Source organism: Taudactylus pleione, unplaced genomic scaffold (genome assembly GCF_031769625.1).
Source record: "Taudactylus pleione unplaced genomic scaffold, aTauple2 ptg000170l, whole genome shotgun sequence".
NCBI classification, from domain to species: domain Eukaryota; kingdom Metazoa; phylum Chordata; class Amphibia; order Anura; family Myobatrachidae; genus Taudactylus; species Taudactylus pleione.
In genome coordinates this window covers 6,723,945-6,868,123 of record NW_028284572.1, presented here as the reverse complement: position 1 = coordinate 6,868,123, position 144,179 = coordinate 6,723,945, and the positions used below count along the sequence as shown (strand labels likewise).

At 43.0% G+C, this 144,179-nt stretch overlaps 1 protein-coding gene across 1 annotated transcript; it reads left to right on the top strand.

The window, feature by feature from the left end:
- The first annotated feature begins 71,277 nt into the window (after window positions 1-71,277).
- GUCY1A1 (guanylate cyclase 1 soluble subunit alpha 1) lies at window positions 71,278-143,373 on the top strand. Its single transcript, XM_088475360.1, has 8 exons — window positions 71,278-71,681; window positions 101,920-101,987; window positions 105,735-105,838; window positions 109,060-109,766; window positions 128,059-128,550; window positions 137,407-137,550; window positions 137,769-137,923; window positions 143,002-143,373. Exons 1-8 carry the CDS (start codon window positions 71,418-71,420, stop codon window positions 143,183-143,185), a joined length of 2,118 nt encoding a protein of 705 aa, XP_088331486.1. The 5' UTR covers window positions 71,278-71,417; the 3' UTR covers window positions 143,186-143,373.
- The last annotated feature ends 806 nt before the right edge of the window (window positions 143,374-144,179 follow it).

The window sequence follows — 144,179 nt, the reverse complement described above, 5'->3', positions numbered from 1 at the left end:
AGAAGGATTTACAGATGTAAGGGAACTGTTAAATAAACAAAGGAATCAATAATGTCACTATTACAGCGGCAGAGTCCTAAGATGAAATAAACTAGATCAGCTACCAAGGACTCTTAGATAAGTACTTTATGTATATTTTTTAATATAGTATAAGTAAAAAAGAAAATTCCAGGAACCCTAAATATGATATATATTTTTTTATTAAACTGCATGATTATTATGTTTACTTAGTGGAGACAAAGCAAACTCACGGACCTGATTAGGACTATTCAAACAGGTCAAGTGACTATGGAGATCATTAATATGCACCCGTCTGAAGCAGATCTCAATGCACAGTGGCGTAACTACTGCCCCTGCGGTGGCTTGGAGGCACTGGGTAGCTTGGGGGCGACGGGGGCAGTAGTAGTAACTAAGGAGGGTGCAGGGGGTGCGGTCGCACCCCCTGCACCATCCATCTGCCGGGCACCCGCTGAGTGTGTTACCAGCGGGCGCCCGGCTCCTATTCAAACCCCCTCCGTCTTCCGGGTCCCGCAGGGCACTATGGGAGTGACGTAATGATGTCACTCCCATAGTGCCGAGGAGCGGACGCCGGGTATGGACGGCAGCAGCTCTGGAGCGGGGATAAAGGTAAGTGTTTGTGTTTTTTTCTTTTGTGTGTGTGTGTTTGTTTGTGTGCGCGCGGAGGGGAGGAGCAACTACAGGGGGCTAACTACAGGGGGCTAACTACAGGCGGCTAACTACAGGGGGCTAACTACAGGTGGCTAACTACAGGGGGCTAACTACTAGAAGGGGCACTACAGGCGGCTAACTACAGGTGGCTAACTACAGGGGGCTAACTACAGGTGGCTAACTACAGGGGGCTAACTACAGGGGGCTAACTACATGGGGCTAACTACTAGAAGGGGCACTACAGGTGGCTAACTACAGGTGGCTAACTACAGGGGGCTAACTACAGGGGGCTAACTACAGGCGGCTAACTACAGGGGGCTAACTACAGGCAGCTAACTACAGGCGGCTAACTACAGGCGGCTAACTACAGGGGGCTAACTACAGGCGGCTAACTACTAGAAGGGGCACTACAGGGGGCTAACTACTAGAAGGGGCTACAGGGGGCCCTGCATAATGGGCACTGCTACAGGGGGCCCTGCATAATGGGCACTACTACAGGGGGCATTGCATAAGGGGCACTACTACAGGGGGCATTGCATAATGGGCACTACTACAGGGGGCATTGCATAATGGGCACTACTACAGGGGACATTGCATAAGCGGCACTACTACAGGGGACATTGCATAAGGGGCACCACTACAGGGGACATTGCATAATGGGCACTACTACAGGGGACATTGCATAATGGGCACTACTACAGGGGACATTGCAAAAGGGGCACTACTACAGGGGGCATTGCATAAGGAGCACTGCTACAGGGGGCATTGCATAAGGGGCACTAGTATAGGGGGCATTGCATTTTGGGGCACAACTACAGGGGGCACTGTATAAGGGGCACTAATTTGATACACAGTTTACAGGTTATAAACTATGTTCCCAATAACCTGGTTCTACACGGACATAAAAACTGTGCAACCTGTCTTGAGCTGAGGTGACGGACTGGCAGGAGCAGAAAGGAGGGTTGGTGAAGTAGATCTGTCAGGGTGGGATGTAATGGGCATTACTGTTTGGCATAATGTGTATTTGGCATTACTGTGTGCACAATGTGCTATTAGGGGCATTACTGTGTGGCATAATGTGTAAGGGGCATTACTGTGTGGCATAATGTGTTGTATGTGGCATTACAGTGTGGCATAATGTGAAAAAGGGGCATTACAGCATGGCATAAATTTGTTATAAGCGCTTTACTGTATGTCATTATGTGTTATATGTGGCATTATAGTGTGGGATGTGTAAGGGGCATTGCTGTGTGGCACAATGTGTTTTAAGGGGCACTCCGGTGTGGCATAATGTGTTGTAAGGGGCATTCCGGTGTGGGGGGGGCGCCTGAAACTTTTTTGGCATGGTGGAGCAAAATTTATAGTTACGTCACTGTCAATGCAGCTTTGTACTACAGTATAAAGGGAGGAGCAGGTGAACTACAGAGCACACTTTGAAATAGTCCAGTCATGTGGATGAAATGCATCAGTAAGCTCCTCCCCTACAGTTGACCCGGCACTCCAGAACTACTGTCAGTCAAACCCCGGAACCCGGCTTTGTGGTACAGCCCATACACCCGCCATATAGCTTGGTCCCTTGCCACTTGCACCAGCCAGCGTTCCTGCACATTACTGACCAGCCTACTGTCCATATATAGCATGGCACGCCCCATACCGGTGGCTGCTGGAGCCCCAGCAGTGACTATTGCTGTATCTGAGTCATCTGCTCCAGGGAAGGAAAAGAGCATGCTTACCGGAGTAAGAAGAAACAATGGCTTTTCAGGGTGGCCACCCCAGCAACCGGTAATTAATTTGATTCCCCGTGGAGTTGACAAATGATATATGTTTACAGTATGCATAGCAGACGGCACTTAAAAACTTATTATACAAATGGAACATTGGGATCTGTTGAGTGGCACTTTTAAAATATTTATTTTTATTCATAATTTTTTATTCTTCATATTTTTGTTTGTTTTTTGATATTATATTCTTGTACAATTTTTATCACAGCACTTCAATAGAAGGCACAGACCGGTGGTCTATTTGCAGCTACATTTCTCATCCTTGAGTAGGTACTTTTGTATTTTTTATCCATCTAAAAGTAACATTGGCAGTTTTACAAAAGATACAATCTTTCCACTAAAGACACTCACAAGTCTGTTTGCATTCCGATAATTGAAGTAAGAGACTACAGATGTGCCCACATACATCTGTTCTCTGTGTGCTACAAGTCATGCCACACATAATGCGGAAGCTTCGTGTGCCTCAGTAGCACTGAGCATCTTTTTGTGTGACTTTTTACCTTCAAATGCATCTTATTTGCACAGTGATGTGCTCAGGGGCCACAGCAGTCTCCTATGCCTGTGGGGAAAAGCGATCACATTGTCCCCCTGGCTTTGCACGGGGCTGAGGGGCTCACAGCGCGCCCCTCCAGCGTGCAGCAAAAGTGTGGGTTTTTTTGCTCAAGGAGGCATGGCCACGCCTCCTGTGATTAGGCCACACCCCCTCTCTTCCCCTGGGCCCGAGAGCACTCTCTTCACCCCTGGATGTGAATAGATAGCACAAGCAGCTTCTGCTGATTAAAATCATATATGCCTATGTGCGTCTACGGGTGTATCTGCATGCTAAACACTACGTTACAGTGTTACGCTGACACTGTAACATAGCATTTCACATGCAGATACACCCACAGACAAATAGAGGACATAGGCATGCTGCATATCATTTTAATCAGCAGAAGCTGCTTGTGCAATTCAATCGCATCATTGAAGGTAAAAAGGTGCACAATACTATACTATTCTATATTATTTTTACTCCTGGTTCAGTTTCTTTGGGGGTACAAGCAACCTACCCCCTGAATATGGCTGCAGAAGGGCATTTAGGGCCTGCATACTGCTTCGGTCTTAACAGTTTCCTAATTAATTTAACTATTGGAGAGGATTCCAGTTAAAACAGTGACACACCGTTTTTGTTTATAAAAAAAAACTGGCACTAGCAGCATGCCAGGAAGTTCCTTATATAACTAGGAACATTGGGGATTGACTGATGTGGTCAGCTGGTCTGGGAGCAGCACTCTGAGTGGTGGAGGAGAGTCAGGTGACTGAGTCCAACATGGCTGCACCCAAACTGAGTTTTGGGGGGAACTCTGGTGTGCAGTCTGAGTACTAGCAAACTGTGGAAGTGTAGAGAGAATAGCAGGCACAGAGGGCCTGATTCAGAGCCGGACGCAATCAGCCGTTCGCTCGTACGCATTCGATTGTTTTAAACCACGCATGCGTCCGGTTCTCATTGCGCATGTGCGGCCGGATCATTGCGGTCATTTTTTGTTCGCTCGTATACACAGCGAACAGGAAGTGACCTATGTCATTTGATTGACAGAATGTTCCGTTTATGGGTGGTAACGGGGGTGGAGATGAGAAAACGCAGGCGTGGCAAGGCGTTTTGTTGGGCGTACATGTATTATCTTGTGCGAACGTCCAATTTGGACGCTATTTTGGAGACGTTACTGTGTGATCCAGTTTCCATTATGACTGCTCGTTCAGCTTGTGGTGGGGTATTGGATCTCGCAAAGACGATGGTCTCTTCGTAGCTCCCTTAGCGAATCGTTGTTTTGCTATTCTCCTTTACAAGGCACAAGACCAATCACCTAATAATTGGATCACTTGCGAGAAGGTGATTTTCAATGGCCATGATTTATTAGCTAAATTTGGAACGCATGTTGTGTTCCTATTTGTTTGTGTTTTGTAATCACAGCAATCACAAAATAAATTTTAAAATAAAGGTAAAAATGGGTTTTTTTTGGCTCTATTCCGTACGCATGTTGTTGTCAGTTTTTTTTTTTTAAAAAGCCCAACACATTTTTTGGAAAGGTAAAATTTTTGTTTACATTTTGGTGACAATACAGAAAGACAATCAGCTACTAATTGCTTTGCTTGTGTTATTGTTTACCTAACTGTTACCTTATGTTTTTTGGATGGAAACATTTTTTTAAGTATATGACCTTTGTTTTGTATTTAAGTATGTTTGTTCCAGTCCCTTTTAGCCATTTGCTAATGATTTTGACACACATTTTTTTTGAAGGGATTTTCATTTTTCCAAAATTAAATGTTGACATTTTTTTACAAATGTGGCTTTTTTTTCCAGCCAATTTTTTTTTTTAATTTACATCCCAAAAATAAATTAATGTAAAAAAAAAACTATTCACAAGAAAGGAGAGGGAGGTTTGGTTTAGCAAAAATATGGGACAAACACAGAGATGGAATTTGGGGAAATTAGCCAGTGCTGTCAACGCCTTCTTCCCCGCTTGGCTTGATGTTGGAGGGAGCATGATTTTGTCTGTCTGGTTGTACGGCGTGCCTGGGCAGAGGTAGCTGGTGTTTCCTCTGGGCTAGGCATAGGGCTAGGCACATTTGGAGGGATGGCCGATGTTGCGCCAGGGGTGGAGGGCCCTGATGTTCCGGCAGGAAGGGAGGCCGGCTCCAAAATGCGCGGGCGGATGAGCTGCTCCAGGGCATTAGCTATTCTGACATTGGCCGCAGCGTTTGCCTCCAGGGCGTCCGCCACGCGCAGCAGATTGGCGTCCATCCTCATCAGAATCTCTGTGTTTTTATCCGTTTTATCATTGAGATCTGTGAGAAGGGCCACTGCCTGTGAGGGTGAAGGCCCTGGACTGTCCGCCACAGGGTCCCCAGCCGGAAATACTGCTTCCTACCCTGTGGAGCCAGCAGATCTACTGCGGCCAAACCTCAGTTCTGGAGCAGACTCGTCCTCTTCTGTGCCTGTGTGAAAAAGAGAGATCATAAAAATATTAGTACATTTGTCTTTGTATTTAAACAAGTTGTTCAAACATTTTTAACTAAATTACCTGCAGCAACATGTGGAGCCGCAAAGTCTGGCATGTCTGTGTCCATGTTGGACACGCCAAACACCTCCTCTTCCTGCACACACCCCTGTGCCAGTTCCTCCAAATCGGTTAACTCCAATGACACAGGGGTTGGCCCACCACCTGTCCCCCCTGCATGCGTAGCCCTATCAGCCAGTTATTGTTTGAGCCGATATTTGAAGTCGCTCCATCTGTTGTTTAAAAATGTATGTTTAGTTTTTTAACTAAGTTTTTAGAATTGTGGAAATAGGTTACAGCATTTATGTACCGGCGTTTGACTTCTTTGGTTGAACGGACAAAATCACCAACACCATTGAGAGCACTGGCTATTTCCTCCCACAGTTTCCATCTCTGGCTTGCACCCATATTTCGGGGTGCCTGTGTGAGGTTATCCACGCACTTTTGCACCAAAGCCTCCATCTCCTTTCTTGTGAATTGCGGCTGCCTTTTTCGTTTGGCCCTGGCCTGGGTACTAGGCCCCGCAGCCTCCTCATTGTCAGTCTCAACACCTTAGAAAAAATAAAACAATAATTATTTTATTGGGTTTTTTTTTTCGTGTGGTAACTTTAAATTTGGAGCTACTTACTGTTCGGTCCTGGATTTTGGCTTTGCTTCTGTTCAGTGGACATGATTAAACCCTTGAATTCAGCAGACCCATTGTGGCCTCTCGTGACGTTTTTATAGATGCGTGTACATTATACGGGTGCATCTATTGTGCATCATTGATTTAAGCGAGAAAGTTAGGTCTATTGATTGAAGTGGTTGGAGGTTGTCATAGGTGCGGAGTAGTGGTTTGTGAAGTTGTTGTTTGGATTTGGTGCGAGTTGTCGATTGTTCTTTTTTTTCTCGCATTCTTGCGTTTTTTTACTAAGTCTTTTTTTTTTGGTGTTGGGGTAAGTTTGGTGGGTCGCTTTTTGGGTTGTTTTAAAGTTTTTTTTAATTTTTTTATTTTAATTTCTTTATTTATTTATTTATTTTTTCTCTCCTTTCGTCTTGTGGACTGCGTTTATATTTTCGGGATCGTCTTTGTACGGTAAGTGTTTATTGACATACATTAGACCCTGTTTATTGTTAACATTTATAATGTTTTTTTAAGGGGTCTCACTATGCATTTTTTTTTTTTGCCAAAATGATTATTTGGCCATCAAAAATGCAAAATGTCTTGCGTATATTTTGCACATCTCCTGTCTGTGGCGTTAGCGTACCATTTAGCTGTATTTTGTATCCTCTATTGCGTATATTTTGCACATCTCCTGTCTGTGGCATTAGCGTACCATTTAGCAGTATTTTGTATCCTCTATTGCGTATATTTTGCACATCTCATGTCTGTGGCATTAGCGTACCATTTAGCGGCATTTTGTATCCTCTATTGCGTATATTATGCACATCTCCTGTCTGTGGCGTTAGCGTACATTGGATTATTCAAATAAAAACATACACTAACAACATCTGTGTAGTGCATGCATTCTTTATATTTTTGCCTTAGCCTGTCTTTATTTTGTGGTCATTTTATTTTTTTATTTTTTTATGTTAAATCTAATTCGTAGGTTTACTTCAAGATGTCACTGCCTAACCCTGTAAGAATCTTCTTAATGTGTCAAAAAGATAAGTATATTTTCTTATTTTTAAATGTTGTAAAAATAACTACATTGTCTAACATTTCAGATTGATATTGGGCAAATTATAGTGGCGATGGTCCACGACCCTGACCAACCTAAATATCCTCCTAGGCGTAGACATCGTAGGCATGCAAGGCCCCAGATATTTAGAACACGTGTAACCCTTTTTGGAATCCCTGATGATGTGGTTTTACGGCGTTATCGCCTACCACCCCAAATCATCTTAGACACTCTTTCATTAATAGAGAGTGATCAGTGAAAGGCAAATTAACAATCCAACAGCAATACCACCACTTACGCAGTTAATGTCGGTGTTACATTTTTGTGCCTCAGGATCCTTCCAGACCACAGTTGGGATCGTTGCAGGCATTTCCCAATCCTCCTTTTCAAGGATCCTGAGGGCGGTAATGGATGCACTCTTTAAGCACCTCCATCATTTTATTAATATGCCATTGGATATGGGTTCCCTTAATGTGGTGAAGCAGAATTTTTTTGAAATTGTAGGCTTCCCACACATCGTAGGGGTTGTGGACAGCACTCACATACCACTTCAGCCTCCAGCAGCGCTGGACGCCATATTTAGGAACCGCAAACATTTCCATTCAATGAATGTAATGGTGGTATATGATGCCTCCCTCCAGATCATGTCCCTGAATGCCAAATTTCCAGGAAGTGCACATGATTCATTTGTCATCTGGCAATCAGGGCTTTGGCACAAATTAAACAACCTACAAGCTGGTGACGCATGACTTCTGGGTAAGTGGTACCCCTAATTTTAAAACCAAACACTGTTGACTTAGAAATGGTACTGAATGTTTTTTTATTTTCACAGGAGACAGTGGTTACCCTTGCACGCCCTGGCTACTCACTCCTTATTTGGTTCCTACACCAGGGCCACAAACTCAATATAATTCCGCACTTACTGCCACCAGGCAGGTGGTGGAGCATTGTATTGGCCTTTTAAAAGGCCTATTTTGATGCCTCCACCGCTCTGGTGGCGACCTCATGTATTTGCCGGCTATGGTTTCCAAATATGTGGTCCCTGTGTGGGATATTTCACAACATCGCCATAAGGAGTGGTGTCCCAATGCAGCCAGAGGATGCCTTGCCTGAGGATGGCCCCCCGAGGTTGGTCAGAGGAGAGTGTCAGGTATTTGAATTTCCTTGGTTTTACATTTGTTGACATTGTGAAGACTGAAAATTATGTGTGTTTACTATCCTATGTTTCGAATTTTAACCTTTTTATCTTTTTTTTTGTGCAAAATCCAAACAACCTTCTTACTTCCTGAAAATGCTCGCCTGTGACATTAATGACTCACAAATGATCTTTACACCTGGACAAATGTGTTTCTTACCTGATTTTTGGACAACATGTTGACATGCACCATCTTCAACCAGTTCTTGATTTTTTGTTTCCAATCTTTGTGTGTATTTGGTTTTTATTGTGAGATATTGTATAATAAATACATTTTTTAATTATTCGGGTTTTTTTACATGAAAAACCAGCAAATGGACAGTACCTTTTAACTTAATTTACATGTGTTTTTTTTTATTTAAAAAAAAAAATTTCCAAACAATTTTAAAAACAACATGACAATTAACAACATGTTTGCATAGTTTGGCCTACCTTTTTCGTATTTATTTTTTCTATTTTGGGAGTTGCATGGATCATTTTGAATAAATTAAATAATTACATAAGGGTATTTTAGAAAAACATTATGGAGTTAATGTCAATTGGCCCAATTATTGGAATGTCCAAATATGTCTTTAAAGTCTTGGAAACCACTCTTTGTTTTTTAAAGTTAAAATTTTAAAGAATACTTACTCCAAAAATGTAGTATGCCACATTGTTTGCATTTTCATATGCAAATTCCATAAACCCAAATGTTTACCAAAAAAAAAAAATTGATTGACCTTGTGAGCTAATTTTGGAGTCAATAAATGAGATTTGTTTAAAGAAACAGCTTTTATTAACAAAATAAAATAACATAATAAATTAATTTCTCAAAAACACAATTATATGGTCCATTGCGACCAGCAACTGGACCAAATGGCCCCTCATCGCCATTATCTGGCCCAAAATTGCTTGATCCTGCCTCCTTGGGTCTGTTGAAAGACAAATATGAGTTTTAATTAAATGTGAATTTTTTAAGAAAAACATACAAGAAAAACAGTATGATTTACACTTAAATAAAGTTTACATACCATGCTAATTTTGGTGCTAAACTATAGTGGTAACATAAATTTGCCTAAATTACCAATTGGCACCAAAAAAAAAAATAACAAAACATGAACATGAGAATAGTGGTTTGAACAATCACTTTGGGATCTTAAATAATCCTTACACAATTTGTATATTGATTTTAGTGTAGAAATGTAAAAAAGCACAATGAAACTTGTATTTGGCTCTGGCATATGTGGTTATTGTAAAGTTTATTTTGTTTTGAAACATGAATAAATTAGGCCAAAATTTAGGAAAACAAACTCCCAAAAACTTAAAAAAAAAAAAAAACGATTTTAAAAATAAAAATTAATGATTAAATTTGGGGCAAACTTTTTGAACAAATACCACCCAAAAGAAAAAAAAATGGACTGCCCTTAGATTGTAAGCAGGGATACCACAGTGTATGCATATAGGGCACATTTTAACATAATAATTGCACACATAGAATACAAAATACCTGCAGGTTCAGGGCCAGGTTGGCCCAGATCCTCTTCCTCTGAAGTTGGCCAGTGGATGGGCGAAGAAGGTGGCGAAATGTCTGGGGGGATAAAGGAGAGGGGTTGGATTCAGGAGTGGGTGCATCAGGGGAGGGTGTGGGAATGTGGATGGGTAGGACAGGGGAGGGAGGGGTTATTTGGATTTGGGGAGCAGGAGAGGGAGGGGAAATAGGGATGACCAGGTCAGGGGAGGGTGGCGAAATTTGGGAGGAGTGGGCAGGGGAGGAGATGGTGGGAGTTGGGGAGAGGGGTTGGGCAGGCCTCCGTCTCTGTCTCTGGATCTGCTCCTGACCTAAATGATGTATAGTTTGTAATATTAGCAAATATGTATACCAAAGAACATTTTAAATGTAAAACATTAACCCAAAAGAAAATATTAATTGAAAAAAAAAACATTTACAAGGTCTCATTTAGCCCAAAAAAACGCATACTGCACACGTGCACACGCATTAATGCAAATTTACATTAGCAAAGACAAAAAGTAACAACAGATTGTCATAGATATATAAACATTCAAATATCCACTTACGCCGATGGATCCTCATGCGCAAGCAGGTGTGGGGACCGGCGTCATAAATCTGACCACCGGCGTTCTAATTGGCCGATGGTCCTCCGAAATTCCATGGCCCGCAGCCTGCGCCGCACCTCCGCGTATGCCCGGCGCTTGCGTTGATTGGTGACGGGGGGCGGCATGTTGGTAATTCTGCGATCCAGCACTTCAGTGAGCACCAGCAGCTCACGTCGTGTAAAAGCACTGGCTCTCATGATGGCAATGGTTGTTTTTTTACACAAATCAGTTTTATTACAGGGACCCCTAAATTTTGATTGGCTAATGTACTTTCATAAATAACATGAAGAATTCTATTAGTTAATGTGTGAGTCATGTGAACAACCCCTAAAAATATATTGTGACTTATGATTGGCTTGCTGCATTTGGATGCGTTAGCAACAAGCCGGAAAAAAATAAATATCAAAATTATAAACCAAAATAAAAGCTATTAAAAAAGCAAACAAACTGCCTTTGGATTGAAAAAAAAACAATAAAGTTTATTGACATTCAAAAAAGAAACAAGATTGAAAACTTTCGACCAACAATTAAGTCAATTAAGGTAATGATTGCCACCAATCGATTCACGAATGTTTAACGAAGGAGAAACAAGGCAATCGACAAATGACAGGCCTTCTTCCGGTCGTACTTGTGCGAGCGAACACTTCATCCAAAAACGAGTAGTGCGCTCGCTATTTCGGACGTTTGTTAGCTAGAGGAGGGGTTGTGGAAATATGGGGCGGAAGACTCGCTACGAGTGACCACCCGTGCGAGCGCTTGGTTTGACATTTGGACGGTCGTACCTACTGCAGGCGAACGGCTGATTGCGTCCAGCTCTGAATCAGGCCCAGAGAGCAAATGCATCTTAATGATCTCTGCAATTCAAGTCCAGCACTATTACCTGGACTGCAAACATTGTTCTAAGCAGGAATCTGCAGACTTCACAGACAGAAGAACTCTCAGGTGAATAATCAGCCTGGAAGGAATAGCACAGTCTCATGCTCACACTGGAAGTGTTGCAGCCTGCATGCTGAGCAGACTTCCCAGGCAAATCAGAATATCCTGATACACAGGACAGTTGGCAGAGGTAAGTCATAAGACAAACTAATAGCATATGAGAGAAATTAGGGCCTCATTCAGAGCAGCTTGGTCTGCGCATGTGCCACGTCCGGCGTGCGAATGCGCAAGGCATGGCGAGCGACTGAAGTTCAGTCGCTCCGGGGCTCGCTACAAGATGGGGTGGCTGTCGATGGTGAGTGACAGTTAACCCCATTTTGTAGGCGTGTAGGGGAGGTGGTTAGGCAAACGCAGGTGTTCCCGTAGGAACGCCTGGCGTTTGAAGGCGGAACTACTAACATCACTAGTGATGTCAGTAGTAGACTTCCTGCTCTAATAGAGCAGGAAGTCCACTCGTGCTTGCGGGAGCCGAGACCCTACCACAGGGTCTCGTCGCAAGCCCAATGGTGGCGATAATCGCGATGAACTCCAGGCCACTCACACAATCTGTGGGTGGTCACCCAGAAAAGCGGCCTGGAGAAGAAAAAAACACATCCTGATTCAGAGCGAGCGCTCGGTAGCAGCGAGCGGCTCTGAATCAAGCCCTTAATCAGGATTGTAACACCTGGCAATTTGAACCTGTGTTGACCCTTTCACACAGAAAAAAGGACCTTGGTTGGCCCGGCTTACACTGGCAAAATAATGGGTAATTTTCTCTGTCTGAAAGGGGTATAAGTAACTGTTATTATTATTATTATTATTATTAATAATAATAATAATAATAATATGATCAGAGTTGTCGCTCACATGGGGAGACAGGTACACATACAGAGAAACAGGTACACATACAGTTTGGAGACAGACACTAAAGGTGCCTACACACATAGCAATGTGCTCACGATCCGACATCGTGTACGATTTTCCCCTGAACTCTCCCCGGGAGCTCCCCTGCAGTCGTGAGCACGATTAGGTAAAAAAAGCTGCCAATTAACACACGATCTCCCAATCCGTGAATCGTGTCGAAAGTCCAAATCGTGAGATAGTGTACAATAAATCATGAGTTTACCAAACAACACATGAAGATCTTCACGATTGGTGGGAAATTTAAATAATGGGCGGGGCTAACTAGGGGGTATAAAAAGCAGACACCATTTTAACCCTGTGCACATTCAGCTCTGCTACTAATGAGGCTAGTATACCTGCTGAACCCTGTACATTGCTACTGTGCTCTGCTTTGTATTTGGCTTGCCTTTTACAAAATGTGTGCTACCTGCATTCTATCCTGTTCCTGAATTATGTGCTGATGCATCCCTATCAGTATAAAGTGTTGGTTGTCGAATTTGGGGTCAAGGTGATCCAGGAGAGGGCCAAGCGAAGGAGGAGAGCATGCGGGACCAAGGAGTGGCTGCAGCAAAGGGATACTTGCTCTCACATGTTCCTGCTGACGGAGATCAAGGATAACAACCTGCAACTACCTGCACATGCGGAGGCAGGACAAAAAGTGGAGGAGGGCAATCCCTGCTGAAGAGAGACTGGTGGCTACCCTGAGGTACCTGGCTACAGGAAGGTCACTGGAAGACCTGAAGTTTGGGACCCTCCTCTCCCCTTAGTCATTGGGCGTGATCATCCCGGAGACCTGCAAGGCTATCGTTAAAGTGCTGCAGTACCAGCATTGCTAGGTAAGAAAAAAAACACACACTACACATTTGTTTCTTGTGAAAGAGAAAAGTTTTTATATTTTTTTGTGTTTTTTTAAACTCTTTATAATAACTGCCAATAAAGCTTCATTAACAAGACTGTGCCAACAACACTGCATTCCGGCGGCTGGGTCATGCATTTATTGGTGGGTAGGTGGGTGGCACACATTGGTGGGCAGTGGGGTTGCATTAATATAGTACCAATACTCACCAAAGTGCAAAAATCCAGACTTCAGATGTGCAGGCTCCCAATCATGCATCCTTCTCTTTCTATCCACGATGCTGCATAAGATAGCGATTGGGCGTGTACAGGGTACTGTCAGTCAAATTCTGCAACGTGCGATGAATCGTGAGATACATCATGAGTAAAAAGTACTCACGATCGGCACCACATTGTGTCCCAGATTGGCAAATCTGCCCTACAGCACGGCAGATCTGAAGATGCGATGTAGGAAGAGCGGGGACGCGCATTGGCATTGTGATCGTGAGTGGACACTCATGATTTGGCCATACTTTACAAGATTTGTCGCCATGATTCGTCGAAATCGGCCAAGTCGGATAAAATGTTGCTATGTGTGTAGGTACCTTAAGACAAAGATGAAACACACAAAAATGGTGTAGAAACATAGAGAATAAGACATATGTGGGAAGGAATGAAGGACCTGATTCAGAGCCAGACGCTATTTGCGAACGGTCGTTCAGAAAAAGGGGCCGGCTATTTAAATTGAGCGCTCGATTTTTGCGGTCTGTTGACGCCTCTATGTCTGAGCGAGTGAACGAAATATGCGCTCGCTATTTTGTAAAGACGCCCCCTGGCCGCTCGCATCCTACGTCATCTTCGCTATTTATTTGATTAATCGAGTACATCGAAAGGCATCTGAACTGCTCGCAGTGCTTGTGGTTGGATTTTCCTACCGCAATCATGCGAGCAGTTCAGGCTAAGAAACAACCAAGTGACGTGGGCGATGATGCTGCTTTGTTAATTATGCACACCCTTAAAACGCCCATTTTGACCTTTTGGCACGCCTGCATTCGGATCTCCACTCCCCGTTTTCAAGCACCTTCCCCTGTTACCACCCACAAACGCCTCATCCTGTCACTCAAATTATCAGGCATTCGCTATTTTGCGAGCACACAATTTCCGACCGCAATGACTGGTTCGCGCATGCGTATTACAACCCGTACGCATGCGCAGTTGTGCGAACATCGCTCAGAGCGAACGAGCGGCCACTTACGAGCGGCTCTGAATCTGGCCCGAAGTCAGTTGTGGACAGAGAAGGAGAGGAGAATCTACTTACTGTATATTGAGGTCTACCTTCTGCCAGTACCATGGACTCTGGGCCTGATTCAGAGGCGCTCTCAAAAAGCAAGCGCTCGCTCTGAATCAAAGCGGCCGCTTTTTTTTTGGACCGGCCTCCTTTTGCGAGCAGCCAGGTGTTGGTCGTGACCATCGCGACCATCGGGCTTGCGACAAAACCCTTGTGGTAGGATCTCGTCCGTCGCAAGTCCCAGTGAGCTTCCGGCTCTAATAGAGCCGGAAGCTCACCACTGACATCACTCGTGATGTCAGTGGGGCCGCCCCCAAACAGCAGGGAACGCCTCCGTTTGGCCAGCCCTTCCCCCGGACCCGCCTACCAAATGGGGCGAGCTGTCGATCAACATCGACAGCCGCCCCTTTTGGATGCGAGCGCCGGAGCAAGTGATTTCTCGCTCGCTCCGGGGCTCACGCACGCACTTCCGAGCGGGTCTGAATCAGGTCCCCTGTGTGTAGGAAGCAGCCACAGAAGAAGTATTGGAATGGACTGAGATACAGAGATGCACACTAAGCAGTGCAGCCTGTGTAAATTCTCCAAGAACTGCCTCTACATGCGGTACACAGCCCAGCCTACAAAGATCACTGGATTTGGGATAGGCTGTCCACCCAGGACACCACTAAAAGTGCACTGCGGTTCACAGTTTGAAAATCACTGATAATAGATTACTATCTGTACTTTATGCACCTAGAATGCTCTCTGTATTGTATATCTAGCAGCAATACAGGACAAATTTATACATAACTAGCATACAGTACCTGCGTTGTTTTACTTGCCATGATTGTCATACATTTTGACCTGGCTAGCGACGGGCGCTCCGTCGCTCCGGGTCTCGTACCAAAAGGGGGCGGCTGTCGATTTTGATCGGCAGCTCGCACCATTTTGGAGGCGGGCAGGGGGTGGTGGCTGGCCAAATGGAGGCGTTCCCGACGGAACGCCTGCCGTTTGGGGGCGGCCCCACTGACATCACGAGTGATGTCAGTGGTGAGCTTCCGGCTCTATTAAGAGCCAAAAGCTCACTGGGGCTTGCGGGAACAAGGCCCTACCGCAAGGATCTCGTTGCAAGCCCCGATGGTCATGATGGTCGAGACCATCGCGACCATCACCTGGCCGCTCACAATAGCTGTGGGTGGTCATTCACAGCTATGCGAGCAGCCCGGAGGCCGCTCCAAAAAAATCCGCCCTGATTCAGAGCGAGCGCTCTTTCAGAGCGTCCGGCTCTGAATCAGGCCCTGTGTTGGTTATTGAAAAATAGGAAGGACCCTTTGCCTCCCACCTATATTTTTAATACCAGTCTATGCTAATAGGCTATAGGCTGGTTATCAAATTTGGGCGACACCCACGCTGTTTAAATTAACTTTAAATTATAGTATTTATTCACATTTTGTAGCATAAAAACATGAACAGATCCTATTGATCTGTGCAGGGCTTGAAAATTGTGGCAGATTAACGCAGAATTCTCACTGGTTTGTTGGCCGGGTTGTGGTGGAATAGGAGCTCAAAAACTGATGGGCATTGATGGCAGATTTAAAATGACAGTCAAAATCAATGCTTAGTAAATTCTGTATTGTTAGACACTAAACCACTGTTGTCGTCCATCAGTTTTGAATTGGCAGCAAAACTTATGCTTACTAAATTAACCCCATGGTATGTTAGCATCTGCTGAATTGTTGATGCTAGTGCTTACAGGTAGTTTATCACAGTAAGTTTTAGAAGTATATTTTATTTTATTTTATTTTATAAAGCCTCACTGCCACATGAAGAGCTACAGAGGGCACTGTATGGATGGAACAGTTGTTTTGATGCACAGTAGTACTTGCTTACCACCATAACTTCAAATCTATGAAGATTTGGGTAAAGGTAGACAGAGGCAATGCTATTTCTTATTTATTTTATACTGCTATCACAAATTGCAATCAGTAGGAGAATGACAGTGGATGAGCCTTTCTAGACTCAACTAATGTCACTTCAGTACCAACTCTGGGAACTCCCTACTGCTGTATTAAACTGCACCACATACTGTACATAACCAATATTCATTCAGTATGATAATGGACGGCGGTTCAAATCCCGACAGCAGCATCCCGGCATCACTGAAAATCCCGATCGTCCCCAGGTAAGTATTCTCTAACCTATTCTACCCCCTAACCCTAACCCTCCCTAGGGGTGCCTAACCCTAACCTCCACCCTAAGTGCCTAAACCTAACCCCCCTTCCCTGCCGCCTAAACCTAAGTCCCCCGGGGGGTGCCTAACCCTAACCCTCCCTTCCCCTAGCCTAAACCTAACCTCCCAGGGGGTGCCTAACCCTAAGTCCCCCCCCCGGGAATCCTAAACCTAACCCTCCCCCCCACGGCTGTCCGCGCCCGTCGCCCGGCATACCTTCGATAGGTAAGCCGGGTGTCAGGCACCCAGCGTAGGGAAAATTACATGCGTCAGGATTTCGATGTATCCCTTGCCGGGATTATACAGTCGGGAAGCCGGCGGTCGGGATTCCGTCCATCGTCTTCGTGACAGATGGTTCCTCATACATCTAGCCTCCTTGCACATTAAACAGCCCTTCTAGTTGCGCCATTCCATGGTGTTACTTGGAAGCAACGAGCGTCTTTTGTGCAACTTTTTTCCTTCAAATGCGTCTTATTCACACAGTAATGCGAGTAGATAGCACAAGCAGCTTCTGTTGATTAAAATGATGTTCAGCATGCCTAAGTTCTGTGAGTGAGTGCAGGTGTATTTGCATGCGAAATGCCACGTTACAGTGTCAGCGACTGTAACACTATAACGTAGTGTTTATCATGCAGATACACCCGCAGTCGCACACAGAAGAGGAGGGGGGGGGGTATTGTCTCTCCTGGGACTGCCAGACTGTGTCACGATTAGAGAAGAAGCCACTTATCTGCCTTTCTGATAGCCCTACCTGGCATCTAGGTGCTGCAGTCGATACAGTCCCTAGAAACCAGTGTTTGTGAGTATGCACCAGTCCCACCACTGCCTGGTGTCTGCCAGATCCATTGCTCAGATGCCGCGGGACTGTCTCCTCCCCTGACTGCAGCACAGGCAGCCCCCTTTATTGAAGATTGTTAGCTTAAGCATTTCTTTACCACCACTAAATGGACATTTCTGGGAGGCAACTGGACGGCAGCAATGCTAACGCAGACAACAGAACCATTTTGTGGTTGTGTCATGGGACTGTAGCGAGAGTAACCCGCTATTCTGAGTCGTGCATATACATTGTGGACGCCAAATTCTGCACCTAGCATGGTGCAGGTGTAAGTGCAGATGATAATGATGACTGCTCTCGTTGATGGAAGAGGGAGCGGTGTGATTGCATAGATGCATAGGACTCAGAATGTGCATATATAGTCACATTACCATTCTGTTTGCAATCAATTCGCAGCAGGCATCCGGAATTATATTCACATTATTTGGAACTCAAAATCAGGGCCTCACTGTTCATTTGTTGACATGCACTATGCCAGGTAATTTTTTTGCTTTGCATGCTATCTGCTATTCAGTGACATATGGAACCCTACAGTATGTGACATTGTAACTATTGGCCAAATTGAAGTGGGCAGCATTATGTAGTGGTGGGCGTCTGGATCTTGTGCCATTGCGATTGGGTACATTAGCCTATTTTCATAGTGGCCGGGTGCGTGTGTATGCAGACTTGCGTTCCATGGTGAATCAGGCTCTCACATTTTCTAAACTCTCACCCTATTACATTTGGCCCATAGTTACAATGTCACATACTGTAGGGTTTCATATGCCACTGAATAGCAGATAGCATGCAAAGCAAACAAATTACATGGCATAGTGCATTTCAACAAATGAACAGTGAGGCCCTATGTATTGTTTATAATTGTTTATTTGTTCCTGTGTAATTGTATGTGAACCTCTGTATAATCACACATTTTTTTTCTATTCTGTTCTTGTCATTTTTGTGGTGCCTTAATACAAATATTTTGGAAAGTATTAAAATAAAAAATAAATACATCATAAAATACAAAAATACATTTTATTAATTATAAAAGGTTCAGTTCAAAAAATATTTTATTTACTTTAAGTTATATATTATATAACATAACTATTACCCTTCCATCAATATTATACCCCTTCCTCAATCCTTAATTTTTCATCCACCCCTATCAACTCTTCAAAGCACTACATCACCCTCTTTCCACATATTATACACTTCTGGTCTCCTTTACTTTTCAGCTATTTCATTTATCATAAGTAACTCCCAGATCCTCCTAATCATAATTAACACCCTCATCAATCATTAATACTCATCAATCATCATAATATTCATAGTCATTAACTTGATAATTGTTAAATATCTCAGCATCATAATAATAACCTCTTCATCAACCTCCCCATTATCAATTAACCACATTTTTTTACTTCATGTTATAATCATTAACATCTCCAGTCTCAGCAGAACTACCCCTTCAGCACAGATACAATGCAGTTATTAAACAGAATAAAATGTATTGCACTTAGACCAGGTACTGTAAGTAATAAACGGAGGTCACAATCAGAGAAGAGCATGATCTGTGTTAAGGTCTGTGGGCCTGATTCAGAGCCGGACGCTCTGACCAGAGCGCTCGCTCTGAATCAGGGCCCTCCTACATGAAAATGGAGCGGCCTCATGGACGCTCGCATAGCTGTGGGTTACCACCCACAGCTATAGCGAGCGTCCATGATGATGGTCGCGATGGTTAAGACCATCGCGACCATCGGGCTTGCGACGAGACCCTGCGGTAGGGTCTCGGTGACCGCAGGCCCTGGAGTGATTTTGGCTCTGTCAGAGCCAAAATCACTCCCACTGACATCACTAGTGATGTCAGTGGGGCCGGCCCCAGACGGTAGGCGTTCCCATGGGAACGCCTCCGTCTGACAGCCACGCCCCCGGCACGCCCACCAAAGGGGGCGTGCTGTCACTCACCATCGACAGCACGCCCCCTTTGGTGCGAGACCCATAACGATGGCTTGGCCGTCGTTATTCGGGTCTCGCGCATGCGCACGACGGAGCTCCCTCCATCGTGCGCATGCGCAATTCGGCACCATCAACCCGCTTGCGAGCGTCCTGCGCTCGCGAGCGGGTCTGAATGACCCCCTGTGTCTCTGCAATGCGTTTTATATACCTAACCCTGCCAACAAGCAATCCATAAGTCATGTCCAATATGCTAATTTATCTTATTTAAATAGATAAAAATGCCCTCATGCAAATTATTAATTAAATAAATTATGCATGATAAAAGCATCAAATAAAAGGGTACTTTAACAAATGTTAAATTATGACATAACATTTGTTGACAATTTAGTAAATAGAAAAATGTTCTTTCTATAACAATTAATTAAAACATCTTAAACAACATAAGGATTTGTTGTTCTAAGAATATATAAAAATCAAAGTTCTCTCACTATTCGGAATAAATGTAATCAAAGTAAAAATGCAAAAGCTTATCCACTTGCATAAACGATCTATCATCTTCTCTGCCGGTTTATTTGAATGGGATGTAGTTAGCATTCTGGCGGTTGGGATGCCAGTGCTCAGAATACCCAAATCCCAGAATCCCAACAGCAGTCAGAATCCCGATGGAAGAATCCCGACTGCCGGCATCCTGATGGTAAGTATTAGGTTTAGGTATAGGGTTATCGGTAGGCACTAGGGCAAGGGTTAGGGTACTCACCTAGTTGGGGTGGGATTCTGACTGTCAGGATGCCGCTGTCGGTATTGTGACCACCGGCATCCCAACCTCCAGGATCCCGTACCCAACCCATTGGAATGGTTTCTATTCAATAAAATTTAAGGAGAACAAGTTTAGACTAAAAAGAATCATATGCAGATGAATGCATTGTTGCAATGAAGGGATGCAGCTAATCACACTGATATATAGATATTTGTTGCTCTACTCATTTTATCGTCATCATCGGTTTTCTTCTGAGGAAACCGCCCATGGCCTATTAACGTGGAGAAACGCATTAAGAAGTACCCTTTTGTTTTATGCAGCACAATTATCATTTGTTTACCAAATTAACTGGTCTACTGAGGTAATTGACCTTTATTGGGATTCAGCTAACAGCTCTTATTGACCGATTAAGTGGCGGAAAAGTATTTTCCCTATTAGAGCTACATACCCTTTGTACATGGAGTAACAGTTAAGGGATTGAGGGCCTGATTCAGCAAGGAACGCAATTGCTAATATGCACACAATCAGTCTATTGTTGCGTACTGCGCATGTGTATGCATCGCAGTGCGTGTGCTCGTACTAGCCATCGCGATCGGGACTGCGATCGCAGTGACTACGCAGACTCATCGCAGAGTGATTGACAGGAAGTGCCATTTGTGGTTGGTGACTCGGGGGGTGGTTGGCCAAATGCAGTCGTGCCAGTGCGTTTGAACGCCATTGCAGGGGCGTGCATAAATTATCCACTGCGATGCCCTGATAGCGTGCGTGGAAGTTAGCAATTTCTGAATAAGGTCAGGGCTTGTGCAAGTGTACGTGAGGCTGTGATGGTACTCTATTGTACCAATGTTTTCAAAATCCTGCTAAACATTACGGATGTGTGTAAGGTAAAGTGGGCATTCTTATGTAGTGAAACGGCGGCATTGTGATCGCAATGGATTAGCATAATATCGCAGTTGAACTAAATGCGCAAATGCTATTGCACTCGCAGTTGTGTTCCATAGTGAATTAGGCCCTGAATTCAGGAATGGATGGATGAAAGTGCATACATTAATTTATACCTGTTTGACTCTCTCTGCTTCTATCATTTACAACAGTGGAAACTCTCTTCGCTGCATTTGCAACCACTAAACTCAAGTTCTTAAAATTGTTTTAATCCTTGCTGGGATAAGCTTACTACATAACAACAGATGCTTTGATTGCTCTGCATGTCCCCATTTGTAAGTAGATCTAGAGGACATTGGAACTTAACTTAAGCTGGGGTTAGTTAAACTAATTCCAAGTGCTAAAATTGCCTTTGTTGGATTACAAAATAATACTACAAAATAACACTCCCTTTGTTGCAAGTTTTTGCTATTATTTATATAAGCATACTGTATGTATTATTATATTATATATATATATAAGTCAAGCTATTGTGTAATTAACTATATTTTAATAAATTCATATGAAATAATTAACCCCTCTAGTTGTATATATTTGGATTTACCTAGGGCCTGCAAGGCTGTAAAATCCACCATCTCCAGTGAGCCAGGGAGTCCATGCACTGGCTTCACTAGCAGTGGCTTTCCATTGGAAGTGCTACGTGCCAATCACACCCAGGACAGGCAGTCCCAGAAGGAGGTGTTTTCTCCCCATGGGACTGCCAGTCCTTGCTACAATAACAGAGACAGCGCTTTCAATAGGAAGCCACTCCTCTTTCTTACCGAAAGTCCTACTCGGTTTCTGGGAGCTGCAGCCGATGCAGTCCCTAGAAGCCGGTGGTTTTTTTTGCGCATGCACCGGTTCCGAAGCCTACCAGATCCATTGTGCACCTGTTGGGACTGTTGACTGCAACAAGTGCAGCCGCCCTGGTCCTAGAGGGTAGGAGCCACCGCTGCTCTACTTCAATAACTTTGTAATCAATCTTGCAAGAAAACATTACTGCCCAATTTTAAAGGTCAATCTGACAAACATCCATTATGTTCTCTCTCTTTTCACAAGCCTTGCTACTTCTATCCATTTTCAACACTCTTCAGAACCACCAATGCTAACTGTACAATCTTTATTAGCAGCTGGGTTTAAATTCATTGTGCAATTAGATGGTCATTTTTCATTATTTTGTCTTCTCATCTATTTTGTCTGCTTAAATATTGCTAACTCCACTAAAGCAGTAAATCATTTGCACCTATTTGAATAATGTGATAATGGAAACAGCAAATTAACAAATTACCTGGAAAATGTTGGAGACAGACCTTGAAAAGTTTTAAAAGACTCATCTAACAGCAAATGAGAACACTGAGCTACTGTAGACGATAGGTCAGTGCATATGTTCACGGATCATTAACAAGAAAAGGAGGAAATTTCTATTTTAATTAGACAGATATTTCTATTAAAAAAAAGTGTCAACCATTAAATACAGTATGGTTCATTTTTTTTCCCAGTGTGGATTTAACAGTATAATGAAAAGATTTAATCATTTAAAAGATTTTGCATATACTGTAACATTGTTATAATGAATAAATGGAAAGGTTACATTTTATATGCTCAAAGAAAAATATCTTGACCACCAACACTAATTATCTGGTAATTTCTGTACCAGCAAAGTTGGGATCTCCTGACATTTAGGGGTCTATTTACTAAGCTGCGTTAGGAGATAAAGTGAATGGTGATAAGGTACCAGCCAATCAGCGCCTAACTGCCATGTCACAGACTGTTTGAAAAATGGCAGTTAGGAGCTGATTGGCTGGTACCTTATTACCGTTCACTTTATCTCCTAACACAGATTAATAAATAGACCCCATAGACATCAGCAGCAGATACAGACATGTACTTAGTGTCTGCAGAGGTGAGTTCTTTTAAGTGCTGTAAAGAGCATTTAACCATGACACTATGGGAGTGACTCACCTCTTCTAAACAGCATTTTATGGCTTGAAATATTTCATATTTTTTGACCTCAGCTGTTTCTTGCTAGTTGCTAATGCAACATATTTCATTATTAAGACATATTCCAGATGCACACAGGAAGTCAGGTTCGTTTGTTGTACTATTGTTCTAATGACCTTGTTTCCTGTATGTGTAAAGGATCTTGTTAAAGGGATCTTGGACTGGAAATGTACATTCAGAAATGAACTTAGTCAACAGAAAGTAAACTGCATAATGAATATTATTAACATCAATCTAAATGGCAGTGATGTTTCTAGTTATACTGTATACAGTATAAAGTAAAAGTAATACAGAAAAAATGAATACTGAAAGAGAAGAGATTCACATATTCTTTTGTGCTTTAGGAGAAAACAATAACTAGCATTAGAATCTTATTTGTACATTAAAAGATGTATTATTTGAAATAAGCCTTAGTTACAGTTAAATTTATTCTTACTAAACTACACATGTATAGCAAAATAGATTATTCTGCATGTTGCATATAGTTTTAAGGGATGTGTTTTGGGGGATTCCTGTCTATCTAGGATTTTAGCATGCACAACCTATTCTTTATTGTTCCATTCTCATTGTCACCATCAGTTTAGTTACTCTAACACAAAAGACCAGTGTTGCACCATTTGATACACTTTTTTTAAATTACTTTATCTTACAATTTTTATTTGTTTCTTTAATATTTGTTGTCATATCTATACATTTTGTTTTGTTTTATACCATAGGCTTCTACCTTTAGATCTGAAATTTATGTAGATTTGCCTCTACTGTTTATGTCACTTTTTTTTCTACATTCTCACCTCAGACTCTGGAAAACTAAATGGAATTTCCCACTGGATAAAACTGATTGTTCCTGACATATGGAACATACTGTAGATGGAGTTATGATAGATCCAAAACAATATTAACAATTTTGATAACTACACCACCATATAAATTGACACCTCAGAGGATGATAACTAGTGGCAAGAGGGACCCTAAGCATACTGAAGGAATTACAAACATTAACCAATTGCCAATTGCTCTTTAAAAGTGGTGAATTTAGAAAATAGATTATGCAAGAGACAATTAGAGGTACTTACTGTCATTTTCACCAACTAATAACTTTGATAGATATTACTGAGAGAAGACTAACAAGAAGAATGAGGGCTCAATTCCATTGAGGATTTACAAGACTAGCCATTTTAGAGGAACTTAACCTGGTAAATAAGTCAAACTCCATAGACAGGACTGAAAATATGAAACAACCAATCTAAAGGAAATCAAAAATATTATTTCTAGATTATTCAGTAAATCCCCAAGTACAGATATAGGTGTTCATTGTGTCACAGAATTTGGATATCTAGAGATTGAAGCTGAAATATACGATAATTATCTGAGTAAAGATGACCTCTTGGCTTTAAGAGAAATCAAGGCTGACACGATTATCAGCTAAAACCTACAGACAATTGAGGAAATCTTCTTTTATGACCCAAAGGGAAATATGCAGCAGAAGACTTTAGATAATGAGAAGTTGTTTCAAGTTATAAACATCTTAGGTGGACGCAGACACATTTGCCTCTTTCTGCTAATGCTGGAACCAATTTTGACCATACCGAGACGCTCACTTGCAGCGCACTAATCTGTCTCCATGCATCTTAAAATGCACCATCAAAGCTTGCATCAGTAATATGGCAGGTGCAATTTCTCCATCTGAACTTGGAGTCCTGTGTCAGCACTATTGCTTCTATAGATGCAGCCACTGTTAACAACATGCCTGCAACACGCCTGTGTATGGCAGTTAACGTGCACCCCTGAATCAAGCCCATTATATTTGAATCCAAAAAGGTGATTTTATCAAATTGCATCAGGATCTTCTACAGAATGATTTGTAAGCAGCACAATCACTAATCTTGAATACAAATTTGACAGAAATTAACACGAAAACCCAAATTCGACTATTAGTAAATTTCCCCCCAATGGGTTATTATCCAAACAGCCAATGAGGAACTTCTGAGCTCCTGATTAGCTGTGTCTTAACTTGAAGATAAGACATAGCCCCTGAATAAATGACTGTCTAACTAGCCAGACAGTAATTTTCTAAAAAGCAAAGGCTATTGCATTCCCTCCAATATACTGTTCACCTGACCTACAGTAGTTTACCATCATGTTTGTGGAAATTCACACTTTCAGATGTGTACTCAGTCATCTTGGCTGCAGTCTCACCAGACAGCCCCTCTCACCGCATCTGGTCCCGAGAGACTCTGCTAGCGCCAGGCGTCTTTTTTGCAGTTTTTTTCTTTGCTGAATATGCATCCAAAGAGAAAAACTATGTGACTAGGATGTGTCATTTGATATGTGACACTTGTATATCTGTGTGCAACTGAGTCTCTCAATCAGCATGCGAAGTGCTATGATGCAACAGTTGCAGATTTTTTCCACGCCAAACTCAGTTTACAGATTCAGTTGCAAACAAATATATATAAGCAACTGAGTCTGTAAACTGAATTTGCTGTGGAAAAAGCTGCAGTTGTTGCATTATAGCACTTCACATGCTGATTGAGAGACATACAAATGTACAAGTGTCGCCTATCATATTAATCAGCACAGTCTCCTGATGCATATTGCGACTTAGAAGCATTTTTGACAAAAAAAGAGTCCCGTTGCTGGCACAGTTGCACGGTACCTGGCAGCTCAGTCATGCCAGGAATATCGCGCTGCATGGCGTATTCAGGCTAGATGAGCAAGGACACATCCTTATAGATTATTTTCGGGATATAAAATTAAACTGAAGTTTTAGACCTCAACATTTCAGCCCAACATCTCAGCCCAGATAAACAATCTGCTCAAACTGAATTTTAAATCATAATGGAAACAAAATACAATGGGTAGGTATGCTATAAACTGAGCCCCTAATGACAGGATATTAGTGTTTAAATTCCTTAAAGCATTATTTTGGGACTCATGCATCCTAAGAAATGCTTTTCATGCACCCCAAGGCTAGAATCACAACAGAACACATTCATGGCACACAATATATGGTTTCTCCTCTTCATTTGCCTAGAGAGGTGTCCTATTTGGTGGATTTGTGTACCCATCAGCTCAACCTGTCTGTCCTCAAATGCATCTTGTTGGCAGGTTGGTCCTGGACTTGATGCTGTTGGTTGGCCCTAGTCATAGGCAAACTAGGCAAACACCTAGGCCATTTGAAATGTCTAGGGGCATGCCTAGGGCTGGCACCAGTAGACCATTTGTAGTTGAGACCCACCACTGGTCAACCTCGCAGCCTTTTGCTCCTCTTGACTTTACTTTACAATTGATGTAAGAAAAGTGTTTGTTGCAGGGCTGCACAACATGTGGCCTACTGCATTAACTGCCTGCACTAATGTCAGCCAGATTTGTCTCTTCCTCTGCCCTGTCATTCTTGCTGCCAGTCTCCCATATAGCACATCATAATTCTTGACTACAGCATTAACCAGGGCCATATTCTCATCTAATTTGAACCTGATGTCATGCCCTGCTGTGCTGTGCTGCAGGACACATGTGATATGTCTGTGAATTACATTGTTCACTGACATATCATCTGTACACACCTGCCAATGCACTATGCGCTATATACAGTATCCTTTGTCGGCTGATTGAACGACATATCGCATATTGTGTACCCAGCCTATGTGTTGCAGCCTAATTACTGATAAGATAGCAGTAGGTTACTATAGCAATATCATGCTAGATGGCGATAGTGAGCCATGTATTCTATGTGGGACTGGAGTGATCCACCAGTGTCCAGACCTGCAGTCAGACAGGGAGGACCGCAAATCTCTGAGGCTGTTAGTGTGACTTTGTGAAAGTCAGGCCAAGAGGCCAATGTCCAGACCTGCAAGCCAGGCAGGGAGGACCACAAGATAGACTTTGGCCCTGATTCAGAGCCACTTACAAAAAGCGAGTGCTTGCTCTGAATCAGGGCGGCCGCTTTGTTTTAAAAAACCAAGCCTCCTGGCCGCTCGCTAAGCTGTGGGTTACCACCCACAGCTTTAGCGAGTGGCCAGGTGATGGTTACGATGGTCAATACCATCGCAACCATCGGGCTTGCGACGAGACCCTTGTGGTAGGGTCTCATCTGCCGCAAGCCCCAGGGTGCTCGTGATGTCAGTAGAGCCACCCACAAATGGCAGGCGTTCCTTCTGGAATGCCTCAATTTGTCCAGCCACCCCCCAACCCCACCTACAAAACGGGGCGAGCTGTCGATCAACATCGACAGCCACCCAGTTTGTAGCGAGCCCCGGAGCGAGAGAATTTCTCTCTCGCTCCAGGGCTTGGCACACCGCACGTGCGCAATGCCCCACCATTAACCTGCTTGCGAGCGCATAGCGCTTGCGAGCGGGTCTGAATCATGCCCTTTGTGTGAAGGCCAGGAGGCCTTGTTTATACCTGTAAGAGACAGGACTGGGATTTTAAGAGACTGCTGTATTTGCAGACTACATGCCCATTTTAGTCAGGGTTCAAGCAGTGAGGTAGTGCCCTGCATGATGGGCTAGGTTGTTTATTATTTTGTTCCTGAAATGCTGACAGTAAAGCACCATTTATTTTCATTTAACCCTAAAGAACTGCGTGGGGATCTGTATTATGCACCTACTCACTGCACCACTGACCTCTCTACTGAGCAAATTACCCTAGATACATCACAGTTACTTACAACTTCTATATAGTTATCTGCTTTGTTGTTCCCTAAAAAGTTGGATGCTATGAGTTTGAATGCCTCCGAAGCAAAGTCTTTGCCTTAAAAAACACTCTTCAGATTACTTTTAACAGCTATGTTCAATAGACTGAAACTAGACTCAGGGCCTGATTAAGCACAGGACGCAAACAGCTTTGCAATGCCCTCTTTGCATTTATGATAATGCAGCAGGAGGCGTCATTCCTCCTGCATGCATTACTAATCCGAGCTGTGTCCAAAGACACAGCTTCCTGTAATCTGTGATAACATCGGTTGGCTAAGTGACCCATGGGGTCACGTAGGCCGGCCACTGCAGATACAACAAAGAGGCCAGGATATCTCCATCAGCTGACAGAGATCATGGCACCTTCCCTCTGCCCCAAAGGCGTTTTGGGAAACAGAGGCCATCGCCACCCCCTATCCACCCACATATGGCAGCACACTGTCAATCACTGACAGTCTGCTGCCGTTCTGCATGCAACCTGCAACCATGCAGGACCCATACTGCACATCCGCAGTATGGGTCTGGCGCCTGTGCTCGGGAATCTGCTAGTGCACTGTTGAATAAGGCCTTCAGACCCAATAAGTATCCCAATTAAAGTTCAGCATTAATATAAACTTATAATTAGGGAGGTGAGTTAGTTGTGGTGCAGTGAGATCCATAAGGGAGAAGCACAAGAAACTTGCACCCCTTTTCCGCTAGAATTCTGGGTCCAACCTGGGTTTTGGAATGCGGTTCCAACAAGGGTCAGAACCTGCTAACACCACACTGGCCACCCGGGTTGTTCACATGGGTGCAGTGTTTTCTGTTCTGCCGGTGCTTGGAGATTACATCATCTCTTAGCGGAGGTGATCCAGCTCTCCATAGGCTTGTAACCGGGATGTGGGTCGGAAGACCCAGGACACCCATTTACACCGCCCTGTAACCTGGGTTTTTACCATGTCCAACTATGGTCACTACCTGGGTTGGATTGGTGGGGCGCTTGATTTGGGTTATTTTTCATGGACTGTTTCACACTGAGTCGCGACCCATGTCGACCTGGCAATAACCTGGGTTATTTTGGAGTTGTAATAAGGGGTATTATTTTTGGGAGGGTTATCCAGGTTTCCCCATCAGTAGCAATACACAACAATTACAGGCCTTTTCCCAAATACAGACCAAAGAGAAACATAGAAAGTCATTGCATAATGTCACGGAGTACCAAGACAACAACGATCACAAAGCACATGATGCAGCAAGGAGAGTCACCAAAACTACCCCCCAAGCTCTGCTGCTACTGTAACATTCTCCTCTTCATCTGCCCCTTAGCTCTGAAATGACATCCTGACAGGCAGATAACATCTGACAGCAGTGCTATTTAGGAAGCTCTGGTGTCTATGGGCCTGATTCACTACCGTACACAACTGTGTAAGCAATAGTGATTACACACGCAGTTCAACTGCGATAGAATGCTATTTCATTGCGATCACTATTCCCTTGCAGCACCTATCTATATGGGTCCCAAAACAGATGTCATTTATTTTACAAAAATTATATTTCTCTTGTGCAATAAAATTGATTTTATCCCATTAGTTATATTTAAATATTTCTAGGATGGCATTCATAACATACATAAATAGAAATTAACAAATATAATAAAGATAATACACTTTAACAAAGTACATAATAATAATAATAATAATAATAATAATAATAATAATAATTATTATTATTATTATTATTATTATTATTTGTGTTGGTATTGGTCTTGATATGTTTTAAATGGTGGTGCCTCACTACAAAAATAATTGATGATGGTGTTTATCCCTATAATTTAGTAAATAAGTTTGGTGCTGTAGTTCTTTGACTAAGATGCCCATTATTAACCTACCTACCTCTCATTTGACCTTCTTCTCAACGGTAGATTTATTTCTTCCCTGAGCTCGCATTAGGTCGACTGCATTCTGACAGATGTAAGCAATAATTTCCCAGTGTAGTGGTATATATTCCCTGAACTGGTCATCATCGTACACTGCATCCAGAACAAGACAAATTGGGAGCCACCTGTTATAACATTGTGTATGAATGAATCATTGTGAAACATTTGAAAAAAATATAATAATAAGATAATTGAATAAAATAAATATGATTCATCTAACTGTGAAAGCACTTCTGTCATACAAAGGGTCTATTTATAAATAATTTCACTTTCAATTTATACTTCTTGTTTTACATCTTCATTAGCAGACACATTTTAGATTAATCAATAAAGCATTAACGACCTTTATACCCAAAATACATTCTGCAATTTTATTAAGTAAAATGTGGAAAAAAAACAGTTTCAGAGTAATTGTACAGCTAGGCATTTAATGCAATGTTTTGTTAGAGCCTATTAGTATGCTTTAACTACTGCAAAATAATTATTATGAATCATCTTACTGCAACTAAATAAGCAGGTGGCTTATTTGGGCCTGTTGAGAGAGACAGCAATAAAGGGAATGGGTTTCATGAGCTACAGTATCAGCCTAGCGTAATGACAATGACATCAACATGGCATATAATTCAATATCCATTTAACTGATTAATGCGAGAATTTAGCTTTTTGGTATTCTGCTCACTATCTGTCTGGTAAAAGGAAAAGTATTGAGACATCCCAGAAGCATACAAATGATGGTCATGACTCAGCATGGGGTAATTTTTATTCAATTTCAAGGAGTTATAATTTATTTCAGGATCTTAACTATTAAAATAATAATTTAGATAATGCTAAAATGTTCTGATTCTGTGCATTTGTCATAATATTGACTGCTCACTTCTGTAAAACATGGGTTATTCCCTCGATGAGTCAATAGTATGCTTTCTTTGTGTAATTATAGTAATACATGTTTAACAGGTTTTTTGTGGGATGCAATGACGATTGAAATACATTTAAATATAAAGAAAGATCCACATAAATATATCTATTTATATTAGGGGTGAGCGGGTTCGGATTTCTGAAATCCGAACCCCCCCGAGCCCCCCCGATCCGAGGCCGATCCGAGTCAGGCTCGACTTTTCCCGCCTGACTCGGATCTGAAATCGAGGCAAAACGTCATCATCCCGCCTTCCGGGTCTCGCAGGTTTTGGATCCTATATAAGGTACCCGCGTCGGCGCCATTTTCTCACTCGGCTGTGGACAGTGAAGAGGGAGGGTGGGAGTTAGGGCTGGCTGGGCTGTGTAGTGTAGTGCAGAGTAGTGTTGTGCTGTGCTGTGCTGCGCTGTGCTGCTGTTGTCCACTACTTCAAAGTCCATAGGGGCTGGCTGTGTGGTACTGTGCTGCTGTTATTAATAGGGGCTGTGTCCACTACTTCAAAGTCCATAGGGGCTGGCCGGACTGTGTTGTGCAGTCAGTTCTCCATAGGGGCTGTGTCCACTCCAAAGTCCTGTGCAGTGTCCCAGTCCTAAAGGGGTGCTGTAGTGTTGTCCAGGGGGTGCTCTGTCCATCAGGGGTGCTCCCCCCAAGTGCAAAAAAAATACATATTTTTTGTGTGTTTGTGAATTGTGTGCGCAGTAGCCGCACGTGCATCAACAAAGTAGTGCCAAGCGTGCGCCTGTGTCATAAGTAAAGGGCCGGCTGGCTTGACCGTTAAAGGGTGCTGTAACCCCCAAAGTACACTCCAAACCAAAAAAAAAATATATTTTCTGTGTTTGTGACTTGTGTGCACTGTGGCTGCACGTGCATCAACAAAGGAGCAGTGCCAAGCGTGCGCCTGTCTGTTAAAGGGTGGTGACACCCTCAAAGTGTGCTACACAAACAATAAAAATATTGTTCTTTTTTTTCTGTCTTTGTGAATTGTGTGGGCTGTAGCCGCACTTGCATCCTCAAAGCAGCAGCAACAAGCGTGCATCTGTCTGTTAAAGGGTGGTGTAACTCTCAAAGTGCTCCAAAAAATAAAAAACTATTTTTTTAATTTGTTTGTGACTTGTGTGCGATGTAGCCGCACTTGCATCCTCAAAGCAGCAGCGACAAGCGTGCGTCTGTCTGTTAAAGGGTGGTGACACCCTCAAAGTGTGCTACACAAACAATAAAAATAATCTTCTTTTTTCTGTCTTTGTGAATTGTGTGGGCTGTAGCCGCACTTGCATCCTCAAAGCAGCAGCGACAAGCGTGCGTCTGTCTGTTAAAGGGTGGTGTAACCCTCAAAGTGCTCCAAAAAATAAAAAACTATTTTTTTAATGTGTTTGTGACTTGTGTGCGATGTAGCCGCACGTGCATCAACATAGTAGCAGCGCCAAGCGTGCGCCTGTGTCATAAGTCAAGGGCTGGTTTGGACATCTGGTCCGGACTGAAGGACGTGCCAACAATTTCTGACAAGTCTACTGTCACTGCATATGATACTGTCCTCAAAGCAGCAGCGACAAGCGTGCGTCTGTCTGTTAAAGGGTGGTGACACCCTCAAAGTGTGCTACACAAACAATAAAAATATTCTTCTTTTTTCTGTCTTTGTGAATTGTGTGGGCTGTAGCCGCACTTGCATCCTCAAAGCAGCAGCGACAAGCGTGCGTCTGTCTGTTAAAGGGTGGTGACACCCTAAAAGTGTGCTACACAAACAATAAAAATATCCTTCTTCTTTTTTCTGTCTTTGTGAATTGTGTGGGCTGTAGCCGCACTTGCATCCTCAAAGCAGCAGCGACAAGCGTGCGTCTGTCTGTTAAAGGGTGGTGTAACCCTCAAAGTGCGCTCCACAAACAATAAAAATATTCTTCTTTTTTTTTCTGTCTTTGTGAATTGTGTGGGCTGTAGCTGCACTTGCATCCTCAAAGCAGCAGCGACAAGCGTGCGTCTGTCTGTTAAAGGATTACATCGGTGACAGCATCCAAGTAGGCATGTCAGACAGTCCGTACCTGTACTGGCAGGAAAAAGAAGCAATTTGGAGGTCCCTGTACAAACTGGCTCTATTTTACCTGAGTTGCCCCCCCTCCAGTGTGTACTCCGAAAGAGTGTTTAGTGCAGCCGGGAACTTTGTCAGCGAAAGGCGTAGGAGGTTGCTTCCACAAAATGTGGAGAAGATGATGTTCATAAAATGAATTATCAACTCTTCCAGGGAGACCAGCCTCCAGAACGTACAGAGGGACCTGTGGTTGTGGATTCCAGCGGGGACGAATTAATACTCTGTGAGGATGAGGATGTACACAACACTGAAGAGGGTGAGGAATCGGTGGATGAGGAGGATGAGGACGACATCTTGCCTCCGTAGAGCCAGTTTGTGCAGGGACAGATTAATTGCCAGCTTGTTTTGTGGGGGCCCAAACGAACCAATCATTTCAGCCACAGTCGTGTGGCAGACCCTGGCGCTGAAATGTTTGGTTTGTTAAAGTGTGCATGTCCTGTTTATACAACATAAGGGTGGGTGGGAGGGCCCAAGGACAATTCCATCTTGCACCTCTTTTTTTTCTTGAATTATGTATAGTTTGGGGCCTAGTTTTTCAAACTGCCATCCTGTCTGCCACTGCAGTGCCACTCCTAGATGGACCACGTGTTTGTGCCGCCCACTCGTATCTCTTAGCATAGTCATCCAGCTACCTCGGTGCAACCTTTTGGACATAAAAACACTATTGTGAGGTGTGAGGTGTTCAGAATAGACTGGAAATGAGTGGAAATTAAGGTTATTGAGGTTAATAATAGCATAGGAGCAGAAAAACCCACAAATTCTGTGATTTTAGCTGTTTTTATGCTTTTTTTTTAAAAAATACAGATCCAAAACACAAAACCCAGAACCCAAAACACGGAAGGGTGGTTTTGGCAAAACCAATCCAGATCCAAAACACGAAGAAAGATCCAGATCCAAAACCAAAACACAAAACACGAAAAGTGGCCGGTGCACACCCCTAATTTATATCCTTATAAATAGATAGCTGGAACACCGGATTGGATGGAATCGGGGATCAAACTGGAACCAGTGGTATCAAGTTATCGGACTGGAACCGATGGTATCAGATTATCGGACTGGAATCGATGGTATCATGTTATCGGACTGGAACCGATGATATCAAGTTATTGGACTGGAACCGATGGTATCAGGTTATCGGACTGGAACCGATCGTATCAGGTTATCGGACTGGAACCAATGGTAATCAGCTTATCTTACTGGAACAAATGGTAAAAGGTATCAGACTGGAATCGATGGTATCAGGTTATCGGTCTGCAGGATCACCGGGATGGAACCAGACTGGATAGACCGGGATAAAATCGTACTGGATACACCTTGATGGAATTCGACTGGGTACACCGGGATGGAACTGGACAATAGGAGCCAGTGGTGCAGCAAGAAATCAGCACTAAGGATAATCACAGGACAACTTCAGGAGCTCAGATAGTATCACACAGCAAGGCTGAGGACAATGTTGCACTGACATCAGCAGCCTGCCAGGAAATTCCTTATATACCCAAGGACCATTGGGGATTGTCTGCTGTGCTCCACAGGGTGATTCCTGATCTCTCATTGGTGGTTCAGTGACCAGGTGACTGATTCTAAGATGGCAGGTGACTGATTCTAAGTGGCCAGTGCCGGCGGGAGATGCCACACATGGACACTGCGACTCATGTTGCCCCCTTCAGAAGAGAGAGGGAGCATCAAGCTGGACACTGCACTTTCCAGGCCCGCGACGGGGAGCTGTCACTATATCGCCGGCAGTCGGGATAAAAGGCGAGAGAGGAAGAGCTGCGGAGCAGACCTGACCTCTGCTGGAAGGGGACCCGCTGCCGGGACCTGGAGAGGTAAAACAGCGCGTGGCAGGGGAGACCCAGCCGCCGCTGTTTAGTGACAATATGTACACATTATCCTATTCTCAGAGGACTGATATGAGAGTCGTCCCATGTATTGCACCAGGCTGACGTGGGACTCCGGAGAGGTAAGTGATATTATGGGTGCAGGGTGTGCGGTGCCCCCCTGGACCCAGGGACCCGTGTTCCCAGCACACCCTGCACCCATCATAGATACGCCCCTGACGCAGTACACTGTAAGCGACATTGGATGCAGCTACAATACAACACAGATGCCAAGATAAGATATAGGTACAAAAGTTAGAGAACCGTTAACCATAGTGGGGCTTCTAAGTTGTGCCATGCGTCTTGCACCATATTGGTCAAAAACAGATGGGTGACTGGGGATCCTTCTGTATGTTTTAACAGGATTGCATCTTATGTAATTGGCTAGGGTTAATAGTGAAAAATGGTCAGTTTACATATATATACCTGTAAAATAATGTATTTTACTTACACAGCGATGTTTCAATGTATATCTTAAATAACACAGTCTTAAGGTGCGTACACACTATTTTGCACAATTCGCCCGATTTCAACGCATCAGAACAACAAATAGTGTAAAATATGTCCAAATCGTGAGTGTCCATTCACGATCATGATGCCGATGTGCGAACCCGTGGGTCGTACATCACATCTTCAGCGCTAAAAAAAAACAGCGCTAAAAATAAAAAGATGGACTGTTAAATCTTTAAGCAATAAAATTACATTTATTTATAAAAAAAAAAAAAGAAATAAGCATTATATACCACAAACAATGTAGAAATTGCCAATATTCTTAGTATCAAGACAGGGTTGAAACTAGGATATCGGTCACCCGGGGCAAGGCAGTAATTTTGCGCCCCCTCCCTTCCCGTACCTGGATTTTGTCCTTGCGCCTCCATAAGGCAGTGCACTAGTCAGACATCCCTGGTATAGTGACTTACATTATTTCACACACCATAATGCCCATTACACATTATGCCACCCACTATAATGCCTATTACCAAAGTGCCACTTACATATTTGCCCGACACCATTTTATGCCCCACAGTAAGGCTTCTAATTACTTTAAAATTACCTGCTCATTGTCAGTGGTTTTATGCTCATTACCAGGGGTTTCAATCTCCTTGCCAGGGGTCTTATGCTCTGGGTTTCATGCTCGTTGTCAGGTGTTTCATGGTCGTTGCCAGGGGTCTCAAGCTCGTTGCCAGGGGTCTCAAGCTCATTGCCAGGGGTCTCATGCTCGTTGCCAGGGGTCTCATGCTAGTTGCAGGGGTTTATGCTCATTGCCAGGGGTTTATGCTCTTTGCCAGGAGGTTTATGTTTGTTGCCAGGGGGTTTCATTGGAGAAGATGCAGCTTTATGCATCTTCTCCTGGCAGCGCTGGCCTAAAAGACACCAGAGGTCCAGTAGGACCTCTAGCATCTGTCTCCTCCTTGGCGGCAGACATTTTTAGAGGGCCGTCTTCAGCAGATTCCATGCAGACGGCTAGTCCGCATGGTATCTGTAGGCCCCAAGCCACTGTGCTTCACAAGCCTCCACGGGGTGTGCGGGGTCTGAGACAGCCCTTCATCACCCCCTGCAACCCGGCGCCCATTGCACGTGCACCTCTAGCCCCCCCCCCCCCTAGTTGCGGTCCTGATCAAGATTCCAGAAGGATATTGTATACGTTTCAGAGCATGTGTCTGTTCCTGTGTAGTAAAAAAGGTTTATATAGGACCTAGGACTCCTTCCACTGCATCCAAGACTTGAGAATGTTTAAGCAGCAATATAAATTGTGGGTACATTGGTTTCAGCACAGTCTTTAGCATCCAGGGTGCAAGTAATTTAAGCTGTATATAATCCACCTGTAATGTCTCCAGCGGTGCACTCAGTCATAGGGGGGATATAGACACTGGACTATCATTTGGACTTCTATATCCCCCCTAAGTATGTACCCACGATTTATATTGCTGCTTAAACATTCTCAAGTTTTGGATGCAGTGGAAAGAGTCCTAGGTCCTATATAAACCTTTTTTACTACACATGAACAGAGGCTTATGCTCTAAAATGTATACAATATCCTTCTGGAATCTTGAAACTGTTTGTGGTATATAATATTTATTAACTTTATTTCTTGGCTTTTTTATAAAAAAAAATAATTTTATTGCTTAAAGATTTAACAGTCTATCTTTTTATTTTTAGCGCTGGTTTTCTTGTATTTTATAGTGTTTGACTCATTAGGGTTTGACTACCCCTTATACCAGCTGCTCTTGTGACAGCACGTCCCACTGGATTTTTTTTTGATGTATACATTTTCAGATCTTGCCTACAGCAGGCAAGATCTGCCAATCGCATACACAATGCATTGGAAATTGTTAAGGATGCTCGATAGACCGTTGGTCAGATTCAGGGCCGGACTGGCCATCGGGCACTTCTGGCAAATGCCAGAAGGGCCGATGGCCACAAGGGCCGGTTTGATGGAGAGCAGGCTTACCCAGCAGAACAACCTCCCGGGCAGTGCCATGCTCTGAAATGCACAGCCGCATCATTGCATAATGACGTCATAGCGCATTCACGTCATGATGCGGCCGGTGCCAAGCACCATACGGGCAGGTGGATGCTAGTTCTTTCAGCAGTCAACGTGCAGGGCTGCCCGCCAGCTTTGCTTATGTGTCACGTCTGGGCCGTATTATAGGCGTGCCCCCTGAATGGCTCCTGCGTCCCGCCTCCCGGCAGCAGTACCCAATGATGATCGTGGCTGACTGCGAAGTCCCATCCCCTTTGATGAAATAATGCTGCAATTCGCGGGTGAGTAGGGGGCGGGGCCTTATACCGCAAAGTGCCTGCCCCTTAGAAAAGCTGGTACTGTACCTGAGGTAAGTGTGCTACCAAGGGAGCACACTCCTTTCCTCCCACTCAGTCTCTCTCTCTTCCTCACTCCCTCCACTTCTTTGGCTGTCCCCTACTCCTGTCCTCCTCCCTTTATCTCACTCTCTGGGCCGTATTCAATTAGGAGCAAAAAGTCAGTTGCCGGACTTTACGCCGTCCTTGCCGCTTTTTTGCGCAAAGAAATGTATCGCGCTCGTCCCCCCGTATCCAATTCCAAATCGGTGAAAACAGGACTCGGCGAAAAGTAATAGAGCTGTCATTTTTGGGGGAATCAACCTGAGACCCCCAAAAGATGCTCTGACATGGGGGATCACTATGGGTATCCCCAAATTGCCCTGCTGAAGGTATTTGGGGACTTTAAACGTGCTCAATAGGTGCTATATAGCGTTTTTGCATAAGTGGTGAAGAATAGCATTTTGAAGGGTTTTTTGGTCAAAATAACAACTCCCATCAAATTTGGGGTGCATGAAAATGGGTGCAAGCATGTTTTTAATTGGCTAAAGTGAAGTGTTAAAAAGCGCTAAGAACGCACCTTCAGCAATCAGCTAAAACAAAAAAAAAACATGGGCATACCCCTGAGTCTATTTCGCTAGTTTTTGATTTTTGTACCCCCAGTTTGAATTTTTTGCCCACTCTTTCAAAGTGCTTTTTTGGGGTGTCCTTTGTGATTTTTTTCTGCGTTTTTTGACGCTTTTAGCAACAAGGGGGTGTCCAAAAGGGTGCAGGGTGTTTGCCAGAAGTTTGCACCCCAAAACCCCAATTCTGCACTTTTTTTTTACCAGGTATTCAAAGGCGAAACTTTTCCACTGGTTACAAGGCGCAAACTTTTCGCACCGGCAAAATGTCAGACAAATTGAATACGGGGAAAAGTGGAATCGGCGAAAATGATGTCATCTGTGAAAAAGTATCGCCTAAACTGACTTTTTGCTTCTAATTGAATATGGCCTTCTGTTTCTCTCCATCTCTCCCACTTTCTTCCCCCTCTCTAATGGTGCGTACACACGTAGTGATCTGCCAGCGATACAATATTGCTGGCAGATTGTTATGCACCCTCCCAGGAATGCTGGATGATCAATATCAATCATCCAGCACACCACCAAGTTACAGACGACTATAGCGATCCGCGATCATCGATCGCGGGTCTCTATAGTAACGTGTTCTAAATCAAGCAAGTTGACCGGCATACATGCCTGATGGATGATACCGCTTTCGTCCATATGTGGCCGCGCTTCGCTGGTCGACGGTAAGTTGGTAGGGACCATTTAAAAGAACTATTTGAAAGATTATGGTAACGATATCGTTCAAATTGTTCTTTTAAATCGCTACTTGTGTACGTACTATTACCCTGTCCCTTCCTCCCTCTCTCTCTCTCTCTCTCTCTCTCTCTCTCTCTCCCTCCCTGTCTCTCTCTCCCTCCCCCCTTTCCCTCTCTTAGGGGTCTATTTGATGTTAATTATTGGTGTACAAATGGACCCTGATAATTAACATTCTAATGCTACGCAAGCGCTGGAGCAATTCATCATTGCTCCAGCGTGGAGACAGCTGATCTGAAAATCAACTGTCTCCCCAAAGTTGAGACAAGTGCGCATGTGTGACCTACGGGTCACGCATGCGTACAAGAGCGTATATGGGGACAGAGGGCCATTCCGAGAGAGAAGGTAAGCAGGAGATACCTGTGATATCTCCTGCTTTACCTTCTTGATGAATGGCCCAAAAACCTAATTTCTACAACTGCAGGTGAAAATTTTCATTTTCCTCTGCTTTTGTAAACATTAAGTGACGATGAATAGGCTGATATGTATCTCACTCACTGTCCCTCTCTCTATCTCCCTGTCCCTCCTCTCTCTCTCTCTCTCTCTCTCTCCCCCTTACTCTCTCCCCTCCCTTAGTCTCTCCCCTCCCTTACTCTCTCTGTCTCTCTCTCTCTCTCCCTTCCCCCTTTTTTCGCCCTGGCAAATTTATTGATGGGTCAACCCTCAACTTAGTTGCCCTGGGGCCCCCAGAAGTCTTAATCAGGCCCTGGGCCATGTCATTACTTAGAGACGCGGCCAGGTATGAGATGCACTACGGGGGGCCGGGCCCGGGAGTAATCTGAGAGGAATGGCTGGATGACATTTGACAGCTCATATGAGCTGCCAGTAGGATTGCCCGGCGGCACCATGTTGAGGACATGGTGGAGTCACTGGATTGTCACATGCGGTTGCGGTGATGTCATGATGCAGCCGACTGATGGATGAAAAGCGTGGCAAGGGTGGGCAAGAAGCTAACTGGATGGACTAGATGCCATCTTCGGACACCTCATGATCTGCTGACAGACGCCATCTGCAGGTGCCAGGGTATTACTGTGAGTTGCATAATGTGTTATAAGGGGCATTATTGTGTGTGTGTCATAATGTATAAGGGGCATTACTTTGTAGCATAATGTATAAGGGGCACTATTACTGCATGGCACAATTTATAAGGGGCACTACTACTGTGTGGCATAATGTTAATGGGCTCTGGGTGGCATAACGTGAATGGGCTCTACTGTGTGGTGTAATGTGAATAAGGGACACTACTGTGTGATGTAATCTGAAAAAGGGACACTAACATAACGTGATAAAGGGACACTACTGTGTGATATAACATGAAAAAGGGACACTACTGTGTGATGTAACATGAATATGGGGCACTACTGTGCAGTGTAGTGTGACAAAGGGACACTACTGTTCTTTTTAGCTGGAACTACTTTTCGATCTGACACCAAAGTGGAACATCCTGGAGGTGGGTCTGATAAAGATGTCATATGAAATACATGAGCAGCTACCCAAGGTCAGGGCATGACCTAACTCAACTTATAACTAAGGAAAAGGTTAATAAATCAGGGGAAAATAAGTAAACAAAGTGTACAACATGTTTGTAGTATAGGACATATTACGTTTACAAGAAGCACAGGTATAATCTAAGTATTGATGCAGAAGGGAACATGCATTCAGCAGATGGGGGTGTTAGCAACCAATAGCTATATTGTTTATAACTTTGGGATAATCAGTCTTATATTCTTCCTGAGTATATTATGAGTGGTTGTTCTTTTCCCCTAACTTTGAAGGAGTGTGTTTTAAGAGAACTTAATACTGACTGTGGTGAGACATGTCCAATAAACAATTGACAAAGATACATTAATATCGATATGCAAAACCGAAATCAATCCAACAAGATGGTATTAAATTGTCAAAATCTGGTAACCAGGGTATATGGTATATAATTTTAGAAATAAAATCTGATGTAATTTATTGCACCACATGAAATACTTTAAAGAAAAATTAGATTTTAGGTAAACATATAATTCTCTATTGAGCAAGAGAATATTAAGCTGAGTGTTTCTTATGGTTAGACACTGAGAAACGGTCATCAAAATTTGGTAGAATGATATATGCACCAGGAAGACTTCTGCTGATAATACTGTCAACCATATTAGTGATATATATTTTATTAAAATGATACCTCACTTTATAAAGTGTGTAAAGAATATGTTCATAAGGACCAAAAACCAAATAACACCTTGGTATAGAAATGGATGCTAGGGTTCCAATAAAAATATTACAACACAGAACTGAACAATCGGCAATAAGATCCTATATTAGAAATATCAAAGGTGATAATTTAATAGACTATCAAAGAGTGGACTGTTAAAGTTAAATGAATTAAATTGAATGAAGTACAATTATAAACAACTTTCTGTATGTTTAAATCATATTTTATATGTTCTATGTACTTCAATATTGCTTTTCAATATCATTATATATAAGTGTTTATATTCTTTACGAACCTTACACAATTTCCAACATAACAGTTTGTAAATATCGCACTGCAATTTCATATATGAAAATATATTTGATTTTATAAGTGATCACAGCTTTGCGAACATTTGTTTTATTCAAGGTTGCTTGTAGTTACAGCTTGCTTGGTAAATGTATATGCGTCTAATAAGAACCTGTTTTTACCTTTAAACTGTTAACTGCCACTTTGCCACACTGAGTGGCGAGCACCTGAGGACATAAGCACACATGGATACAACAATGATGACAAGCAAGGGGTTATCATGACTAAGGAAGACAGTTGAAAGCTTGACCAGATGCATTGTTTTTACCTGTAACCTATTGTGTAGTAACCAGGTTATCTAAACTGTAATATGTGTTTCTAAGGTTACTCCTATATTGTTTGCAGTGTATAAATTGTACTACTCTGACTCTGCAAGTCAGTGAGTTCAGAATTGAAGCCATGTGTTTGTGCCATTGTATGGCCAGTACTCTTTGTTTTTCTTTATGCAAATTAATATTATGGACTTTGGAACTCCAAGGAAGCTGATCAGACTTCACAATTATTTTACTGTAATACTATAGTATACACTAAAAATCTTCCCATAAATCATTCACAATGGTTTCCTTTTTTAATAATTAAGTCTTCCTGTATTATAATCCTGCTCCCATAATATTACCATCCATGCACACCAGCGCAGAAAATTGTCAGTTTTCTGAACTTGGATTCATGCCCCCTATTACCTTAAATTTAGATCTCACCTAGCAATTCCCATTTTGACAACTCTGTTGACTGCTGCCACTTGAGGATTTTTGTGTACAATCTCAGCTCCATTTATCTGGACTTTGTGGATTTCTGCTCCTTTTGATACTTTGTGTATGGACCTGGCTCCTTTAACTGTATTTATTGTCTAACCTCCACCAGATCAAACCTAACATCAGTGTACTCTGACTTGTCATGTCTCACCATTGTCAGCTCTTACCAGGGCCGGCAACAGAAATCTTGGGGCCCGGTACACTCATGTTTTTGGGGCCCCTATACCCTCTCCTAGTCCTTATCCAAGCATGTCACACAGAGACACACACACACCACTCTTCCCAGCCCGTGTCTGTTACCCCCCCTCTCTTCCCCACACCCCTCTTCCCCAGCCTCTGTCACATCCCCTCTTCCCAAGACCCTGTGTCACACACCCCTCTTCCCCAGTCCATGACTCCCAGCCCCTGTCATATGTCCCCCTCTTCCCCAGCCCCTGGCATATGTCCCTCTCTTCCTCAGCCCATCACATGTCCCCCTCTTCCCCAGCCCCTGGCACATGTCCCCCTCTTTCCCAGCCCCTGACAGATGTCCCCCTCTTCCCCAGCCCATCACATCTTGTCAAGTCCCTGTGTACCACCCTCTTCATCTATAACTCCCCACTACCTGACCCATGACTCTCTCTAGCCCAGCCCGGCCTCTACCAACACTTACTTGCAGCTCTTGCCTGTATTTTTCTATCTTCTATGGCGGCTCTCACACCCAGTGGCTCCTCGGTCTGATTCAGCGGAGCGATGTCATGACGTCATGCCTGCTGCGCCAGTCTGGCCTTCCTTTGCCGGGGGCCCGTCCTAGCCGCAATCGTCGTGACTGCCGAGCCATGCAGGTAGCTGTCTGCAGAGGCAAGAGGGACACCTGATCTGGGCTCCCAAAATTCCTGAGGATTCAGGGCCCCTCAGAATCTCAGGGCCCTGTACAAGTGTCCACCTTGTCTCCCCCTGTTGCTGGGCCTGGCTCTAACCTGATGGTCAGCATACCAGACCTTGGATTTGTAAGTACCTTCCCTCACCCATGCCTGTTTTAATTTGAACTTCAAGCTGCCAGATTGCCTGACCACAAGATTTACCATACTGGTTCCTCCATAGAGGCAAGCAACATACCTTGTTCAAATATCTACTGCAGTTGCTCATTACCCTGTTGAAGGTCCATCTTGTAATATGGAATGTTATACTCATTAAGTATATTTAACACACTTAACATAATCTGTGTAACACAACCATTGTCCCATATTCCAGTTGTTCAATTCCTTAACCTTTATCCTATAAAATCAATATCCAATAAAATCACTATGGGTAAAAAGGGAGAATAGGGATGAAGAGTAGATGAATAATTGCTGTTTTCTAGGTGTTGCACCATCCACATAAAAAGACAATGTAGTGCCAGTTCTGGGCTTTATAAAGCTCAGTCCAGTGCTCCCATCATTTTCACGCCCACTTGTGATGACATGATTAAAAATGTGGACTCATACAGGATATCACGCATCAATGTCTAAATTGTGCATGGCATGCACACACACATCATGTGCATATGCACCAGCATCTGCATCATCATGGGTTACTAGAAAGAAACCAGGTATGTTACTATAGTGGGTGCAGGGAATGCTGTTGCTATAGGGCTCAGAGGCTTAATGGGCCTGTCTCCAAGGCCCACTTCCTCTGCACTCAAAAACAGGCATACTCCCAGATGTGAAACTAGAAATTACGCACATTTCGCAATCTGGCTTGGTGACATGATTAATTCAATTATCTCTAAATCGGACTTGATCTCAAGTACTCTACATTTACCTATTTATACTAGAGATCATTATATTTCTGCCACTTAACTAGGTATAATTTATAATGTTTAAAGACTCCACAGCAGATCCATTATTATTCTAGCACCCACAGTATACTGTTGGGATATCATTTATTTGAGAATACTTTCTTTTTATATGCATATATATTACAATTTTAAACCACATGATTAAAAGTTATGTTTTAATTCTATTTTCACAATATCATAATGAAAGTATGGTCCAAAAAGAGAGTGTTTCTATTTGAATCTTTGCATCCTCTTTGTGTCGTTTAAAGAGTATAAAGATATTTTTGACACTCCAAATCCATCTGGCCGAATATACGGTCTTACAGAACCTGGGCTACAGACCTTAACGAAGTACAGTATATTGATGATAATTTGACAAGGGGCTTTATTTCTCCATCTACATCACCAGCTGGTGCTGCAATCTTTGTAGGTAAGGTCAATAATATTTTTACATTATTTTAGTAACACATAAATGTATTAAAGTGCTTTTGGAGCAGTTTAGTTGAAAAAATACTCCAAGCCTTTCAACTTGCATATTTTTAGTAAGCGATCAAATTTCCCATACTTGTAATGCGAAATGTTATCTGCTTAGATTTACTGAAAATAAAGTGTGAGAAATAATGCGAAAGCCCTGTGATAATAATGCCATCTTCAGATGGTGTTATCCAGGCTTTCCCCTGTTTCCCTGACTTCTGCGCTGCTCTGATAATAATGTTTATAGTTACTGCGCTAATGGATGTTATACAAAATAAAGCTGCTTATTCTCAAAAAGTAGTAAACATATATCTAAAATAACAGGCAGAGCAGAGCCGGGAAATGGCCCCTGTGATCAGCTTTGTGGTCTAAATAGAACATAAGCTGATCACTAAAAAAAAATGTAAGTTTAAAAAAAAAAAAAAACACTTACCTGCATCCAGGGACCAGTGATCAGTGCTCCAGTGAGGTCCTCTGGGATTCTGGTCAGCTGGTCTCCTGGCTCCTGCACTGTGATCCTAGTCAGCTACTGACTTCGGTTACAATGCAGGAGGACGGAGACCAGCTGACCGGAGTCTGAGAGGACCTGTCACAGTTAGCCCAGGAGTGCAGCGGAGGGTCCGGGACTTACCAGTCTGGTGCTCTGGCAGGGTCCCTCAGGCGGGGATGCGTGCTGCTGGTTGCGCACGGGGTGTGTGAGCAGGTCTTCCAGAGGTGGCGCTTGGCTCCTGAGTGTACGCAGGGATGGCTGCTGGGATCTGGTCTGGTGCTTCCGAGTGCTGGTTGCCGCCATCTTGCCTGTGATCACATGGCCAGTAAGATCCAATCCAGGCATGCTCATCTAACTTCGGTGCCAAATTGCAGTCCAGCCTTGGGTATACAAGAGTCCTTGGGAGTTCAGAGGTTGCCAGTGCATTGTCTAACACAGCTAGTCTGTGTGCTAGTTCTCTGTGCTCCTCAGCAACGCTTGGTTATCATCCAGTTTATCCATCCTACTGAAACCAGCTAGTACTCCTCGCTTCTGTGGACCATTCTGATTGCCAGTTACTGTCTCCACTGCTGACAGCCTAATTCTTCTGTCTCAGACCTCCGTGATCTAGCCCGCCACCTGCGCAGTCCACTCCGTGTTCCACTCTGCCGAGATCCTCTGTCAGCTCTGGTTCAGGGTCTCCCGACCTCCTGTCATCTCCATTAACGTATCTGTGTGTCTTCTCCTAGTCTGCTCTCCCTGAGTTTCAAAGATCAACCAATACTTCCATGACTCCTGTTTGCTACTTCTCATTTTAAGGCACAGTCATCCATGACCAGCCCAGTTCCAGTTTCAAGAGTAGTCTCAAAAGGACACCCCTGCACCCAGCTCGGATCTATCCTCCACTTTGGATGTAATAGTTTTCACTGGCCCCATGGATACGGCTAGGGGTCAGGATTCTAAGGCAGATCTGTTGGAGAGCATTACCAGTCGATTGGAGGGCCTTGAAGCTTCTCAGCGGCAGTTAGGTCAATTTATGCAAGAAATGTCTCTCTGTAAAGATTCTTTGCAAGCCTCACTAGTTCGGGCTAGTGTACCTGTGCAAGCTAACCCTAAGCCTGTTCCTATTACTACTCCAATATCCTCCTTTGTGACACATTTACATCTCCTGACTCTAAACAAATTTGATGTAAATCCTAAAATGTGTTGTAGCTTTTTAAATCAATGTGATGTTCACTTTACACTCCAACTAGCCAATTTCCCTACTCCCAAGGCTAAGGTAGCATACATTGTCTCACTCCTCACTGAGCCAGCATTAGAGTGTGTCTCACCACTATGGGAAAGAACTGATCCTTTGTTGGCGGACTACTCCAAGTTCTTGTTAACTTTTCGGAGGATATTTGACGAGCCAAGGAGAGCAATGCCAGCATCTACTGAGATTATGCACCTTCGACAAGGAAATAGGACAGTGGCCAATACGTAATCCAGTTCCAAACTTATGCTTCTGAAACATCAGTGGAACGAAAAGACTCTGATTTTTGCCTTTTGGAGTGGTCTATCCGATTGTTTGAAGGATGATTTTGCAACACAGGACTTAACATCAAAATGAAATGACCTCATTTCACTATGAACTTACGCTACAGTAAACGGCAGGCCAAAAAAAATAATGGAGATCGTTTCAGGTTTCAACCGTCTCTGCCACCTCCTCCTAGCGTCCCAACCACAGTATCAACCGAAGAACCTTTGCAGATTAATCGAGCTTATCTTTCTTTGGAAGAATGACAAAAATGCCGTTGTGAAAACCTGTGCATGTACTGCGGAGAGGACGGTCATTTGGTAGCATCCTGTACTCGGCGTCCGGGAAACTATCGCTTCTAACCAGCCACGAAGTCCCAGCGGTCTTAGCGGCAGGACAGCGTGAGTTCACCCGAGGCAAGGGGTGAAAAGGATTTAAAGATGGTGCCACACACTGTACAGGATGGAATTGCTTTGCCCTCCTATATAACGACTCGGCTGTTACTGGTATTGCCTCTGATAAACAATGGAGAAAGAGCCTTCTCCCCCAAAAGGCTATAAGTGCCCAAAAGAGGTATGTGTCAGGGCACTTTTGTTATTTTCACCAGTGTTAGTTAGGATATTTAGTAAAAGAGTATTTTCTTCTGCAGTGTGTCTCCAGTTTTGAAAGGAGCTAGAAAGAAAATCTGTAAGACGATGCATCTTGCAAATATTTGTCCTGCATGTGATAAGTCTTTTACTAGCATCCAGAATGCTAATATCTGCAATGATTGTCAGAAACATGTTTCTCATATGGATAGCCAGTCTAAACAATTACATGACTTAATTGAATGGATGAAAAAAATCTTTTGTTACTAAGGAAGAATTTTTACAGTCACAGGGAGCTAAGAGATCTAGATCCCAAACTAGTTTGGACTTTGATTATGGAACAGTTTCAGCTGAGTTTGTTTTTGAGCATGATGAAGAAGATATATCTAGTGAAGAGTCGGGTGAAGTTCAAGATGATGTTAGAACATTCAATTTGGATATTGTGGATAGCTTATTGAAGAATATATATAAAGCAATGAATTATACTGTTACGGTGGAAATTGGTGATGAACAGGTTTTTCTATTTGTGGATAGGACCAGAAGAAACAGACATTTTCCTGTACATACAATTATGAAAAAAAGAGTATTGATAAAGAATAGCAAAGTGTTGATAACCGTCTGGGTAATGTGAAAAGAATTGATAGAATGTATCCTATCAGGAATGAACAATTCTTGTCCTACTGTACTATTCCTAAAGTTGATGCAGCTGTCTTTGAGGTTGTCTCTAAAACTTCTATCCCTTTGGAGGATGGACCAATTTTAAAGGACAGCATGGATAAAAGAATTCAAAGTTCTTTAAATAAACCTGGGCGGCAATACAGTGGCAGATACTCTTCAGGGATGACAAGACAATCCTTTCGCCAATCCTACAGAAGAGGAAATCAGAAACAATGACTACTACTGGATCCTGACACATGTGCCAGTAGGGGGCAGACTTCTGGAATTTACCAGTCAATGGAAGGGAAACATCTAAAGGTATTTTCAGACAATATATCAGTAGCGGCATATCTGAATCATCAAGGTGGGACCAGAAGGCGAATCCTAATGGAAGAAGTGTCAACAATTCTAAAATGGGCAGAAAAGCATCTCAATTCCATTCACAGCCATTCGTGGACCAGGGACGAACAACGTCATTGCAGATTTTCTCAGCAGACACAAAGTGTTACCAGGAGAATGGGAACTGTCCAAGTTTTCCAGAGGACAGTGATAAAGTTTGGTTGCCCACAGATAGATTTGATGGCGACTCATCATAACACAAAGGTACTACGGTTTTTCTCGAGATACCACATACCGCAAACAAGCGAAGTAGACATGTTCTCTCTACCATGGAACTTCAAACTGGGATATGTGTTCCCACCATTTTCAATAATCCCTCATGTGTTAAAAAAGATCAGAGAAGAACGAGTAGAGGTGATAATAGTGCTTCCTTTCTTGCCAAAATGAGTGTGGTTTCCGACAGTAGCGAGAATGGCAGTGGAAGATCCATGGGATTTTACCAGTCATGCCAGGGCTGTTACACCAAGGGCTGCTGTTACATCCGAATCTTCAAAGTCTTTATTTGACGGTTTGGAAATTGAATCGGAACTACTAAGGCAGAAGGGAGTGTCTGAACAAGTGGTACAGTTTCTTATGCAAGCAAGAAAGAGAGTATCTTCAGATATCTATTATTGAATGTGGAAAACATTTATATTCTGGGCTGGCTCAAGATTTGATGTGATGAAGGCTAATAGACCGCAAGTACTGAGAAAGGTCTGACGACTTCAACCATTAAGGTACAAATAGCAGCATTAATTATTTTTTTGATTAAAAGATTATCCGAAGAGAATCTTGTAAAAATGTTCTGCCAAGCAATGAAAAGAATACGACCTCAAGTGCGATTGACCTTAGGGCCTGATTGACACCCACTCACGAGCGCATAGAAGGTCGGGCAGTGCAAACGCACAGTGTACGCGAGCCTCGGAGCGAGTGAGAACTTCACTCGCTCTGGGCTCGCAGCAAAACGGGGTGGCTGTCAATGTTGATTGACAGATCATTCCGTTTTGTAGGCGGGTCGGGGGGGTGGCTGCACAAACGGAGGCATTCCCAATAATGCTTCTGGGTGTGCAGATAGACACTCAAAAAAACAATATAGAAGAGGAGACTTATTTAAAATATCCTACCAGATAAGGTTGTCCTCAGGATAAATCCAAGTTTCTTGCCAAAAGTGGTATCAACATTTCATCTAAATCAAGAAATTATTTTGCCTTCAATTTTTCCGCAACCAAGAAATGAGAAAGAAGAGGAATTCCATATGTTAGATCTGGTGCGAGGGATTTCTGTCTATCTAGACAGAGTTATAGCATTTCAGAAGCATTTATTTCTCCTTCACACAGGTGCAAGGAAAGGTGGGGCATCCACGAACGGACAATTGCAAGATGGATCAAACAATTAATTATGTTTGTGTATGAAGAAAATGGGTGTAAAGCTCCAGAAAATCTGAAGGCACATTCGACCAGGGCAATGGCGGCTTCATGAGCAGAGAAGGCTGAAGTATCTGTAAAAGACATCTGTGCAGCAGCTACCTGGTCATCTATTCATACCTTCTCGGGGCAATGACGTGGCGAGCCATGATTGGCTCGCTTCCGGCATCGTATACTTTTTACTCCCAATTAAAAATATGGTGTCATTTTTGAAGCCATACAACATACATACCTTGTATTTTGTAACTATGTAATTATTAGCCAATCGTTGTTTTTCCTTATATGGGTTTATTCATGGAGCAGTGAAAAGCCCTGTATCAGTGCTAACAGGGTTTTTTACAGCTTTCTCCTAGTCCTAGTCCTTTCTCCTAGTCACAAAGGGGTTACCATGAAGAAATCTAAGATTTATCCAGCGGTGCCCCAGCTTTGTGTCAGGATCACTTCTCCATACACTAGTATGAGGAGAGTGATAAATAGAAGCACGGAAAGCTCAGCTTTCTGTTTCGCTTCTACAAATGCATTCGCCATCTCAAGAGCCTCCTGTGTGGAGAAAAGCAGGGAAGACAACTGTCTCCCTTCCTTCTCCCTACTCTTCCCGCTCCTGCTACTACAGCAACCAATCAGAAGCCCAGGGTGGGTCACCTCCTCCTGGCTGCCTACTCCCACAGTGTCTCCTCCCTCTTCCCTACCCCCATTGCTGCTATAGAAGGTGACCCGACATATACATATACAGGGTCACCACCTCTTAACTAGAGATAAGCGGTAAAACTGAACCGCTCAAAAGGGGTGTATCTTCCTATTTGCCAGAATGGCACTCGCTAGGGGTGCCGGCTGGGGGGCACTGTCGCTGTCTGGCAGTGCCACCCAAGGCCAGTCCTGTCTGTGAAAAGTCTGTGCAGCTGCTGATCTCTGTCAGAAGCAACAGCATCGGATGATAAGGGAGGGTTGGGGGGTGATCACTGCCCATACAGGACCAAGGTGTCTGTTTACTAATTGCCAGCAGGGGGGGTCCCAGTCCCTTACTTTGCCAGGGGCTCTCGGACCCCTAGATATACCCCTGCTGCTCATCTCTACAGTGCCCACTGCCCCCACTCCCTCCTCACACTGCCCTCTGCCCCCAATCTTCCTCGACTGACCACTGCCCCCCGCTCCTCCCTCGCATGCCTGCTGCCCCCCGCTCCCCCTCGTGATACCCCACATGCCGCAGCAGCACTGAAGTGAGGTGACCCAGTGGCTGGCGCATGCGCAGAAGGGGACAGCTTTACCAAAATCAGAGGACCTCAGGAGAATACTGCATCACTGGAACCCTGGATACCGGATAACATCGCAAAGTATGTAAGTCGGTAGATCCCCTCCAGTTTTTGTAGACTGACATCATCAGCTGCTGCCTACCATCTATGTGGGCATAGAGGGGGAATATAATCTTGTGGTAAGCATAGCGAGCCACCAAGCCCAAAGCGTGGAGAGTGAAGTGAGCCCGCGAGGGTACAACTTCACTTCCAGGTACAGAAACTGACGGGGAAATATGCCTTTCCGTCACTGTATAGGTAAGTATACATGAATTGCTACTTAAACAAGCTATATATTGCATCAACATGATGCAATATATATTAGAGATGTGCACTGACCCCTGTGTTTTGGTTTTGGATCTGGATCTCCCCTATTTTTGGATGTGGATTGGTTTTGCCAAAACCTCACCTCCATGTTTTGTTTTTCGGCTTTGGTTTTGGATCTGGATTTTTTTCTTAAAAAATCATAAAAACAGCTAAAATCACATAAAATGGGCCTTTTTTTGTTCCTACAGTATTATTAACCTCAATAACATTTATTTCCACTCGTTTCCAGTCAATTTTGACCACCTCACAGCTCACAATATTAATTTTTTCATCTAGTTAAAGGGCCAAAAGGTTGCATCCAGCTAGCTGGCTCAAAACTGAATGATCAATAGAGTTGAGGACTGTGCAAAGAAAATGTTTGGGGTACCCCTTGAGGATTGAAGAATTGATAGTTGATAGATGGCGCAGCCACTGACTGAAGTAAGAAGAGTTGATACTTGATAATTGGTGCAGCTCCAGGCTGAATTGATAATTGGTGCAGCCCCCGACTGGCTGAATAATTGATAATTGGTGCAGCCCCTGGCTGAATTGATAATTGGTGCAGCCCCTGGCTGGCTGAAGAATTGATAATTAATGCAGCCCCTGGCTGAATAATTGATAATTGGTGCAGCCCCTCCCCTGGCTGAAGAATTAATAGTTGATAGTAAATTGTTGATGCAGCCTCTGGGCTGAGTAGCAGTGGAATACAGAGCTATGATTAGTCCTGCAACACCCTTGAGGCCTAGAACTCTTAGCAAGCTGCGGCCATTACTTGAGACTGGCGAGGAGTGACGACAGGTGGCCTTTGGTCGTGAAGCAGGATGTGGCCTTTGGGCAGTGTAGCAGCCTTAAGGGCTGAGAACCCTTGGCTGAATGTCACTGTTATGTGACTTGTGCCGTCGGGTTGACACAACAAGCAGCAATTGGTTCAAAATTTTCTATTAAAAAAATGAAAGGGGCATGCAGGAGATGCTGTCTGTGGCCATTACAATTTCTGGACATTCATAAACCATAACATTAAAAATGTCAGGCAGCAATGCCCCAACCAGCACATAATGGAAAGGAAAAAGGTGCAAGATGGAATTGTCCTTGGTCACTCCAACCCACCCTTACATTGTATATATGAAACAGGACATTCACAGTTTAACAAACCAATCACTTCAGCAACAGGGACTTCCACGTGTGGCTGAAATGATTGATTTGTTTTGACCCCCCACAAAACAAGCTGCCAATGCACAGTGGACATTGGTGGCAATGATCCCATACATAAACTGGCTTTACAATACATTAGTTTAGATGTCGTCATCGTCATCCCCATCAGAGTGTGCATTCTCCTCTTCTTCATACAATATGAATTTGTCCCCGCTGGAATCCACCATTACAGAGTTAAGGTGCCCACACATATAGTGACATTTTACACGATTTGGCCGATTTTGAAGAATCGTGACGATGAATCGGGTTAAAAAAGTACAAATCGTGAGTTTATACTCACGAGCACGATGCCGATGTGCGTCCCCGCTCGTCGTATATCGCATCTTCTGATCTGCCGTGCTGTAGGGCAGATTAGCCAACCATGAACACGATGGAAGCCGATCATGAGGGTTTTTTTCCACACGATGAATCGTATGATTCATCACACAATGCGGAATTTGACTGACAGAAGCCTGGACATGCCCCATCGCCATCTTGTGCAGCATCGTGTATGGAGCAAGACAGTCGCACTTTGGGAGACTGCACACTGAAGTGTTTTTTTGGACAAGTTTTGTTGAGTATTGGTACAGTTTAATACAACCACACTGACCACCAATATGTGCTCCCCACTGCCCACCAATGTGTGCCCCCAGGTAATAAATTCATGACCCAGCCACCGCCCGCCATATTGAGGCGGGTGGTGGCTGGGTCATGCATTAAGCTCCCACTGCCCACCAATGTGTGCCCCCAGGTAATAAATGCATGACCCAGCCACCACCCGCCGTATTGAGGCAGGCGGTGGCTGGGTCATGCATTAAGCTCCCACTGCCCACCAATGTGTGCCCCAAGGTAATAAATGCATGACCCAGCCACCGTCCGCCGTATTGAGGCGGGCGGTGGCTGGGTCATGCATTAAGCTCCCACTGCCCACCAATGTGTGTAATACATCAAAAAATAAATAAACGTATTTTACAAAAAAATCACCATACATTACATTTAAAAACACACATTATCTAAAGCTGGGGGTCTTCTACCTTTCGGTCTCCAGCTGTTGTGGAACTACAGATCCCAGGATGACCTGCCACCCACGTTTGAAACTGTTTTTAGGGCATCCTGGGATCTGTAGTTCTACCACAACGACAGGCCCAAAGGTGGAAAACCCATACTGTCAAACAAAGAAAAACATTATATTACCAAGCAATAAACACATAACATTCCTGTAAAATAAAACCTGATTAGAATACCATAACAAACCTTTAAAAACCTGTAAAAAAGAAAATATTAAAACATTAAAAAGGTGAACTATAACAACATTACATTTAACAAAACTATATACACAAATATTTAAATGTCCTTTTTTTTCTTATTCATAGATAATGTCCTTGGATTCTGAACGTGAATTCGTTACAGGATTCATTGAAATCCTGCACTCGAAAGACTGTCTGTGGAAGATCAGTTCTCGGAAGTACCACAATAAGTCAAACAAGTTGGCCACACTCGAGGAACTGTTGGTGTATACGAAAAAATACATATCTGATGCAGACCTGAAAACATTGAATTAAATGTTTTTTTAGAGTAAAGTATTTATTTATTTATTTATTTTTATTTTTTTACTTAGAGTATCTATTTATATATCATTCCTCTGGAACATTATTAGTTACATTTAACTAACACAGATAGAAACCACGAGCACTGAAATTGTTATTTTAAAAAAAAGACACAAAGTGTCATTTTAACCAATAAAGTTTAATGAAAGAAAAAAGCAAAGGAAACCATGGAGGAGCAATAAAAAGCCCCCCCAGGGAAGTGGACGTCATCCTTGACAAAGTACGTATGGTACGAAATGCGTTGGAGACAACACAGTTTGCAGGCTGCCCGATTGATCCCTCTATTCCATTAGAAGCAAGACGCTGCTGACCGCCGTGCAAGGAGGCACAGCACGCCAAGGCAGAAAGGAACTGAGGAGACATCGCGCACCGCAGAACTAAAGGAGATACCGGAGGGACGGCAATTATAGGGTAAGAGTAGGGACAGTGCACTATTTCTACAATACCTATGCCCCCGCATTCACCGGACTACCTTTTACTACTTACTCCATACCACTCTATCACAAAAAAGCTATAAACAAAGAGTGAGTACAGGAGGTTTTTGTTTATTAAATCGTGGTTTATTTAAATATACTTTTATATTTTCAATACACATTATATGTACAAGCGCTCGTTTTCTACAATAATTGATGACACAAAAATTTAATTGAGCAGCTACACCCGCGCAACACTTCAATTAAACCTATCTGTTTTAGACCTGAAAACTGTACGGCAAAAGATTCAAAATCTCAGGACAGTGTACATCAAAGAAAAAAAAAAAAAGGTGGATGACTCCAAAAAATCAGGAGCGGCTACAGATTAAATATATACTCCTGCGCTGTGGTACTACCAAATGATGTCATTCATCAGTGAACAAGAGCCTCAAAGGGAATCAATCGTCTTGATGTCTGAGCGTGAGGGAGATGAGGAGGTTGCAGAAGTCTTGGTAAGTAGTGACACAGTTTAAACCAAAATCCTTAATGTTTTTGTTGTTAAATCCCAAATGTCCAATTTAGTCAGTAGTTCACAGACAGTCCTCCTGCCATGGTACAGCACCTGGTCCATTGAAATAGGTCATGTACTCCTCCCTCACTTCTTTGGTACGTGCGGTGGATGTTGTTGTAGTTGGTGGTGCAGACACAGATGTCAAATGTTCAATGTCCTCCAGGGGTCCTACATCTTCTGGTCTAGCTGGGACTGGTCCTCGTTGAGTAGATTTTCTTTGCAGAAAGTTGTGCAGCACACAGCACGCCATCACGACCCAGTCTATCTTCTCCACATGTAGATTGATGGTGGTGTGGAAAATGCGGAAGCGGTTGCTCATTATTCCAAACGCATTTTCCACAATGCGCCGTGCCCGGGATAGATGGTAGTTGTATATCCTTTTATCTCTGGTCAGGCCCCTGTGTGCAAATGGCTTCATCACATGTTCATGTAATGCAAAAGCCTCACCTGCAACGAAAACGTAATTTAGGCCGTGCTTTGTCTGGTCCAGTGAGGGCAGGTTGAAGGTTTTGTTGGCGAGTCTCTGGTAGAAAGCCGTCTTTTTGAAGGACCCACCATCCGAAGCACACCCATGCTTACCGACATCCACAAACAGAAATTCGTAGTTGGCATTCACCACTGCCATGAGAACGATGCTGAAGAATCCTTTGTAGTTGTAGTAATATGATCCGGTGTTGGCAGGTGGGTTGATGCGGATGTGTTTCCCATCGATGGCTCCTCCGCAGTTAGGGAAATTCCAACGTTGTTCAAAATCTTCCGCGATGCTGGTCCACTCCTCCATGGTGTTAGGAAACTGTAAAAATAGTAAAAAAGATGTTAAAACATGACTATAATATTTTTTATATCTTTTTTCCCTATATAGACTCCCACCCAAGACCCTGATTTAACATCCACACCGGACCTCAGTCTGCTCGGTGGTGCAGTGATCCAGAGAATAGCACACAAGTGGAAACTCAACTTCCACCTGGACCCTCATCTTCTCAACAACCCCAAAAAAAGAAAGAAAAAAAAAACAAGGCAGAAAGGAGAATTTTACAGAACGTGAGGACCATTTTTTACGAAACGCAGAACGGCTGCTGCAGAAACCCCCAGATGCAATAGATGATTTCACAGCTCATGTGAACTTAACATTGAGAAATCTGGATGCAGATATACAAAGAAATTTTTTAAGGTTAAACTACGACCTCTTGAGTCACTGTATGAGCAAAAATATCTCAAATTCTACATACATTGCAGATCCAATGCTATTTTCCCCTGCCCCAAATAGGTATGTCCGCCCCCCCTGCCCAGTTAGTTATTACTCCCCCACCAAGCACACCAAGCTCCAGCACCACCTTGTATAATGCTCTGCTGGATATAGCAGATGAGTCACCCCAATATACAGAGATGTAAATTTTTTCTTGCTTTTAATATCACCAAAATTTATGAATTCTAATAGGTGCTTGCTGCATGGGATAGGGTGGTGATGACGCCATTTGGACAAGGTCACTACGCACATGGCACAAGTACACATTGCTGGAAGCCGGGGCCACAATGTGTACTTGTGCCATGTGTGTATTGGCCTGTTCAAACTGGCGTCTGACCCACCCTATCACATACAGCCAGCTACCTATTGGGATTCATAAAATTTGGTGATATTTAATTTGGTTGTTTTTTTGTCTTGCTTTTAATGTCACCAAATTTTATGAATTCCAATCGGTGCTTGCTGCATGAGATAGGGTGGTGATGACGCCATTTGGACAAGGTCACTACGCACATGGCACAAGTACACATTGCTGGAAGCCGGGGCCACAATGTGTACTTGTGCCATGTGTGTATTGGCCTATACAAACTGGCGTCTGACCCACCCTATCACATACAGCCAGCTACCTATCGGGATTCATAAAATTTGGTGATATTTAATTTGGTTGTTTTTTTGTCTTGCTTTTAATGTCACCAAATTTTATGAATTCTAATAGGTGCTTGCTGCATGGGATAGGGTGGTGATGACGCCATTTGGACAAGGTCACTACGCACATGGCACAAGTACACATTGCTGGAAGCCGGGGCCACAATGTGTACTTGTGCTATGTGTGTATTGGCCTGTTCAAACTGGCGTCTGACCCACCCTATCACATACAGCCGGCTACCTATTGGGATTCATAAATTTGGTGATAATGTTCTTTTGTAAAGTTGTTATAAACAAAGTATTTTGCACACAGTTTAGTGCACACTTTCAGTTGCCTGCAGGTCAGTGCACATTGTACTAAATGAAGGATATTTTTTTCTTTGTTTTAGAAAAAAATAAAAAAAAATGTTTTCTTTACACAAGAAAACAAAGTGTGGTGTTTTTTTTTTACTTACCTTGCAATAATGGTACTGTAGCACTTTTACGATGGCTTTGCAGGTCTCCGGAATGATGACGCCCAAGGACTGAGGTGAGATGAGTGTCCCAAACTTCAGGTCTTCCAGTGACCTTCCTGTAGCCAGGTACCTTAGGGTAGCCACCAGTCTGTCTTCAGCAGGGATTGCCCTCCACCACCTTGTGTCCTGTCTCTTGATGTGGGGGGTCACCAGATGCAACAATTCTTGGAAGCTGGCGTCATCCATGCGCAGGTAGTTCTGATAGTCGTCCGGGTTGTTCTCCTTGATCTCCATCAGCAAGGACATGTGAGAGCGGGTATCCCTTTGTAGCAGCCACTCCTTAGTCCAGCATGCTCTCGTCCTTCTTCGCTGGGCCCTCTTCCTAATCTCCCGGACCCCAGCTTCAGCGACCAACACTTTATACTGATAGGGACGCATCAGTACAGAATTCAGTAACAGGATAGAATGCAGGTAGGTAGCACACACTTGCAGGTAGAATAAGCCAAATACAAAGAGCACAGTAGCCATGTACAGGATTCAGCAGGAATACACCTAGCCCCATCTAGTAGCAGTGCAGAATGTACACAGAGTTTAAAGGACACCTGCTGTTTATACTCCCTAGCTAGCCCCTCCCATTGTTATGGCTATTTAAATTTCCCACCAATAGTCAAGAGCCTGTTTTTTTTTTTTTTCAACTCACGATTTGTTATGGCCAATCTCACAATACGTATGATCCGATAGATCATGAGATCGTAAGACAGATTGGGTGTCTTTTTTCCAAAATCATGATCACGATGGCAAGGGAGCTCCCGTGAAAGTTCATGAGGAAATTGGCCATAAAATCGTATCGTGAGCACATCGGTATATGTGTGGGCACCTTTAGACGCTTCTGTATTTTTTGGACTTAAGTGGTGGTAAAGGTCTTCCTTGTGGAATCTGTAATTCATTTTGATGAACATCATCTTTTCCAGATTTTGGGGAAGTAACCTCCTACGACGATCACTGACAAGGTTCCCGGCTGCGCTGAAAACTCTTTCACAGTACACACTGGAGGGTGGGCAACTTAAGTACAGCAAAGCCAGTTTGTGTAAGGGACTCCAAATTTCCTCTTTTCCTGCCAGTAGTGAAAGGGACTGTCTGACATGCCTATTTGGCTGCTATCCCTAAAATAGTCATCCACCATTCTCTGAATGGTGACCGTATCAGACAAAGTCACGGCAGACATGTCACTCATTGTAGGTAGTGTAGCCTTGGATGGCCTTTTTCTGCTACTCTATCCACTGAAGCATATAGAGGGTAGAATTCCACGTAGTTACTACCTCTTGCTTCAGCTGGTGGCAGGGCAAATTCAACCGTTTTTTCTGGTGCTGCAATCTTCGACATGCAGTTGCTGAATTTTTGAAATGCCCAGAAATCTTTCAGGCCACCGAGAGCATCTCCTGCACGCCCCTGTCGTTTTAAAAAAAGTTGCACCATCAGATTAATTGTGTGAGCAAAACATGGGATGTGATAGAATTTGCAAACATGTAATGCTCGCACAATATTGCTGGCATTAGCAGAATTCACAAATCCTGAGGAGAATCCAAGTGGGGTAAGCCATTTTGCAATGATTTCCCTGAGTTTCTCTAAGAGGTTCTCAGCGGTATGCCTCTTACTGAAACCGAGGTGGTGTACACAGAGTAGCCTGCCTCTGAATGAGCTAGCATTTCTTAGCTGCTGCTGTTTGCACTGTTGGAGGCAATACACCTACCCAGTGGGCTGTCACAGTCATGTAATATTTAGTTTGCCCTGTCCCAGTTGTCCACATATCTCTGGTTAAGTGGACAGTGGGCACAACGACAATTCGGAGAACATTAATATGTTTTTTTTTAATGCTCTTGCACAGATTGGAAATTGCTATTCTAGATAAGTGGAATCTAGAAGGCACATTGTAGCTCGGACACAGGACCTCCATTAACTGGGTAAAACCCATTGAATTAATGGTGCACACTGGACACACATCTAATACCAGTATAGCTGTTATGGCGTCAGTAATCCGCTGTGCAACGGGGTGTTTGCTGTCATACCTGTTTGCCAATGCAATGGATTGTGTTATAGTCAATTGTTTGATTGTACTTGAACTACTAAGAGTAGTATTCTTCCTGGTCCCCTTCTGGGATGAAGATCCAGTCATAGCAACAGCAGCAGCAGGCATAACACTCAAGGATCCTTCTGAGGAACAAAGGATAGGAGAGGAGTCAGTCCTTATGATATTGGATGCAGGACTACATCTGATCACAAATGAGGATGTTGATGATGATGCAGGTATTGGTGGTGGATATTGCAGGCGCTTGGATCCAGATAGAAGGGAGCAGCTTGGTGACACTGGACTGATTGTTTGTTTTAATTTTTGTTTTACTTTTTTTGTCCCCAAAGTTTCAATACCCTTTCCGATGTGATGAATACGCTGCAAGTGACGCAACAGGGAGGAGGTTCCAAGATGGTTAAGGTCCTTACCTCTACTCACTGTTACTTGGCAACAGTCACAAATGGCATGGCAAAAGTTGTCCGGATTTGGGTGGAAATAATTCCACACATGAGAAGTGGATTTTTTGGTCCTTTGCCCAGGTATGGCAACAGTGGGATTTTTCCCACCTTGGGCAACAACAGTTGCCAGATTTACAGTTTTTACACAAACATCCTAACCATCAACATCTGCATCATCCTTGTTGTTATCGCCAACTACATAAATATCCTAATCCTCCTCGTGCAATTCCACAGAAGCATCCTCGATTTCTACGTCAGAAGAAGGCACACAAATGGTGGAAGGAGGATCCTCTTCAAGTACAATATTACTAGAAAGGTCAGGCTCACACATGGCAACAGTGGACACACTCTGGGATTTGTGATTTTTCAGAGCACACAGTTGGTTCCAGTGTATCACTCATCTTAACAATTTTTATTTTTTTTGTACCTCTCCTACAAGCAGAGGGGCTTAAATTAGCATCACTAGAACCACCAGTGACAATAATAAATGCCAAGGCCTTATCCTTTCCTTGCCACTTTGTGTAGTGAATGGCATATTGCCAATTTTTTGTTTCTCTAAAGCTGACTTAGGGCCTGATTCAGAGCCGGACGCAAGTGGCCGTTCGTACGTTCGGCGTACGTACAGAAATATGTTAATTTAAGCGCTCGCTCGTAATTTCGAACGCAGCTAAACTTCCTCCCCAAAGTCTACCGACCCCTCCTCTAGCTAACGAGCGTGCCAAATAGCGAGCGTACATCCCCATTGCGGCTTGCAGGGAACGTACGCACAAGTACAAACCGGAAGTGGGCCTATCAGATTCCGATTACCTGCTCGTTTATTCTACCTACCTACCTCAATCGTATCATGCCAATCAATATATCAATTAGCTTAATTGCTCCTCAATTTTTTTATTTTTTTTTGACATGCAATAAACTTTACTCTTGTCCGTGTTTGTGTTTACCTGCAGAATACGTACGGCTTAAACATTCGCTTTTATTTGTCAAAATACATGTTTGAGGCAATTATCCATTTGTTTTCGGTGTTTTTACCCACGCATATTTTACTGGGTTCATTTCTTTATTTAAATTAGCTTACGCATGTCACTGCATCAAGCCTATCATAACTCTCAATAGATTTGTGGCCCTGTCGAACACATGACTCATACACTAACCAATAGAATTGGTCCTGTTAATTACCCAAATACATTAGCCAATCAAAATTATTTTCGGGTCTTTATTAAAATTGTTTTATTAAAAATACACCATTGCCATCATGAGAGCCTCGGCATTCACCAGGCGCGAGCTCCTTGTATTAACCGAGGTGATGGACAGGCGGATCACCAGCCAGCCTCCCCCATCACCAATCGGGAAAAGCGTTCCGCATATGCGGAGGTACGTGGCCGCCTGCGTTCCTTCGGCTCACGCCGCCAGATCGGCCAGCTGGAGCGCAGGTGGTCCGACCTTCAACCGCGGACGCCCCGCTTGCTGGCATGCTTTCGCATGCAGATAGCGGAAAGTAAGTTTATTTGACTTTGGTTTTCATGTTTATCTTTGTGGCCCTAACTGCATGTGCATGTTTTCATGTATGGCCTATTTATTATTTGTACTCATATCTGCATGTGCATGTTTTCATGTATGGCCTATTTATTATTTGTACTCATATCTGCATGTGCATGTTTTCATGTATGGCCTATTAATTATTTGTACTCATATCTGCATGTGCATGCTTTCATGTATGGCCTGTTTATTATTTCTAGTCATATCTGCATGTGCATGTTTTCATGTATGGGCTGTTTATTCTTTGTAGTCATATCTGCATGTACATGTTTTCATGTATGGCCTATTTATTATTTCTACTCATATCTGCATGTGCATGTTTTCATGTATGGCCTGTTTATTATTTCTACTCATATCTGCATGTGCATGTTTTCATGTATGGGCTGTTTATTCTTTGTAGTCATATCTGCATGTGCATGTTTTCATGTATGGCCTATTTATTATTTCTACTCATATCTGCATGTGCATGTTTTCATGTATGGCCTATTTATTATTTCTACTCATATCTGCATGTGCATGTTTTCATGTATGGGCTGTTTATTCTTTTTAGTCATATCTGCATGTGCATGTTTTCATTCTTTGGGGTTCAAGAATTAGCGTTTAACAAGGTGATGTTCTAAACTAACCTCAATTTTTTTCCCATCATTTAGGGGCAGAGCGAAGACTACGGCGTCATCGCCGTCAAAGACGGCGGTCTCGGCCCCTCTCCCCAACCCCCAGCCAAACATCCTCACCCCAAAATACCCTAAATTCCCCCTCCTCCCCAGCCTGCCCAGACCCTGTCGCACATCCCTTTGTGCTACTTCCCCTCCATCCCAATTCCCCCTCCCCTCCAACCACCCCTCTCGTGATTACCCCCTCGGCGGAATCCGTCATCACCCCTCCCACCTCGTTGGGGAATGTGGCCACCTCCGAGGAGGACGAGGGAGTTAGTTCTGGGCCAGCCGTCATTTTGAACGATATGTTTCCCTTTTATCCTTTTTTGTTGTTTAAAATGTTTTAATCTAATCCTGTGTCTGTGCCTTTTCCTTTATTTGGTTTTTCAAAAGTTTGGGTATATCTCTGTTTGTCTTTACCTTTTACTGCTGATTTCCCCATACACATATCCCACATGGCAAAACATTTTTTTTTTATTTTTTTTGTTTTTTTGGGTGTCCATTTTTGTGTCCTTTGGTTTTTTTGGTTAAATGTGCTTTTGGTCACACTATTGTCATTTTTGTATCGCTCTGTTTTGCTTGTTTTTTCTGGGTGTATCTTAAATTATGTCTTAAGCCCCACACTTTTCTAACCCACAGAGGACCAGAGGCGTTTGGCGGACCTAGCCGGGTGCGTCCAAGTGATGCGGGCCCACGTGATCGGCTGCTGTTGGTCCTTGACCGTATGGCTGGGATCCTGCGTCCATAATTTTTTTTTTTATACCCTAATTATTTTTCCTAATAAAAAAGTTAAAGTTAGAGTTCAATCTCATTCCTTGTCTCCAAATCTTAGATTGTTTACACTTACATAAGTAGACTCTTGCAGCAAGTATTTGCAACTAATGTCACTAAGATTGTGTGATGTAGATTTTTAGAAAACAGGCACATGAAACAGCTAACAGTAACAAATGGCTTAGGGGTTTTTTTTGTGTAACATTTTTTAAATTAGTACATTTTACATGTTCCAATTTTGGGGGCAACCTTCTTAGCCCGAGATTCCAAAGCATACTGATTCTACATAATACCTTTTGGTGTTGGTTTTGACCCAGAAAGCATATTTAAATTTTGAGCAAATTGCGACATTACAGGATTAACCCTTAAGCAATTTTAACGTGGGTGAACCTGGTTACACTTGCTTGCAATGTTCAAGAAAATTTGCAAAATTACACTCTCAAAAAATTTATTCAACACATAACAAAAAAACCAAAGTGTTGGCTCACAAACAAAACACACAGTGATAACAAAATGTACAACCCATCAAACACCATATGAAAAAAGTACACAAAAAACAAGAACTGGTTGACGAATGAGCATGCCAACATGATTCCACAAATGTTGCGTTGCAATATTGGGTCCAGAATATATTTCCAATGTGTCCCCATGAAGGTTTGTTTTGTGTAGCAGGAAGTAGTCATCGTTTCAGTCCCAAAGATTATGAAATCAAACAGAAGATGGGAAATAATAAACAAATTAATTAGATGGTCTCCCAAAATCCTTACCACATTGTGTCAAAGAACTTCTTTTGTGCCAATAATTACCTAAAATATCTGGCCACCACATCATCGCGTATGGCCCCCCCACATACTGACCTCCGACCAACCTCGGGGGGGCCATCCTCAGGCAAGGCATCCTCTGGCTGCATTGGGACACCACTCCTTATGGCGATATTGTGAAATATCCCACACAGGACCACAATTTTCGAAAACATATCCGGCAAATACATGAGCTCGCCACCAGAGCGGTGGAGGCATCTGAATCGGCCTTTTAAAAGGCCGATACAGTGCTCAACCACTTGCCTGGTGGCTGTAAGTGCGGAATTAAAATTACTTTGTGGCCCTGGTGTGGGAGCCAAATAAGGAGTGAGCAGCCAGGGCGTGCAAGGGTAGCCACTGTCTCCTGTGAAAAAGAAGTGACAACATCAGGATCACTGTGTATCAAGCTTAACATTGTTATGTACTAAAGGTCTCCACTTACCCAGAAGCCACGCATCACCAGCTTCTAGGTTGTTTAATTTTTGCCATATCCCTGATTGCCGGATGACGAATGAGTCATGTGCACTTCCGGGTAATTTTGCATTCAGGGACAGAATCTGGAGGGAGGCATCACATACCACCATTACATTCAGGGAGTGATAGTGTTTGCGGTTGCGAAAAATGGCCTCCAGCCGTGCTGGAGGCTGAAGTGGTATGTGAGTACCATCCACAACCCCTATGATGTGTGGGAAGTCAGCTATTTGGTAAAAATTGGCCTTGGCCACACTAAGGGCACCCATATCCAAAGGCATTTGAATAAAATGATGGAGGTGCTTGAAAAGGGCCTCCATCACTGCCCTCAGGATCCTGGAAAAGGAGGATTGGGAGATTCCCGCAACTATTCCCACCGTTGTTTGAAACGATCCTGAGGCACAGAAATGTAACCGCCATAAATTGCGTAAGTGGTGGTATTGCTGTTGGACTGTCAATTTGCCGCTCAAGATCACTCTCTATTAATGAGAGAGTGTCTATGATGATTTGGGGCGGAAGATGGTAGCGTCTTAACACCTCATCATCGGGCATTCCAAAAAGGGTGACACGTGTTCGATATATCTGGGGCCTTGCACGCCTACGATGCCTACGCCTGGGACGAGATTGAGGTTGGTCGGCTTCCGGGAACATGGCCACAACAATCCGACCAAGATCAACCTGAACTGGCAAGAATTGAATGTCTGGTTTTTTTTCCCAAAAAAATTTGTAAATTGACTTATCTTTACGATACAATCCAATGATGCTTACATGCCGGGGTATTGTCATGATTTTCCAAGCCTAAAATTAAAAACAAACAAACAATGGAAAAATTTAGGGTGGCCATTTATGATTCTAAATTGGGTACAATACAAAACATAAAAGGGGATAAACACACATTTCGGCAAAAAGTAAAACGACAGTGCGCAGACTACCACAATTTGGGCCCCAAATTCTTATTAAATTTCTAAGGGTAAATCACAACCAATTTAACTACAGAAAATAACCAGCCAAAAATGCGCTAATTAGTTCGCAATTACAATACAGAAAATAACCAGATAAAAATGCGCTAATTAGTTCGCAATTACAATACAGAAAATAACCAGATAAAAATGCGCTAATTAGTTCGCAATTACAATACAGAAAATAACCACATAAAAATGCGCTAATTAGTTCGCAATTACAATACAGAAAATAACCAGATAAAAATGCGCTAATTAGTTCATAGATTTAGGAATGACAAAACCAAAGGTTAAAACTGTAAGGTCAAACAAAGTTGCGTTAAACAAAACATGAACATTTAATAAACAAGTGAAAAAAAAAACTTACCAATAGAGGATATATAAGTCACCGGATAAAAAGGTTGTTGGGGCAGAGCCAAAAGAAACCAACCAAAGGAGAATTGTTAAAAAATTAGCGTCCAAAATCTAACAAAAAGAAGGATACACAAAGTGAACAAAAGGAAGACGGCCAAAAACTTACCAAAAAATGACACGACAAATACAACAAACACACCAAAAAAAGCGAACGGAAAGAAAAACTCCAAAAAGACACACCGAAAAAAATGCCAAACACCGCCAAATACAATTCCCGCCAACAATCCACTCCGACCAACGTAACCTCCAACAACCAACACCCGCCACCTCGACTCGAGACGCCCAAAGCCATAAATAGTGTTTATTTTCCCGCACAAATTAAGGAGGGATCATAGGAACGCACAATCAATGATGCGGACGAAAAATAAGGACGCATGTATAAATACGTCACGACCCAAAAAAAAAGTTCTGGTGTATTTCTTGTTTGGAGGTAAGAAATGGCTACAGACCAGGGAAACAATGGCCAAGAGTCGGCCGGTAAGTTTTTCAGGCATTTACAAGCAAGGATTATTTGGAAACATAATATAGTGAAAGTTTGCAAGGTTAAATTTCTCAACGTTTAAACAAATAGGTGAGGAGGATGACATGGAAGAGGCTGCTGGGCCCAGTATTCCTGGCAAAGCAGGGAAAAAGAAAAGGCAGCCACAATTCACAAGAAAGGAGATGGAGGTTTTGGTTCAGAAGTGTGTGGACATCCTGCCACAGGCAGACAGGAATATGGGTGCAAGCCAGAAGTGGAGAATGTGGGAGGAGATAGCCAGTGCTGTCAATAGGGTGGGTGATTATGTCCGTCTACCCCAGGATGTCAAACGACGGTAAGTAAAAACTTGCCCCCCCCTAAAACCAAATAAAAAAAAAAACAGGAATAATGGTTACTTTTTCAACCACAGATGGCAAGACTTCAAATATCACCTGAAACAAAAAGTGGCGGACAGGGCTAGGCATGCAAGGGGGACAGGTGGGGATCCCACCCCTGTGTCATTGGAGTTGAATGATTTGGAAGAGATGGCACAGGGGTGTGCGCAGGCTGTGGAGGTGTTTGGCGTGTCCAACATGGATACGGACATGCCAGACTTTGCGGCTCCTCATGTTGTCCCAGGTAAATATTGTGATGTAACCAACTGTGAAATGTTATTGTGCCAATATGTAGATTCTAATGTGACTCTTTTCTCTTTTTTCTCACAGAGACACAGGCGGATGAGTCTGCTCCAGAGGGGAGCCTTGGCCGCAGAATTTCTGCTGGCTCTGCAGGGGAGGAACCAGTACATCTGGCTGAGGACCCTGCAGAAGCCAGTCCAGGGCAATCCCCCTCGCAGGCAGTGGCACTCCTCACAGAACTCAATTTTAAATCGGATTTCCATACGGAGATTCTGCAAAGGATGGACGCCAGTCTGCTACGGGTGGCTGAGGCCCTGGAGCAAAATGCTGCGGCCAACGTGACCATTGGTCAGGCCCTGGCGGAAAATACCAGGGCCAACATCCGCATCGCCAATGCCCTGGAGCAGCTCGTTCGCCAGCACATGGTGGAGCCGACCTCCCTTCCTGCCGGAACATCAGGATCCTCCACCTCTGGCACAACATCAGCCAATCCTCCAAATGTGCCTAGCCCTGTGCCTAGTCCAGAGGCCACAACATCTGCCTCTGGACAGGCCAGCCCGATGACATCCCGGACCAGGTCTGGCGCCCACCCGCCCCCAGCCAAACGGGGGAAAAAACGTTGACAGCACTGGCTACTTTTCCCACACTCCTTCTGTGCTTGCCCCATATTCCTTTCTGGCCAAAACTTCCCTCTCCTTTCTTGTGAATTGTTTTTAATTTTTTGGTTTAAGTTTCCATACCTTTTATGTTTTGCCAAATTAAAAATTTTTTGGGAATAACACTGCCCAAAAAGTTTGGGCCAAAAATGGGCCGGAATATGTATTTGGTTTCAAATAAATTTTTTATAAATGTTCGACATTGTATTCTGACATTATTTTATAAATGGTTTAGAGTTAAGGCCCCCATACATCAGAGATTGATTGCAGCAATCGTGCAATTTGCAATCGATTGTGTATAAAAATCTTTCCCTTTTTCAATCGATTGCAGATTGCAGAATTGCCACAATCGATTGAAAAAGGGAAAGATTTTTATACACAATCGATTGCAAATTGCACGATTGCTACAATCAATCTCTGATGTATGGGGGCCTTTAATCCTGGCCCACAAGGCAAAAACGACCTCCAAAAAAAAAAAAAAATGTTTTAAAAAAAAGGGCTCTTTAAGGAACACTTTAAAAATTACATAAGGATGCAAATTCTCCTGACCAAAGCAAAATGGTAAAATACACACAAACATGATGACATTATTGTTACAATAGCACAAAAACAAAATTCAAACCAAAAAAAACATACCTACAAATGTACGCTAATTGATTGTGTAATCCAGAAATTAGCAGCTATGATTTCCACCTGCGTACGGTTTTGTGCTAACCAAAAAAACTTGTTTCAAAACACATTACAAGCTGGTTTTCAATTCCAAATTGATTGTTTTTCTGACAAGCCGTGATTAATCGATGAAACATCGTGGAGGCCCGGGACGGAGGACAAGGCCATCGCCAATGTGGTCGAGTAATCCAGACCCCAAGCTGTGTGAGCAGTTTGAACGGAAAGAGGATCATCCAGTGACGTATGACTTGGTACGAACACATTTGACGTTCGCATCAGATAATGTATGTACGCCCCAAAAACGCCTCGCCACGCCTGCGTTTTTCCATCTCCACCCCCGTCACCGCCCAAAAACGGCCTGTTCTGTCAATCACATTTGACATGTCACTTCCTGTTCGCAATTTGACGAACGAGACAAAAAAAGCTCGCAATATGCCGTACGCACATTTGCAGTTACACCGACGCATGTGCGGTTTATCAACATCGGAACGCAACGAACCTACTGCTGTTAACGAGCGGCTCTGAATGAGGGCCTTAGCTTTAAATTTTTTTTGCTTTAACAGGGTAAGAGTTGATTTTTTTAGTCTGACTTTTTGGCCTGACTTAAGCCCTGGTACATCGGCCTTCATAGATGACGTTGACGGCCTTGTATCATCATCATGACTGCTGCCGGCAGCTACAAGACTGATATGTGGATCCTGCTCTCCAGTCATGTGACTGTCCTCCAGCTCCATACTCACTATGCACACAACCACACACAAACATTTTTTTTATTTTTTTTGGGCAGCAGCCCCTGCACAGCACCCCTGCGCACCTACGCCGATGATAGTGACAGGTGTGGCTAACACGCACACAAAAAAATGGTGGTTTTTACTTTTTTAATTTTTTGGGGGCTGCAGCCCTTGACATACAGCAGCACAGCACCCCTGCTCAACTATGCCGATGACAGTGACAGGTATGGCTAACATGCACACAAAAGAATTTGTTGTTTTTTTTCTTTTTGGGCAGCAGCCAGAGGCACAGCACCCCTGCGTATCTATGCCGATGACAGTGACAGGTGTGGCTAACACACACACAAAAAAAAATTCTATTTGGGGGGGCAGCAGCCCCAGCACAGCACCCCTTCACACCTACGCCGATGACAGTGACAGATGTGGCTAACAGACATGCAAAAAAATTTTTTGTTTTTTTCATTTTTGGGGGACAGCAGCCCTTGACAGACGGCAGCACAACACTCCTGCGCAGCTACGCCGATGACAGTGACAAGTGTGGCTAACACGCACACTAAAAAAATGTTTTTTTTTTTTCTTCTGGGCAGCAGCCAGGGGCGTCTTAAAAGAGGAGGGGGCCCATGTGCCCTCCTCTCTCCCCGATGGCCGGCAGCCAACTGATGCAGCTGGCAAGCCACCGGAGCATTAGTAGACTCCAGGCACTAGTGTGCCCGAAGTCTACTGCACATGCGCAGAATGCCGGAAAAATTGCTGTGGCGGCCATTTTCCGGTGTTCTGTGCATGCGCAATAGACTATGGGCACTAGAGTGTGCCCAGAGTCTACTGCACATGCGTAGAACACTGGAAAAATGGCTGTGGCAGCCATTTTCTGGTGTTCTGAGCAGCGCTAACACCCGACACAGGACCACGGACAGGTGAGTTTAAAATAATATGGGTGCAGGGTGTGCTGTGTGGGCCCCCCCTCGACCCGGGGGTCCGTGTGCCCCGCACACACTGCACCCATTATAGATACGCCACTGGCAGCAGCCCCAGCACAGCACCCCTGCGCACCTACGCCGATGACAGTGACAGGTGTGGCTAACACGCACAAGAAAAATATTTTTTTTTTCACACTGGGGATAGGTGAGGACGAGCACCCCTGAAGGACAGAGCACCCCCCTGGACAACACGGCACTACAGCCAGCCCCTGTGGACAGGACAACAGCCAGCCCCTATGGACAGGACAACAGCCAGCCCCTGTGGAAAGGACAACAGCCAGCCCCTATGAACAGGACAACAGCCAGCCAGCCCCTCTATAGACAACAGCCCTTATGGACAGGACAACAGCCAGCCCCTGTGGAAAGGACAACAGCCAGCCCCTATGGACAGGACAACAGCCAGCCAGCCCCTCTATAGACAACAGCCCTTATGGACAGGACAACAGCCAGCCCCTGTGGACAGGACAACAGCCAGCCCCTATATGGACAACTGTAGCCAGCCAGCCCCTATATTGACAACAGTAGCCAGCCAGACCCTATGGTCAGCGTCAGCAACAGATCCCAGGACCCTCCCTGTGCACGCTCCACAGCCGGAATGAAAAATGGTGGCGATCACGGGACCTTTTATAGAATCCAAAACCCGCGAGAATCCGACAGCGGGATGATGACTTTTGCCGCGTTTTCAGATCCGAACCAGGTGGGAAAACCCGAGATTGAATCTGACAGTAACAGTTCCAAAACGAAAATCTTCATGAATAAACCCCATAGAGCTACAATATGGGCTCTATTTACTACAATCCACATTTGTAATGTAGATTGTAGTGTGATATTACCGACTGAATTCGCATTGCGAATTCAGGCAATATCACAGGGATTTACTACAAATCCCTTGCAGGGACAGAGCTTGCGAGAAAGTTCTGTCCCTGCGAATCCCATCCGCACACTAGTCACAGTATTTTCGCCAAAAAATACCGTTAGTGCCCCGCGCATGCGCCGACTGACCGCCGCTGCTACCCCCTCGGTGCTAATCCCCGCCCCGTCATTAAGCCCCTCCCTCCATGATCGCGGACCCCCCCTCTCCCTTAATCACACTTACCTGCATGATCCGGGCTCCGGTGATGTCTTCCATGTCCTCCGGTCAGGTGAAATCCCATACTGCACTGGGACCCGATCACCTGATGACCGGGCCGCAGTGCAGCATGGGAGACCAGCTGACCGGAGGGGAGACATCACCGGTGCCCCGACCACCGGTCCCTGGAGTCAGGTAATTTTTTTTTTTTTTTTACACTATATCAGCGGTGTGGTCTGTTTAGACCACACAGCTGATCACTGGGGCCGGCTCCCGGCTCTGCTCTCCCCGTTAGAGCAGGGCAGGAGTCCGGTAACCGGGGGAGACCCTGGATAACGCCACCTCCAGGTGGCGTTATTATCACAGGGCTTTCCCCGATTTTTTTTACAATTTATTTTTAGTAACTTTGGTCGGATCACATTTCCCATTACAATTATGGGAAATGCGATCTGCTTACTAAAAGTAAGTGATACTTAGGGGTTGGAGTAGAATTTTACGAATTCTACTCCAATTGCCCTTTAGTAACTGTAGGTGACTGTAACTGTAGGTGATACTAAAATAATGTGAAAGGGTGTGAAAACACTCTTTTTCACTTTATTTTAGTGAAAATATTGTTAATAAATAGAGCCCCATGTGAGAAGTGATATGGGCAATACCAGCTTATTATTATTACCTTGTAGAATACCAGTGAAAGTAATCCACTGCAGTGTAACTGCTGCTTCCTTCTATATACTGTACCCAGCCTAGAAGGACTTTCATTTGCTTATCAGACAGCAGAAAGCAGCATTATTATCTGACACCAGTACGGCCATTTGAACAGAAGTGAAAGTGCAAGAGGGTGGTCACCGTCTGTGGCTGATGCAGCAAGTGCGAGAGCCTCCCCCCAGCTCCTCTCCGCCCCCTGCACCCCAGCAGCGCAGCAGGCGTTCAGCCACTCTCCGAGTTCAAGCCAGCAAGCCAGAGCCAGTGAGGAGGAGGATGGGGTCCGGATCCTTGTGCTAGGCTGTGCAGGGAGTGTGTGCCCGGGAGAGGACACCTGAAGACCAGAGTAGCTGACACTCAGTCACATGAGCGGCCAGTGAGGACAAGATGTTCTGCGCCAAGCTCACAGACCTAACACTGTCAGGAGAATGCCCCTTCTCTATGCTCACAGCACAACGGGGATCAGAGGAAGCTGAGGATGAGGTGCCCCCTGACAGTGCTTCCACAGGGCTACCCATCTGCACTGAGGTGTCTGAGAGCAGTGTCCGGCACAGGGGACCAGAGGAGGACGCCCCCCACAGGAAGAGCAGCCGGACCCGGGTTTACCTACACACTTTAGCCGAGAGCATCCGCAAGTTAATCTTCCCCGAGGTAAAATCCCACTATAAACATCGCAAATGATTATTGTATATACAGAATGCACTTTTCCCAGGCACACTCCGATCCCATTACCCCCCTGCATCACTGCCAGACACACCATCCAACAAGCATTTGGGGTATGTATAGCAAATCAAATCCACACATTAAGCCCCATGCTAAGCAGTTATAGCAACATTATAGCGAGTGATCTAGTGATTACGTACATACATTACTTACACACTATTAGTTCTGCCTATTATCTGCGAGAATACATAATGATAGTGTAACAATGTGAGCTGCTTATAATATTAATGGAAGGACAAAATCCATAGTTTATCAAAATCAAAGGATCAAAATACTACTTATAATACTCATATGAGACGCTGTCTGCTGATTGCAGAACTTTATAATTATTATCATTCCTACTACTATAGTTATTCATTAAACAGAATACATATTATCCAATGGTACTAGTGTCATTTTACTTTTTGAAGCAATATGCTCAGGAACTGCCCTCAGTTTGCAAACAAACCACTATATCATTATATTTCCCAGCTGTTGCTAAATACAAAGACACACTACAGTAATGCACTGCTCAATGCTACTGTCTGGATATGATGGGATGTGTTAGTATGTAATGACTAGTGATTACAGGTTTAGGACCACATTGAAGGGTAATGTTTTTTAACATGAAGATTTCTATGTAGGTAATATGTGTATTGTGCCTTGTTCTGCTCTGGTTGTGTTCTGATTATGATTATTTGTATGTGTGTCTTTGTTCTCTGCATACAAGGAATAGATATGCCATGACATTTCATTGTGGCCTGAGTTATGGTACCGATTTATGAGGGTGGTGTCTGTGCCTGAACTGACGCCATAGGTGACGCACTTTTATTGGCCTACTTGTGTTTTACGTCATTCTGCAGTGTGGCTTAATTAGCATATTTTTATGGTATGACAAATGCCACAACAGCCAAGCCTGTGTGTGTATGTATGTGAACAAATACCTTGCATTTATTTACAGACTTATTGAGCTATTTGAGAAAAGCGCTATATAAATAAACTTATTATTATTATTATTATTTATGGTTTATTTTTACATTTTTAATTGTTTTCTCATATAATAAATTGCTAAATATTTTCCAAACCTATATATGAATATGTAGTGTAGTTAAAATATGTTTACACCAGTTATTCATTATAACATGTGGCTTCATCAGCTTTACTGTTTTCCCTCAAAATGTTCATGTTAAATGTAATTTTAATATACAGTAGAGTGTGTGCACTGGCATTAGATGAGGGAAACAGACAGAACATTTATTTGCCCACTAGTTTCAGGTTTCTTGTCTAGTTTCTTGTACCCTTGTACTTCATTCTTTATTTTCCATTGGTTCCTACTGCTGGGTACACACCTGATTGGTGGATCAGCCAGACGCCTGACAGGCCGGACAATCCAACAATTTGGAAAGTGTTCTGCACAAGCAAATTGTGCACTTATCAATCCGTCCCCAACATGCTTGGCCAGAGGAACCGGAAGTGCCATCATTGTCGGCGGTTTCTCTGGTCGGCATATAGGTCGGTCGACGGATCGGCTGTAAGCAAATGCTGATTCACCCATGGGTGTAACTACCATAAGTGCAAGGGGTGGAGCTGCTATGGGGCCCAGAGCTGAGGGGGCCCATTTTCCTTGTCAAAGTTACATGTGTTATATACATTTTTCATCATTGGATGGTACATAGTACAAACTTTTGCTATGGAGCCTTGAAATACATAGTTACGTCTCATGTACCGATATACCTGCATGATATATCAGCATTGGCTGTGTTGCATGGCCGACCTAATATGTGTATGACGTTGATCACAGACATATCGCGTGTACGCATCCGCCGATGCACTACCAATGTATCGTTCGTCAATCAAACAAACAATATATCGACAAGTGTGTACCCAGCTTTAAGGTCGCACTGACAGTGATTTATTATGTTGCATGAGCACTTATTATACACTCAGATAGGCAGAGACGATCTTACAGGAGGGTAAGACAGGATTAGCTGCTTATAACAAAAATGTTCATATCATCATTGACAAATAGAGTTTTATAGGTAAATGAATATGAAATGACCTGATACCTTTTCATATAGAAAATAACAGCTGTATATAAATATATAGTAAACTCTATTACTGCCGTTGAAAGCTGCATATTAGCAATGTTATCCATCTATATGTAATAAACGTCTTTTATTTTGCATATTTAGAAAACGAAATATAAATTTGTACTATTTTTTAACCCTGATAGCACCAATCATGTCATCACTAAGGGTCCTATTTATCAAAATTCACAATATAATTTCAGATTTGTAGTGAAGATAGCGATTATTCTTGCATTGTGATAAATCTAATTATGACATGAATGTATTAACAGCCACACACCGGGACAGAGCTTGCGATAAAGCTCTGTCCTGGTGAATACCCTCCGCAAACTTTCACAAAAAATACAGTGAAAAGGTGTCTGCGTCTCCCACCTGCTGCTGCCTGATTTTCCCTGCTCTATGTTACTGTAGCCAGTTACCTCCTCTGCCCACTAGTACTTGCCCTGGGCCTCATGCTGCTGCCCGCCTCTGCTGCCCCATCCCCGCCGTCACTGCCTTAACCCGCTGCTTCTGCCCTAGCCCCTGAAAGAAGAAGATAACTTACCTGCACTGGCGGCTGAGCGGTGGTCTCCTCTGACCAGCGGATCAGCTGATGCTGCAGTCAGCTGAAATGCATAAAAAGTTGTCACTTTGTTGCCTCTCAGCTGACAGCAGTCATCAGCTTATCCAACGGTCAGAGGAGGTCACCGATTGGCGGTCCCAGTGCAGGTAACTGTTTCATTTTATTTATTTTTTAAACTTTTTTTTTTTAGTGATGTGTTCAGCTTGTGATCTATTTAGACCACAAAGCTGATTACAAGGGCCATCTCCCTGCTATGTTATGCCTGTCAGAGCGGTGCAGGAGTCGGGAGAGCCTGGGGAAAGTCCTGATAACGCCATCTGAAGATGGCGTTATTATCACAGGACTTTCCCACTTATTGTTTTACAATTTATTTTAGTACATTTCAGGGAGATCGTATTTCCCTTTACAAGTATGGGAATTGCGATCTGCTTTCTAAAATAATGCGATTTTAAAGGCTTGGAGTAATTTTTCACGAAAACGACTCAATTATTCTTTAATACATTTATGTGATACTAAAATATTGTGAAAAGGGTGTGAAAACATAGTTTTTCACATTTTTTTTAGAAAAAATAATATAGATAAATATGGCCCTAACTGTCTTCTTTGGTTTAAAAGATACTGATGCATAATTGAGAGACATTTACAAGTGTTATTGTGCATACACACGGGACGAGGGTCAACGATAACGATATCGCTGAACAATCTCCCTGTACCTTCCCGGAGTGCTGGATGATCGATATCGATCATCCAGCACACCACCAACCCACCAACAACTGGCCAGCGACTCGCGATCAAGTATCGCGGGGCCCTATGTAACATAACAGAAAAACTTTTGCTATCGGCGCTATTGCTATAGGAGGTGAGTACATTTAACTGCAATGTAATGATGTGCTAGGCATATATGCTAGTGTTAGGGACCTGCAGAAAAATGGGGTCCCTTGATGCTGGGCTGCAGGCTTAAGTGCTTTGATCAAATCATGACAAAATCCCCTTTGTTTTATTTGCTGCACACACATAAATTTGCAGTATATTATTGTTAGCGCCGATAGCAAAAGTTTTTCTGTTTTGTATACATATATGGCATTAATATTGCCATGCTGCTGGTACCATGTATGATATGGGTAAAACCGAGCGCGGGCATATTTCTTTTCCCTATGTAACATGCTCGATATCGACCAGGTTGGCCTGCATGCACGGATATCGTTATCATCCATATGTGCCCGCGCATCGCTGGTCGTTTGTGGGTTGGAAAGTACCAAAAAATGCATGATATGAACGATAATGATATGATTGTTATCGTTCATATCGTGCATTTTTATCGTACCGTGTGTACGCACCATTAATCACACATAAGGCCTCTTTCACAGATAGAGCTGTTTATTTCCTATAAAGGACGTTACACGCAACAGGTTGGGCATTAGGATAGTGTTGTGCTTCACACAGTATTGACTTTCCTTAGTGGCCAGTGTAAACTATGTAGAAAATACCACTTTGCACTGGTGGCCTCCAATACAAATTCTCCATCTGTAGCTCTTCACTCCCAACCTGTTGTAGTCAATAAATACAGATATTTAACCATGAATCCTAAAAGTCTGTACTACAGTACAGTATGTGAGCTAATTTCATTGTATGTTACAAAACGCTGAGAAACCCCAATGGATATTTAAAAATACGCAGAAGGGCAAGCACAGGGTATTGTCACTCTCCTACAGCTATATTGACACATTCAGAGGTTTCATAAAAATCTTCTGACAGCAGAAGAAAGAGCCTTTAGATTTGGCTCACTAGTAATCTGTCTGTTGAAGACGGAGCAGCAGAGCAGTATATCGTTCAATGTGAACCTTTGCTGTCTTGTTCTCAGTCACACTGAAGCCATAGCTTAATGATGTTTGAAAACAAAAAGCTGCAGGCAGTTACAGGGATGCTGATGTTATATTTATCTCTCATGTGCTAATATTGTACAGTGTTGTCGCATAATAAACTACAATAATTGAATATGTATAAGTAAAAAATAGGGGGATGTTACACTAATAAGAGCGTAATCAATACAGTTTTCTGCATTACAGGAATTGTACAAGTTTCATTATCTCATGTTGTTTAAATGTACCTATGTCATATTGTATACTGGATCATTTATTTGATAAAGAAAAATTGGCTACAAATAAAATAGATATGTGGTTATTTATAATTGCCGAATAATTCAGGACATTACTTTTTTATCATGTGTCTACTGTTGCACCATTAAGCATATATATTTAACAAAATGGAGTTAATAAAATAAATTTTTGCATGAATATATATATATGTATATATATATAGATATAGATATATATTTTACTTTATTTTTTTTTTTTTTCAAAGAACAAAATTTGCATTTTACAGTCAATGAGGACAGCTAAAGCTGGTTAGATGAACAGCAACGGAACAACAAAAGGTCACTTTCTATTGCCCAAATACTATCATGGATTCATAATAGGGAGAACTGGGTGGATATGTAATGCAAAATTATATCACAGGGATAAATACATTTTAGGGAAATCTAATTAAAAATAGATGTAAATATTATGCAAAATTCTCTATATAATGTAAAAAATGTGTTTATAGCATCTAAGGGAATGTTTTAATACAAATTTGATTCTGTATTTGTTTTTAATAGTAGATTTAATTTGCGATAATATAAAGTACACGTCCCACAGCATACAGTGCATCCGGAAAGTATTCACAGCGCATCACTTTTTCCACATTTTGTTATGTTACAGCCTTATTCCAAAATGGAATAAATTCATTTTTCTCCTCAACATTCTACACACAATACCCCATAATGATAACGTGTAAAAAGTTTTTTTGAGATTTTTGCAAATTTAATAAAAAAAAAAAACCTAAGAAATCACATGTACATAAGTATTCACGGCCTTTGCTCAATACTTTGTTGATGCACTTTTAGCAGCAATTACAGCCTCAAGTCTTTTTGAATATGATGTCACAAGCTTGGCACATCTATCTTTGGACAGTTTCGCCCATTCCTCGTTGCAGCACCTCTCAAGCTCCACCAGGTTGGATGGGAAGCGTCGATGCACAAGCATTTTCAGATCTCTCCAGAGATGTTCAATCGGATTCTAGTCTGGGGTCTGGCTGGGCCACTCAAGGACATTCACAGAGTTGTCCTGAAGCCACTCCTTTGATATCTTGGCTGTGTGCTTAGGGTCGTTGTCCTGCTGAAAGATGAATTGTCGCCCCAGTCTGTGATCAAGAGCTCTCTGGAGCAGGTTTTCATCCAGGATGTCTCTGTACATTGCTGCATTCATCTTTCCCTCTATCCTGACTAGTCTCCCAGTTCCTGCCGCTGAAAAATATCCCCACAGCATGATGCTGCCACCACCATGCTTCACTGTAGGGATGGTATTGGCCTGGTGATGAGCAGTGCCTGGTTTCCTCCAAACAGAATGCCTGGCATTCAAGCCAAAGAGTTCAATCTTTGTCTCTTATGGTCTGAGAGTCCTTCAGGTGAATTTTGTCAAACTCCAGGCAGGCTGCCATGTGCTTTTTACTAAGGAGTGGCTTCCGTCTGGCCACTCTACCATACAGGCCTGATTGGTGGATTGCTGCAGAGATGGTTGTCCTTATGGAAGGGTCTCATCTCTCCACAGAGGAATGCTGTAGCTCTGACAGAGTGACCATCAGGTTCTTGGTCACCTCCCTGACAAGGGCCCTTCTCCCCCGACTGCTCAGTTTAGACGGCTGGCCAACTCTAGGAAGAGTGCTGGTGGTTCCGAACTTCTTCCATTTATGGATGATGGAGGCCACTGTGCTCATTGGGACCTTCAAAGCAGCAGATATTTTTCTGTACCCTTCCCCAGATTTGTACCTCGAGACAATCCAGTCTCGGTGGTCTACAGACAATTCCTTGGACTTCATGCTTGGTTTGTGCTCTGACATGCACTGTCAAGTGTGGGACCTTATATAGACAGGTGTATGCCTTTCAAAATCATGTACAATCAACTGAATTTACCAAAGGAGGACTCCAATGAAGCTGTAGGAACATCTCCAGGATGATCAGTGGAAACAGGATGCACCTGAGCTCAATTTTGAGCTTCATGGCAAAGGCCGTGAATACTTATGTACATGTGATTTCTTAGTGTTTTTTTTATTAAATTTGCAAAAATCTTAAAAAATTTTTTACTCGTTGTCATTATGGGGTATTGTGTGTAGAATTTTGAGGACAAAAATTAATTTATTCTATTTTGAAATAAGGCTGTAACATAACATACTTTCCGGATGCACTGTATGCTCTTGTTTTACAATTGCCTTAATAGACATGTCACCTTGTCCTACTGTCACATATTGCTTTTTTCCCCTTTACTACGTAGTACCTTTTGCTTTCTTCAGGAAAAGGATTTTATTTAGCTTGCTATGCTTTTTCTTATGCATCTTTAGTCCTCTACATCAGTAGGAGCTGTGATGTGTACTGACCTATGAGCTAGCCAAATGCCGCCTCACATTTTACCTTAGAAACTGATTTGGACTACTAAATTAGAGTGCCCAAACAGGGGCAAACTCTCTCTACATATCACTGCTCTCCTACTGTGTAGATAACCTGAATAAATCGATGTGTAAAGGATTTAAGGGGAACCCCATTTTTTCAAACTAGGTAGTAAAGTAAATAATAATACTTAAAAACCTGTTGACAGATATGCTTAAAATATTGCAGCATATTTTTAAAGATACATGCTACACAGACAGACTTTAGGGGATCGATCCATTTGCGGGCAATGCACCTGATGTGCTGCCAGCAATAGCGTAGAGACGCCAGTAACAGCACACAGAATCGCTGCAATTATGCGCCAATTTTGCCCCAGGATTGCAGATTTTTGTTTGTGCCCCCATAGGGCTGCATAGAAATATATATGATCCTGGGGCTTCCTACCGTAAGTGCGGCATATACGCACACTCACTCGTTGTCATTGCTTGCAGCTTAATTGACCCCTAAGTATAAATATTGATATGCACTATTTTATGGCAAAGTCAATAGAATATGATGACAGTGGATGCTCTTTTTGTTTAACTTCAAATGGAGGAAAGAGTGGGTTTGCATTAAATGATTTGTATTTGTCAGACAGATACATTGATTTGTTGGCAGTGAAGAAATCTCGCTAAGTTAACTTGAGACATTTACATTGTTTCTCACAGAAGACTACAAATGCTATCCCAAACTTTCCACTGTCATGACAAAAATCATAGTAAAAAAACAGATTAGTCAAAATGAATGTGATTAATGCACCAGAAGCAGATAACTTACATCCACGGGGGAAATTCTGTTGCTTGCGCCGGCGGCTGTCAATGATGGGCGCTCAACGGAGCAATTAAATCATTGCTCTGTTCGGGCGCGATAGCCACCGGCTCCTGCATTTCTGCTCGCAGCCTCCTGAGGTGGCCAGCAGAAATGTGCGATAAGTCCATGGTTTGGGCGCCTTGTCTGCTGTTTGGGAGTCCTATCCAGGACTTTAGACGGGTTTAGCTGTTTAGTCGGTAGAATTTGGCGCGACAAGCATGATAATTAATGGCCGCCCGTAAACAATTGAATTGCCATTAATTATCGTGGCTAAAAAAAACAATTGAATCAACCCCTGTGAGTCCTCAAAGAGCTTAGCTTAGTTATTTCTATAGTGTTATTTTTCAGTTTTAGATAATTTTACTGACTGGTATGGTACTGATGAATTGGAAAATACAAATGTCATAACTACTTTATATATTAAATAAGGTATTAGGTTCTCTGTCTGTAATCTATAGACCCAGAAGTATAAAATCTATAGTAGAAAATATAATTAAGGGGTTGTCAATGGACCACACTCAAGCATATGTTGTATAAAATAATAACATTAGCAGTAGCCTGTACGGATTTCTCAAAGAATGATCTCATCAAACAAGTCTACATGTAGAAAGAAGTGATTAGGCGATTGTATAGTGAAATGCCAGTGGATGTAGTAGCCTAAATTTTGAGTATTTAAAAGCACTTGGTCCTCACAGAAGAATAATGTATAAGATAAACATGTTTTTGGGTAGACTAATAGCTAAAATTTTAACTGGAGTAAAACTATAAGTGTGTACTTCATCACTTCATTGATCTGTCATAGTACTGATGACATTTAATTTGTTTAGAAATTATTGGAAAGTTGAAATTAAAGTTTGTGTTTGCAGGTGACCTCTGTAAGGACCTATTTTACAACACTCCACATCCCACCATCCTTCCCCGTCCCACCGTCCTTCCCCACCACATAAACACATTTGCCTCTATCTATCTATCTATCTATCTATCTATATATCTATCTATCTATCTATCTATTTATCTATCAATCTATCTTATAGGAACATTCTCTCACAATTATGTAAGCCTATCCCCCCCATAGCAATGCATTTCCTCTCCCCCATAGCAACACATTTTCATAGCAACACATTTACTCACCCCTCATAGCAACACATTTCCTCCCCCTCCCATAGCAACACATTTCATCCCCCTCCCATAGCTAGCAACACATTTCCACTCTCCCTCATAGCAACACATTTTCCCCCCCATAGCAACACATTTCCTCCCCCTCCCATAGCAACACATTTCTTCCACCTCCCATAGCAACACATTTCATCTCCCCCATAACACTACATTTCCTCCCCCTTTCATAACAACACATTTCCTCTCCCGCATAGCAACACATTTCCTCCCCTTTCATAACAACACGTTTCCTCTCCCCCCATAGCAACACACTTCTTCCCCTTCCATAGCAACACATTCGTCTCCCCTCATAACAACATTTCCTCTTCTCCTTCATAACAACACATTTCTCTCCCTCTCATAGCAACATATTTCCTCCCCCAAAAATACTAAAAAACACGGCGCTGACAAAGGTTGTTTCTCCAAGCCGCTGCTGAATAAGAGATAGTCAGTCTCTTCAATGAACAATACAAATAAAAAATTGCAGCGCTATATATATTCCACTGATTTATTCTTTGTAAATTATCACATTAAATATAAAAATAAAAGCAAATAAAATTCTTACAAAAAATAATAGACAAATATAAATGGCACTTATTAATTTAAAAAATAGACATGCATGTCAAAAAATTAAAAAGCTCATATATATAAGCATACACCCCGTTCAGGCACCGTCACAGTTCATGATACTGAATAGGTTCATTAATGCACAGACAGTTCCAATTGGAAATGACAACTTTACCGGCTTGAAGTTATTCCAGTATGTCCTGTATAAATAGTGGTCCTATAAGTGGAGCCGTACAGGACTTTCTGTAATAGGAAGAATATTTCTTCAAACGCTGCAGTTGTGGGGTAGTCCAAAGCGTCTTTGAGATGGTCGTGGGCTTGGGATGGAAATATTCTCAGCCGCACCAAATCAGTCTGTTGAAGCTTAAATCAACTGAAGATGTTGAATACTCAGTAAATGATTCCAATAAGCACTTGGTTCCAAAGGATTGTTCCAATCGCGACTACCCCACAACTGCAGCGTTTGAAGAAATAATAAGTGCCATTTATATTTGCCTATTATTTTTTGTAAGAATTTTATTTGCTTTTATTTTTATATTTAAAGTGATAATTTACAAAGAATAAGTCAGTGGAATATATATAGTGCTGCAATTTTTTATTTGTATATTTCCTCCCCCCTCTCATAGCAACGCATTTCCTCTCCCCCATAACAAAACATTTCCTCTACTCCTTCATAACAACATATTTCCTCCTCCTTTCATAGCAACACATTTCCTCAACCCCCATAGCAGCGCATTTCCTCCCCCTTTTATAGCAACACATTTCCTCTCCCCCCCATAGAAACACATTTCCACCACCTCCCATAGCAACACATTTCTTGTCCCCTCATAACACTACATTTCCTCTTTTCCTTCATAACAACACATTCCCTCCCCCTTTCATAGCAACAAATTTCCTCCCCCTCCCATAACAACAAATTTCCTCCCCCTCCCATAGCAACACATTTCTTCCCCCTCCCATAGCAACACATTTCCTCCCCCTTTCATAACAACACATTTCCTCTCCTCCTTCATAAAAACACATTTCCTCCCCCTTTTATAGCAACACATTTCCTCCCCCTCTCATAGCAACACATCTCATCCCCCTCCTATATTAACACATTACCTCCCCCTCCCATAGAAACACATTTCTTCCCTCTCCCATAGAAACACATTTCCTCCCCCTCCGATAGCAACACATTTCCTCTACCCTCATAACACTACATTTCCTCTCCTCCTTCATAATAACACATTTCCTCCAGCTCCCATAGCAACACATTTCCTCCCCCTCCCATAGAAACACATTTCCTCCCCCTCCCATAGCAACACATTTCCTCTCCCCTCATAACAGTACATCCTCTCCTCCTTCATTACAACACATTTCCTTCCCCTTTCATAGCAACACATTTAATCCCCCTCCAATAGCAACACATTTCCTCCCCATACCATAGCAACATATTTCCTCTCCCTCCCATAGCAACACATTTCCTCTCCCCTCATAACAACACATTTCCTCCCCCTTTCATAGAAACACATTTCCTCCCCCTTTCATAGCAACACATTTCCTCTCCCAGATTTTGTTGTGTATTGGTGAAACCGGGCGCTCCTGTTGAGGGTAAGCGGGCCGTGAATGGTAATGGGTTTTCCCTAGTGAAAACCAAAGTCTGAATTATGTGTCTAAAGGTAGGTATTACCATGTATTTAGGCGCTCCTCAACATAAATGCTGTGACGGAGTCGACCGTATAGATGACATAGGTCAGTGTAGACATAAAATAAAATTTATTAATGAATACAAGGTGATGCATGGAATATAAATGCATACAGTCAAGACGTGCTGTAGATTCAAAAGGGATGAGAATTCACAGAATCAGTTGATAAATACTGGGTGAGGCAGAAAAATGAGGGGTACTACCAAGTGTACAATTATTACCATTTATTTGTACATTGCACGATAGTGCTTATTTTAAAAACAGGAGTCACATTTCCTGCTGCAATCAGAACTCACCAGACCTGTCATTTGTCTTATGTTTCATGCCTTGATTCATCCACAATATATATAATTCACCTATTGCATATGTCTAATGTCCATGGCAGATACCATTTTTCTGCCTCACCCAGTATTTATCAACTGATTCTGTGAATTCTCATCACTTTTGAATCTACAGCACGTCTTGACTGTATGCATTTATATTCCATGCATCACCTTGTATTCATTAAAAAAATTTATTTTATGTCTACACTGACCTATGTCATCTATACGGTCGACTCCGTCACAGCATTTATGTTGAGGAGCGCCTAAATACATGGTAATACCTACCTTTAGACATTTCCTCTCCCCCCCATAGCAACTTACTTCCTCCCTCTCCCATAGAAACACATTTCCTCCTCCTCCCATAGCAACACATTTCCTAACCCTTTCATAACAACACATTTCCTCCCCCTCCCATAGCAACACATTTCCTCCCCCTCCCATAGCAACACATTTCCTCCCCCTTGCATAGCAACACATTTCCTCCTCCTCTCATAGCAACACATTTCCTCTCCTCCTTCATAGCAACACATTTCCTCTCATCCTTCATAACAACACATTTCCTATCCTTCATAGCAACACATTTCCTCCCCCTCCCATACCAACACATTTCCTCCCCCTTTCATTGCAACTCATTTCCTCTCCCCCCATAGCAACACATTTCCCCCCCTCCCATAGCAAAACATTCCTATCCCCTCATAACAACATATTTCCTCTGATCCTTCATAACAACACATTTCCTCCTCCTTGCATAGCAACTCATTTCCTCTCCCCTCGTAACAACACATTTCCTCCCCCTTTCATAGCAACACATTTCCTCCCCCTCCCATAGCAACACATCTTCTCCCCCTCCTATATGAACACATTACCTCCCCCTCCCATAGAAACACATTTCTGCCCTCTCCCATAGAAACACATTTCCTCCCCCTCCCATAGCAACACCTTAACTCCACTCTCATAACACTACATTTCCTCTCCTCCTTTATAACAACACATTTCCTCCCCCTTTCATAGCAACACATTTCCTCTCCCTCCCATAGCAACACAATTCCTCTTGCCTCATAACAACACATTTCCTCTCCTCCTTCATAACAATACATTTCCTCCTCCTTTATAACAACACATTTCCTTCCCTTCCCATAGCAACACATTTCCTCCACCTCCCATAGCAACACATTTCCTCTCCCCTCATAACACTGCATTTCCTCTCTTCCTTCATAACAGCACATTTCCTTCCCCTTTCATAGCAACACATTTCCTCCCCCTCCCATAGCAACACATTTCTTACCCCTCCCATAGCAACACATTTCCTCCCCCTCCTATAGCAACACATTTTCTCCCCCTTTAATAGCAACACATTTCCCATAGCAACACATTTCCTCCCGCTCCCATAGCAACACATTAACTCCCCCTCCCATAGAAACACATTTCCTCCCCCTCCCATAGCAACACATTTCCTCCCCCTCCCATAGCAACACATTTTCTCCCCCTTTAATAGCAACACATTTCCCATAGCAACACATTTCCTCCCGCTCCCATAGCAACACATTAACTCCCCCTCCCATAGAAACACATTTCCTCCACCTCCAATAGCAACACATTTCTTCTACCCTCTTAACAATACATTTCCTCTCCTCCTTCATAACAACACATTTCCTCCCCCTCCCATAGCAACACATTTCCTCTCCCTTCCATAGCAACACATTTCCTCCTCCTTTCATAGCAACACATTTCCTCTCCTCCTTCATAGCAACACATTTCCTCTCATCCTTCATAACAACACATTTCCTATCCTTAATAGCAACACATTTCCTCCCCCTCCCATAACAACACATTTCCTCCCCCTTTCAATGCAACTCATTTCCTCTCCCCCCATACAAAACAAATTCCCCCCCCCTCCCATAGCAAAACATTCCTATCCCCTCATAACAACATATTTCCTCTTATCATTCATAACAACACATTTCCACCTCCTTTCATAGCAACACATTTCCTCACCCTCCAATATCAACACATTTCCTACCCCTCCCATAGCAACACATTTCCTACCCCTCCCATAGCAACACATTTTATCCCCCTTTCATAGCAACACATTTCCCATAGCAACACATTTGCTCCCGCTCCCATACCAACACATTTCCTCCCCCTCCCATAGACACACATTTCTTCCCCCTCCCATAGCAACACATTTCCTCCCCCTCCCATAGCAACACATTTCCTCTCCCCTACCATAGCAACGCATTTCCTCCCCCTTTAATAGCAACACATTTCCTCTCCCCTCATAACACTACATTTCCTCTCCTCCTTCATTACAACACATTTCCTTCCCCTTTCATAGCAACACATTTAGTCTCCCTCCCATAGCAACACATTTCCTCCCCCTACCATAGACACACATTTCCTCCCTCTCCCATAGAAACACATTTACTCCCCCTCCCATAGCAACATATTTCCTCTCCCTCCCATAGCAACACATTTCCTCATAACAACACATTTCCTCCCCCTTTTGTAGCAACACATTTCCTCCCCCTTTCATAGCAACACATTTCCTCTCCCCCCCTAGCAACATAATTCCTCCCTCTCCCATAGAAACACATTTCCTCCCCCTCCCATAGCAACAAATTTCCTCCCCCTTCCATAGCAACACATTTCCTCCTCCTCTCATAGCAACACATTTCCTCCTCCTCTCATAGCAACACATTTCCTCTCCTCCTTCATAGCAACACATTTCCTCTTATCCTTCATAACAACACATTTCCTCCTCCTTTCATAGCAACACATTTCCTCCCCGGCCCAAAACAAAACATTTCCTCCCCCTTTCATTGCAACTGATTTCCTCTCCCCCCCCCATAGCAACTCGTTTCCCCCCCTCACATAGCAAAATATTCCTATCCCCTCATAACAACATATTTCCTCTTATCCTTCATAACAACACATTTCCTCCTCCTTTCATAGCAACACATTTTCTCCCCGGCCCATAACAACACATTTCCTCCCCCTTTCATTGCAACTGATTTCCTCCCCCCCCCATAGCAACTTGTTTCCCCCCTCCCATAGCAAAACATTCCTATCCCCTCATAACATCATATTTCCTCTTATCCTTCATAACAACACATTTCCTCCTCCTTCCATAGCAAGACATTTCCACCCCCTCCCATAGCAGTGCATTTCCTCTCCTCCCATAACAACACATTTCCTCTCCCCCATAACAACACATTTCCTCCTCCTTCATAACAACACATTTCCTCCCCCTTCCATATCAACACATTTCCTCCCCCTTTCCTTGCAACTCATTTCCTCTCCCCCCATAGCAACACATTTCCCCCCCCTCCCATAGCAAAACATTCCTATCCCCTCATAACAACATATTTCCTCTGATCCTTCATAACAACACATTTCCTCCTCCTTTCACAGAAACACATTCCCTCCCCTCCCATAGAAGCACATTTCCTCTCCCCCCCCATAGCAACACATTTCCTCTCCCTCCCATAGCAACCCATTTCCTCTCCCCTCATAACACTACATTTCCTCTCCTTCATAACAACACATTTCTTCCCCCTCCCATAGCAACACATTTCCTCTCCCCTCATAACAACACATTTCCTCCCCCTTTCATAGCAACACATTTCCTCCCCCTCCCATAGCAACACATCTTCTCCCCCTCCTATATGAACACATTACCTTCCCCTCCCATAGAAACACATTTCTGCCCTCTCCCATAGAAACACATTTCCTCCCCCTCCCATAGCAACACCTTAACTCCACTCTCATAACACTACATTTCCTCTCCTCCTTTATAACAACACATTTCCTCCCCCTTTCATAGCAACACATTTCCTCCCCCTCCCATAGCAACACAATTCCTCTTGCCTCATAACAACACATTTCCTCTCCTCCTTCATATCAACACATTTCCTCTCCACCTTCATAACAATACATTTCCTCCTCCTTTATAACAACACATTTCCTTCCCTTCCCATAGCAACACATTTCCTCCAACTTCCTTAGCAACACATTTCCTCTCCCCTCATAACACTGCATTTCCTCTCTTCCTTCATAACAGCACATATCCTTCCCCTTTCATAGCAACACATTTCCTCCCCCTCCCATAGCAACACATTTCTTACCCCTCCCATAGCAACACATTTCCTCCCCCTCCCATAGCAACACATTTTCTCCCCCTTTAATAGCAACACATTTCCCATAGCAACACATTTCCTCCCGCTTCCATAGCAACACATTAACTCCCCCTCCCATAGAAACACATTTCCTCCCCCTCCAATAGCAACACATTTCTTCTACCCACATAACAATACTTTTCCTCTCCTCCTTCATAACAACACAGTTCCTCCCCCTCCCATAGCAACACATTTCCTCTCCCTTCCATAGCAACACATTTCCTCCTCCTCTCATAGCAACACATTTCCTCTCCTCCTTCATAGCAACACATTTCCTCTCATCCTTCATAACAACACATTTCCTATCCTTCATAGCAACACATTTCCTCCCCCTCCCATAACAACACATTTCCTCCCCCTTTCATTGCAACTCATTTCCTCTCCCACATACAAAACACATTTCCCCCCCCCTCCCATAGCAAAACATTCCTATCCCCTCATAACAACATATTTCCTCTTATCCTTCATAACACCACATTTCCTCCTCCTTTCATAGCAACACATTTCCTCACCCTCCAATATCTACACATTTCCTACCCTTCCATAGCAACACATTTCCTACCCCTCCCATAGCAACACATTTTATCCCCCTTTCATAGCAACACATTTCCCATAGCAACACATTTCCTCCCGCTCCCATAGCAACACATTTCCTCCCTCTCCCATAGACACACATTTCTTCCCCCTCCCATAGCAACACATTTCCTCCCCCTCCCATAGCAACACATTTCCTCTCCCCTACCATAGCAACACATTTCCTCCCCCTTTAATAGCAACACATTTAGTCTCCCTCCCATAGCAACACATTTCCTCCCCCTACCATAGACACACATTTCCTCCCTCTCCCATAGAAACACATTTCCTCCCCCTCCCATAGCAACATATTTCCTCTCCCTCCCATAGCAACACATTTCCTCATAACAACACATTTCCTCCCTCTTTTGTAGCAACACATTTCCTCCCCCTTTCATAGCAACACATTTCCTCTCCCCCCCTAGCAACATACTTCCTCCCTCTCCCATAGCAACCCATTTCTCCTCCCATCATAACACTACATTTCCTCCCCCTCCCATAGCAACACATCTCCTCCTCCTCCTATATTAACACATTACCTCCCCCTCCCATAGAAACACATTTCTTCCCTCTCCCATAGAAACACATTTCCTCCCCCTCCCATAGCAACACACTTCCTCTACCCTCATATCACTACATTTCCTCTCCTTCTTCATAATAACACATTTCCTCCAGCTCCCATAGCAACACATTTCCTCCCCCTCCCATAGAAATACATTTCCTCCCCCTCCCATAGCAACACATTTCCTCTCCCCTCATAACAGTACATCCTCTCATCCTTCATTACAACACATTTCCTTCCCCTTTCATAGCAACACATTTAATCCCCCTCCAATAGCAACACATTTCCTCCCCCTACCATAGCAACACATTTCCTCTCCCCTCATAACAACACATTTCCTCCCTCTTTTGTAGCAACACATTTTCCCCCCCATAGCAACACATTTCCTCCCCCTCCCATAGCAACACATTTCTTCCACCTCCCATAGCAACACATTTCATCTCCCCCATAACACTACATTTCCTCCCCCTTTCATAACAACACATTTCCTCTCCCGCATAGCAACACATTTCCTCCCCTTTCATAACAACACGTTTCCTCTCCCCCCATAGCAACACACTTCTTCCCCTTCCATAGCAACACATTCGTCTCCCCTCATAACAACATTTCCTCTTCTCCTTCATAACAACACATTTCTCTCCCTCTCATAGCAACATATTTCCTCCCCCAAAAATACTAAAAAACACGGCGCTGACAAAGGTTGTTTCTCCAAGCCGCTGCTGAATAAGAGATAGTCAGTCTCTTCAATGAACAATACAAATAAAAAATTGCAGCGCTATATATATTCCACTGATTTATTCTTTGTAAATTATCACATTAAATATAAAAATAAAAGCAAATAAAATTCTTACAAAAAATAATAGACAAATATAAATGGCACTTATTAATTTAAAAAATAGACATGCATGTCAAAAAATTAAAAAGCTCATATATATAAGCATACACCCCGTTCAGGCACCGTCACAGTTCATGATACTGAATAGGTTCATTAATGCACAGACAGTTCCAATTGGAAATGACAACTTTACCGGCTTGAAGTGATTCCAGTATGTCCTGTATAAATAGTGGTCCTATAAGTGGAGCCGTACAGGACTTTCTGTAATAGGAAGAATATTTCTTCAAACGCTGCAGTTGTGGGGTAGTCCAAAGCGTCTTTGAGATGGTCGTGGGCTTGGGATGGAAATATTCTCAGCCGCACCAAATCAGTCTGTTGAAGCTTAAATCAACTGAAGATGTTGAATACTCAGTAAATGATTCCAATAAGCACTTGGTTCCAAAGGATTGTTCCAATCGCGACTACCCCACAACTGCAGCGTTTGAAGAAATAATAAGTGCCATTTATATTTGCCTATTATTTTTTGTAAGAATTTTATTTGCTTTTATTTTTATATTTAAAGTGATAATTTACAAAGAATAAGTCAGTGGAATATATATAGTGCAGCAATTTTTTATTTGTATATTTCCTCCCCCCTCTCATAGCAATGCATTTCCTCTCCCCCATAACAAAACATTTCCTCTACTCCTTCATAACAACATATTTCCTCCTCCTTTCATAGCAACACATTTCCTCAACCCCCATAGCAGCGCATTTCCTCCCCCTTTTATAGCAACACATTTCCTCTCCCCCCCATAGAAACACATTTCCACCACCTCCCATAGCAACACATTTCTTGTCCCCTCATAACACTACATTTCCTCTTTTCCTTCATAACAACACATTCCCTCCCCCTTTCATAGCAACAAATTTCCTCCCCCTCCCATAACAACAAATTTCCTCCCCCTCCCATAGCAACACATTTCTTCCCCCTCCCATAGCAACACATTTCCTCCCCCTTTCATAACAACACATTTCCTCTCCTCCTTCATAAAAACACATTTCCTCCCCCTTTTATAGCAACACATTTCCTCCCCCTCTCATAGCAACACATCTCATCCCCCTCCTATATTAACACATTACCTCCCCCTCCCATAGAAACACATTTCTTCCCTCTCCCATAGAAACACATTTCCTCCCCCTCCGATAGCAACACATTTCCTCTACCCTCATAACACTACATTTCCTCTCCTCCTTCATAATAACACATTTCCTCCAGCTCCCATAGCAACACATTTCCTCCCCCTCCCATAGAAACACATTTCCTCCCCCTCCCATAGCAACACATTTCCTCTCCCCTCATAACAGTACATCCTCTCCTCCTTCATTACAACACATTTCCTTCCCCTTTCATAGCAACACATTTAATCCCCCTCCAATAGCAACACATTTCCTCCCCATACCATAGCAACATATTTCCTCTCCCTCCCATAGCAACACATTTCCTCTCCCCTCATAACAGTACATCCTCTCCTCCTTCATTACAACACATTTCCTTCCCCTTTCATAGCAACACATTTAATCCCCCTCCAATAGCAACACATTTCCTCCCCATACCATAGCAACATATTTCCTCTCCCTCCCATAGCAACACATTTCCTCTCCCCTCATAACAACACATTTCCTCCCCCTTTCATAGAAACACATTTCCTCCCCCTCCCATAGCAACACATTTCCTCTACCCTCATAACACTACATTTCCTCTCCTCCTTCATAATAACACATTTCCTCCCCCTCCCATAGCAACACATTTCCTCCCCCTCCCATAAAAACACATTTCCTCCCCCTCCCATAGCAACACATTTCCTCTCCCCTCATAACAGTACATCCTCTCCTCCTTCATAACAACGCATTTCCTCCCCCTTTCATAGCAACACATTTCCTCTCCCCTCTTAACACTATATTTCCTCTCCTCCTTCATTACAACACATTTAATCTCCCTCCCTTAGCAACACATTTCCTCCCCCTACCATAGCAACATATTTCCTCTCCCTCCCATAGCAACACATTTCCTCTCCCCTCATAACAACACATTTCCTCTCCCCTCATAACAACTCATTTCCTCCCCCTTTCATAGAAACCCATTTTTTCCCGCTTTCATAGCAACACATTTTCTCTCCCCCCATAGCAACATCCTTCCTCCCTCTCCCGTAGAAACACATTTCCTCCCCCTCCCATAGCAACACATTTCCTCCCCCTCCCATAGCAACACATTTCTTCTACCCTCATAACACTACATTTTCTGCTCCTCCTTCATAACAACACATTTCCTCCCCCTTTCATAACAACACATTTCCTCCCCCTCCCATAGCAACACATTTCCTCCCCCTTCCATAGCAACACATTTCCTCCTCCTCTCATAGCAACACATTTCCTCTCCTACTTCATAGCAACACATTTCCTCTCAACCTTCATAAAAACACATTTCCTCCCCCTTTCATTGCAACTCATTTCCTCTCCCCAATAGCAACACATTTCCTCTCCCTCCCATAGCAACCCATTTCCCTTCCCCTCATCACACTACATTTCCTCTCCTCCTTCATAACAACACATTTCCTCCACCTTTCATAGCAACACATTTTCTCTCCCTCCCATAACAACACATCTCCTCCACCTCCTATATTATCACATTACCTCCCACTCCCATAGAAACACATTTCTTCCCTCTCCCATAGAAACACATTTCCTCCCCCTCCCATAGCAACACATTTCCTCTACCCTCATAACACTACATTTCCTCTCCTCCTTCATAATAACACATTTCCTCCCCCTCCCATAGCAACACATTTCCTCCCCCTCCCATAAAAACACATTTCCTCCCCCTCCCATAGCAACACATTTCCTCTCCCCTCATAACACTACATTTCCTCTCCTCCTTCATAATAACACATTTCCTCCCCCTCCCATAGCAACACATTTCCTCCCCCTCCCATAAAAACACATTTCCTCCCCCTCCCATAGCAACACATTTCCTCTACCCTCATAACACTACATTTCCTCTCCTCCTTCATAATAACACATTTCCTCCCCCTCCCATAGCAACACATTTCCTCCCCCTCCCATAAAAACACATTTCCTCCCCCTCCCATAGCAACACATTTCCTCTCCTACTTCATAGCAACACATTTCCTCTCAACCTTCATAAAAACACATTTCCTCCCCCTTTCATTGCAACTCATTTCCTCTCCCCAATAGCAACACATTTCCCCCCCCTCCCATAGCAAAACATTCCTATCCCCTCATAACAACATATTTCCTCTTATCCTTCATAACAACACATTTCCTCCTCCTTTCATAGCAACACATATCGTCCCCCTCCCATAGAAGCGCATTTCCTCTCCCCCCCATAGCAACACATTTCCTCTGCCTCCCATAGCAACCCATTTCCTCTCCCCTCATAACACTTCATTTCCTCTCCTCCTTCATAGCAACACATTTCCTCCCCCTCCAATAGCAACACATTTCCTCTCCCCTCATAACAACACATTTCCTCCCCCTTTCATAGCAACACATTTCCTCCCCCTCCCATAGCAACACATTTCCTCCCCTTCCCATAGCAACACATTTCCTCTCCCCTCATAACACTACATCCACTCCTCCTTAATTACAACACATTTCCTTCCCCTTTCATAGCAACACATTCAATCCCCCTCCCATAGCAACACATTTCCTACCCCTACCATAGAAACACATTTCCTCCCTCTCCCATAGAAACACATTTCCTCCCCCTCCCATAGCAACATATTTCCTCTCCCTCCCATAGCAACACATTTCCTCTCCCGTCATAACAACACATTTCCTCCCCATTTCATAGCAACACATTTCCTCCCCCTTTCATAGCAACACATTTCCTCTCCCCCATAGCAACATACTTCCTCCCTTTCCCATAGCAACACATTTCCTCTACCCTCGTAACACTACATTTCATCTCCTCCTTCATAACAACACATTTCCTCTTCCTCTCTTAGGAACACATTTCCTCTCCTCCTTCATAGCAACACATTTCCTCTCCTCCTTCATAACACATTTCCTCCCTTTCATAACAACTAATTTCCTCCCCCTCCCATAACAACACATTTCCTCCCCCTTCCATAGCAACACATTTCCTCTTCCTCTCATAGCAACCCATTTCCTCTCCCCTCATAACACTTCATTTCCTCTCCTCCTTCATAACAACACATTTCCTCCCCCTCCAATAGCAACACATTTCCTCTCCCCTCATAACAACACATTTCCTCCTCCTTTCATAGCAACACATTTCCTCACCCTCCCATAGCAGCGCATTTCCTCTCCTCCCATAACAACACATTTCTTCTCCCCCATAACAACACATTTCCTCCTCCTTCATAACAACACATTTCCTCCTCCTTTCATAGCAACACATTTCCTCCCCCTCCCATAGCAACACATTTCCTCTCCCCCCATAGCAACACATTTCCTCTCCCTCCCATAGCAACCCATTTCCCTTCCCCTCATAACACTACATTTCCTCTCCTCCTTCATAACAACACATTTCCTCCCCCTTTCATAGCAACACATTTTCTCTCCCTCCCATAGCAACACATCTCCTCCACCTCCTATATTAACACATTACCTCCCCCTCCCATAGAAACACATTTCTTCCCTCTCCCATAGAAACACATTTTCTCCCCCTCCCATAGCAACACATTTCCTCTACCTTCATAACACTACATTTCCTCTTCTCCTTCATAATAACACATTTCCTCCCCCTCCCATAGCAACACATTTCCTCCCCCTCCCATAGCAACACATTTCCTCCCCCTCCCATAGCAACACCTTTCCTCTCCCCTCATAACACTACATCCACTCCTCCTTAATTACAACACATTTCGTTCCCCTTTCATAGCAACACATTTAATCCCCCTCCCATAGCAACACATTTCCTCCCCCTACCATAGAAACACATTTCCTCCCTCTCCCATAGAAACACATTTCCTCCCCCTCCCATAGCAAAACATTTCCTCTCCCCTCATAACAACACATTTCCTCCCCATTTCATAGCAACACATTTCCTCCCCCTTTCATAGCAACACATTTCCTCTCCCCCATAGCAACATACTTCCTCCCTCTCCCATAGAAACACATTTCCTCCCCCTCCTATAACAACACATTTCCTCCCCCTCCCATAGCAACACAATTTCCTCTACCCTCGTAACACTACATTTCATCTCCTCCTTCATAACAACACATTTCCTCCCCCTTTCATAACAACACATTTCCTCTTCCTCTCTTAGGAACACATTTCCTCTCCTCCTTCATAGCAACACATTTCCTCTCCTCCTTCATAACACATTTCCTCCCTTTCATAAGAACTCATTTCCTCCCCCTCCCATAACAACACATTTCCTCCCCCTTCCATAGCAACACATTTCCTCTTCCTCTCATAGCAACACATTTCCTCTCCTCCTTCATAGCAACACATTTCCTCTCCTCCTTCATAACAACACATTTCCTCCCCTTCATAGCAACACATTTCCTCCCAATCCCATAACAACACATTTCCTCCCCCTTTCCTTTCAACTCATTTCCTCTCCCTCCCATAGCAAAACATTCCCTCCCCCTCCCACAGCAAAACATTCCTATCCCCTCATAACAACATATTTCCTGTTATCCTTCATAACAACACATTTCTTCCTCCTTTTATAGCAACACATTTCCTCCCCCTTCCATATCAACACATTTCCTCTCCCCCCCATAGCAACACATTTCCTCTCCCCTCATAACACTACATTTCCTCTCCTCCTTCATAACAACACATTTCCTCCCCCTTTCATAGCAACACATTGCTTCCCCCTCCCATAGCAACACATCTCTCCCTCTCCTATATTAACACATTACCTCCCCCTCCCATAGAAACACATTTCTTCCCTCTCCCATAGAAACACATTTCCTCCCCCTCCCATAGCAACACATTTCCTCTACCCTCATAACACTACATTTCTTCTCCTCCTTCATAACAACACTTTTCCTCCCCCTTTCATAGCTACACATTTCCTCTCCCCCCATAGCAACAAATTTCCTCCCCCTCCCATAGCAACACAATTCCTCTCGCCTCATAACAACACATTTCCTCTCCTCCTTCATAACAACACATTTCCTCCTCCTTTATAGCAACACTTTTCCTTCCCCTCCCATAGCAACACATTTCCTCCCCCCCATAGCAACACATTTCCTCCACCTCCCATAGCAACACATTTCCTCTCTCTTTCATAGCAACACATTTCCCATAGCAACAAATTTCTTCCCGATCCCATAGCAACACATTTCCTCCCCCTCCCATAGCAACACATTTCCTCTCCCCTCATAACAATACATCCTCTCCTCCTTCATAACAACACATTTCCTCTCCCCCCGATAGCAACACATTTCCTCCCCCTCCCATAGCAACACAATTCCTCTCCCCTCATAACAATATTTCTGCTATCTCCACACATAGAAACAATCTCTGACATCCATGTAGCAACACACTATCCCCCCATAGCAACAAATTTATCCCCTCATAGCAACACATTTTCTCTTTACCCCTATAGAAACACATCCCCCCCCCACCTGCAGAAACACATTTCGTCCCCCCCAACTGTTGAAACACATCCCCCCCTCCACCTGTAGAAACACTTTTCCTCTTTCCCCCTACACCAACACTCCCCTCCCCCATTAGCAATAAATTCCTCTCCCCCACTCCTCCATCCCTTGTAGTAAAACATTTCCCTGCATGTTGTTTACCTTTCACCTGAGACTCTGTTCCCTAGAGCAGTGGTTCTCAAACTCGGTCCTCAGGACCCCACACAGTTCACTTTTTGCAGGTCACCCAGCAGGTGCACAGGTGTATTCATTACTCACTGACACATTTTAAAAGATCTACAGATGCAGCTAACTATTTCACTAGTAATTATGTGAGGAGACCTGCAAAACATGCACTGTTTGGGGTCCTGAGGACCGAGTTTGATTACCTGTGCCCTAGAGTAATGCTCATTCATTCGGACTTGCTGCCAGACCGACCTCAGTGGCAAATGCTGGGTTTCACTATTGGCTTTCGGTCAGGAACTGGGAGAGTAGCCAACCCACTGTCAGTCCAATGCAATGTGGAGTAGATGCCAGGGAACAATATTGCAATTTCTGCGTATACCTATTCTTCTTCAAGATCACAAAAAAATATTTTACAGGACATATAGTGCTCTAGATAATCTCAGGTATTTTTGAGGATGAAAAGTTAAAATTGATGGACATACTGTAAATATTTTTCTTAACCTATACAAATATGCAGCTTTGTAAGTGCTAAACTTATAGACATTCTGGAGCCAAGATGAGTGAGTTGGGCAAAATTGGTAGTTGCCTTGGGTGCAGCGGTAGGGGTTAGGGGCGTCTTTAGAGAGGAGGAGGCCCGTGTGCATCCCCCGACACGGGCCCCCTCCTCTCACTCCGGTGGCCAGCAGCTGACTGACGTGGCTGGCCGGCAACTGCAGAATCAATAGACTTTGGGCACTCTAGTGCCCAGTGTCTATTGCACATGTGCAGATCGCCAGGGAAATGGCGCGGCTGCCATTTTCCTGGCAATCTCCTCATCACATGCGCAAAACGCCGGAAAAATACCCGCAGCCGCCATTTTCTGGCATTTGAACAGCGCTGGGAGACCCGATGCGGGACTTCGGAGAGGTAAGTAATACAATGTATGGGTGCAGGGTGTGCGGTGCGGGCCCCCCCCCTGGACCCGGGGGCCCGTGTGCACCACACACCCTGCACCCATTATAGATACGCCCCTGGTAGGGGTACTATGAATGGTTCTCATTCCACTCAAGTACCACCAACAGGTCATGTTATATGGATTTATTTAATCATGCACAGGTGAGTTACTGTATTCTATTTTGCTGGGTCAGTAATTATCCCACCGGCTTCCACAGATGGAAAACCTTAAAACATGCCCTTTTGGGAAAACCTGAGAGTTGAGAACCACTATTATTTTGTGATAAACTATATTTTACCATAAATTGTGCAGAAATATTTTCTCCAAATATGGAGTATCCTGTTATACTCTTATTTAAACACTTTCTTTTTGATGTATTTCTTGGTATATAAGTAGTGTAAAGCACAGAAAAGTGCCTAGACAGGAAATTTTGCTATTTGATATTTGTATTATGTTTCATCAGACAGCACAGTGGCACATTGGTTAGGTTTGCTGTCTCACAGCACTGAGTTGGATTCATAACCAGGTACAGCATACTTACCGACATTTAGATTTACCAACATTTAGATTTTCCTCTCCGGGAGTTGCCCAGAGAGGAGATACAGATGGGTGGCGATGGGGGCGGGGCAGATTAGCCACATCATTAAGCCCGTCCCCTTGTGGTAAAATGCCAGGAATACCACATATTTGACTAGGGGCGGGGCCAGGGCCAGATTAAGGCTTGTGGGGGCCCCAGGGCAACTAAGTTGTGGGGGCCCCTACCAATAAAATTGCCATGACCCCCAGAGACAGGGAGTGAGGGAAAGTGTGAGAGAGAGAGGGAAAGATAGAAAGAGGGGGCAGGAGAGAGAGAGAAAGGAGGAGTGGAGGGGAAGATAGAGGGAGTGAGCACGAGCACACACACTGACATTAGTAGTGTCACACTGCCTGTTTGTGTTTCAGGCTTCCAGCTTTAGGCCCCAGCCCCACTAATACACCCGTGAATTGCAACAATGTGCCAGCGAGGGGGTGGGGCTTTGACCGGCAGCCACCAAATGTAGTGGTGGAGACAAAGCTTTCTCCATCATTCTCTTAAGTAAAAAACTAAAAGGAGCCGGCCAGGGAGTGTCCACCGGTCTAGTGTGGTCCGGTTCAGGGCAAGGGCAATGCTTGGTACAATGTGGGGGCCCCCAATGTGTGGGGGGCCCTTCTGTCCCGCCTATAATCCAGCACTGGGCGGACCAAATGATACGATTGTCATAGAATCTCGTCATTAGGCTACTCCCCCTACTCACGTAGCCGCCGATCCCCGAGAAAATTCTCCCCATTCTGCCCACTTCACTAGGAAGTGGGTAGAATGTGGGAGAAGTGCCTACTCTTCCGGGGGTGGGAGGGTGTACCCGAAAAATCAGGAGCCTTCCGCAGGTCCCAGGAGGGTAGGACAGTATGAGTTACAGATGTTTAGAAAGTAAATATGTTTTAAACTGGCAAAGAGATTGTTATATGATTTTGCTCTCTCTTTGTTAGTCAAAAATTGGCATCAAGTTTGTTCTGTTTTTTCCGTTTTCATTACAGAACAAGATGATGCCGCTGTTTGCATAAATTGTCCTCTTCCTGAACAACATGATTGAAGTTAGAGGTCAAGCAACATGACTTTACAAGTCCATTCATAAAATGTCATGGAGTGCTTATTGCTATTCCACTGTTGAAAAAATAAAAAAGTACTCCTTTAAAGGACATGCATATCTACCAATAATTGTTGGTAAGATATACACTCTAGTGAGTTGTATCCAGGGGCGTTTTAAGAGAGGAGAGGGCCCGAGTGCAGACTCAGGACCTCATTCAGAGCCGCTCGGAAAAAGCAAGGGCTCGCTCTGAATGAGGGCGGCCACATCTCTAAAAAGAGCCAGCCTCCTGGCCGCTCGCTAAGCTGTGGGTGACCACCATCGACAGCTGCCCCTTTTGTAGTGAGCCCTGGAGCGAGAGAATTTCTCTCTCTCTCCTGGGCTTGCGCACGCGCAGTGCGGCCGCTACACGTGCGCAGAGCCCAACATTGACCCGCTTGCGAGCGCTCAAGCGCTTGCGAGCGGGTCTGAATGAGACCCTCAGTGCGTGCCCCCTCCTCTCTGACAGTGCAGCAATTTCTGGCTTGCTGTCAGAATCTACTGCGCATGCGCGGTCTCCGGGTAAATGGTGCCTGTGCCTTATTCCTGGGGACAGGTCTACTGCACATGCACAAGTCACCGGGAAAATGGCTGCCGTAATTTTCACAGTGATTTTTGCTGTTCTGCAGCTCCGACAGGGTGTGCACCCATTACAGATACTCCATAGTTTTGTATCTAACACCATTAACTGTGCACAAATGGTTCTGGTAAAACTATGGGCTTACAATGAAGCAGGTTCATTCATCCGCCCTACAATACATTTAATCATGATGCCAATTATGTAGGGGCCAGATTCAATTAGTTGCGAACTAGGCTGTGACTTTCTGCTATTTAATTAGAAATCCACTGCTTTCAATGGGAGAAATTGCGGCTTTTATTTTGCTCCTCCAGACTAGGTGATTACTATGAAAGTCCTTATTGTAATGTAAAAATATGGACAAATAAAGATAAGTAAGTTTTCATGTCTTTTTATGTAAAAAAACCCCAGAAAAATGTGTTCAATTAAGTGGGACATGTTTGTTGAGGTGTTATATTGATGGGAAAGGGGTTTTAGAACTTGCAGATGGAAGTAGCAAGTGTTTTTTTGAGCCATGTGACACCCTTTTAAAAGCCTTCAATACTTTGCTTATGGCCACTAATGGTATGCTGTGAAAATACAGACAGAGGGGATTACGCCGATCAGAATGCCAACGCCGGAATCCCGGCACCTGTCAGAATCCTACCGCGGGCATCCCGACCGCCGGAATCTCAAAGGTAAGTAGTCTGTTGGGGGGAGGGTAAGGGTTAGGCACTAAGGGGGAATGGTTATGTTTAGGGTGCAGGAAGGGGGATTTTAGGTTTAGGCATTAGGGGGGAGATTAGGGTTAGGCACCGGGGAGGAAGGGTTAGGGTAGGGAGAGGGTTAGCATACCAACCAAGAAAGTGTCAGTATTCTAACCCTGTCGGGATGCCCGTGTCAGAACGCTGGCATCCCGTACCATCCCCCACTAACGGGATGTAGTTATGGTCTCAATCCCGACATCGAAATCCTGGCATGGGATTTAACATAGGCATCGAAATACTAACACCTATGTTAATCCGACGCCGGAACGCTGAGGACGCCAGCCCGAACGAAGGTAAGTCCGGGGTGCCCTTAGCGTTAGCCATGGTGGGGAGGGTTAGGGTTAGGTTTTGGGGGGGGAGATTAGGGTTAGGCACCCCTAGGGGGGTAGGGTTAGGGTTAGGCACTCCCAGGAAGAGATTAGGATTTGGCACACCCCCGGGAGGGTTAGGTATAGGGAGCGGTAAGAGGGGGTGAGGGCTAGGCACCCATGGGGGGAGGTTGGGGTTAGGCACTAGGGGGGGGTTTGGGGTTAGGCACCACAAAAGGAGGGTTAGGGGAAACAGGGGAGGGTTAGGGTACTTACCTTCCCCAGTTGGTGTCTTCATCCTGTCCGGCATCCGCTGTCAGGATTTCAATTACATTCCCCACTAACAGCCACCTACACTATCAGGATAATTTCCTCATTCTTTCATGCACTTCACATAGTTCACACACTGCATATTAATGTTCAACATTGCCGCAATGGCTGCAACTTGAGGTTTATAGTTATATTGGGCTGGACTTCACAGTGTGGAACTCACAGCTAATTGCATCCTTCCCTAAGGGGTCTATTCATTAAGCTGAATGAGCCCATTCATCATTAGTGGCCCGATTATCAGTTTTCAGAGTTTTTTGTGGGAACTGATGCTATCTACACATGTCTTTAGTTCCCGGAGACCTGATCCTTTCCTATTGATAGGAACTCCAGACTGCGAAGAGGGATCCACCATTCTCTGTGAGCATGCGTGAACTCAGTTCATGCTTGCACACTTGCACTGCCTGCCTGAGAGTGTCAACTGCAGCAGTGTAAGGGCTCGAGGGACAGCAGTCTTGAATTGCTCCAGTACTTTGTCATCCACAGCTGCAACTAGTGGTGAGTTGGATCACTAATTAGCAGGACTTGATCCTGAAGAGGCTCCTAAGTGCTATAACTTTTGCAGTTGTTGTCTGAACTTCCCAGCACTGTGTGCACTGTGGTGGTTCCGTCAGTTATATAGATTTCCTGGAAGTGAGTGTATTAACCATTGATTCATGGTTTTCTGTTATAAAGCAGAAATTACTGTTGGGGATAAATCTTTAAACACAATTAGCAATTTTTCCAAAAGTGGACAGCCTGTTAATTATTGTATTATTTTTGAGTGTGCTTTGTCCTGTAACAGCTGTTTTTTTTTCAATAAAGTCCACCACCTTAGTTTATGACATAGAAACAATATTACATACTATGGAAATGTTTGTATTGCTACTAGAAATATTTGAATATTTATTCTCCAGTTGTTAATTTTTTCTCAGTCAGTCTCACGTCATTGCATCTAGGTAATTACTGCATTAGTGTTACTAATTTATTGTCCCTGCTCTGTTTTTCAGTTGGAAAGACTGAATCTTGCTCTTCAAAGAACAATTACAAGACACAAAGCGACATGTGACAGCAATAGGTAAGCTTCTTAAATTACATATTTATCTCTTACATTATATTTGCATTTGAAATAGTCACAGGTTACATACTATTGTAATAGATACACTGGGGAGATCCTTACTGTACTACTGTTGCTTCCTGTTTGAGTCTATGCAGACAGAATAAAAATAGACCTGTGTAAGTCCTTCTAATGCTCCAACCGTTGACCTGCCTTTCAAAACCATCTAAGCTAAATCTAATCATATTAAAAAGGGGCCAGTGGGTTGAGAGCTAGCAATATACTGCAGCTGCTTCTACCATTCATTGTATGCTGGAAAGATAACATATAACACTGTATTGTAGTCCTATTCAAAAAAGTTAAAGCACCAATCCTACATAACCTTTTTTTTTTTTTTTAAATAGCAAGTTTCGAACTTTTATGCATGCATTGGATAGTAATTTTTCATCACTGTCATACTACAAATCATTATCTCCTTTTCAAAGTGTCTCTGTAAGGCAAACAAGAATGGCTGCCAGTCACACTAACAGACTTCAGCTGGAACACATTTGTGACTACTCAGTTTTTTATACTGTGTAGGTAGCCTCTGTGGCCATGTTATGGCAGAGGGGGGACACAGAGGAATTGCAAAGCTTCTCTGCTCTCTACATAATGTGGTTGCAATTGTAGTCACATGACACTTTACAGAAGGGATACCTTCAATATCCTGACAGCGGGAAGAATGCCGACACCGGAATCCGGAGTCATATCGTAATATCGGCGCCTGCATCCCGACCGCCGGAATCCCAAAGGTAAGTTGGGGGGTGGGTTAGGTTTAGGCACTAGGGGGAGAGGGTTAGGTTTCGGCACTGGGGAGAGATGGTTAGGTTTAAGGCACTAGGGGGAAGGTAAGGTTTAGGCACCGGGAATGGAGGGTTAGTGTTAGGGTAGGATTAGGGGTTAGGTTAGGTATACTTACCTCGAGCCATCGGGATGGTAACCTAGTCGGGATGCCGGCATCAGGATTCTGACCGCCGGGATCCCGTACGCCGCCGTCCTGTACCCAACCCGTACAGAACTATGTAATAGCAACCTGAACAAACACCACAAGCACAAATATTTATTACCAAGATTTTTCCTATAGCCTTTCCCAGTGATTTATGTTGAAAAAAAAACACATTCTCATTGGATTGCTATTTAAAATAACGAAGGACTTGCATAACTCTCGTGTCACACCTGCATTTTAGCAGCAGTGGTTTATGTGTCAGTTAAAAGCTGTTAATTTGAATCAGTATATTCTAAGGAATCTACTGGCACCCTAGCTGTTTCCAAGTGTCTGACATAGATGAATTCTACAGGTTTCATGTTAACCTAGCAGATAAACTAAGCTGCTGGAAACCAGGTCTTCTAAAATGAATAGAAAAAAACACTTGAGTTTGTCACACGCGGGCTGTAAAAGCAAATTAAAAAAACTTCTCCCTTAAATTTTTCTGAGCCTTTATATGCAGGATAAAAATGCTAGTACTAAAAATGCCGGAAATGTGAATATTTATTTTGTGTATTTATATACATATGTATTATTTTATTGTAACACTATTATGGAATTGTGCCCTTGTCACTATGTTAAATATTTTCCTAGGGATTGACATGGATATTATAGCTAATGCTGTCCAGTTCCATTTATCTGTTGAAGTCATCTTTTCTATTGAAAGTGACACATCTGGAAATGAAAATTGATCAGAGTTTCTTGTTCCCATTAGATGACCTGACAAAGCAATCTGCCTGCAGGTTAACAGAACCTTCTCCTATCTTTCATAGGATCACACCTACAAAGGGAGAGCACCATGGAAAACTGCTTTAAAATGCAGATTACAACAGTGGAGTGAAATTAAGGAATGTTGGTAAAGCTGGGCATACGCGTCCAGATAAAATGCCTGTCAGACCGACAGACATTTTATCTGGCAGCCTGCCAGCCCGCAGATGTCCATGGCATACACTGTGAGATTTCTCTCAGTGTATTAGCCCATCTGCGCTCCGCCCCCGGGGGAGGAGACATTTCCCTGTTCCTTCCATGGGAAGGAACACAGGAAATGTCTGTCGGCTGCGGCTGGGCATACACTGCCCAATGTGGCCGACATTGTGCTCATAAATATCACATCGGAAGGGCCGGCATGCCCGACCGAGCGATATTTAACCCTCGGTCGCCCGCACACATGCTACAATTATTGAGGCGATCCGCCCGATATCCTTGGTTCGCCCCGATAATTGTAGCGTGTAGCGTGTAGCTTAAGATGTTTTAGTCATACAGTAGGTCAATGTGGAAGTGGGAGTTGTAAAATGTTTACAAAGTATATTAAAATGTCAAATTGGTTTCCTTATTCTTATTTCTTTCATTTAAAAAAGATGTTATTATCCCTTTTTGAAAGCGTAAATAGAAACACTCATAGACAGCTCTTCAGCACAATCTCCTGACATTATGTACAAAACTTCTTTACCAACAGTTTTGTTGCAAAATTCCATTCAAGTATACAAAGCATTTAGAAGCCAAGCTGCTTTATTTCTGGCCAACGTTTGGTCTATGATTTAATAAGCAGGCTTACAAAGGTGATAAAGTCAGGGGAAAGCACTGACTATGACTTCAACACATCTGTCATTAAATTGAACTTTTCACAATGACTCTTGTACTGTTCAGTTAGTATGATAGTATGGGGACTCAGGGAGTGTGTTCCTTTCCAGTATAATATATGATGCTCTTCATGCAGCAAGGCGCATCCTGTGCACCTAGGTTCAGCAAAGGGCACTTCACTGATAATGCCACCTACTATGAGAGATGTAATAATCAAACCATTCTTGGAAGTGTAGGCTACTCCACAGATATTTTACCAGTGTTTATCACGTTTCAGCCATGTGAACTTGCAATTACAGTGCACTTCACCTGGCTTGTTACATTTTGCAAACAGAAAACAATCAAATAGTTGTGTAAAATTGTGTCTGGATTTTGTAGATTTATAATCTACAATGGGGTCTATGTACTAAAGCTTTATGAGAGATACAATTGTGAGAGAAAAAGCATTAACCAATCAGCTCCTACCTGTACATCCAACTTGTGACCGTATTCAATTAGCCGCGAAAAGTCGGCTAAATTTCGCCCCCCGGACTTGCCGCCTACTGTTGGGGTGCCTTGATGACCACAACCTCTAGTTTAGTGTTTGGTCATATCTTTTATATAAGGATTGACTATTTGAACCAAATCCTAAATTACTAAAATGATCTCAGTATTGCATAGAGATCTCTTTAATGAATAGAGGTCTCTAGAAAAGTCTCTGTTTTGACAGATGGGGCTGGTAGATGTTCTGTTTTATTATAGTTGTTTCACATAACAATTTTTCATATATTTTATTGGATGTATAAACCATGTCACATTCGCCAATCCACATTTTTCAATGCCACACCCCTTTTTCCGTTACGCTGTGCTGGTTGAAAAGATGGGACCACTTGCTTGTGTTTACCCTCCAGGCTAAAAGCTGCCAGCCAGGACCTGTTCTTCACACTGTGTGCTGGACTAATATCAACATTGTTTAAGTGTTCAGCAAAATGTGACCTTTTTTTTTCAGTCTGTACAGTGAATGTAGTATCAATAGAGGGCCAATCTGAGGTAGAAATAAACATTTCCCACCAATTAGTGTTTCTTGTGATATGGTACAATAAAACATTGTAACAGATGCATGCTTATATTTATCATGCTTTCATTGTACTGAATGTCATTACTTCCCATTGTCTGTTCTGCAGATCAGCTTGTGTTACTTTCAAGCTTCCTGGTATTCCAGTGTGTGGAAAAACTGTTGAAAAAGAGGATTTTGAGAAAATTGTCATGCAGCAATCAAATGCAGCAGGTGAGGGGTTTTATGGCAAATAGCAAAATGTCTAGTAACTAAATTCAAAACAAGCCTTACAAACTATGGCGATATGTGGTGGGGGGGGGTTCTCAAAAATATTCAAGGTCACAATTTTCACTAGAAACACTGTTAAAGTTGTGGTTGTTACAGAGGGCTTTTTATAGCAGTGGTTCTCAAATTCGGTCCTCAGGACCCCACACAGGTCACGTTTTCCAGGTCACCCAGAAGGTGCACAGGTGTATTCATTACTCACTGACACATTTTAAAAGATTCCCGGGTGGAGCTAATTTTTTCACTTGTTATTCTGTGAGTAGACCTGGAAAACATGCACTGTTTGGGGACCTGAGGACCGAGTTTGAGAACCTGTGCTCTAGTGAAAATGCATCAAACCTTCAACAGAGATAAAGTGAAGTTGCCCATAGCAACAAATTAGCTTTTAACTGTCATTTATTTAGCACAGGCTATAAAATGACAGTTAGAAGCTGATTGCTATACTTTATATCTCTCCAAGGTTTGATATATCTCCCCTCTATGTTCTGCTGACTTCACAAGATTTTTTTTTTTTACTTTATGCTTTGAATGTCATGTGTAAGTCTATTGTAAAGTTTACATCACATGTTCGAGGTACAGATGTGTCCACATACACCTGTCCTCAAATCGTGCCAAATAGCCCCATTTTGCGGGTCGCTGACTTTGTGATTTCGCTGCGCCAAATACTAATCATAAGTACCTAGTACACTATAAGCAAACTAAGATGCAAAACTGAGGATAAAGTACACAATCTAGGTTATAAAGGCAAGAAACAGGTTTGATACGAGTGATCCACATGCATCGTTATGCTTAGGGAGATATCCAATCAGCCCCGATATAGATTTTTTTGCAGAAAATGCCAGTTTTTCGCCCATTTTTTTATCCAGGTATCCTATTTGTTGGACCGAACAAATAGGATTTTTCGGGCAAAAACACATAGGATTCGTGATAATTTCACGGACCTATGTGTTTTCGTCATCGCAGCGGCAAAAACTAAGCACTTTTCAGGGATAATTTTTCAGGACACATCAGATCCCCCCAAAAAAGTCCCAATAAGTGCTGAACTTTGGGGCTAATTGGAAGCCCCGGGGGATCCATTAGCGCCCGAATAATGTTCGGTGCAAATTGATTACTGCCCTTAATCTCCGACTTTATATCAATTTCTTGCTAGAAAAAAAAACAAATCCGAAGTACTTAGGGTCTTATTCAGCTTCAGATTCAATTACAAAGCTGCTCGCAAGCAGCTTCACAATTCCGTCTGTGCAGATATAGTAATGCACAGGAGGCATCACGCCTCCTGCTGCATTACTTATCCGAGCTGCGTTGTCCAATGCAGCATTGGATAATCTGCGGAACAGCGGCTGGCTAAGGTGACTCATAGGTCACACAGCCGGCCGCTGCAGATGAGAGGAAGAAGCCAGGAAATCTCCAACAGCCAAAGGAGATCCTGGCCTCTTCCCTCCCCCTCCAACGGTGGCGAGACGCCTCTGTTTCGGGAAACTGAGGCCAACGCCGCCCCCTCCCCATCCACAAACGGCAGCAGACTGTCAATCAATGACAGTCTGCTGCCAGTCTACGTGCGGGATCGCAGATTCATTCTGCACATACGCTACTGAATGAGGGCCTTAGTACACGATGATTAAAATGCAAAATTTAGGAAAATCTAGTAAAATGTAGACAAAAAAAATAGCAAGATTGAGAAAAATAAGCAAAATTGAGGAAAAGGTACGCAGCACAGGACCCATGCGTTGTGCCAGGCGTCTCGCACCATATGGTGCAGAAAGGATAGGTGTATGAGGACACATCTGTAATTTGAGGTTTGAAAAAATCCTGCACCTATGTCTATGGTAACTTCTATTGCAGATTACCATGAGGCGTTTATAATAAACTGTCAAAGATTTGTGTTCTTTCTGTGTCTTTTCTGGACACCTGTTGCTAATCAAAAGTAAATTGCAACCTATATTTGTACTGTCTGCCCAAATGCCAATGTTTTATTAAATAGTATTAATTATTTTATTAAATAAAACATACATTATGAAGGGTATTCAATTGGGAGCAAGGTTTTCTATGCAACGAATGTACCAGCGGTCTCTTTAACATGACAATAGCGCCCAGACATATAGAGATGTTACATAACTATGTTGCTTAATTAGAGACTAATGTGTTTTAAACACAACCACTATAAGGATTTAGTAAAAAGTTAAATATTTACTGAATCTTTATGGCCCAACAAATGGTTCATGTTCCTATAATGGGTTGAATGTTATCTTTGTGGAGAACCATCAGATCAGATTTAAAGATTGTAGCAGCATCATGAATGACCTGTTCACACAGACAAACAGAAGGGTGACTTATACCTAGCTAGTCAAGTTGTTGTAAAACAGCACCAAACAACTAACTTGCTGCATAAACTGTACAGCTACTAGAGAGGTGAGATCACTCTGTTTAAGAGAACCTTCTTGAGTCACTCACATCTCTCTTGAATACTTGTTCTCCACCAATGTTCTAGAGCCAGCTTAATTTAAAACCTCTAGTCATGAGTAATATAGCTATATTTTCTGGTCAAATATTGTTGCATATTTTTCTTCAGAAAGCAAATTTAAGTTAAAGCTCAAAAAATATTTGTAAAATAAGTTTATTGTCGTCTTTCGACTGCGAATTAGTTACATCAATACTGTAAAGTTATATACAGGTTGAGTCTCCCATATCCAAATATTCCCAAATACGGAATATTCAGAAATACGGAATATTTTTAGCGTGACTAAGAAAGTGAAACCTTTGCTTTCTGATGGTTCAATGTACACAAACTTTGTTTAAAGAACACAATTATTAAAAATATAGTATAAAAGAACCTTCAGACTGTGTGTATAAGTTCTAGATGAAACCTAAATGAATTTCATGTATGTACACAAACTTATTTTGATGCACAAAATTATTAATAATATTGTATAAAATTACGTTCAGGCTGTGTGTGTATAAGGTGTATATAATACATAAATGCATTCTGTGTTTAGATTGGGCCCCATTCCCAAGGTTTCTCATTATGGTATGTAATTATTCCAAAATACGGAATATTCCGATATCCAAAATACACTTGGTCCCAAGCATTTTGGATATGGGAGACTCAACCTGTATCTGTCAAATTATTTGGTTCCATTGATTCATATCATGTTGTGTTAAAATTTCAGGTGCTTCCGAAGAAGATGTCAAAGCATCTTTAGGTGAAGAACTTTTTAAACTCTGTTATGAAGAAGATGAACATGTCTTGGAAGTTGTTGGAGGGTCATTGAAGGACTTTTTAAACAGCTTTAGTACCCATTTGAAGCAATGTGGACATTCCAGAACTCACGAAGATAGTGTTGGACTTCAGGAAGGCTCAATTCTTTGCCTAGAAAAAGATCCAGGTTACTTAAATGTGTATTACTTCTTCCCCAATAACATAACTACATTGATCCTACCTGGAATAATTAAGGCAGCAGCAAAGACCTTGTACGAAACTGAAGTGGAAGTGAAGTTCATACCGCACCATGTCAACGATGGCAATGACTTTATTAAGGAACCCTATCTATTGTATTCTGTACAGGTCAAAAATACACAACCTTCCTTATCTCCTTGTAAGCCACAGTCATATGTCGTTATCCCAGCGTCCATTTTCTGTAAGACATTTCCTTTCCATTTTATGTTTGACACAGACATGAACATGCTACAGATTGGTAATGGGGTTAAGAGACTACTGAACAGAAAAGACATTCCTGGAAAATCCAACTTTGAGGAACACTTTGAAATACTTTCTCCAAAGATAAGAAGCACTTTTAGTGGGATAATGACTATGCTGAATATGCAGTTCATTATAAGAGTCAAAAGATGGGACAACACAATTGAGAAATCATCAAAGGTGAGATAAAATAACATTAACCATTCACATTCTGTTGTTATACTAATCACTTACTGTAGGTCCTGTCCTCTGAGCTAGACGCAGCTGACCCCCAAGTTTCTTAAAACTAATTATATAATTTAATGCATGACGTCTCATTTAAGAAGTGTTCAGCCCAAAGGCATACTATGGTTATATAGATAACTTTATGCAGGTCTGTCCAAGGCCTGTGACTGTATATGGCTTTTTTTGGGGTTGGGTATGAGATTCCGCTGGTCAGAATACAGACAGCGGCATACCGACAGTGAAGATCCCGACAGTGGTAGGTAACTATAGTACAACTAACCCTACCCCCTACCCCCCCTTGTCCCTAAACCTAACCTCGCCCCCTAGTGCCTAAATCTAACAGCCCCCTCCCCACACCCTAAACCTAACCCTCCCTCCTTAGTGCTTAACCCTAACCCCCGACACTTACCTTTGGGATGCCATCAGTCGGGATACTGCGAGGATTCCGGCGCCAGTATTTAGACCGTCAGCATCCCACGCGCTGGGATCCTGACTACATCCCCTTTTTTTGTGACCCTTCATTTTCATAGTAAAATCAATAAGATTTCCTGTATGACCTTATTAACATAGAATTTAACCTCTTAACAAGTTTTATATATAAGAGGTCTTTGCTATGAAATATCTTTACTTCATTGTGTCAGTAAGCTTATATGTTATGAGTATATGAACACTGCACTCCAGCATTTATAAAGATCTCTAAAATGTAATTTACTGCAATTCCAGAAAATTAAGATTAATTGTTGCGTACAGGGCCGTTAAGAGCTGTCTCGGGCCCAGGAGAAGGGGGCACGGCCTTGTTGCAGGAGGCATGGCCACGTCCCCTTACAGAGCATCTTGCACTGGGGCGGGGGGCACTATGAGCCCCTCAGCTCTCTGCAAATCAAGGGAGGGGGGAGCGATCAGTGTGATTGCTTTCCGCCACAGGCAGAGTAGACTACTGCAGCAGCGAGCAGTCTCCCACTGCAACCCAGGACACAGCAGCGTGTGCTGGGCTGCTGACAGGAAAGAGGCAGTGAGGGCGGCAGCAGACCCGCACCCCTCCAACAAGCCCGGGCCCGGGTACCTGCTCCCCCCCTCTGGTTGCGTACATAAGGGTACGTAACCTAGTTTGTAAATGCACTCAACCATGTATACATTTTCCTTTAGCTTCACACGTCACATTTTTTTTTTGGTATCAGTAGTAAATGAGAGTTGCCATAATAAGAAAACTGATTTCAAAATATGTTACTTAATTAACAAATAAACACTGTATCCAAATACAGACGTGTCCACATACACCTATCCTCCGTGTGCCACAAGTCGCGTTACACATAATGCGTGAGCGCCGCGTGACTCTGTAGCACTGAGCATCTTTTTGTGTGACTTTTTACCTTCAAATGTGTCTTATTCGCTCAGCGATGCAAATTGTCTGTAAAAGCAGCATTTTGCATGCAGATCCACCTGTAACCGAACACAGAATATAGGCATGCCACTTATCATTTTAATCAGCAGAAGCTGCTTTTGTATTCCACCGAGTCACAGCACGGCGCGACTAGAAAAGCTGTTTAACGCACAAGGAGGCTAAATGTATGTGGACACATTTGTAGGCTTATATTTCACCCCAAGTGTATATTTACAGAATGATTTGTTTGGCTTAAATAATGGAGTTTGAGTTTGTTTAATTGAATCCATGTTACCTTGATAGTGTTGAGTTAGAAGATCAGGTTAGGGTCGCCGGTGAACACATGTCAGTGTATGAGTATGTACATCTCAAAGTGCAATGTAACGTTTACATGCACACATACTGTATATATAATATATATACTTTTTATTTCTTTTTTTAATTAAACACATATTTAAGAGAGTAACATTTTTTGTAATTAATACTTAGTTGCAAGGGGCTTTTAGTAAATATTTCAAAGTTTGACTATACCTTTAGACTTGTATAAAATGTTTTCTGTGATCCAAGGTTCCAGGTCTCTATTCTTTGTTGAGCAAAAATATATAAATTGTAGTTGTATTTTAGTTCCAAGCGTGTCTGTGATTTGTTTTTTGTTGTCTCCCACATTTGCCTATTCTAGAATGCCTGGTTCTAAATGCTTAAAGATATTCTGTTATAACTGTCCATATATGTGCATATTTTGAGAATTGGGATATGCAGACTCCCAAAAATTGTCCCAGGTGCCAAAATTCCATACCTATCGGGAATTCTTGTGTTCCAATGAATGTGTAAGTATATGATCCGTATACAATCATAGGTCACACTCAACACACACCGGACTCCCCCAAGTTCCATTCTTTCAGCAACCAACAAAATATCCCCACTGTATGGCCATCTACGGTACAGATCCTGTAATTTTGTAGTCCAGCCAAAAAGCAAGATTTCCAGTCATTTTGCAAACCAGCCAAACAACGTGATTACCACAAATGCCCTGGATTACAGTTAGCTTTAGATATCTTATTTGGTATTCTTTGTTCCTCTACTCACACAGATTTAATTAATTGAAAAGCGAATACATAAATAAAATGTGCTAGAAGCTGCATAATTAAAGTTTATAGTTCAGTTTCCCCTTTATATGCTAGCAAATAGAGTTTATTTTATAAAAAGAGTCCTCCTTCAAATACTGGATGTTTCAAATATTAGTTAGCACTATACAATTAAAAAAGAAAATAGAACACGGCAAAAAAAAAATGTGTAGATTAGGCAAAAAAATTAGTTTTATTCCTTTAGTTCCATGCAAGAGGAACCCAACTCTGCTGAATATCTTGGTTCATTGCAGTACTTAACGTTAAATTTATAATTCATCACCTCATTGATACACATAAACTTTAATGAAATGTGAAATTTTTTATTAGTGTGTTTAGAAGGTGATTTTCTTTTCTACTGAAATTCATTCAGTTATGCTGATTATTTTTTATTTATTTTTGGAGGTAGGGAGGATTTTAGTTGTTTAAAGGGTTTTGCAAAGTGCATGTTATATAACTGAAAATCAGAATTTGAAAATATTTTTGCCCACTCCAGGAAACTCCCGGATTTCAAGCAGACAACCCTCCCGCATCCCATCCACTTATGCTAAGAAGTGGGTGGTGCCTGGTAGTGGTGACATGATTCACAGCCCACATTTGCCCCTGAATCTCCCCATACAGGATCTCCCCAAAGGTTGTCCCACATAGTGCCCATCTAAGTGAAACATTTTAGGTTATATTGCCATTTTGACAGCTTATTTACTATTCACCAAACAAGTGATAATTTTTCTCCCTGGAGAAGCTGCTGCTATAAGACTGATATAATTTATTTTGACATGTTAATATAGTATATTATATAGCACCTTATGAAACAGCATATCACATCATTAGCTGTTCTGGCACCCTATCCTTTGCTTTTTATGGTTACGCTATTTGTTTGTTACTGCACTCAACATATCTTTGTCCTTTTAAAAGTTAACAAAACAAAATGATTAACCTTTTGCTGATGTCACAGTTCTTGTGCTATTGGAGAAGGGGAGAGAAAGAAATTAATCTGTACATTTAAATTCCTAAAGTATTAATGTTATGTCACCCATAGGACCTTAATGGGTCTTAATGGAACTTCTTCCTTGGCTTTTGCAAACATTCAAATGGCTCCCAAGTATGCAATTAGGCTTAATCCTATACTTGTGTCAGCCCTCGCTGTTTTCCCAATGGAGAATTTGGTAGGTGTTATTGAACAAATTAATCAATTAAGTACATTTTAGCCTTAGGGAATAATGTTTTACCACTCTGCAGCTCCCATAGTGTCAGATGGGAGTGAAAAGAGAAATCTCCGTTCACACAAGAAGCGCTAAATAGCATGTTATAAGTAGAGAATGCCGCATAGTAATCTAAATCTCATGAACTTGGCCTACCTCTTACTCAAAACTCAAGCATATGATGCTAGCAAATAGAAAAAAGTAATAGCAATACATTCATAGAATAAAATAAAACAAATATGAATATGCTAACAAAAACTGCATTCACCTGAAACATACAGGAATAAACTCTATAGAAGAAAATAAAGCATATTTACTGCCATTGCCATTAATTTGATGTCATTACGTTGTCGCTAGATAAATATGGGTTGAATTATTGATGGTGGGTGAGGTTAATGCATTAAATTCCAACTTCTGCTTTACTTGCCACAATCCTTACAGTACTTCCCCTTCCTTCCTTTTCATTTCTTTCTGTCCAGATCATAGACTGACATCCCTCAATATGTGTAATTTTTTATAAATTTTGTCGGTCAACTTTGTCAGACAGAATAACATGAATATAGACTTTTAAAGGGAACTTAGAAAATAAATATTTTTCAGAGCATGCCATTACAGTATATTGTTGTGAACTTATTTTTCAAAGTTATAGTGTGTTAAGATTGTAATTATTAATTTATTTTTTTATTATTATTATTATTATTATTATTATTAATAATAATAATTTTGTATAACTTCCAATTTCTTTCTCCTTTTATTATGTAATATTTTTATAATGTATACTTGGCAGCTGAAATATAATTGAAAGTAAGTTCTATATTGATTGAGTGCTTCTTTATAGGTCACTACGCAACTGGTGAATATAGTTTGGACTGATTGCAATTGTTTAAGAATTCTTGACATAGTCATGAGATGTTTTTCCATTATCTCATTAGCCATAATTTACTGGATTTAACTGTGTACTTTTCAGTGATACATTATATTATGTTATTCATCCAATGGAGAATTAACTTCCTTTCCTGTATCTACTATACTGACGTGTGCATTTTTAGCCTCACTACTTGGTTTTGTGATATTAGTTTTATATAGACTCACTTTATTCTTATGGCTTAAAGATAAGTTCCTTAAATACATGCCTCGCATTAGGTTTGGCTGCAATCAACAGGAGTTGTGTATTATTATATGCAAAATGACATTTTGATTGCAGCTCATGTTTAATGAGTATCCCAAGAGATTGATTACTTTCATTTCAAAGAGCTGTTGTTATGTGGAATTCCTACATTTCCATTACATTTGTCTAATTGAGAGAAGAGAAAATAATTTAAGCTGCATTTTTTTGCATGGCTTTTGTATGTTATGTAGTTATTTCACGTTGTTCCATTGTTTTAGTTAATTACTCTATATTGTTCTCTCCTTTTCAAAGGAAGCTATTCTCTCACAGTGCTCCATTTTTTATGTTGAGAGTTGGATCATGCATATAGGTGTTTGGGCAAATACAGAAAGAGATGCAAATGTATTGAAAAAACATAATAACATACTGAGGGGTACGAGAAATGTTCCCTTCTTTATTATAGTAGCTACACTTGAAATATAACATTCCCACATGTGTGTATTTTATAGTTATTTTTTTTAAACTATTTGTTGAAAATTAATTCCTTTTTATATTTTTCACTGTATTATATACAGCAAGATGTTTCATGTTTTACTTAAGAGCAGTGGCGTATCTATAATGGGTACAGTGTGTGCGGGGCACACGGGCCCCCGGTTCCAGGGGGGCCCCGCACCGCACACACTGCACCCATATTAATTTAGACTTACCTGTCCGTGGTCCCACGTCGGGTGTCAGCGCTGCTTAGAACACCGGAAAATGGCCACCGCAGCCATTATTCCGGTGTTCTGCGCATGCACAGTAGACTCCGGGCACACCTTAGTGCCCGGAGTCTACTAAGGCTCCGGTGGCTGGCTAGCTACGTCAGTTGGCTGCCGGCCACCGTGGAGAGAGGAGGGGGCCCGGCACAGGAAGTGCACACGGGCTCCCTCCTCTCTTAAGACGCCCCTGCTTAAGAGGCTAAGGTGCCTATTCATGATGTTAATTATCGGGGTCCGAACATTCTAATTCGTCGCGGCTGCCAGAGCAATTCATCATTGCTCCAGCGTGGTGACAGCTGATGCAAAATCAGCTGTCCCCATGAGCGGCTTCACTGCTCCTTTTTGGAGCAGTGAATCTTTTCACTGCTCCTTTCGGAGCAGTGATGGGAGTGCACATGCATGACCTACAGGCCATGCATGCTCACAAGAGCCCCAAAGTCTGGCGGAAGGAGGCGAACAGGGGTGGAGGGATCCGAATGGATCCAATACTTGCCTACTTTTGAAAACTACTTTCAGGGAGATTATAGTTGGTAATAGAATTCGGAATGAGGCACGCTATTAACAGGATGTGTCATGCTCTGCTCAGAGGGCATGTCTAACTCCACCTGTTGGCATATCTATTGCCACTCAGGGTGTGTCCTGTACTAAACCAGGAGACTCCCGCAGGATGCGTGGGGATAGGCAAGTATGCCCCTTACCCACACAGTGCCCAGAAGACGCACAACTCCCATACCCATACAGTGCTTAGCAAACACCCCCATACCTATAATGTTCAATATACACTCCCCCATACTTACACACTGCCCAGCATACACCCCCATGCCAATACAGTAATCACCATGCACCCTCCCATACCAACACAGTGCCCAGTATACACCCCCCTCCATACTCACACAGTGCCCACCATACACACCCCATACCAACACAGTGCCCAGTATACACCCCCTCCATACTCACACAGTGCCCAATATACACCCCGTCCATACTCACACAGTGCCCACCATACACACCCCATACCAACACAGTGCCCAGTATATACCCCCACATATACCATACAGTGCTCAGCATACACATACCATACCCATACAGTGCCCAGCATGCATAACTCATACCCACACTGACACAGTGCCCATCATACACCCCCATACCCATACAGTGATCAACATACACCCCCTATAACCACAAACTCACAGTGCCCAGCATACAGCCCCCATACCCATACAGTACCACCATGCACCCCCCACACCCATAGTGCAGACACACAACAGTACAGTAATACGTTACTATTCTATACCTGTAGCACAGCCACACAGCATCTGTCATAGCCCTGTGTGGTGCAGCAGCAGATAGCAGGGATAACTAGAGGAGAGGGTAATTACTGCCCTCACGGAAAGGTATATTTCCCCTTCAGTTTCTGCACCTGGAAGTGACGTGGAGTAACGGCAGAAGTGCTGTTACCTGCCCATACTGTCCACCAAAAAAAGAGAGTTGTCCCCTCGCGGGTTCGCTGCGCGCGCCACACTTCGGGCACGGTGGCCACAAGATTATATTCCCCCTCTATGCCCACGTGGATGGTAGAGAATGACATTGGACAGTGGCTGATGACATCAGGGTACAATAACTGAAGGGGATCTATCCACTTCCCTGACCTCAACGCAGAAGGTTGGTGGCCATGTTGCTGAAGCTCTCTAATTCCGGATACCTTTTATTCATATGCTCTTCCCCTGGTGGCTGCCGGCAGCAACTGCAACTAGAGAAACTGCTCTACAGCAGGTTATTCCCGACAACAGAGGAATGCGGGGGTTTTAATTCATTTTCCGGGGCATCAGGAGACTGTGCCTTGATCCGAGAGGCTTCTGCAGGAATCAGGAGGGTAGGCAGGTATGAAAGATCCCTCTTCGCAACCCGGACCTCTTTCCCATAGGCAAGGAGCGGGTTGCGAGCCCGGTGCAGGAGCATTCGCCATCAGTGCTGGATTAATTCTGTCCCCATACTAGTGTATGGGGACAGCGGGCCATTCCGCAAAAGGAAGGTAAGTAGGAGATATCTGTGGTATCTCCTGCTTTACCTTCTTGATAAATGGTCCGATAACTTAATGAACATTTTCACCTGCAATTGTAAAAATTTTCACCTGCATTTGTAAAAATTTAAGTAATGATGAATAGCCCCCTAAGAATTTTAAAATCCCTTTCAAATTTCCTAGAAAGTTTTTACTTAAGGCCACTATTTATCAAAATGCTTCTATAATAGTGATTTTCTATCACCTCTGCAGAAATAGAAAATCAGTTCTTGACCAAAAATTTTACATTAATATGTTTCTAGAACAGATGAGTGTTGCTCAGATGCCCGCAGGGCCGGTTCTATATTTACGCATGATACGCAGCTGAGTAGGGCGCCACATAGTGAATGGCGCCGCGGCCACGACAATGCTAATATATTACTTAATTAAACAATACAGCCAGCAGCAGAGGCAGATCGCGGGTAGACTGAGTCACTGTGACACAGCTGCACCGCGGTTCTAATGGGCGGCTGACCGATTGCTGGTATGGGGAAACGTGACATCATGGCGTCATGTTGCAAGGTCGCAGGCACATCGCGCTAACAGGGCTGGGATGGGAGCGCGGTGGTGAAGAGTGGGACGGCAGCTGCGGCTCGCGTTTGCTAGAGTTATATTGGCGCCAGCGGCCATCTCGCAGTAAAATACATACTCAAATCAAGTGATGAGATGCTCTTCTGGGGCAGGGCTTAAACATGCTAATGGTGTGGATTTATAGATATATCTATAAGATATATATCCTCACCAAAAATAATTTGACCCTAGGCTATCGTATAGCTATATCTATCTAGGCTTAAGCATGGTAATGGTGTAGTTTTATAGATATATCTTTAGAGATATAGTTATATCTATAAAACCACACCATTAGTATGTTTAAGACCTATAGATACATATTGTTATATGATAGCCTAGGGTCAAATTATTTTTGGTGAGGATATATATCTTATAGATATATCTATATCTGTAGATAGAAAGATATAGCTGTAGTGAGGCCATGCCCCATCTTTAGGACTTAACAAACACAGATGTAGTGAGGTATATAATACATATATATTCACTCTGGGTGTGTGTGTATGTATATATATATATATATATATATATATATATGTATGTATGGCTGTGTGTGTGTGTGTGTGTGTGTGTGTGTGTGTGTGTGTGTGTCCCAAGCGCCTAATAGTGAATAATTATTAAATAAATTGTGAAAATACGTGAGTTCAGTTGGAAAAGCCACTTATCTTTAATAGAAAATCTTCAGTCATCTGACCCGCCATGTATGAAATATGGCTGGTCAAATGACTGAAGATTTTCTATTAAAGATAAGTGGCTTTTCCAACTGAATTCACGTATTTTCACAATTTATTTAATAATTATTCACTACTAGGCACTTGGGATTTTTTCACATATATATTGTTTTATGTATATGGTGTTTAACCATATATGATAACTACATCCTAGCAGCCACTCATATATATATAATGAGGAGTGTGTTTTTAAATTTATATATATAATTTGTTCACATGATTATTGTTGTCACTTGTGCTAAAATATATATTCACTTACCAAAAAATTTAGGCTTGGGCCGGCCCTGGATGCCCGACTATACCGGCAGTCAGTGGTACGCAGAATATTACCGTTTTGCCAGCTGGTGGATCTGGGTCACACGTGCTGTGGAACTGAAATTCTGATTGGACGTTCAAGTACATTTCTCAAAAAAAATATCTTAAAAATATATAATAAAAAATAATTGCTGGCAATTCCTGTTATCATTTATATTTAAATATTTTTTAGTTCCTATTACTATCCTATGCTATCCCCATCCTGAGAATGAACAAGAACAAGAACTGCAGCTGTATTTGTACTGCTGCCAGCATAGTTAAATAGGCGTCCCATGCTTCTGGCAGGTCCTACCGCACTTGACAGATTTCACCGGAGAAAAGCATTTTCTTTCTTTAATTAATAGATTCCTAAGTCACTTTGCAGAGCTCACCATTCAGTACAATGCCTGTTATCATTTCATATCCATCCTTTCAGCCGTCTTCATATATAATAATCACTTTTCAATAAAATAGCTTGGACAGAGCTAAGTGATAATGGGACCAGGTTACGACATCATTGGGAGCATGGGCATTGTCAGGCGGAATGAAATTATGACAGGTGGCAGACACCCAGTGTTTTATCATATCCTATTTAAATAGATGGATTAAAATGTTTTCCTCTGCAGAGGTGATAGAAAATCACTGTGAAGTAGAGATGAGCAAAACTGTTTCATATTTTAAGTTTCTGCAATTCAATATCTTTCCATGCTGCTAAATCTTTTTGGGATTATCATGCTGAAAAAAGTGTCTGTCCCAACCCAATAAGCCCCCTCATTGTTGTGTGTAACCACCCTCTCCTGCCGGTGTCTTACCCAGCACTAACACCATACTCCCCAACTGTACCGCATTCAGCATGCGCACAGCATCTGTTCACTACTGTAGGGAGAGCCTGGGGGCTGCTAAGCATCTCGGAGAATGACACAAACGGAGGTGCCACAAGGCTCTGCCTTGTTTCCCAGAGGCTCCACCTCTTTTTGCAAAACTCCACCTCCTTTTTGGATGCACGCCCCTACGGCGCGTGATCTGACCCTCTTCAGGGAAGTTAAAAGTTGGGAGGTATGTTAACACCCCATCCCCCAGCGGCTGCCACTGTGTGTAACCACCCCTCCCAGTGGCTGCCGCTGCCTATAGCACAGGTTTCCCCTATCGCCCCTGCATGAGAAGCTGCAGTTGAGCACAGGAGTACCTGCTTGGGGAGCCCAGAGGTTAGGAGACATAGATAGAGGCATCGGAATAGTTTCCCCTGCTGCAGAGGCTGCCATGTAGACCACAGCCTGCGAAGATTATCGGGGGCTGTACTCCATCTAAGGATGGCGTACAGTAACATCACCAAGTTCTAAAAAAAATGCTTTTTCAGAACTTGATGAATGGCCCTGACACTTAATTTATTAAAAATTAGGTGAAAAATTAGGTGAAAATGTTAATTTTAAGTGATGATGAATAGACCGCTAAAGTTTTTAAAAATGTGTAGTCCTTCTCTTAACTAAATCAACTAATCACTAGTGCTCATAGCCTATGACAGGCTGTTCTTGCCACAGTGTAACAGTGAAACCCGCAGGGTTCCAAAACGTGACAACATGACATTACAATGAGGGGAAAGGGTCACCGGGACCAGGTAGAACTGGAGCGTTCATAGAACACTACAGGTGGCCCTGTGGCAGCTTGTTGCCGAGACTAGGTAGAGACAAAGCACGAGCTCCATGTGGCGTCTTTCTAGGCTGCCAGGTGCAGTTCCAGTTGTCGGGATGCCTCCTGTCAAAATACAGACAGCGGCATCATTATGGTTGGTATCCCAACTGGGGTCTGGCAAGTATACTTACCCTTCCCCTTCTCCCCCTAACCTTCCCTTTTTGTAGCCTAACTCTAACCCTCCCCACCCCGCACTCTAACCCTACCCTCCCCTTTAGTGCCTAAACCTAAATTTCCCCTTTTCATGCCTAATCCTAACCCTCCTTCCTTAGTGCCTAACCCTAACCCCCCCAGTGGTGCCTGACCCTAACCCTCCCCCCTAGGGGTGCCTAACCCTAACATCCTCCCCCCCAAAACCTAAAGCTAACCCCGCTATGCTACCTAAACCTAACCCTCTCCCCCCGCGGCTAACACTAAGGGCGCCCCGGCTTACCTTCGTTCAGGCTGTCATCCTACTCTATTTCGGCGTCGGGATTAAGATAGGCAGTGGTATTTCAACGCCTATCTTAAGTTCCTTGTCGGGCATTCCCCGTCGGGATTTAGACCGGCGGCATCGTGGCCGCCGGTCTCATAACTACATCCCTGGAGGGCGGACAGTGCCGCCCTCCAGGTCCTTTGACCTGGGCAGCATCACTACTCCCCCTCCCCTAGTTTCTGCCCTGCGTGGCACTACTGGTCCCAGCTAGCCCTGGCAGCTATAAACTGCTTGTATATGCTATCACATTTAGAACTACAAGTACCAGCATAGCCTGCTATACAGAGCCAACTGGGACACATAGTAAAGTACTAAAAAAAAAAAAAAGCAATACACATACCATTTTAAATGTCCTTTAATTTAAATAAACACTACCCCAATAATCTTATTTAATTTTTTCCCTACTTCTATGACAATCCAATAGCTAAAAATAAAAAGAAGACATTGGAAAACTTGCGCCTGACGTGAATGACAGGTCCGACAGCCTGTCCGTAATTGCCCACTCAAGAATGCCTTTGTTTTGATTAGTTAGACCGTAAGAAAACCCCTCTGATTGGCTGTTTGCATACAGACCTCACACTGGAGCAGCAAGATAATGGATTGAATATAGGGCCTGATTCAGACCCGGTCACTAAGCTGCGGACACCCGCTATGGCCGATAGTCGCCCATCTGCGCATGCGTATAAGTCACAATGCGCGTGTGCAAGCCAGTTTGGAATCGTGCGCTCGTAGTACACAGACTGGCCGCCACTTTGAGTTACAGAATGAGCCGTTTGTGGGTGGTAACAGGGGAAGGTGCTTTTGAACAGGGGAGTGGTGCTGCGAACTCAGGCATGTCTGGGCGTCTTCGTCTTAATGGCGTTTTATGGGTGTGCATAATTATCATGGAGGTATCATTGTACACATCACTTGGTTGTATTTTACACTGAAGTGTTCGCAGTGCTTGCGGTAGGGTATAGGCAACCACAAGCGCTGCATTCGCTTCCGATGGTCCTCGATGTACCGATGGGTGCAGACACTTCCTGGAGATGAAGTGCGCTAGTGGGCGTCCTAAGAAACGCTGATGGGTGTCTACATACACAAAGACATAGTGGGCACGCTTATGCCTTGGCATGCGATAGCCTTCCATGCCGTCACTTAGCTGGACTTGCATACGCTGGGAGCAAGTGACCGCATCTAGCGACCGGGTCTGAATCAGGCTCATAGTCTCATTCATGAACCTGAAATTACCAAAGAACCGTTGACTCCATTGGAACGAATCTCATCGTTGAAAGCTCTATCCAATATACAAAAGCTTTTCATAAGCTCTACAATTGTGTTTTGAATAAGGAGCAAATTTGCCTTTTTGATATCTCCCAGGCCTTTTATGAGTCATTTATTTGGCCTGCCATGGATTCAGAAGTATACTACAGTCCCGGATTAAAATTTGGGACAAAATCTTTAGTGGGAGCGCTCTTGCTTCATATTCTGCCTGGAAGAAAGCTATCCCTAGTTTCTCCTCTCTCTGTGCCATTCATGGAAATTCTTGTGTCTATTTCCACCTATTATTTACAGTACTCATGTATTTTCTAAGTGCAGCACTGAGACCCTGCCATCCCATTGTTACTGTTTCTGCCAGCATCACCTAATGCCTTGTAACTTCCCACCCCACGTCCTTTATGTAAGATAATGAGACGGTAAGCAAGCCGTGTAGTCAAGCAGTCAGAAAAACAATAAAATACTTGGGGCCATATCCAATTAGACGCGAAAACAATTGTAGTTAGATATTGAGCGGGCTATTATTAATCAATCAGCCCTTTTACTGGTATATTTGTGCACCTGTGACTGTGCGCTAGACTTAGCTATACATTTATGAACACTGTGTTGCCTGACCCTGACCTTTGCCAAGTATCCTGATTTTGAACATGAGTTACCAGCTCTAACTACAGCCACTATACGATTATTCTCATCACTGTCAGCAGCTACCTAGCAAGACTAGCCTGGGGCCTTCAACTGTGTATTCACGGCAAGGTGTATTATTCTCTTGTGGGGTTCCTGGTGACAGGTGATGTTCCAATTAGCCAGCATCAATGCTAGTCAACATCTAGGGTGTTTTGTGACAGCTGCTTTCCTATTACTTATCTACACCAAGAACATTGGTTCTTCATCTTTTTCAACTACTTGGTTTCCATAGGAATGTTTCCTCATTTTTAATTTTTCATTCTAAAAATGTCTCTTTTCTATTTTTCATTTTCTTTCATTTTTTTTTTAAAGAAGATATATTTTTTCTTTCTCAGTAGGAAAACATGCAGGTTTATATAGTGCAAATAATTTTTTTGTTTGAAAAGATCATGAGTTTTGGAATGGCTGTTATTTTCTCTGAGAATCCCTTTAAAAGGGTTGTAACTGCCCTCCTACAAGTTTTATTAAACCAGGACTTTCAGAACTTGGTATTCCAATCAAGTACTTGTTTAAGGCCTGTTTTAATTTAATGTAAAACAAATTTGCCTCCCTTTACCCCTCTTTCCCCACCAAAAAGATTCACTTAATCCCCTCCACCCATAGAGTATGTAGGCATTTATGTCCAGGGGTGGATTGGAACAGAAACCCATGCCAGGAAAAATTTATGGAAGCAGTCCTATTGGGGACGGGTTCTGTTGAGGAGGTGAGGTCTGTCAACGGGGGTGGGATCCCTTCTCATAGGGTCTGCTTCTGAGTTGGGCACAGTTGTAGCCGTCTTTGCATCTTTTGCTGCAGTTGCGTCTGTGACTTTAGGTTAATGAGCCTACAATGCCCTTTCCTGGTGTACAGCCCTGTGCCCGAATATGCAAGGACTGAGAACCCCACTGTCAGTGTCTAAAGATGCTGCAATCAGGGCCGCCATCAGGGGGGGACTGTCGGGACTACTGTCCCGGGCCCGTGCACTCCGCCAAAGAAGGGGGGCCTGGCCCACTCCTACCACCCACCCGCCGCTATTACTATTACTTAAGCAAGGCAAATGGGCCTCCTGTCTGATGCCTGCCCAACGCAAATGAATGGGGCCCCCCCGCAGCTTTATTGTTCATGCGTACAGTCACAGGTCTTACATGCCGGGCGAGGCATGTAAGACCTGTGACTGTACGCATGAACAATAAAGTTTTTTATCTGGCACATGTAACGTCATGACGTCACCGCGCCACTAAAGAAGAGAAAGAGGAGCCGCAGCACCCTTCTAGACAACCACAGAGCAGAAGCCTGGACCTAACCTGGAACAAAAGGTTAGGGAATCCATATGCTGCCTGGCTGGGGAAGAAGGGGACAGGCTGGACCAGCAGTGTGTGCACTCTGGGGGTCATTCAGACCCGCTCGCGAGCGCAAGACGCTCGCAAGCGGGTCGATGGTGCGCATGCGCGAGACCCGGCTAGCGACGGGATAGCCGTCGCTCCGGGTCTCGCACCAAAGGGGGCGTGCTGTCAATGTTGATTGACAGCACGCCCCCTTTGGTGGGCGTGCCGGGGGCGTGGCTGCCAGACGGAGGCGCTCCCATGGGAACGCCTACCGTCTGAAGCCGGCCCCACTGATAGAGCCAAAATCAGTCCAGGGCTTGCGGCAGCGAGACCCTACCACAGGGTCTCCGTCGCAAGCCCGATGGTCGCGATGGTCTTGACCATCGCGACCATCATCATGGACGCTCGCTATAGCTGTGGGTGGTCACCCACAGCTATGCGAGCGTCCAAGAGGCCGCTCCATTTTCATGGAGGAGGGCCCTGATTCTGCTCTGAATCAGGCCCTCTGTTCCTTCAATGAATATTGGCCTCCGTGCCTTCCTTAAAATGGTAAATACAATGAGAAAAATAGGCGGCACTGGAGGTCTTAAATGCAAAATAGAAGGTTTTTTACCTTCTATTTTGAGGAGTAAAAACCTTCTATTTTGCATTTAAGCCCTCCAGTGCCGCCTATTTTTCTCATTATATATATATATATATATATATATATATATATATATATATATTGTGGGTATATATGTGTGTGTGCATATATATATATATATATATTATGTATATGTATATATGTGTGTGTGTGTGTGTGTAAATATATATATATATATAAGTCAAAGAGTCCCCGGCACTCCCCTGTAGCCAATACGGATAGTGTAAAATGCACTGGTGCTCTCCTGGAGTAAAGATCCCTATGTAATGACAGAAACGTGTCCTTTATTCCTCCAAAATAAGTTATTTTATAAAATAAAATGTGTTTTTATTTATCTGTTTGGAGACATAACATCGGTATCCAGCAGCAGCAAACCAGGAACATGCTGCATTTCTATATACAGGGTGTAAGGAGGGCAGAGCCGTAACTAGACTTTTTGATGCCCTGTGCCAGGAAGAGCATTGGTGCCCCCCTCATTTCAAATGGACATAATACACCCAAAAAATGGGAATGGCCTCATGGGGAAGGACCAGGGAAGAGATAGGAGAGACCAAGAGATGCTGGGGATGAAATAAGAGGAAGTTATAAGTGAGAATTATAATAAACAGAAATTTGACAGGCCCAAACAGCGCCCCCTGCCCTGTGGTGGCCTGTGCGATGGCACCGGCCGCACTACCCTAGCTACGGCCCTGAAGGAGGGTGTACGCTGGCTCAACTGAGGGTGTACTAGCCGTACCTGCCGTCGGCTGCAACCCGAGCCCTTCTCCGTCTCATGGTTTTTGTTATGTATGGGAAGGGGGGGGGTGGGCACTGCCTATTTTGACAGTCCCGTGCCCCACAATTTCTGATGGCAGCCCTGTGCATCTTTAAACGTCACTATCGGTCGCACTATTGGAACTATGGAGTATGGCCTCCAATGCGAGCAATTCAGCATCTCTATAGCCAACCCCCTGTAACCATCTAGGAACACCCAACGCATTTCTAATACACTTCTTGGTACATGCGACTGAATCCGCATTGCAACTCAGACACTTGCGCAGATGAAAAACAATGCATAAGAAAAAAATAAAACACATTGGTCCTCACAGGAAAAAACACACACTTTGGCCCCTACAGAAAATACAAACACATTGAACCCAAACAGGAAAAAAAAACACATTGGCCCCCACAGGAAAAAATAAAAACACATTAGCCTCAACAAGAAATAAGTAAAACACACACTGGCCCCCACAGAAAAAAAAAAACAAACACATTGGCCCCTACAGAAAACAATAAAACACACTGACCCCCACGGGAAAATACACACACATTGACATCCAACAGGAAAAAATAAAACAGTGTAACACACTGGCCCCCACAGAAAAAAAAACACATTGGCCCCTACATAAAACAATAAGACACATTGACCCCTAGAGGAAAAAATAAAAACACATTGGCCCCCACAAAAAAAAAAAAAAATAAAACACATTGACACCCGACAGAAAAAAAAAACACATTAGCCTCCACAGGAAAAAATAAAACACATTGGCCCCCACAAGAAAAAAATATAAAAACACATTAGCCTCAACAAGGAAAAAATAAAACACACACTGGCCCTCACAAGAAAAAAAGATACATCGGCCTGCACAGAAAAAAAATGAAACACATTGGTCCCCACTGGAAAAACAAATACATTGGCCCCTGGAGGAGAAAAATAAAAACACATTGTCCGCCGCAACAAAAACAGTGTACGTCCCTGCAGGGGGCAGGATGGAAGTCGTAGTAGGAAATGGGGGCAGGATGGAAGTAGTAGTAGTGGGAAGCAGGGGGTTGGATGGAAGAAGTAGTAGTGCATATCAGGGGGCAGGATGGGAGTAGTAGTAATGTGGGACAGGCTGGGAGTAATAGTAGTAGTTCAGAGCAAGGGGCAGGATTGAAGTAGTATTGAAAGGGGCAGGATGGGAGTAGTAGTGTGGAGCAGGGTGACTGTAGTGGTGGGAATGAGAGGGCAGGATGGAAGTGGAAGAAGCTGAGCAAGAATCCCCTCCACACTCCAGGGTCACCGCAGCTCACCGCAGCTCCTGGGTTCCTGCTGCCATTCCTTTCTCAGTGCTGACAGCCAGAGTATGTTGACAAAGCCCCTGCCACCTTGTCCCGCTCCTCCGGCTCCTACTTCATCCCAGGCACAGCTGCACATACCCGTTCCCACCTCCCTGCGCGGTCCACGTCATCTCTTGCAGCCCCAGAAGATGGGATGGCCCGGGCCGGCTCCGACCATGCCACAGAGAAAGGGGGGTGGCGGGCAGAGGCTAAGGGAGGGAGGGGACACAGCAGATTGATGGTGGAGCCGGGGGCTTCTGGCTTGCGTTCCATAGTGGAATGCAAATCCTAGAAGTGCAGCAGCTGGCAGGCAGTGTCTGCCAGCCCAGCAAAGAGGTTCATGGGGCCGGCCCAGCTGGAACTTTCCTGATTTCCCAGCGGCCCAATCCACCCATGTTTACGTCTTACCTGTTTGGTTTTTATGCTCATGTGAGTGAGATATAAGCTGGCCATACATATAGCATCTATCAGGGCAATTCTCCGTTCTGGTCGGGTGATAGGTAAAATCCAACATGTTGGACAATCTCAATTCGCAGATTCTGACCCAAAAATTATCAGGGATTTTTAACATATAGTATTTTGCTGATCCCCCAATAAATTGCCCATTATCGGAGCGCTGATCAGCGGATTAGATCGTTGTTATTCTCACTCACTATTTGTAAACAGCCAAAATAAAGATTAAAAACAAAGACCATTATGTGTAGAATGCTTGGTTTATTTTCCTGGAGAATCCCTTTAAAGGTTTGTTACTTAACTCAAGTTCTCATAGGCCTTGTCTAAGGCCTGTGTTATTCCAAGTTCAAGCTCTCCTTGCTGAAAACCCACCCTTATAGCTGAACCCAAATGTTTGTAATCACTTCACTTACAATTGTTTTTTTGTTTTTCTTCGCAGTTGCATTCAATGAATCTGAAAGGCCAGATGATCTATGTTTTTGAATCCAGTGCCATTCTCTTTCTGGGGTCGCCATGTGTGGATCGACTAGAAGATTTCACAGGTCGTGGCCTCTACCTGTCGGATATTCCAATTCACAATGCTCTGAGGGACGTTGTGCTGATAGGAGAACAGGCCAGAGCACAAGACGGACTGAAGAAGAGGTTGGGGAAGCTGAAAGCTACACTGGAACTTGCTCACCAAGCTTTGGAGGAGGAGAAAAAGAAGACTGTTGATCTTCTATTCTCAATCTTTCCTGGTGAAGTTGCCCAGCAGCTGTGGCAAGGGCAGACTGTGAAAGCCAAGAAGTTTAACAATGTGACCATGCTTTTCTCTGACATTGTGGGGTTCACAGCAATATGCTCGCATTGCTCACCCATGCAAGTTATCACCATGCTAAATGAGCTTTACACTCTTTTTGATTTCCAATGTGGAGAACTAGATGTCTACAAGGTAAGTTTCCCTCGTCCTTAATGCCACAAGTTGAGAACTGATACTTTGTGGTTGTATATCAAAGATCCACCCATTCCCCAGTGTGGGATCATATGTTTATCATATTGTTACCATTAGAACCGGTTCAAGAGGTGAGCTGGCAATGAAATCACTGCACAAGGAGGTGACTGATGATAAGTGTAAGCGACGTACTGATGATGGATCGGTGTCAGATTGAGTAGGTAGGATTAATGGGGTTTACAGATATACACCTACACTAATACATCTATATACACTATTAAAACACTATACATTATTCTGTCAATTGCTTTCTTACGTAGTTGACAACTGTTCCTAATTTGCAGAACAGTCCCAGATATCTCAAGAAATCCATATTTTTTTAATAACGGCTACAATGAAAGTCTTATTTCTATTATTCTCTGAACTACTACATGAAGCTCGTCATCTATTTGCACTACCAAGACATGTCCTCCATTTCTGCCCCTTCGAAAAACTGAAGTTGAGTGTCATTAATGCCGGTAGCCGTGTCGTTCTTGGGGGTCACAGCCAGTCCATGGATATCAGCAATATCAGGGTATACCCTGGCTGTGAGGTCTGCTAGAGTCTTCACTACTGTGCCTACGCCTAGAGGGAAGGTCACGTTTCCCTTATTCTTGGGATGCTCTCTGTCCTCTATTTTGAGTAGGAATTAGGAGAATTGCCCAATGGATACATCGCCCTTCAAGTGGACCCTCATGTTCCACCTGAGAGAGAGTTTCCGGATGAGGGGCCACAGACACGGCACCTTGATGCACACCTTAATATCATCAACTCGAGTTCCCCTCTGTACTACCAGCAGAGTATGCCGCTAGTTTCTAGCTAGCAGCACAGTCACACCCCCATCATGCCATCGTTGCCCCTGATGTCTTTGAGGATTATGCTCAGTGCCTCAAAACCCTCCTTGTGCGCTATGGTACTCTCATCCCAGACAATGAACTTACAGTCCAGCAGCATTTGGGCCATGTTGCTTTGTCACCCAATCTCTTCGGTCAAGAGGAAACATTTTAGCCCTTTTCAGCCCCTTAGGAGTTGCAGTTCAAAAAATCCCTCCTTAGTGGGTGCTTAGGTCATGGAAGGCATAAACTCCCCAAATTACATGTTTCTAGGTCCTGGGGTTTGGGCTGGACGTTGATGAGTCAGTGAGTCAGGTCATTTGTTTTTATATATTATGATAATTCTCACAATCTCTTTTTTTTTTTTTCAAGTAAAGTGATTCACACAGTTGTAACAAAGACATAGGGCCAAATGTAATAGGGTGAGAGTTTAGAAAAGTGAGAGTTTCTGACACTTTTTAAACTTTGCTAATGTAATAGAGTCCAAAAACAAAGTAACAGAGCGAACCTGCATGTTTTCTTAGATTTAAAAAACACTCACGATTTAAAATCTCATTCAGATGTTTTCCCATTTTGAAGATAAAACTCAACCAATGTGAGAGTTTACTGCTAAACTCTCACATTTTCTAAACTCTCACCCTATTACATTTGGCCCATAATCTTCTTACTGTATGCAAGAACAATCTAAGAAATCAATCTAATGCTGGGCATACACTCTGCAATTATCTGTAAGATATCTGTCAAATCTGTCTGGTGGGAAGGAAAATCTGGTCTGTTTTCTAGTGTTTGGGAGCAAATTTCTATTGTTATTTGCTCCCATACATTACCAGGTTTTCATTCCAACCAGCCAGATTGGACAGATATCTGACAGATAATTGCATAGTGTATGCCCAGCATAAGAAATCACCAACCCAAGTTATTTTTAATTGTGTAAGAGGGGTTAGAGGAGAGGTGGATGGAAAAAGGACTGGAAGGGAAATGGAAAGAGGGGGAAGGAATGCCTGGGGAGATGCCCAGGATTGCTGGGGCAGAAAATAAAAATGAGATGAACCAGAGTGATGAAAGGATTATTTATTACTATTTTATTTATTAATTTATTTATATGGAACACACATATTCTGCAGCGTATTACTGAAAATATTTGGCCATTCGCATCAGTACCTGCCCTACAGGAGCTTGCAATCTATATTCCCTACCACATGTACACACACACACCCTAGGGATAGTTATTTATCAGGAGCCAATAATCCTACCAGTACATTTTGGAAAGTGGGAGGAAACAGGAGCACCCTGAGGAAACCCACGCAAGCACATAGAGAATATACAAGCTCCATACACTTAGGGCTGCAGTGGGAATCTAAGAGGGATTGTTATATTATGCAGACCACAACTTTTAGAAAATTCATTTTCTGAGTTCATCATATATGTCACAATCTCTTTTATTGCTAGAATACATGATAAAAGGCTGATTACAATAATAGGAAGCAATAACACAGCTTGAGTATTACACGTCAGGAACAGCAGACACAAACAACAGTAGGAAAGGACCAGTATTACATGCTGGTAACTGTGTGTTAAATTGTGACAGCCAAGGGTCCCATACTTTGGGAAATGATGAGACAGAGGCCCTGCTTCAGAGCCGGACGCTCTGACAGAGCGCTCATTCTGAATCAGGGCCGGCCTTCTTGTCTTTTAGAGCTGCCTCCTGGCCGCTCGCATTGCTGTGGGTGACCACCCACAGCTATAGCGAGCGGCCAGGAAGATGGTCGCGATGGTAAGACCATCGCGTCCATCGGGCTTGTGATGAGACCCTTGTGGTAGGGTCTCGTTGCCGCAAGCCCCAGAGAGATTTCGGCTCTGACAGAGCCGAAATCTCTCCCACTGACATCACTCGTGATGTCAGTGGGGCCGCCCCCAAACGGAGGCGTTCACATGGGAATGCCTCCGTTTGGGCAGCCACTCCCCCGGCCCGCCCACCAAAGGGGGCGTGCTGTCACTCAACATCGACAGCACGCCCCCTTTGGTACGAGACCCGGAGCGACGGTTTGCCCGTCGCTATCCGGGTCTCGCGCTTGCGCATGACGGAGCCGGCTCAATTAGTGCAGGAAGTTCACTCTGGCTTGCGGGAACCGAGACCCTACCACAAGAGTCTCGTCGCAAGCCCGATCATCGCCAGGCCGTCGCAAAAGCTGTGGGTGGTCACCCACAGCTATGCGAGCGGCCTGGAGGCGGATTTTTTTGTTTTTTAAATCCGCCCTGATTCAGAGCGAGCGCTGGCACATAGTGAGCGCCTCTGAATCAGGCCCTAAGTACTATTGATAGTACGTACAGTTTATATGCACTCTGCTTTATGCGCACACACACAGTGCCTTTAGGGAAGTTTTACTTTATTACCCTACAGTCCTCTGCATGAAGTGTCATTCCCATCTCAGTTTCCTACTTTATTCAAGGTTCTTCATCAGGAGGAGCTATCTCTATGAGAATGTAATATATAATAGAATTAGCCTATTCAATGTAAAGGGAAACAAAGTGTGTCAGTTGAGTACCTGGATTCCCAAATGTTACCGTATTATTTAGATTGATGAACATGATGAATTTGTAAATATTGGTGAGAATTTGGAATGTGCCATCTTGAATAGATGTCTGTAAAAAGAGGCATGGAGCTAAATAGGACTATCATTAAAAGACCTGATGTTGTTGGCATTTCAATTGGAAATAACTGTGCTCTTGGGAAATGTGAGTGAATACATATCAGTGCCAGGTTAGGTCATATGGTTTGCTTCTGTGATCCCATAAGTAGTATGATAATGCCAAAGTTTTGGTAATGTGACCCCTTAACTGAGCAGGAAACCATAATAGAGGACATCTTGAAAGCTTGAAAACTACCACTTCTATGTTCACTCTAAGTCAGATTCCATGGATGTGTGTTACAAGGTAATAGTTCTCAATGTCTAGGACCATGGGTCAACCCGTTGAAGAATAATAAGTTAATGCTAATTTAAGATTTTCTGCTCTGTCAGATAAATTGCACATCAGCCATAAACAACTTTTAAAAATAAATCAGAGGGAGCCTAAATTTCTTTATGTACTGTTCTACAGCATTCCCCTGTATTTATCCCCAAAAAGAGTTTTTCCCATATTGACTCTATTCTTTTCTCTTTTGTGTGGGGGATAAAAGACCTCTAATTGCACTTCGAACTCTATGCAGACCTAAACTTGCAGGTGGACTGACTTATACCACTTTGGCGGGATTCCTTAGTGAGCAGACAGGGTCCCCTTTGGCTCCCTTACAGGTTTTGCTTTCCGTTAAAACTCCGGGTAGATCTCCTCCTTTGCTCCGACAGGTCTGACTAGTCTGGCATTTTGCACATGGGTTATTTGGGGATGAGGGTTTGGATCCTGATGTCCCGCTTTGGTTTAATGGGGGTCTCTCTGAGCTGGGCTTGCTGGGATCGGAGACCTTTTGGATTTTTCATGGTGTCGAAACACTTGGCCATCTGTTTCAAAATGATGTCCTCCATTCCTTTGAACACTTGCATGTGGAGTTTGGCCTTCCTCATTCGGCCTTCTATCGATATCTCCAGCTCTGTCATGCCCTGCGTGCCCAGTTTGGATCTGACCCTATATTGTTATCCCATTCTCTTCTAATACTGGCACTCCTTCAACTACCTTCTCGTTAGATACTGGCACTCCTACAACTACCTTCTCGTTAGACAGTCTCCTACCTTTACAATGATCTCACCTCTCGTAATTTGCCGGAGGCCCTTCTTCCCCTTCAAAATAAATGGGTATTAAATTTGGGTCCTCTCCAGGATGAGCAATGGACTCAGATACCTGTACTGGGCTCTATAAGGTACACTTCCCCCTGTGTCCGTTTTCAGCAAATCCATTACTTTATTATGCATACAGTAGGTCCTACCGTTCCCCTGTCTCTAATGTGCATATTGATATTAACGCCCCAACATTGTCCCAAATGTCATGCACATGGCTGTGATTTTTTGGCAATTATTATGGGAATGCTCTGTGGTCAGTAATTTTTGGAAGCTAGTCTGGTCAGATATTCAGGCTACACTTCCGTCATTACCATTATTAGAAGCTAATCTTTGTTTATTTTCGTTAGATTTGGAATAATTTTTTAATGTTACCATTTATCATTATGTCTTAGGCCTATTTACCTTGGCTAAAGTGATTATTGCTCACTTCCGGTGTGCTCCGGACCCTCCAGATGTACACAAATTTGCAAGCGCTGGTGAATGATACAATTGACCATGAAAGATATGTCTATACTAGCCGTATGGCTCTTCCTAAATATAAACTATGGGACCGATGGGCTCTTTCTCCATTGGGCCTTTGTAGACCAGTTGGAGATCCCCCTCTGTAATGTGTCATCTTTTCTTTGCTTTCTCTACTGTGCTACATTATAACTTTCCGTTCTTTTGTTAGTTTCTTTTTACCTCCATGCGCTGGTTGGGTATTTGATCCTGCACTGATCCTAGGCTTGGTTTATTCAAGATATCCCTCTGAATGTATACTTTGTTATTTTCTGATGTGTTTTATGTTAGCATCACTTATATGTTAAATATATTTTTATTGTGTATATTTTCTTTTATGTTATGTTTATAATATGTTAAAAATCTGAATAAAAATTACTTGATGTAAAAAAAAATAATAATCAGAGGGGATTTGTGCAGGTAGTACCAGAAGTAGGTGCAGTAGCAGGAGAATGTCCATTTTTATGGCTGAGATACATCCAAAGCAGGATATTACAAATATGTTCGATTTGACTTAATAGCTTAATAATTTCAATTAGCTTGCAAGAAGTTTGGATAATGCACTACAACTTATTTGAACTTGGAGGGTTGTAATTAGAGATATTTGTTGATTGCAGTAATGGTAGACGGTTAATACTGCGTTGTAAAGAGAGGTGTAAACTGAACAGAGCTCCCCTGGGAGGGGTAAATTAAAGCCTGGGGTACCCAGCAGGTTGCAAGGCGGGAGGGTGTGGATCACTCTGGGGAATGATGAAGAAATAACCTTAGTAGGAGCATAGGAAGGAGAAAGAGGAATTACGAGTCAGATATAGTAGTAGACATGTGGGCACTAAGGGCTTCTAATAAGGGTCTGCAGTGGGGAGGGGGGTAAAACACTGGAAGTGGTAACAACTGATATGGAAGCAGACACTACTGACTTCTTTGAACAGCAAAGGGTATTATTAGTTGCAATCGGAGCCACGTGACTGACGAAAAGCCTGGCCCGGTTGATGGCACTCTCCCAACAGTCAGGGAGTTGTTGGCATTCAAGAGATCTATAGGGATTATGGGCTTCATTCAGAGGCGGCTGTATGGTCTACGACCGCACGGCCGCCTCGATGTTTGTCCAGTGCGCATGCGCACGACGGAGCCGGCTCCTTCGTGCGCATGCTTGAGACCCGCTACGACCGACAGCGCCGGTCGTAGCGGGTCTCTTTCCAAAGGGGGCGAGCTGTCGATGTTGATTGACAGCTCGCCCCGTTTGGAAGGCCGGCCGGGGGGGGTGGCAGCCCAAACGGAGGCGTTCCCATGGGAACGCCTGCCGTTTGGGGGAGGCCCCACTGACAGAGCCAGAAGCTCTCCGGGGCTTACGACAAGTGAGACCCTACCCTAGGGTCTCGTTGTAAGCCCCGATGGTCGCGATGGTCTATGACCATCGCGACCATCACCCTAGCGGTCGTTAGAGCTGTGGGTGTAAATCCACAGCCTAACGACCGAAACAGAGGCGGTCGGTCAGGATGCAAGCGGCCGCCCAGTTTCTGAGCGACCGCTTGCATCCTCCGACCGCCTCTGAATGAGGGCCAATGTGCTCCTGCAGCTGCAATCCTGAAACACATTTGGAAGTGTCAGTACTCAAGGAGGCCCAGAGGGAGTCACACTGAGAATATGGGAACCTTAGAAATCCAGCAGGTGTGTGCACTGGCAGGTAGGGTAAGCTGTAGTTGCTAGGGTAGACAAGTGTACTGGAGAGTCTGTTCACTACTGATGATTCAACTGTGGGTGAATTTGACACTGCCACCTGGCAGCTAGATATGGTTCAATGACAAAGGCTGTTCTGTATGGCCTTCCATATAAACCACAATCTTTAGCAGGGTAACTGGTAGGGCTGATGCTATAGTAAAGCTCTGGAGACAGAAACTGGGACTTACTGTGTTAAGACTTCTCCAATTCTTCGACAAGAACCTCAGATCATGGCACTTGCATCTTGTCTAAATGGGATGTAGTCAGGAGACCGGCGGCCGCCGAAATCCCGATACTAAAAGCCCGACATGGGACTAAAGATAGGCGTCAAAATCCCGACGCCTGGGTTGGGCACCCCCCCGGGAGGGTTAGATTTAGGGTGTGGGAAGGGGGGATTAGGTTTAGGCACCAATGGGGGGAGGTTAGGGTTAGGCACTAAGGGGGGAGGTTAGGCATCACTAAGGGAGGGTTAGGTGGGGAGAGGAGAGGGTTAGGGTACTTACCACCCCCGTCTGGATTTCAAACCATCGGTCGTCCACTGTCGGTATTTGATCCGGCTGCTATTCAGCCGCCGGCATTGCATACCGATTCCCTCTCAATGGTTAACAGACAGGCACTGCCACACTCACCATCTAATCTTATGTTCTGAACCTTATAAAATAAAATGTAGTAAAGATATTTATTTGAAATACAGAAAAAAATTACATTATAATAATGTTCAGTGAACATGCCATGGTTTTCATTGTAGTGAACTAATCCCTGACAGTTTTCAGTTCTAGGGCTGCATTTTGCAGAGAGTGACCCATAGTCTATGAAGGAGCAGCCCAGAAGCTAGTTATCATAATTAGCGTGGACTCATCACTGCAACCGTCTCCACATTCACACTAGCCAGCCCAGAACTTGTATGCCCTTTATGTAAGCATGAAAGATAGTGACATTGGTCATGCTAATGAAGCAGCACTGTTATTGTTATACGCATTTGAAATAAATAATTGGTGTTTAAAGTCATCTTTTAGCAGAGATTCCTGGCTAATCATTGACCTTGTTATGGCCTACAACATGCCTTCCCACATGGCTATGCCTCAAGTCATTTACTGTACAATTTCAGATAAGTTAGAATGACAGGAGGGCTTTAGGAGGATTCTGAAACAAAGAATTAACTTATTACAGTCTAAGTTAGATACCTCAGTGAGCATAATGCATTTGAAGAACATCTCCACCAAACTAATTTGCTTTATTGCTCATACCCCATAAAGGATATATATTTTTAAATAGTATGGCCTTTTTAACATCAGGCATTTTAGAGGGGAAGCTTTATTTGCTAATGATAACTGACTACATGGCTCCTGCCAAGTATTTCTGTTATCTCTGAAACCATTGGCGCTAGTTATGTTCCAGTCGGAGCAATGTTAGGACTCATTTTGAGTTAGGACCAAATCCACCTTAAGAATGAGAATTTGCACTTGGACAAACTATCTTGTGATATAGGAGGTGCAAATGCAATTTTAGTTACGCAAGCAGGTAAAATACTGCTAGCTTTTACCTTTAACACACAAATACTGTGCAGATTTTACACGGTGATTTCGAGGTAAGTTAGGATATGTCTTGCAACTTTAAGTCTGTCCACATATGTTACATTTGCCATCTGAGGAACATAATACACCATTTAGCTGTTTTTAATACTAACTCAAAATCAAGCCCACATTAGGAATCAGTCTTAACTACTAAAATATTTTCCAAGCATCTGTTGTCGTTGAAGAAATTCTGTTAATGTAAATGTTATTGTAATGTAAGAGGTACAGTCATAACCTTTTCCCTTTTAAATTCATTGCCATCTGCACCTTTTGTTAGTCTGTTAATAGTTATGCTGCCTTAGGTCCATGTGATTGGTGACAACCTATCATGGAGACCAGAATCATAGGTAATGTACAGTTCATTCCATGATTACATATCGGATACGTTTATCTAAAGCAAATATCTTCTTTTATGTGCAGGTGGAAACAATTGGTGACGCATACTGTGTGGCTGGAGGATTACATAGGGAAAGTGACACGCATGCCTTTCAAGTTGCTCTGATGGCTTTGAAAATGATGGAACTTTCAGATGAAGTCACGTCTCCTCATGGTGAACCTATCAAGGTCAGTTACCATCTAGTGTAGATTTATGTAAAATATTGTGATTATTGTTGTAAACCTTTTTTACGTTTTTAACTTCAGAGATTTGTCTAATGGGGGGGACCACAGCCATATTAGGGACACATTATTCTCATGTCAAAGTGCTTGACAGTTATCCTTACATCAACAAAGTATGGCATGTGACATATTAAGAATCTAATGACATATTTGTCTTTGTATAGATGCGCATTGGTCTACATTCTGGTTCGGTGTTTGCTGGTGTTGTGGGAGTAAGGATGCCACGATACTGCCTTTTTGGAAACAATGTTACTCTTGCCAATAAGTTTGAATCATGCAGTGTACCAAGAAAAATCAATGTCAGCCCTACGACTTACAGGTACAATTTCTATAAGATATACTACTTGTAGTATTAGCTTGTGCTATGTTATATAAAAAATAATAATCATAGAACAGGATATGCAAACATTCCTTTGTTCAGCTAGTCAATGTGGAAACAGTCGGACATTGACAATAAATTCAACCAATCTTGCAGAGTAAAAAAAACAATGGATTTTAAGGAATTTTCCAATGTAGGTAAATATATATCTATAACATATATAGAATATTTACAATACGTTCCAGTCTTAGGGTCTTAGTTTTAGGGGAAGATAAGATGGGCCAAGTGGTTCTTATATGCCATCAAATTCTATGTCAAATTCTACCCTAGATTCTGTCCTTGTCTTTATCCCTCACAGCCTTGTCTTTATCCCTCTCTTGTAGTCCTGTCACTTCCGCCTTCAAAACATTTCTAGAAAACACCTTTTTCTTACTAAAGATGCAACCAAAATTCATAATCTTCCAGCTCAACTGCTCTAATTTCCTTGTATCTGACATTGCCTTCCTCATACCCCACTTCAATCCATCCTAAATACCGCAAGAAAGATATTGCTGTTCCAGAACTGCTGCACCCCTCTGTGATTCCTACACTGGCTCCCCAAATCTTCCCTAATGAAATTCAAATGAAGCAACCTCATCTATAAAGCCATCAACAACCCTTCATACATCTCAAACCTAATTTCAAAAGAACTCTTCCTTCCCCTTGGATCTTCCTGTGAATTGTGCTTCTCCTCTCTGATAACCTCTTCTCATTCCAATCCTCAAGGCTCACATGCTATAATCCATCTATGTGATTTTCTCTTCAGCGATTGTTTGCTATTGCGTAAGCGCAAACACAGCAATGGACATGTGCATAGATTGCAATGTGCTTACATTTGTTCAGTGGAACCATTTGCAAAGTGAGTTACAGGTAGTCAGCATTTGGGGGTAGTAACGGGGGGGGTTAGGAGAACGCAGAAGTTTCTGACCATTTAAGCGCCTTTTAATGGGCGTGCATAATTAGCCATTGCTTTCCTCTGCGCAGCATAAGACCTCTCTGCGTGTCAGAAGAGCTGCAGTGTTTGCGGCTGGTCAGACATGACATACAAGCTGCGTGACTTCCCAATCTGCGTCGATGATACCATTGTTTATGCTGTTGCACATCGTCAGACAGATATGAGAAGGCAGCATTGGGCATCACTATGCGCGGCTATGCTTTGGAATGCATTTGCGATTGCATTACTGTCCGGCTCGGAATCAGGTCCACTGACCGGTACTGCAGATGTATATGTTGCCTTAAAAATAAATTGCATAAATAGTAATATATATATATATATTTTTTTTTTTTGTAACTTTAACTCATAAACTGTTGGTTGATTTTACTAAGCTTTACAAACTCCTTCACCTTGATTGTGAACCTGTACATTCACCTTAGAAAGAATATTGACAATCCACACACATAAACAGTCTGCAAATAGCCAAGTAACTGAATTGTGAATGGCATCTTTACCTAGCGAATAAGCAATGTACATGAACAAAGTACAGCCACTTTAAGACTGTATACATGACAATACAACATCCACATTAAAAGTAAATTACTAAAATCACATTTAGTGACAGAATCAATTCGACATGAGCTGCCAACGGAACGTGGAGTCTATGGAGGTGCAAGCACAAATCAGCCTACTGTAATTCCACTTATTGCATATGTCATAATAATATGTATCGCATTATAAAGTAAAAAATGTTATATTGTAATTAATTTTCTAAAAATGTAAATATGCTTATATTGTTAAATGAGCCCTTTTTCATTTGTATACCTGTATTTTTTATTTCAATGAATTTAAATGTAACTATATAATTATACAATACTAGCGATTTGCATTGGCTTCGCACGGGAGCAATTCTGAATTGACGGCGATAGTCTTTTTTAACGGAGGTCTTATAAGATTGCCTTGTAGACGACATTTTTCCTACTGACGTCAACACGAAAAAATGTAGTTTTGACATGACACGCAAGTCTCCACTTAGGTCACCTCCAGCCACGTTAAGTGTCTGTCACTATGCTTTATTTATTGTCATGCCAAAACAGACTCTTACCGGGAATTGGACTTGGAAAAACTGAAATTTTGTATCCGTACAGGGCTTACATCAGTTTTCTGGAGAAACCGGATAATACGTATCAGTCTGTACATGGTATAAAATAAAGTCCATTGTTGTGATATAGGCAGTGTAAGCCAAGAAAGCACTCAGACGTTTGTTTTTTCATTGACTTACTTCACTAAAATCACCACTGCTCAGCTCCCTTTTGTCATACATTAATGTTTCATACAAATAAACCTTCCTCAACAAATGCTCTATAGAATAGTGAAAACTGCATCAAAATCTGACCTGTGGTTCTTGAGATTAGCCAGAGCAAACAGACACCTACCAGGGACTTTATTTTATACTATGTATAGATAGATAGTTTCAATCAATCTGTAAAACTACTCACTATGTGCATGTTATCAAACGTTGAATTATTTGTCAGGATGCGACCTGGGATCGGCCGCTACTCATCTCCACGCCGGCGTCCTTGGGCTTAGGTGTTCAGTTGCTGGCAGTGGAGGTGAGTGGTGACTGAGTATACTCCCCTGGGTCTGCTAGGGCTTCCGTGCGTGCGTCCTGGTTCCCGTGGTAGCGGGCATTGGCGCAGCCATGTTGGTCCATATCACCTGACTAGTCTCTCCCAATGGTAGTCCTGCGGTCACTCAGCTGATCTCCTGATCCAATGACCAACTGCCTAGGGGTATTTAGGTCTGAATTCAGGAACAGGAAGTTGCCTTATCAACTTCATCTCTTCATTTACTTTAAGTCTTCAGTGTTCCAGAGACTGAGTACTACTTCTTCACTCCAGGCTCCCCATTGTTTTCAACTTCTAGTGTTTTCCAGCGATTCTCTCTCAAGTGTGTGCAGTTCAGCTATTCATGCTAATTCCCTGAGTTATAAATTTTTGTTCTCATGCTGATTTCTCTGAGTTACACATCCAGCTCTCTCCCTGTGTTAAATGCTTCAGCTGTAAGCTGATTACCAGTATTCAGAGTTTCCCTTCTCGTGCTCACTTTCCTGAGTTACATGTTCACCTCTCACATTGTGACAGAGCAAGCCTGCGATTGGATCTCTATCAATTCACAGTGCATCCCTGTGTCTGCATTCACTGTGTTCCTTACAGCCAGTCAGTCACAGGATCTTCCATGTCTTCCAGAGAAAGCCTGCATCTGGTTCATGTCCAGCATTTCCAGTACCACTCCATTTCCGGTGTTTCCCAGTGCCATTCCATTTCTACTAAGTCCCCAGTTTGTCCCATTGCTAGTAATCTCCAGTGTTAACACAGCTTACAGTAAACTTCTAGTGTTTTTATATTTCTGTCTTCTGCCACTCCCAGGTACCTGTCCAGAGGGCCGCAACCTGCTCACTTGGTGCGGCGAAACCCAAATCCCAATAGGAGAGGTCACTGGTGAAGACCACCAAGTGGTTTAGATTCCATGCGCCTGTGCAGGTCTAGCCAAACCTGGGTTTGGCCGCAAAAGGAAGACATTTCCACTGTCACCCCCGTCAGTTACTGCTCTACCACCCTAACTCCCCCGGTTCTTGGCCTCAACAGAGGTGTCCCTAGTGCCCGGTTGAGACATTATTCTTTTGTTCCCTTGGATTGTTATCTAAGTGACTGAGTACAATTATGGGGTCAATACAATTAGGGGCGATGTTCTCACCTCCGCAAGTAAGTGCGGCTGTATGTCACACTTACAGTACCTCCAGACTTGCACATTTCTGTTTGCAGCCCAATAGGGCTGCAAGCAAAAATGTGCGAGTCCAGGTGAGATCTGGTAGCAAGGGGGGGGCCAATTGCCATGCCATTAGCTAACAATCCAAGTGAACAAAAGAGTAATCATGTTTTATAACATACACATAGTAAGTAGTTGTTCAGATTGATTTAATCTATCTATACATTGTATAAAATAAAGTCCCTGGTAGGCATCTGTCTGTTTGTTCGGGCTAATCTCGAGAACCACTCGACGGATTTTAATGCAGTTTTCACTTTTCTATAGACCGGGGACATGCAGTCAGGGTAGGCAGGAGAGGCAGGAAGGAAAATGACTAATGTCATCTAAAAGGTAATCTTGTAAGACCTCGGTTAGAAAAGACTATCACTGTAAATTAAAAATTGCTCTGGTGCAAAGGTGGGGTGGGTCGCTAGTTATTAATATTGGCTTTTATTTCTATAGCGCCCCCAAGTGTCATACAGGGAAACAGTACAATAAAACACAAACAATTCAATATAAAAAGGTACAAACAGACAATTCAAGGGGAAACATGAAATATTGAAATATTTAGACAACTACTGTGAGGGACAGTTAATATCTGTCAAATTCAATGACCCAGTGCCATAGGAAGGTCAAGAGAGAAAAAAGGGCTTATAGCACAGTGTTATAACAAACATTACTGTGTATACAGTTAATGCAATCCTGACTTCATATAGATGAAACCCTATTATTCCAAGTAATGCACAATGTATTAACTGTTCTGCTCTGCAATACTAAATTAGAACATCATGACGATGAGTGCTCAAGGGGTGGTGCTGGCACAGGCTGCTCTGCTGCCCTGTTATGGCACTGGTGGATGTGCACTGGAGACAGGAATTGTGCAGAGAGAGAACAAGAGGGTAAAGGGCCCTGCTCCTAAGAGCTTACACTCTCTCACAAACATGTTCAATAGCAGTAGCTCCTATTCTACATTCAAATGTAAAATTATTTATTGCAATACTAAATATTCAGTATGAGCACAAATTGGTTATTGTTTAAGTAATGTAGTTAATTATGGTTGTCAGTTAATAACTATATATATATAAAAGTATGTATATCTTAACACCTACTTGAAGATGAGCTCCATCAATATAGTAGAAGGCACTGTGAAAAATGTTTAGATGCATTACATGTGTAATTCAAGAATAGAGCAAGTTGTGGCGTGTATAGATGTATAAAACGTATATATAAACCATATAAATGTATATGCAACTCTTTTATTTAATATTCAGTTTCATATATTTAAATATTCTTTCAGTTTGCTTAAGGAATTCAAAGGATTCAAGTTTATACCCCGATCAAGAGAAGATCTTCCACCAAACTTTCCTTCTGAAATTCCTGGTATATGTTATTTTCTCGAAGCTTCTGATAAAGAACTGCTGACCAAGACCTGGTGCCAAAAAAAGACTGTTGAGGATTCACATTTCAATAAAACAAAATAGACTCCTTTTTTATATATTATTTTTGTACCATATTGTGTAGAAATATTGCTGTAAATGTTATGGTCTTCCTTTTATTTTACATTTTGAAAACATAGATCTCCTGAATTGCTTGTAATTCACAATACTGATTTGTAACTGCCCACAAAAAAAGGTTCCAGAAATCCAAAATGACTAAAAAGAAAACTCACCTAAAGTGTACATTCATAATAAAATTCCATTAGGAGTATCTTATATTTGTTTTTTTTTGTTTTTTTAATTTGTTTTTTTGACAGGTCTGAACATTTTTGTGATAGGTCGTTTGTAGAATACTAACTAAAATGTTTTAACACATTTTTTTCTAAAATTATGAAAATAATATAGTCACACTTCAATGTGTTTTTATCACAGGAAACATAGATTTCCTAAATTTCACCATGCTGTAAATATACTTTGTATTGGTTTTGAATGTATTGTTTTGCTAAGTTTTGTAAATTTGTTTTTGTTTTTTTAACTCCCTGGAAAAATATTGCAGATCCTAGAATTGACAAAACTTTATTGTAACGTAATGGTATATTAACACTTCTAAAAAATATGTTAACTAATGAAAAATCGTACTAGGTTTATTTTCAGCTAGTACTTGCCAAATAATAGGTCTCTTTGGCAAATATTTAAAGGTACAGTCCCCTCTAAAGTTATGTATCACGTGGAGTTAATTTTTTTCTTATGGTTTTAATTAAAGATGTTATTAATGATTTATAGTCTACTAAGTATGTTATGATTGCCATGGCCAACTCGGCCACATAACATATGATGTGGTGAATAGAGAGGCTTTAGAACATTGATAGCCTTCTCACCCCCACCTTCCTCTGCCATCACATGAACACCAAAGAGCTTAGTGTCTGACTGCCTCAGACTAAAACTGGGTACATACTGCACAATTTTTACTTAAGATGCGATGAACTTATGAGTTGTCCTCGCGTAGAAATTATAAGTACGCACTAAACAATAGTTTCTT

Bases quoted from the DNA above. Each gene is read 5' to 3' on its own strand.
- GUCY1A1 (XM_088475360.1), top strand. From the start codon at position 71,418: ATGTTCTGCGCCAAGCTCACAGACCTAACACTGTCAGGAGAATGCCCC. The intron at 71,682-101,919 runs GTAAAATCCCAC...TCTGTTTTTCAG, and splicing joins GCAAGTTAATCTTCCCCGAG to TTGGAAAGACTGAATCTTGC. The intron at 137,551-137,768 runs GTCAGTTACCAT...GTCTTTGTATAG, and splicing joins CTCATGGTGAACCTATCAAG to ATGCGCATTGGTCTACATTC.